The sequence below is a fragment of the Plectropomus leopardus genome, chromosome 22 (genome assembly GCF_008729295.1).
Source record: "Plectropomus leopardus isolate mb chromosome 22, YSFRI_Pleo_2.0, whole genome shotgun sequence".
Classification (NCBI taxonomy): domain Eukaryota; kingdom Metazoa; phylum Chordata; class Actinopteri; order Perciformes; family Serranidae; genus Plectropomus; species Plectropomus leopardus.
In genome coordinates this window covers 6,595,862-6,713,454 of record NC_056484.1, presented here as the reverse complement: position 1 = coordinate 6,713,454, position 117,593 = coordinate 6,595,862, and the positions used below count along the sequence as shown (strand labels likewise).

General features: G+C 38.0%; 7 protein-coding genes, 1 long non-coding RNA gene and 3 other non-coding genes across 12 annotated transcripts; 6 read left to right on the top strand and 5 right to left on the bottom strand.

Annotated features, from left to right (window-relative positions):
* Window positions 1-2,784: 2,784 nt before the first annotated feature.
* On the bottom strand, window positions 2,785-13,756 carry chpt1 (choline phosphotransferase 1). The gene is made up of 8 exons (XM_042511628.1): window positions 13,447-13,756; window positions 8,639-8,786; window positions 8,390-8,531; window positions 7,718-7,802; window positions 7,111-7,242; window positions 6,870-7,028; window positions 6,104-6,229; window positions 2,785-3,419 (listed from the first exon to the last, which is right to left on the bottom strand). Exons 1-8 carry the CDS (start codon window positions 13,684-13,686, stop codon window positions 3,303-3,305), a joined length of 1,149 nt encoding a protein of 382 aa, XP_042367562.1. The 5' UTR covers window positions 13,687-13,756; the 3' UTR covers window positions 2,785-3,302.
* Window positions 13,757-15,210: 1,454 nt separating this feature from the next.
* Window positions 15,211-56,669, bottom strand: mybpc1 (myosin binding protein C1). Its single transcript, XM_042511082.1, is given in 33 exon segments — window positions 15,211-16,091; window positions 18,738-18,924; window positions 19,491-19,627; window positions 20,020-20,179; window positions 20,272-20,411; window positions 21,519-21,714; window positions 21,790-21,878; window positions 22,018-22,185; window positions 23,369-23,503; window positions 24,058-24,246; window positions 24,331-24,435; window positions 25,067-25,226; window positions 26,611-26,747; window positions 26,853-26,959; window positions 27,035-27,200; window positions 27,311-27,477; window positions 27,611-27,716; window positions 27,823-27,947; window positions 28,245-28,253; window positions 30,052-30,184; window positions 30,284-30,450; window positions 34,340-34,396; window positions 35,038-35,089; window positions 35,176-35,293; window positions 36,068-36,216; window positions 36,510-36,596; window positions 36,599-36,619; window positions 37,379-37,414; window positions 37,887-37,928; window positions 43,488-43,703; window positions 45,201-45,275; window positions 49,357-49,383; window positions 56,397-56,669. Coding segments are annotated over 33 exon segments (3,780 nt in total). The 5' UTR covers window positions 56,419-56,669; the 3' UTR covers window positions 15,211-15,996.
* A 7,913-nt stretch (window positions 56,670-64,582) lies between these two features.
* On the bottom strand, window positions 64,583-67,028 carry LOC121961735 (transcription factor Spi-C-like). Of its 2 annotated transcripts, none has more exons than XM_042511795.1 (5): window positions 66,976-67,028; window positions 66,722-66,809; window positions 66,341-66,462; window positions 66,138-66,237; window positions 64,583-65,164 (listed from the first exon to the last, which is right to left on the bottom strand). In XM_042511795.1, exons 1-5 carry the CDS (start codon window positions 67,012-67,014, stop codon window positions 64,683-64,685), a joined length of 831 nt encoding a protein of 276 aa, XP_042367729.1. In that variant the 5' UTR covers window positions 67,015-67,028; the 3' UTR covers window positions 64,583-64,682. The 2 variants fall into 2 exon arrangements, with proteins under 2 accessions (XP_042367729.1, XP_042367731.1); XM_042511797.1 differs by having other exon boundaries at window positions 66,138-66,234.
* A 5,882-nt stretch (window positions 67,029-72,910) lies between these two features.
* Window positions 72,911-72,997, top strand: trnay-gua. Its single transcript is given in 2 exon segments — window positions 72,911-72,947; window positions 72,962-72,997. It is a non-coding gene; the product is annotated as a tRNA-Tyr (tRNA).
* A 325-nt stretch (window positions 72,998-73,322) lies between these two features.
* On the top strand, window positions 73,323-73,409 carry trnay-gua. The gene is given in 2 exon segments: window positions 73,323-73,359; window positions 73,374-73,409. It is a non-coding gene; the product is annotated as a tRNA-Tyr (tRNA).
* Window positions 73,410-73,736: 327 nt separating this feature from the next.
* Window positions 73,737-73,823, top strand: trnay-gua. The gene is given in 2 exon segments: window positions 73,737-73,773; window positions 73,788-73,823. It is a non-coding gene; the product is annotated as a tRNA-Tyr (tRNA).
* Window positions 73,824-75,385: 1,562 nt separating this feature from the next.
* LOC121961690 (proline-, glutamic acid- and leucine-rich protein 1-like) lies at window positions 75,386-79,926 on the bottom strand. The gene is made up of 2 exons (XM_042511756.1): window positions 79,708-79,926; window positions 75,386-76,563 (listed from the first exon to the last, which is right to left on the bottom strand). The coding sequence occupies exons 1-2, from the start codon at window positions 79,924-79,926 to the stop codon at window positions 75,661-75,663; spliced, it is 1,122 nt and encodes a 373-aa protein (XP_042367690.1). The 3' UTR covers window positions 75,386-75,660.
* A 1,660-nt stretch (window positions 79,927-81,586) lies between these two features.
* Window positions 81,587-91,605, top strand: atp6v1e1b (ATPase H+ transporting V1 subunit E1b). Its single transcript, XM_042511306.1, has 10 exons — window positions 81,587-81,676; window positions 81,798-81,860; window positions 83,743-83,808; window positions 86,174-86,283; window positions 86,522-86,588; window positions 87,318-87,407; window positions 88,610-88,678; window positions 88,925-89,019; window positions 89,122-89,209; window positions 90,875-91,605. Exons 2-10 carry the CDS (start codon window positions 81,828-81,830, stop codon window positions 90,935-90,937), a joined length of 681 nt encoding a protein of 226 aa, XP_042367240.1. The 5' UTR covers window positions 81,587-81,676; window positions 81,798-81,827; the 3' UTR covers window positions 90,938-91,605.
* A 600-nt stretch (window positions 91,606-92,205) lies between these two features.
* On the top strand, window positions 92,206-99,590 carry ada2b (adenosine deaminase 2b). Its single transcript, XM_042511417.1, has 9 exons — window positions 92,206-92,506; window positions 93,524-93,743; window positions 93,839-94,049; window positions 95,127-95,254; window positions 96,452-96,542; window positions 96,673-96,781; window positions 96,885-97,042; window positions 97,379-97,581; window positions 99,350-99,590. Exons 1-9 carry the CDS (start codon window positions 92,206-92,208, stop codon window positions 99,435-99,437), a joined length of 1,509 nt encoding a protein of 502 aa, XP_042367351.1. The 3' UTR covers window positions 99,438-99,590.
* A 110-nt stretch (window positions 99,591-99,700) lies between these two features.
* LOC121961427 (probable polypeptide N-acetylgalactosaminyltransferase 8) lies at window positions 99,701-114,571 on the bottom strand. The gene is made up of 17 exons (XM_042511416.1): window positions 114,296-114,571; window positions 114,157-114,203; window positions 113,178-113,313; window positions 112,571-112,677; window positions 112,399-112,488; window positions 111,892-112,020; window positions 111,626-111,804; window positions 106,434-106,591; window positions 105,148-105,314; window positions 104,729-104,912; window positions 103,943-104,140; window positions 103,714-103,828; window positions 102,202-102,387; window positions 101,930-102,082; window positions 101,168-101,245; window positions 100,925-101,092; window positions 99,701-100,018 (listed from the first exon to the last, which is right to left on the bottom strand). The coding sequence occupies exons 1-17, from the start codon at window positions 114,310-114,312 to the stop codon at window positions 99,842-99,844; spliced, it is 2,289 nt and encodes a 762-aa protein (XP_042367350.1). The 5' UTR covers window positions 114,313-114,571; the 3' UTR covers window positions 99,701-99,841.
* On the top strand, window positions 103,954-110,304 carry LOC121961430. Its single transcript, XR_006107045.1, has 3 exons — window positions 103,954-104,036; window positions 108,246-108,314; window positions 110,257-110,304. It is a non-coding gene; the product is annotated as an uncharacterized LOC121961430 (long non-coding RNA).
* Window positions 114,572-117,593: the final 3,022 nt, after the last annotated feature.

Sequence of the window (117,593 nt, the reverse complement as noted above, 5' to 3'; positions counted from 1 at the left end):
TTTGGGGAACTAATCACCCCCATTAGAGGTTTTCCAGGCACCTGCTGGGACATCCAGGCATAGACCCAGAACACGCTGGAGGGATTTTATATTTCATCTGCCCTGGGAACACCTCAGGATCCCCCAGGAGGTGTTGGGAAGGGGGACGTCAGGAGTACCCTGTGACCCAGCAACCAGCTAAGCCCATGAAAATGGATGGATGGACAGAAACAGAATTTAGAAATTCATTTATTAAATCTGAATTTATTAAAAAGGAAAAACTGAATCAAACACTGACATAAGATCCAAGATTCAAAAAACTTGCAAGCTACATTAAAAAAAAGAGGTGATTATTTTGCCTTATTTAAAAAGTATATTGTGGTGGGAATAAAAGAGTTCTTGTAAGTTCTCCTTTCGGCCAGAGTTATTCTCTACAATATTCAGACTCCTGATGACGCCTGAAGTTTAGCTCAGGTGCCTCTCGTTTCTCTTGATCATCTTTGAGATGTTTCCACAGCTTGATTAGAGTCCACCTGTGGTAAATTCAGTTGATTGGACATGATTTGGACAGACGCACACAGTCAGAAAGGTCACACAGCTGACATGCATATTAGAGCAAAAAAAAAGAAACATGAAACAGAAAGCTCCAAAAACATTTGCTGTGTTAAATGTTCCCAAGAGCTTAGTGGCTTTTGTTTTGTTTTGTTTAGTTTTCCACAATCAGGCTGAATGCACAGCAAAACTGAGCAATTAGGAGAGAGGAGTGTTGTTAAGAGAGGTGACGAAGAAGCTGAAGGTAACTCTGGCTGAGCTCAAGAGATCCTGTGTGGAAAAACCGTCTCTGCAACACGAGACTGATCTGAGCTTAACAGCAGAGTGACACAGAAAGACAGAAGAAATCCTTCTTGGAGTTTGCAAAAAAAGAAAAGAACAGACTTTCTGGTCTGATGAAACCAACATTTAGCCCCAATTCTAAGCATCATGTCTGGAGGAAACCAGGCACCGCTCAGCACCTGCCTGATACCATCCCACAAGTGAAGCCTTGTGGAGGCAGCGTCATGCTTCGGGCGCGTTATTCAGCTGCGTGGACTGAGGTTCTACTCGATGAAATCCAGAGCACTCACGACCTCGGACGGGGCCAAATGTTCACCTTTCAACAGGACAACAACTCTTAGCCAAGAATGCAGGAGTGGTTTATGGACAACTCTGTGTGTCCTCAAGTGGCCCCGCCAGAGTCCTCACATGAACTCCTTAAGAGACCTGAAAATAACCGTCCAACACCGGACCCCCTGACAACCTGATGGAAGAAGAAAAATGTCAAAAAATCACCAAATCCAGGTGAGTAAAGCTTGCTGTGTCATACCAAAGAAAACCTGGAGCTGTTATCACTGCCAAAGGTGCCTCAACACACTAAAGCTACTGAGCAAAGGACCTGAATAACTGAAAAATTAAAGAAAATAATAACGTGTATAGCACTTTTCATACATAAAATGCAGCTTAATGTGCTTCACGAGTGCTAAAAAGTGAAAACCTAAAAATATATAGAAGTATATTTATTTACAAATATAAAAATAAATATATATAAAATCATTATACATCACATGGATACCATAACTCTGGAAATAAATTGCAGACAGGCCAGAGATGAAGACTGAAAAAAAAAATATATATATGTAACTCCTTACCTCAGTCAAGCAATTGATTTCTTTTCAAAAATTATAACATAAAATAAATAAATATACATATATATAGAATATATATATATATATATATATATATATATCCTTACTACAGTCAAGCATTTGAGTTCTTCTTTCACTAGTGACAATAAAAACAAATTGCATGAAAAATAGTTTCTTTATTACAATCTTTTCCACTCATACAGTATCTGTTAGTAGAAAGGTGTTTTACTGTATTATTGAACAGTGCAACATGGTGTTGAAATCAAAGCTGAACATTTCAATGCATAGTTCCAAAGTCCATCATAAAATTATGCAAAATCAATTTTTTTTTTTTTTTTTTTTTAGGACATGCCCCTCTTTTATGTCCGTAATCCCGCAAAGCAGAATCTGAAAGGAAGATAATTAAATTTTCAATATAAAATTCAAGAGTACACTTGTCTTTTACCCTTACATAGTTTACCTGCACTACAGAAACATCCCCTTTTGTCCAAATGAACCTGAATAATGAGTCCGTCAGAATACAAAATTACAAGAACCCGATGAATCGCTCACCTTTATATAACATATATTTGTATAAGTGAAGAGATTAATGAGTGAGCAGTTCCAGTAGAGTTGCATTATTACTATTGTTGCACCTGGTGTGATACTTCAGTGAAAAAAACAAACGTACAAAGCTGTGTTTTTTTAAATATTCACAAGTTTAACAGTAATTACAACAAAAATATTTAAGGCGTTTTCAGTTGAATTCTGTACAATCACAAATAATTAGCCCTTTAGGGAGAAGAACAGAGAAAGCAGAACAAGTCGTGTGTTAATGCTTCATCAGTCGACGGCGCTCTACAAGGCCGGAGGTGTTTTTTATTTTTTATTTTCCAGGACTGTAGGATGAGATGAGTAACCGAGGATACAGATATTAATCCAGAGGTGTTTGTAAGAGAAGCCTGATAGAAAACCTGTCGTCGTTTTCAGCACTAACACAGACCGTTACCCCGCCACGTACCGCGTTGACAACCTGCCAGCCCACATTTTAAACATCACTGGAAATTATGAGGTTTTAAAGGTCATTTAAAAAAAGATCTGCATTTTTAAGCCCTGATTCACATCAGATTTATTATATAAAATAAAAACAAATGATTGAGAAAACTTTCAAAAGGTTATTCATTTAGTTTGGGCAGCTATCAAACATTTTTACCTCATTATTGATGCATCATTTATTCTATGTTGATCCCACATGTCTGTAAATATAAAAGATAAAAATGCTTTGATATTTGCCCAAACTATAAAGTTAGAGAAATATTTTGGTATTTGAATTGAATAAGCAGGAAGTAGATGTAAAAACCTTTTTTTTTCTTTTTTTTTTTAACAACATGCACACTGATGTCCAAATTAAAAACTTTCCAGGGAAACTCCTGTAATTTTTCATTCCATGCTTTTCAATATATATTTTTTTTTTTTTTGGTTTGTAGAGTTGAGATATTTTTCCGTCATGTGGGAGAGGCAGTTTTACTCAGAAGTGGTCACTTTGTCAAGGCTGTAGTGGCTCTGCGTCGACGACGAGGAGAGACCCTCGTCGTCATTGTCTGCTTTCAGGAGCGGGGAGAGGTCTGCATCTCCCCCCGCCTCCTCCCGCCGGGCAAGCCGTCAGTCGCGGTGAGCGTTGCTCGGCGGCGTGATGCTGAAGACTTGGATGCGCAGGTGGGAGGCGATCTGGAGGCACACGCCTGTACAATAACGCGATAGATCGAGGAGAGAGAAGACCTGAGGAAAGATGGAGAGGATAAAGAAATAAGACACTTTACTACAGATAGAGCTAATGTTACATTGATTTTTCACACAAATTTCTTTCCCATTAAATGGACCCAACAGAGGTTAAATATATTTAGTCATTCCCACACCCCAAAAATACACTTTTAGTCTCACATTTTGAAATCAAGCATCAACCTTTAAGGGCACGCTTTAATATTACACACACTCGCATCGCTCTGTGCACAAAATGTGCTTCAAAAATTCAATTCAATTCAATCATTATATATTTAGTTAATTTTTCAGCCAACATCAGTCCAAATCATAAATATCAAATTATTCTCAAAATTTTAACCCTTCAAATGTCTGGTTTTTGTCATGATACCACTATGGTTTTAGATAAATTAAAAGACAACACAAAAAATGAATTATTGCAATATACTACATGCCAAGTTGATTATTATTATTATTATTATTATTATTATTTATTATTATTTTTTCAGTGATTTGCAGCAACATTGATTGCAACAGTGCCCCTAGTGAAAATAGCATGTATTTACTCAATATGCCAAATATGGTAAAAATTACGTCCAAGGTGGAAAATCGTAAAAATTCGTAAAAAAGCCCCAAATGACATCCAGAAATAACACAATGCATGTTTTTATGCTTTGAAGGCGCATTTCTTTCACACTTGACAGTATGAATGTAACAGTTCTGTTTACACGGTGTGTTTTAGACTTTACTGGATGAGCTTAACTGGAAATTTCAAAATTAAACAAAAAAATGCAATCTTGCCAAAATTTCTGCCATATGCATGAACACTGCCAAAATGATTAAAAAAAGGAAGGTGAAAATGCGCCGAAAAGTCCCTGAGGGTTATCTAGTCTATCACAAACAAGCCTATTTTGACAAGCCTGAGCAGGAAAAGCACAGGTGTAACTAAAGACATTAACGACGGCGCTGTTGCTTTAAAGCCACGATGACAGTGAGCCGGCACACACAGCAGCAGGAGTATTTAATGTCATCAGTCACATCTTTGCTTCTCCTGTTGCGACTTGTCGAAATGTCTGCTGTGAAAACACAGTGATGTTTTGGTAAGCAGAGGTCTAATCAGCCAGAATAACTGGAAACACTTGTGTGGGTGTGCGGCGCATTTTAGGGCTGCAACAGAACCTCATGTCCTGCTCCTCCTGAGCCTGAGCACCGCTTATTTTCTGTCCTAACGAGTACAACGTTCACAAACTAACCCTGCAAACTGCACAGATTTATGACCCACTTAACCTGCATATGAGCCTTTATACACATCAGTTAATATAATGTACATTTAAATCCGTTTCCGCTCTCAAATTCGATTTTTGTAGAATTTGTGGAGGTGCCTTTAGATTAAGTTGTGGTTTTATTGTAGCAGCACGACCCATATTCATCCTTTCCTACAATGCTGAGCAGCATTAAATCAAGAGAACGCGCGTCATAGATGTCAAAGGAAGGTTTATGTCGAGCCATCTCGTCCTTAAACTTTGAACTGAACCTTAAACTGCAGCTGTGGTGATGCCCTGATTAGGCGGTGAAAGTGAAAGTCACACAAACAGGACTGAAAACCACACTGTGCGTACGTGAGCACAGACTTAATGTGTCAGCACTTGTCCTGCAAGTTTTTTACCGCGACTGGTTCAATCAAGCTGTCATGAAAATGTGTAGCTCGTAATAGAGGCAGGTGTGCAAAGAAAACACACGCCTTGAAGTTGGGTTTTTCTGGCTGAACGATTCTTTTCTTTTCTTAAAGACACGTTTGCATCTGTCTTTTCTGTCGTGGGTGCAGCCTCATTAAGAATAACTGTTCAGTTTATTTAGCACATCAGCACTGAAGCAGCCAGTTTGAGAGAGAGCACTTTACGTCTCTTGAGCATCTCTGATTGCAAAATCGCTCTTTGTTTTCATCATTTTTAATCTAAATTGAACCGGCTAATTTCTCAAAAACTTCCACATTTTTAGTGATAAAACGTAACCCTTTGAAATCTGAAGTGATGTCATTTTCCTTGTGCTGCTTTCAGATGTATTTAAAGCCATGAACCCTGGAAAATTGGTGGGATTTTTTTTTCTTTCAAAAACATTGGGAAAAAGACAACTAATTGATGTTGCAAAAACTTCAAGACATTAGTAGATTTAGGATAAAAAATTAAAAAAAAACAAGGGAAAAATATTTAGAAGAAAAAAAGCATGATAACATGTCATGTTTTGTTTTTTTTTAGGGGAAAAGTGAGAAAAACTGGGGAAAATACTACATTTATAGTGATCCTAATTATTAGAATTCAAGCACTTTTACCAAGTCTTGTTGCGTTGCTTTATTTTAAACTTTTTTTTTGTTTTGATTTTTTTTAAAGTAATTTTTCTTATCTTTTTACTAATTTCTTGCAAATCTTTGGGTCATTTCTTCTTTCATTTCTCACTGCCTTCTTCCCATGTTTTGGAAAGAAGTCAAGCCAATTTGTTCAGGTTTCAAAGGGTTAAACAGAAGTGTTTACCCACCTAATGATAATAGTCAAACAGCTCAGTTAGCTCAGTTAAGAGGTCGCACTCATGTCAAATGGTGATTATCAGTCAAGGGAGCTGTATTACAATATAATACTATATAATCATTTCTGGAGTAGCCCTTAAAAAAAGAAGAATTCATTAAAACTATAAATGTGTGAAACACTGACCAAAGCGACCCAGAGGACTATGTGCTCGTCGATGAAGCTGTTGAAGTACTGGTTGAGGAAGAGGAGGCCGGGGCCGACGAAGGCTGTGTCCGGGAGATGCAACTCGCTCTTGGTCATGTGTGCGATCTACAGACACGGGGACAAAAAATGAGGGGAAGAAAACTCCGATTAATACCAAAATATTTTAAACACCTGCAATAATACACAAAATTAGGGATGAACGATAATATCGTGTATCAGCTGATGTTGGCTTTAAAATGAAATATCAAAATCAGCCAACATGCTAATTTCTGGCGATATAACAATTTTTTTTATTGACCAAGTTAATTGGCCCAAAAAAAAAAACAATCCTAAGCTGAAGTTTTTTTTTCTTATTTTGCACAATTAAACATTAAAAAGCATCGTATTTTATATCTCCATATGCTGGTGGGACGCCACGATAAGAAAATGCATAATATGACGTTTATTCCACTACATAAGAGACTTGATCACGAAAATTAGGTGGGAAAAAAGTAAATATATCAGTGTTGGTTGTTATTATATTGACATATCGGATATCGGCAAAAAATCCAATATCGTGCATCCCACTTAAACAGGCGTCATGATAGGCCATAATGACTCGCAGTCGCAAACCTTACCATCATCATCAACTACATAATTATATTAGTTTGTTTGGCTGCACTGTAAACAGATGCACCACAGAGTAGCTGCTAACGGATGTCTGAAACTGTTTTGGGTTGCAACTTCGAGACACGATGAAACGTACCACGAGCTTGTTGGAGATCTTGGAGATGACCATGCCAAAGGCGAGCAGGTAGAGACAGGGGTGGAGCTCGAACAGCTGACTCGACGACTTCTTGAAAATGATGAAGGCGAGGGTGAGGAAGAGGCCGACGTGCAGACCGGGAGTCAGCACGCTGGTGTCCTGAACAGAGGGGACGTCATGAAGCACGCCTCATCGGATTTTGATCAGACTTTAAGCAAAGTGTGAATGTTTGATGACTTACAGCGACGGTTGAGCCGTTTTTGCCGACACCTCCGTTCAAAATAACATGGAAGTAGTTGTAGCAGGAATAGAGGGCCCCGCCGATGATGCCCATGATGGGGAAGGCGTACAGCTTCAGTCCAAGGATGGGCAACTACGGAAACACATGCAGGTCAAATTAAAGCTTGTACATAAATCATCTTTTCAGTCAGAAGAAAAGAGCTTAATTGAAAGCTGCAGGCATGCTGAGCGAGATGGGAGGGCAAAGCAAAAAAAAAAAAAATGCGGGTGACATCATCAGCTTTTTTGAGCCAGATCATGTCCAATAGATGACCTGTTGCCATGGCGTTAGCTAGCCATATTTACCTTCTCCCTTCTCTCATGTGATGTTAAGTCAAGCCTCCAAAGGCAGCACGGAGTAAAAGTAAAACACAAATTCTATTTAAAGAATGACGACTAAAAACTAGGAACTGATCAGATATTGAGTCTGGTGTGAAAACTGATGGTGAAAAATCTTTTACTACGACAAGGTGAAATGAAAGAGTTTCTTAGTGTGTGTGTGTGTGTGTTGTGTGTGTGTGTGTGTGTTCAGTATCTGTACATGTGGCGCTACAAAACATATCCGTTACCGTGGTTTGCCAGAGGCTCACGCCCCCGAAAGCCGACATCAAGTACATGGTTATGATGGCGATCTGCACCTCTGTGACGTCAATCCTGTGAAAAAAGCAACAAGAGAAGACTGAGATTATTATTTTAACCCTTTAAAACGTGGATCAACATCAGTTTTCTTGTGCTGCATTAAACATCTTCAACAGGCAGTTAAAAAATTCAAAACAAGAACAAATTGGTTTGATTTCTTTAAAAAAAAAAAATAGTAAAAAATTAGTAAAAGGTGACAAGAAAACCAGCTTTATAAAAAAGAGAGAAAATAATTTTCTAAATTATCAAACAATACAGACATAGCCATATTTTTTAACGATTTTTATTGAGCATCAACTGTATAAAACATGCATTAAAAGAGATAAGATGAACAGAGCTCACTCATATATAGCCATATTTACCTTTTTTTCCCAATTTTTTGTCCTTTTTTCCAGGTCATTTCCTGGATTATTTTTTTAAATTAATTTTTGCAAATTTTCTGTTGATTTCCTTGGAATTCTTTATTGTGCTTTATTATGCTTTGTGAATTATTTTGGTTATTTCTCAATTAGTTGTTAATTGCCTTCATTCCATGTTTTTGAAAGAAATCAAGTCAATTTGCTCAAGTTTCAATGCCGAATGCTGCTGAAAGTGCGACTTACAGGCCGAAGCGGAGCGTCCCGGACACGTAGGTCTGCCAGTGGGCGCAGAAGAACATGAACATCCCGATGAAACCACAGAAGAAAATCCAGTTTGGGTATCTTCCTATTCCACATGAAATGCATGTTCCTATCGCAACAAAGACTGAAGGAAGAAAGAAAGAAAGAAAGAAAGAGAACAACAGACAAATAATTGACGTCTCTGTCGTTCTCAGTTTGTCTGTAATTGTCCAGCGTTAACCAGTTAAGCACCTGTGGAGACGGCATCGCAGCCGTGATCGAATAGCTCCCCCAGCGGCGAGCTGCTGTTGGTCCTCCTGGCCTGTTTCCCGTCGATGGCGTCCAGAGACTGGTAGATGAACAGGCCCAGAGCGCTCATGATGAAGGCCCATGCTGGAGCCTGGAGGTGGAGGAAGGAGAGACGGACTTAAATTCGTAATCCGTTGTTCTCGCAACTTGGAAAACTTGGTCATTTAAGTCAGATTTAAGATCACCAAGCCCAACAAAAACAAACCTGACTTCACAGCAGCGTGACGGTGCCTACAGTGCACAGCGCAGAATCATTTATCACTTATTTTACTTTATTTAACCCTTTGAACCCTGAGCGAGTTGGTGCGTTTTTCCTTTTCAGAAATGTGACGAAAGGCAACCAGCAACTGCAAATTATTTTTTAAAAATGTCTAGGGAAAACTGTATAATTAACATAATTACATATCTTAAATTATTTCATAAAAGTATTAAAATTTTTAAGCACTTTTCTAAGTAATTTCCTTATTTTTTTTTTCAATAAATGTTTTCAGATTATTTGCTTTTTTTTTAATTTCTTTTTTGCCCTCAAATTTTCAGGAATCTTGTTTTTTATTTATTTATTTATTTTTTTTTCACTAATTTTGAGGTAATTTTCTTGTACTTTTTACAAATTCCTTGCAATTTCTTGCAATTTTTTGCGTCATTTCTTTTTTCATTTCTTGTGCCTTGTACCAGAAAGAAATCTTTGCTCAGGTTTCAAAATGTTAACGTTATATGTAGTTTTTGCTATAAAATGCGCTTTAACATTTTAGCTATCAATTCCATTTCCATCGATTTGTGCTCGAGAAGTTTTTGTGAACCGTCGCACAATTTTGCACTGTTGTACGAGACTTGACTATAAATACGAGTTAAAAGCTGACGCCCATGTTTCCCCAACAGATGCTCTTCTGTATTTAGATTGAAAGTCAGGATTTTTTATGAACTTTTGACTTCAATGGATTGCAGGGTTATTCGAGCTCACGAGGAGTAATATTTTAGGTATGAAATGGTTTAAAAAACACTTTTAGAAAAAGTTAGGAACAGTCTCAGAGACGCTGCATGAGTGCAACATGAGTTTGTCTTAGCATTTCCTTATTTACAGAGTGGGTGTGACGCAGGCAAACCCTGTGATGCTGCTGGTTCTGAGTCCTCGAGCGAACATTTCAAAGACTGGCTGCCTTTGACATTTATGCACGTTCAATATCTTTTTCATAATGTTTGCATAAGACATTGGCTAAGTTATTATTTTAATGTTTATGCAAACAACAAACGCTGCTGATTCTATTTGTAGTTTTCAGGATAAAACTTGGTGAAATGATTTACTTTCTGGACAATTTCAGCACATTTTAACATGGAAATTATACTGATTACCATGATAACTTTATCACTATAATCATGATATGACATTTTCATACTGTTGCATCTTTTTCCTGATATTTGTGATCTGCTCATTCGTCTATGGTGACGATAACAGTTAGTTACAGCCAAAAAGCAAAGGAACGATGTCAAAATGAAACTAAGTGTGTGGCACAACTATATTTATATAATATCTTACACAGATGTTTCAAATAATATGAATTTAAAGTTTAGTAAAAAAAAAAAAAGGTGAAATAGGTCTCATTTTACAAATCATACATCACAAGCAGTGTTTTATAACTGATATGGGCTGAAAACTTTAGATGCTTGTGTGACATAAAAAAGTATAACCGTCACGGGAAAAAAGCAGGTTCTCTATTTCACAATGAAAATGCCATATATTTAATGAGCATGGCTACTTTTAGGCTACAAAAACTAAATAAACCATGAAATGCTGTGTTCCTGCTGAGAGGAAGCAGGATTACTGTGAGGCAATGGAAATGTGCACAATGAGTTGTGCAATAATTCAACTCTGTACAGCACTCTGCAATAATTCAACCGTCTGATATCCTTTCAACTAATATTCTTATTTAATTCTTACTTGTTCAATTCTTGCATTCATATATAACACAATTTGCAGTATAACGCACATATTTTATTATTTTTTTTATTATACATAGATTGTTATATATTGTAGCATAATGCACATATTTCTTTTTCTTTACCTACTTCTTATTCTCTATGTTTTTAAAATAAATCCGTGCATTTATATGTAAGAGCAACTAAGATATGAAGTATTTCTCTTCCTGAAATCATGCACTCCTGCTGTGCCTTTCTGATAAACCTCCTGTCAATGTATGCACATTATTTTGCTAAAAATGTATTCACCGGATTTTTCTTATTTTTTTGAAGTGCTTATTTTTGTTTGTTTGCTACGTGAATTTTACTACTTTTTAAAGAAACTTTTTTTAATTATTTATTTATTAAAATATGAAGAGATAGAGGTTGCAATGGCTGGTTGAGGGGGGGAATTGGTGTTTAAAAAGCTAAAAATATTCTTTTTTAATGGATCTGTGGATATAAATATAGATGTAAGAAGTTTATCACAAAACGAGAGGACGTGCACGCTCAATTAAAACTGCTCCTCATCACTTTTGAGTCGTAACACACTCTCCACACACACACACACACACACACACACACACACACGTGTATCTGTGTGTGTGTCGTAGGTTTGGGGAAAGAGGGATTCCTGCTGACTGGTGTGACTCAGTTCCTCTAACTGGGGTGGAGGTTATGGACCATCTGGACGGTAGAGCCGGCCAACCCAGCGTGTTTACCACTACAGTGTGTGTATACTTGTGAGTGTGTGAGAGGAGGGAGACAAAGACAGTCTGTGTTTCCGGAGAATCTCATGCTGTCCTAAATATTCAGAGATCCTGCTGTTTTCTTTACAGTCCTAAAAGCCTCGTGGACCAGTGGGGACAGAGTCAAACTGTGTCCATTATAGTATGAATTCCTTTAATAGGTGTTTGTTTGCACAGATTTGAAACGTTCATACCTTTACAGTCAAGGAAGAAGAGTGACCCAGCAATACTGAAACGATGAACAGAGGGAACTGAAATACCTTTGCACATGTGGAGTTTGACAGCGACAGCATGCTGCGTGGACTGTGGACTTAGTTGGATTGGACAAAGGTGTAAATCTGATAAACACACCTAAGCACCTGCATGGGTCACTGCTCTACAGACACAAGTTTACTGGACCATAGGTTATAGGTTTGTTATAGAATACATTAGAGGCGCATCTATGGGCAGATTATGACACAATGGGCCCCTCGGCACAGATCTGCAGAAGGATCCACCAACAGCTCACGTACAAAAAAGCAAGAAACACAGACGTTGTTGTGTTTTTGCGCCTGTTTGTAGTTTTTAAGCATCCCTTTGCAGTTTCATGTCTGTAGTCATTTTGTGTCTCTTTGAGGTTAGGTTTGTGTGGGCTTTTTTTGTTATTTTGCGTATTTTTGCAGTCATGTTGCATCTTTTCATAGTCGTTATGCATATTTTGTGGTTTTGCAGCTCATTGTAGACATTTTGTGTCTCTTTGAGGTAAAGTTTGTGTGTTTGTTTAGTTTTGCGTATTTTTGTAGCCATGTTGCATCTTTTCATTGCTCTTTTGTGTCTCACCGTAGTCAGCTGGTGTCAGTTTTTGTGGTAATTTTGTGTCTCTTTTAGGTCATTTTTTGTAGTCATTTTGCATCTGTCAGTAGTTGTGCATCTTTTTGGGGTTTTGTGTCTCACTGTAGTCTTTTTGAGTCTCGAGGTAGAGGTAGAGTTTGTGTCTTTTTGGTCATTTTGTGCATCTTTTTTTTTCATCTCAGTGTCATTTTGTGTCTCTTGGAGGTTACTTGGTGTCTCTGATTTAAAGTTTGTGTCTTTTTTGGTCATTTTGTGTCTCTTTATGATTGTTTTGCACCTTTATGTAGTTATTTTGTATATCCCTGCAGTTACTTTGCCTCTTTTTTGGGTCATTTTGAGTCTCTTCCTGGTCAGTATGTGTCTCCTCAAGCCACATTTTGCAGGTGAAGGTCAGAGGGGCCCTGACACTTTGGACCAATGTCTTCTGGGCCCATTCATTAATCCATTCATGGATGGATCTGAAGCCATTTCACATCAATTGAGCAATATGAATATTTTTTTCCTCTGTTGTTAGTGTGTAAGTAACTGTTGGTAGTATTACTAACCATAGTTTTGCCTCGTGAAAAACAGCAACACCATTTTTCCTTACAATTTCTGTGTTTTACCATCAACAACACTGCATCACGTGAGCCTTGGCAAACAGCAACACAAAACATAACGTCAAAGCTGTCAACTTTCCAAAAACTAACGCGATGATGGACACGTATTCCCGAGACAAGCGATGTCACACCAAATCCAATTGAAAAAAATCTTACAATTTAAAGCGCCCTCGCTTGTCTGTGTCCGTACAAATGTGAAAACTTGAATTTTAATATAATTCCCAAACAAACAAGAGACACTCTTCAATTCGGCTTATATTGCCTCTTAAATAAAACATTAACTATCCAGAGTGATTCATTTAATATTGCCTGAACCCGCTGCCACAACACACCGCGGGTGTTAAGAGAGCAGGGTGACCCTATTAATGAAGTGGAAATGTTATTAAAACAAGAGTAGCTGTAAGGCTAAAACGTATGCCGAATTAACAAGCAGGCTCTGCTGATTGAAAAAAATATTTCATAGTGGCTTTTGACGCGTGTGAAGTTGGCGCAGGTGGCAACGCAACTTTAACTTATGCAACTTTTGTATGGAGGATCCGCGTTCTTTCCATACCAGAGAAGGGCACATAATCGAGGCTAGTCCCCGTGTAGAAACTTTGGCCAAGGTCGCTTTACTCACCTCCTCTGTTGCCGTGGGACAATAATAGACAAGCACCATCGTGGAGAGGATATTCACCAGCAGTCCGACAATAGTCAGAGTGTTTGGTGCGATCCATGTCGGAGTTTGCTGGACGAGCCAGTTCCAGTAGATCTGAAACGGGGGCTCAAACAGAGACCGACCGGAGGAGCTGTATTTATGCTCCTCCAGCCGCTTGAGTTGTGCGGGTGACAGCGGCTCCGGCCACAGGAAATGTGGCATTGTTTTTTCTGCCAAGTCACTCCTCAGATTACCGTAACAAACTTCACGCGGGGCTTTCTTCTCTCTCCAAAATAAAAACAGCTCATTTGGCATTTATAGCTCGGTGACTGTACGAGGCCATTTCCACAGCGGAACCATGAGGATCGATACTCTGTACGTTTCTGGTCGAGGTGCGTCTCGGCAGGAAGCGAGGGACCGGAAGGGAATGATACAGCTGCGTACCGGGAAGTTTAAATTACAACGTAAACAAATAGTAAATGCGCGGTTATTTCAACCATTATGTGCTGTAATAATTGGCAAAATGTGTCAGTTGGCACGAAAAAAATACACAACTAAAACGACAGTTGAGTGGTTTTAGAAGTTTTTATCCATTAATTCAATCATATTCAAACAACAGTAAGTATTAAAGGAAAATACTCATATTAAATGTTTGAATGTCTCATCCTAGTTTGTAGCGCTACATGTTGAAATTAGAAAGAATAACTATAATTTCACTTACTAAATGTAGAGATTTAAGGAGTACATTCACTTTTATTAAGCTAACTATTATATTTTCTGTGCATTTAAAGGGACAAAACTTGAACAAATTGGTTTGATGTCTTTTAAAAACACGGGATAAAAGACAATTAGCAACTTGGTTAGAAATGTCCCACAAATCCCTCAAATTTTCCATTAAATAAAACATTCCAATTTTTTTTTCTTTTTGTTTTTAGCACTTTTTTTCTGGCTGTTTTGTTGTTTGATTTTACTTTTCTTTCTTTCATTTCTTGCTAATTTTTTGGTCATTTCTTGTAACTGTTACTTGTTGCCTTTTTTCCTCCATGTTTTGAAAGAAATCAAGGCAATTTGTCCAGGTTTCAAAGGGTTAACTCTTACCTGTAGTGCTATTCATCAATCTAGATCAGGGATACTAAACTCCTTTTGCATGGGGGCCACGTTTGCAAAATGACAGGAGGGCAGGGGCCAGCCGCAGAAACCCCATACATGTTTCTAGAGACTTAAGGTGATTAGGGGCTTAGTGAGAACCTCTGATTTTTTTAATATATTAGAATTATATATATATTAATTATTATTATAAAAATATATTTTTTTTATGTAATTAATTAATAATTAATATTGAAACACCCATAATGTGTAACTATTTCACTGTATAATGTGAAAAACTTCCCCCAAATTCCCAGAGGAAATAAGAAGGATGTAACAACAGTCTCCAGTGATTTTAAATTTATTCATTTAGGCTATTTTTGATCAATAAATGGAATTGTACTTATTTTTTTAATTATATTTTATGTCCCGGTCTACACCTCTAGTGGGATTTAATGTGTTAAAGTTGTTTTCAAGCAAATAATTATAAATTTTGTGTATATTCTGTCAGTCAAATATAGTAGTAGAGCCTAATTCTTCTAATTTTAGAATTTATTTATTCAAGAATAAGGCTCTGTGTAAAAGCTTCAATATATTTTTTTTTACTGATAGTCAAACTATTATGAGTCCCAAACAAAAAGAGCACACACAACAAAAAAACATTTTTAAAATGTTTTTTTATTGTAATCCATGGGTCATAATTACAAAGGTAAAGGCATGCGCACATGACTGAGCATCAATCAAGCTTCAAGTCCAACATGAATCCAAAAAGCATAATGTGTCATGCAGAATATGGACTGTGTGTAAACCTCTACATTTTCTCACTTATGAGACAAAAATGACCTACGGAGAAAAAATGAAATGCACAAATATTGATGTAAATTATCTTAGAAAGGGCTGACACATTCATTTATCCAACATTACTCTGGTCTATTTTCATTTGTCCTGCCATACTGAAGTTCTGACACACCATACACACACTAAACCTTTGTTTATACATTCCCCGTTTCCTTCTTTCAGACCCTGGAAACAAATTGTGACCTTCAATAGACACTCCCAGCAAGAATCAACATGTGAAATACTGTAAGTGTGTGCCACTGTGCTATATATTATTTATTTTCTTATACACCACATGTACTTATCAAAGCTAGAACCAAAACATTACCGGCATGCATCTGAGCTGAAACAGAGTCTTTTGAACACAAGAGGGTGACAAAGAAGTGGCTTTTTTAAAATTCTTATGGTAACTAGCTCCAAACCTGCACACAGCATGCCACACCACAGACCAGTACACCCTTCCCCCACACTCCTCCACCTGTCTCACCATCCCTCCATCATCCCTCCATCCAATCTTCAGGCCACTGACGTCAGTGAGTGAGAGAAGAGGATTACTAGTGGCGGCAGATGTCTGCAAAGCTAAAGTGTCTCATTGCACTCTGTCCCGTTTTACTTCTCTTGCTCCACAATCTTCTCATTCATGTACTTGTCAATCAGGTGTAGGGGTACTCCGCGTTGCATGAGCTCGTAGAAGGTGAAGCCTCCTGAGGGACGAGAGGAAAAATCTCTCATGATACTCTTGAAAGGGACAGAGGAGGTGTGGAGAGTGAAAAACAGAGAGAGAATGAAGTGGAGGAGAGAGCAAGAGGCTGACCAAGCAGATCAAAGATTGAACAAAGAAGTGTTCACCACAGTGGAGACCGAGTAAAAGAACTTGAAAGGCGCTCAGAATAGCTCGTGTTTGCAATGCACATTAAATCTCTGCATCAGCTCAGGCTTGCAGAACCAGAAGCATCGATGATTCCACCGAAATACAATGCGGGTCCATAATCTTTTTTTTTAAAATCACATTAGTGAAGCGTACACTGTTTTTAGTCATCCGCAATATGCTAACAGTGGTGGAAGCACTAAGATCCTTCACTTAAGTAAATGCAACATGCAAACGTAAATTTACAGAGCTGTGGTGTACAGAGCCAGGCTATATTTTTTTCCCAACTGTAAGTCTTTTTGCTAATCTTAGCTAACTGGCTGTAGCTTCATATCTAACTGACAGATCTGAGATTGGTAATAACCGTCTCGTCTCTCTGCAAGAAAGTAAATGCTTCCTAAAATGTCAAAATATTCCTGAAATTATAGTTCTTCAGTTAATATTACTTTCCACCACTGTAAGCTAATGGGATCTGACAGGAACTGCGCTCTCTTTCAACACTCATCACTCAGTTTGGGAGCAGAAGATGAAAAATACCCAGTGTTAGTATGTTCTGTTTGGATCCTGTATGATTTTATTTAACAGCAGAACAAAAAGCAATGTAAACTTCTTTTCAACATTTATACCTCCTTCCCACCTCTTGATCTCTCAGCAGAGGTTAGCAAGTTTGCAAGACGTTTTACTCACCTTATCAGTGGCACAAAATACATGAGAGGTAGTCTTTTCACTCCATTTCACACCAGCGACTACGTCAATTAAAATATTAAAAAACCGGGCTTTTAAATTCAGCCAGCAAAGCAGAACTAGGGAATAATTTGGCAAAAGTTGTCATGCAAACTTTGTGTCATTAATGTCCGATTTTACACGTTCTTTCTCTGAGTCCTGCTTTCATGGGGGAAGAAAAGCTGCTACGGTCCCACCGACTGAGAAAAGCGCGGTTACAAAGCTGTCTGAAAGATGCATAATGAATGACATAAGCTTCATATGCCAAAACCATATGAAAGCTTACCTTATATGAGAACATACATTCACAATTCTTGAGTTTGGACTGGGGGAGAGAGAAGAGAAGAGGGGTTAACAAAATGTTTACATGGAGTTATATGTGTGCAAAGGGGAATACTGTTGAGTTATTACTGAACTCTTTTATATGAGGAGTTAACTGTGTGGCATAAAGGAGACACTGGAGTCTGTGGAGAATAGTTTTAAGACGACACAAAAACATCACAGCTCTATAAGTTATGCCTACTGAGGTGTGACTGGTGACAGACTGTGTGTGGAGGTGGTGTGTTGTGATGATGAACACGATGATGGACTGGACTGTGTGAGAACACGGGGGATAAACCTCTACATATGGTGGTGATGAAGAAAGTGTCACCAGATATTATGTGCACTGCACACAAATGAACGGATTATGATTATTATGTCATTATTTGTATCTATTTTGAAAATGGTGTCCAGGAGATGGTTGCACCAGCTGTTCATAGATTCCTGTTTCCAACCCACATGTGTCCACGAAATGGAGAGTGACACATTGCTAAATTTTAACAGGTTGCACCATACAAACTGATAAAACCATAAACCCCCTCCATGCAAATGAAAACATCAAAGTACAAATTATAATTTAAGGTGCTTGCTATCATTCTGATGTTTATTCTAGTTTTAATTTTTCTGATGAGTTTGGTTTTAATTTGTTATTTGATGCTATAAAAAGGGGGTTTGACATCACGCTTGACAGCAATATCTGCCAATCGTCGTGCTGGAGATCAATGGTGCTACTCGTGGTTGGTTGGACGGCTGTTCTTCATATTCACAAATTATTTGCAGTTCAACTTTTTAATAAATAGTTTGGCTTCCTAAAGATGTTATTTTTAGCAGACCAGCACATACAGGCACTTCAAAATTTCAAGTCCATGCCCATTTTTGGAAGATAAAAAAGACCTAAGATCATGTAAATGTCAGTGGATTCACATTTTGACATGCCTGAATGCATTTTTTTCTTCTCAAACAAATGTTGGTTTACACTCCTAAAAATAAAACATGTACATATTACTAACGTCTCCACCAGCTTAATCATTCGTTAAGTTTTGATGGTGCAACCTGATTTTTTAAGTCACCAGGAACTAGCTTACAGTCCCTGAGAACCTCAGAAGGACTTCAGGCACATCTGCAGCCATGAATTTACGAACAGCTGGAGCAACCCAGTCCAGATACTTACATATCCACCGCTTATGTGGTCAGCTCTTTGGTAGACTGCGACACACAGTTCAAACACTACGGTACTCCAGTTGAGTTGGTTTCCCAAAGCATCCTTAATGTCCTTATAGTCGTTTCAGATAGATGAATGTGATTAGAAATGATTCACTTTGTCTTCTGCAGAGGCAGCAGAAATTAAAAAAAAAAACAAAACTAGAGAGGCTTTGGGAAGCCAGACTAAGATACAGACAGGTATCCAAGAAGGGGTCGCCTCCTGGTCCACACTGACCTTTGACCTCCAGCTTGCATTCCACTTGGGCCTCTCCCAGGTCATTGATGGCCTTGCAGGAGTACATGCCACCGTCGTAGGGGCTGGGCTTCCTGATCTCCAGAGTACATACTCCCTGGTTGCTAAACATGCGGTAGCGCGGATCGTCGAGGATGACGATCTTATTCTTCATCCAGATCACTTTGGCCTGCAGTCAGACGACAGAAACATCAGCAGCATGTACAAACGTTATTATTACCAATAGGAATGATGACCAAAACGACCTCTGAAAACTACCAATTTTATAATGTGTAAAAATGGGGGATATTACTAAAAGTGTTTTACTTCTACTTCATAGCATGTTTTTTTTATCCAGTATTTCAACTTTTAGTTACTATATATTTTTAATATATTTTGTTGTTTTTAATAATTGTATTTCTGTTTTAAATGGTCCACAATTGGCTTTCTGTTTATTCTAACAGTTTTAGGTTTGCTTATTGATTCTTTTAATGCCTTTAATCATGCTGTGTTTCATTTAAATTGAGGGTCACCTTCAGTTTATTTTTCGAGTCGTAAATAACAGTTTGAACTGCAAAATATGAATAGATCTAACTTCTGTCCTCTTACTTATATTTATAATATCGTCTTCAATTTTTTTTTGCACACCAAAAAGAGAATCAGTGCAGTAATACAACATGATCAACTTGTATATTTACCTGAGCACGATGTGTAATCTATACATACACCACTTTTACCTTGGGTTATCCCACCTACCCTTGGGTTGGCACGGACACTACAGTTGAGAGTAGCGTTGTAGCCAGCGATGGCAAAAGTATTGATCAATGGCTGTGTGAACTTTGGTGCCTCCTTGAAGTCGTGGTCCTCAAACTCGTGTGTTTTGACCTGCAAGCCTGTTGGGGGAAGGGTAAAGGAATGGGGTTGTGCATGATACTGTCGCTGAGCGGTATCATGTGGGAAATTCCCTAAGTGATGAGGGAAAGACAATATTTTTTGGTTTATAATCGGCTGAATCTATAACAACATTGTTAAAGGGCCTGTCAGTCATAGCTCGACCCTTGTAAAGTTTTAAAGTGAGTCTGTGAATAAATTCAGGCTCACTTTAGGGTGGATAACATCACTGACAGTACCTTTCAGAAAACAACTGTGGAAAAAAAACTGGCAAAAAATGAAACTTAATTGACATTTGAAATGAATGCGATTTGTTCCAAAGGTCTAACTTTGGAAGCATTTTCCCCCATCAGAAATGATTAGTAACCTTTCACATTTGCTCGCTCATTGTTACCTTCTTTGACGATGAGGGCGCTTTTCTTGGTTTGGGTGGCGGTTTCGCTCAAGCCGCACATGTTCTCCGCAAAGATCCTGAAGAAGTACTCGTTTCCGACCACCAGCTCTGTGATGGTGATGCAGTTGCGATGGTAGTGCTCAATGCATGTATACCATTCCTACAGAGCAGATCGAAGATTTTTCATCTGAATATCCGACACACATCATTTGCAGTTTCAGTTTAGTATATTTTGTAAAACTGATCTTCTACCATTGTCTTCTTGTCTGCTTTTTGAATAGTGTAGCCTGTTATTGGAGCGTTGCCATTGTCCCTTGGAGGAGTCCAGACCAGAGCCACATTTCCTCCCCAGACATCTTCAATCGTCACACTCTGAGGAGGCCCAGGTAGGTCTGACAATCAAAGAATAGATCGTAAGCCAGCAATTTGATAATACTATTTTTATTTCAAGTTGGAGTACTAAAAATAGTGTTGCTGCGTGGTTCCCCAAATTAAAATTCAGGACCTTTTCTCACCTGAAAGGCAAAACCAAAGTCCAAGGTTCGCAGTTTTTGTTATATTGTATAAAACTGAAACGGTTAGTTTTGTTTCCACATTGCATTTATGCAAGCGCACTAAAGAATTTAACAAGACCTACCTATGTCCTGTCGCCATCGCCTACATGAGCCGTGTCTCACTATACTTGACATTGATTGGTTTGTAGATGTCTGTCCTGTCCTCTCACATGGCCTCTTCCTCATTCTCTCCTCAGTTTTTTCCAACTGAATCTTTATAAAATCATCTTCTCTCCTCCTCGTGTGCTGCCATGGCTCATTTTGTTATGTTGAGTTGTTCATGGACAAACTGAAACCCTTTACTGTATATTTGCTGCCACAGTTTTACTGCTAATTTCTCCTCTGTTTCGATTGCCAACATCTTTCTGTCACTAAACCAATAACACACACACACACACACACACACACACACACACACTATGCACTATGCACTGAGGTGCTACATTACTCATATTACATAATGATAGCCCACCAAAACTTCCTGTTGCTGGTCTTAAAGCATAAAACATCCAAAAAGTGTTTTCACACCAGAAATGAACCAAACTATTGTTCAGTTTGATCTGGCCTGAGACCACAATTTTTTGTCAGACCAAGGTTCGACTCAGTGGTCTGGTTTCACAGCTGTAATTTTGATATGGATAAAGTCAAGACGAATCAAGGTAGGTGTTGTAGTGTCTGAAGGCCTTTTTAAGACCTTTGTTATATCAGATAGAATTAAATTTAATAACTATGTCACAATTGTACCAGCAGTGTGAACAGTGTGTTATGTTCACAGTCTAAAGTTATAAGTCTACTTATAGTTTACACGTCTTTAATGTCTCCTGGCAGCCTGCAGCCCGACACACACAATTTTTTTCACTTACTATCTTCAGCAGGCAAAGGAATATATTTAAGACATATTGATACCTTCAGATAGCCTGTAGTAGCAAGTATTTGTTAACTCACCTACGATTTGTATGTCAAGAATGGCCGTGTCCATGTGATTTTCAACCTGCACAGTCATCTCATACTTTCCAGAGTGGCTGCGTTCGGCTTTACGGATGAAAATGATGCTGTCGCAGTCTGTGTTGCGGATGCTGACGTGGGTAGGGTCGATGGGTTTGCCCTCTTTCACCCAGGTGACCTTCGGCCTGGGTTTGCCCTGCAGAAAACACACGTGCAATTTATTATTCTGCTTAGATTCAGCGAATGTTGTTCAACTGGTAGGTTGCTTTACCATAAATGGCACTACGAGGTTGACTGCTTCTCCGACTCTGCGAGTGTATGTCATCTTCAAGTGTCGGGGGACACGGATCTTTGGTGGTTCTGTGGAGGAAACAAACCATATGGCGTGCGATTGATGCATGGTTCTTGATATGAGTTTATTAATGTTTTCATTCCAAACAAACCACTTTAAAGCCATGTTACAGAATCAAAGTTGTGTTCAAATATATTTGGAGCTCACCAATAACTTCCTTGACCAGGACGGAGTGCTGAATGGTCCGTGGAGCGCTGGCTCCAGCAGCGTTGATGGCTTTGACTCGAATTAAGATTTTAGTCCCCGGAGTCAGCCCGGTGATGGTGTGCTTGGTCTTCTCTGTCAGCTCCTTGTTGGATACTATCCAGTCATCAGCTACAAAGAAAAAACAGTCGAGCTTAAAAATAGTCTTTGCTGAATTTCGCTCAAAAACTAACATTGATAGAAATGTTTGGTCTCATTTGGATCGGAGTATCTGCAAAATTAATCCCATTACTGATATGTTATGATCACTGAAGTTAAGCAAGTTATGAGATGAATAAATCGCAGTGTTTGCTATCCTTCCTGCCGTCTTGACCATAACGGAGCCAGGAGGGAAAATCCCACCGGGAGCAGCTCTCTGTAGTCCTGCTGTGACTTGTTTTGTCCGCAGATTGTTTTGCCTGCCAGATTTTGTAGACTGGCAGATTTTGTTGATTTGGTCATTTTTTATGATATTTTCTGTATCTATCCTAAGAAAGTGAGAATGCTACCATGCTAAATTGTTTCTTTCTTTATTGTTTTAATTGTCATTTCCTGCTTTGTTGTGCTGTAGCCTACAGACAAAGTCCAGTAATGAATGACATAGATCAAAGATTTGTGGCAGTGTTTTAGTCATGAAAAATACATTCACACTTATAATTGCATGGTATCTTTCAAAGCGTGCAGCTAGAATTGTCAAGAGTGGCTTTTTATCAGCTCGGGGAGCTGGAATGTAGCCGCCTCAGCCTACTGAGTGCACTTTTAGAGTGGATTGTGTTGTTTCTCATATTTCAATGATAATTGTGTCTTACACTACTCCATGACGGCTGACTGTACACCCTGCATGCAAGTGTGGCAGGTCGGGTCAGGTAACTTTTGCTATCAGACATTGTCCCACCACATCCTGTGTTGTTTTTGAGCATACTCATGCATAAAAATTCTTAAAACCATAACAATTTCTATGCAGACTAAGTTTGGGTGCAAAGGCTCTAAATTGGCAAATGTGTGTTACAAGTTGGGTTCCATTAAAATGTAACGAAAATTATATACAAATTTTTGGTAAATTGACTAAAGAAAATGCAGATTTAGTCTTTATCTTTTATCTTTTCCATCCGTTCCTTCTGTTCAGGTTTTTTATATACAAATTAAAAATGCGCACAAAGGGTGATTGGAGACACATTTACAATGTGATCTGGGACCAAAATTTAAATTGAAGACCGACATTTCACTATGTTTCCCTCATGAATGTCAACTTTCGTCTTGAACACTCAGTCACGTAGTGTTTGGGGGCCTTTAGAGGATTTGTGGGTCATCTTACTTCCTTCTATGCAGTACTCCACTTGGTATCCGTCCAGACCGGCAGCTCCGATGGTTTCTGGTGGACGCCACTTTACTGTTACTGTGGTGTCGGTGACATCATCCACAACCAGCATAGTGGGCTCACTGGTCACAGCTGCGTGGAGATAAAGGTTTTATAGATCAGAGGAGTCATAATCACCATTCCTTGTTTGTTTTCCAACAACGGCTATGAGCGAGATCGGAAAACATCCATTTTGGCAGGTTGTGAACACGTGAGCGAGTTGCCTCTTTCTGGCTGGTATGCTATCAATCTGCTCGTCAGATCTCATTAGTCCCTGGTCTTTCCATCTATTCTTGTATTCTGAATCATATTTAACTCCTATTGAACCCTCTGACAGACCTGATCTCCTAAACCTCTAATCCGCAGATGATTTGGCAGCCATTATAAAGACATATTTAATATCCTCTAAAGCTCCTGCGTGTCCAGTGGAGGTCACAGTCAGAGTGCTTTGGATGGTGGGGTATGGGGAGGAACAGCTGCAGCGCCGGGGTAACGAGGGCAGATCACACATGCACTATCACAGGCCCACTCTTTAAAATTTCCTCCATTATCATGAAACGGTTGTTGGATGAGCTGAAACCTCGTGTAATACTTTTCTTGGACAGATTATTGGCAATAACAACTCAAAAGTCATTTGGGCTACTCACCGAGGGGAGTAAAGGCTTTGGATGGCTCACTGGGCTTGGACACACCAATGGCATTGACGGCAAAGATCCGCACTTCATATGGCACGCCTTCAATCATCTTCTTGGGTTCGAACGATGTTTCTTTGATCAGGTCAAAGTTCAGTCTCATCCATCTGGAGCTCTGTTTCTTTTTTCTTTCGATGAAGTAACCTTTAGAGGGCGGCCAGAGAGCTTATCAGTGAACCACCAACGCATATATTTAAACTGTGGTAATAAATAACATGCAATGTTTACCTAATAATGGTGAACCTCCATCATATTTTGGCGGCTCCCATATCATAGAACACCAATCACCGCCCACTACTGGGACCAAGGGAGCCTCTGGAGGGTCAGGGATGTCTGCAGACAACAAATTTACAATTCATCACATGCTGTTTTGATTTAAAGGGACACTTTGCCAATTTTCAACTAGTTTTAAATCAAAACAATGTTGGCAGTATGTATGCACACTGTACTTCCACATTAGGATGCCAAGAGTAACATATTATATTGTGTTGTTTAATATTAGAGTTTGTATTTTTTCTGTATTGTGTAAACTGAGGCTGACAATAATGAGATTGAATGTGAAACTAGGCAGATCAAATATGGGCCAAATCCTTGCACAGAGTTGCCTATTTATTGATTATTATTCATTTCAGAAACATATATAACCTTATTGTGAACTGTAAAATGAGATCATTTCCCACCAGCAGACTGCCACTTTGTTTTCGGATGGGCAACTTGCATGATGTCACCGATCATTGCAAGCATTTATTGGTACAGTGCGACGCAGTGCGGCGCAGTGCATTTTGGTAATTGGTCTCCTATCTCAGTGCCACAGCCCTTTTTCTCTGTTTTTTTTTTTGTGATAATATAGCATTTCAAAAATATTTGTGTCTTTTTACTAAATAGACAGCCTAGTTTTATGAAAAGGTCATCTTTTATCAGCAGTGAAATACTTACTAAGTGTTTTTTGACTGTGATCACTTACCTACGACCTTTATTTTAATGCTGGCTGTGGCTTCACCAGCCTCGTTCTGCAGGACTATCTTGTAGTTGCCTGTGTCCTCTCGCTCTGTGACGTCGATTGTCAGGCTGGTTTGGTCGCCGTACGTTTCAGCGTGGACACGATGGCCCGACTCAAGAATGACCTAAAACAAACAAGACAGAAAAAATATATACATCTTAAAAATCAAAGGCCTGGTGACTACCAGATGACATTTAAAATACAAGGCTGAGAATATTCCATTTTCTGTTATTACTGTTGTCAACAAGACCAAAACCAATAATTAACATTATTCCTCAGTTCTGTAGAGCTCTATTGTTTCTCCAAAAACTATTAAAATCATCAGTTTGCCACACTGTACTCAGTGACATGTTCCTTCAATACTGTGAACAAGGTCACTGTAGGTTATTCTGAGTGCATTCAACAAATGCTGTCCTGTGACTGGAAATATCCACGGGAGCATTGATTTTGTTTTAATCCACAGCTGAAAATAGTACCCAACAAATGCACTGTTTAATCCTTAAACGTTTGATAAAACCTACATTGCCCGGGGGTTTTAGGGAATTATTTTGCTTTATAAAAAAACAGAAAATACATATCTGTGACCAGTTTTTTTAAAGATGTTTGTTGGTAGTAAGCAATGAGCCGTAGTTTCAGAAACCTGGCATACACTAGCCTTCAGGAAGTTTGGGAATTTTTCTTGTGGTCTTGTCTGATGAGAGTCTTTTTTTCCAAGTTTGTTGCTAGCTCTCCCCATGAGCTCGAGCTGGGCTGTTTGAATGTATTCACCATAAATGTCAGTACATGGATGCACTACGGTCAGAGCATGGGCTGATTTGACCACATAGATGCCAGTGATGACTGGCTTGACTGCAGTTGTTCTCTGTTGGCTCCCTGCAGCATCTAGTACCTTGCAGGCACCATGCTGGCCACACCTGATAAGGTGTTTAATAATTGATAGCCAGCCTAGCAATACAATGATTTGTTAAATATTAATGCTTATAAGGTGTACTTTATACACTTCACAAACACTAAATATGTAACACTTATTATACACAAATTAAGTGTACTTTGTGTGAATATGTAGTGTTAATATAGGGTCTTCCTGTGGATAGAGTTTTCTGTTTCTAATTTAGCTTAAACATTGTTGACTGTTTTGCAGAGTAGGTTATTGAGGTAATTTAGTGATCAATGCATTCATTCAGCTTTGTATTTTTGGATTCTGTACTTGCATGCATGGGGGAGGAAAACCTTAGAAAATAAATTTCCGCATTTTAGTAACACAAAGAATAAAAACTGAGTTGTGTTTTTTAATTAATTATTCATTGATTGACAAAGATGTCAGTTTGAATTTTGTGTGTCAAATTGGGGCAGCTTGACAACAAAGTCCGGGGCTGATTTTTGTTGCCAGTCAATCCTGCCAGAGGTGGGATAAGGACGTCGGAAAGTGCTGCCAATTTGTAGTCAGTCACTATGAAAAAAATAACCCCAGCCCCACCCTTTAAAAGACTAAAAAGATTAAAGCTCACCCGTTCTCCCTTCATCCACACCACCCTGGGTGCTGGTTCTCCACTGATGGGGATCTCCAAGCGAAGTTTGTTTCCTGCCACAATTGTCACAGTGTTGTCTGGGAAGTTCAAACTGTCCAAGTGCACCCTGGGTGGGTCTGCAGAAATTAAATCATAAAAGAAATTAAATTAAGATGTTTGCTTTTTTTAGGTTTTTTTTTTGAGTATAATGTCAAGTTATAAATGATGGGTAATTTGTGTACCAATGATGTGAATTTTGGCTGAGAGGCTCTGTGAATATCCCTCTGGTACAAAAGTGTAATCTCCTGCATCATGAAGGGAGCTGGCTGCAATTTCAAGACGATGGTTCCTGGAAAATCAAAATGATGTCAGCATTTGTGGGAAATTGGATTTGATAGAACAGAGATTATTACATTTTACATACTTATTTCTGTGTAGGATGGTGATGCGGTCATTGGGCTGGATCAGCTGTCCATTCCTGTACCAACGACCAGGGACGTTACCGGGATAAATCTCACAGTGCAGCTTGATGGGTTCGCCCAGCTTTACCGTCATGTCCTGCAGGTCCTGGTACACCTTCAGCGGTTTCACTAATCAAAATATGAGAAGGGTGTAAAACAGAATAGAACAAATTATTTATACAGAGTCCTCTGAAAGTTTTGCAACCAAACTGAAATTACGGAAAAAGTTCGGTACATACAGTCAACCTGTACATGAGCCTCAGATGTGCCACCAGTAGCCATGATGGAGTAAGTCCCAGTGTCCTCTCTGGAGGCGTCATCAATCACCAAGTAGTGTTTTGTTCCTTCAGCCTTAACTCGGTATCTGGAGCGCACTCCTGTAGGAACCTCAACGCCGTTCTTCATCCTTAAAGAGGAAGAAGCATTTGAAATTAGTCACATACACACATCATGGATACATGAGCAGCTGAATATGATTGAGCGACAATGTGTGGGGAACCCTGTATTTGGGACACATTGAATCTTCATAAAAAACTTACCATTTGACTTGAGCGCCTTCCTCTGACACCTCGCACTCCAGCTCAATCCTCTCATTCACCGTGGTCTTCACAGGCTCAATACCTTTGACAATCTTTACTGGCAACTCTGTAAAACAATAATAGAAGAAGAAACTTATCACTGATCAGAAATCTGCATGTGACATGTCATTTGCAGTTCTTTGTAAGTTAAAGGTGAGCAGTGGTTGAGATACCTTTGACAAACAGCTCTGTGGCGCATTTCTCATCTCCCGCAGCTACAGAATAAGCTGCGTCATCATTCATGGTGCAGTTGTTGATGACCATAATTCTTTGTGTGCCCTTATGCTCAAAAATATACCTAAACAGGAAGTCCATTAGTCACATCACTCATCACAGACAACAGAAATTGTGCCAATATGTGGTAAAATATAGGTAGAAATAGATTTTATTAGATATTTAGTAAAGCAAAGACAAAAATCATTCTCTAAATCAAAATGTACAGCCGTGTTGACAAAATGAATAATTGGCACCGTTGTTATACTTAACATGCATCAAATATGCTGAATAAACCCATGTTTCACGCTATACAACGAGGGTGAACCACACCAAAACACTGACGTGGAGAGGGGAGAATTGACTGGATGGATGGACTTACTTCCTTTGACTAAAGGTCGGCAGTGGAGCCAGAATGGGGCCGGAGCACAGGGAGTGTGCAGGAAGTGAAAATGACAGACAGGAAGGAGCATCATGATATGACACACAGATAGACAGACAGACAAAGACAGAGAGACATCATGCCTGGAGGAGGGGTTTATGCAGACAGCAAACAGAGTCAAGAGAGAGACAGAGTGTTTTTTTATAGTGAAGTCTTCGTAGCCCTGGAGAAAATGCGACAGGAGACCAAAACCAGAAAACAGTAATAACCTCCCAGATGGCTTTAACTTTGTATGGCTTTGAACAGAAGTTTCATTTTGATTCGACATAGTGTTCATCTAGTTTAAAAGTCTGTAAACCTAAAATCTATTCAATATATTTTAGGATTCTTAAAGCAAACATGTTTGAATTTCTGTCTTTCTAGCCTTTATGGCACTGGTTTAGTGGCCAGGAAACTCACGCACCAGTTAGACACATTGTAAGGCCCTGTCTACACATATACAGAGTAAATGGATAGTTTCCTCTATGTTTTGGCCTCTCGTCTTTATGCAAATCGAGTTTTAGGTCACTGAAACAATGGTTTCCAAAACACCTTCTAGGGTGGAGATTTTTCAAAACTCACGTTACTTCGTATCCATGTGAACGTGTTGCTTTATGTAATTAGCATATACTAAGAACAATGGCGAAATATTAGTTCGTTTACATTTTGTTAGCACTGCTTGGTCTAATGACTCCTTTACAAGTAAACATAGTATTGCTTCACCACGTAAAGGACGTACAGAGGCATCTGTGGTCTGAAGTCTCCTAAAAATAACAGTTAAAGATCAGACATGGTTGAACCAGCAGATGGATTTAAAGGTACATGTAACATCATTGTTCTCTGACAAAAGGTGTTGTTACTATAAGCAAGGTTAATAATATGTCTCACTCTGATTCCCACTTTTTAGTGTTGTTATACTCAAGTCTTCATTTCTAATTAATAAGTTCACATGAAGCCATTACTCACATCCTTTCAACTAAAGACGATTTGAGAAAAACAGTCATGATGCCTACATAATAACAGGATTGTTGTTGTTAAGCCACAGTAGTAATCACTTGGTGAAGTACATTTACTATGTAATTTAGCATCTACTAAACTTTTTTTCAAAGCCAGTCTTGGTTAAAGACCTGTGAAGGAGGTACCACCTTTTTTCCTGTACAGAGGAGGACATATACAGTAGTTAATGGCAATTAACTACAACAGTTGACTTCATTCACTGCGTTTACACCCAAATGTAGCTCTAGGGCCTTTTTACATAGCCCTGTGAATTCGTAATGTTCATAATAATGTGTGTGTGTGTGTGTGTGTGTGTGTGTGTGTGTGTGTGTGTGTGTGTGTGTGTGTGAAACTTTGTGGAAACTGAGTAGAGCCACATTAGAGCCGAGAGAACGTTATTTATTCACTGGCAATGGTTCACAGTTGAGTGGGTTGTATTGTGAAGGTGGTGTAACGTTACACCAGAAAAACTCTTATTGAGTCACTTTTAGATTTCAATATCTTTCTACTGAGGCATTTTTAAAAATGTAGGTCCATGATTGGATTTCGAGCTTACGTAAATCAGTGAAAATAAAACTCCGTGTGATGTAAAACGTGTGAACCATTGTGCTTTAGGTGGTGACAAAACATTATGTGAAACACATAATATCAGAAGATTGCTAAAGAACGGCGATGCCACAAATGAAACACATTTTTGAAAATATGTTTCATTTGTGCTGTGTTGAAGGGGAGAAGACACAGGAGATATATTGAAGGAAGTGTCACGACATACTTGGGACTGGGTCTGATCTCCTGTCCATTCTTGTACCACTTGAGCTCCACTGTGGGGTCGGCCAGATCGACCACCAAGCGGATCTTTCCACCTTTATCCACCTGATATGCTGGCTCCAGTTTCTTCGCAAAAGCTTTGAAAAAACGGAATAAAGGTCACAAAAGAGACACCAATATCTAGATTAAGACTGACACCAAGGAGCACATCCAACATTTGGAAAACAGGAATATACCTTCGCTTTTCTTCTCCTCTTTTGGGATCTTCTTCATCCTCCTCAGCAGACCTCTCAAATCTGTGATACCGTACATGAAGGCGATTTTCTCGTACTCATCTGGCCGAGCGTTCTTCAGGATCTCCCACACATCGACCTCTGGGGTATCATCCTGCTGTTTTGGCTCCCTAGTGGTGCCGAATACGAGGGAACGATGTGAGGGAAGCGGTCATAGACTGATGTTTGCAACGTGTCCTGAGGAACTACTCATGTACCTCTAGAATAGGGTTTTTGAGGCATTGGTAGGGTGATTCTTCAGCTCTAAAATATGTGCTTATTTAACTTGGTTCATGTTTTCTTTGGTTCCTGCTCTGCCATTTTTGGTTTGCATAACCCATTTCCCTGCAGAGCGTTCCTCGGGACATGTCACACAAAGGGATGGGCATGGCGAGCTGTATAGCTTTTTGCATCAGCCCTCGAGTCAGATGTTATTAACCGTAACACAAGACACAGAGGTGTTATCTAATTGGCTTAGAAATAATGGAGGGTTAATCGTGTCCTTTGACGTGCCTGTCCACCACGATTCAATCTGAAGTGTGCAAGATGCCAAAATCAGGAATGCTTGATTAGTGAGGTGTGTGTCGTACCGTGGAGTTCCTTGACGGACTAAAATGATCTGAATGGATCTTTATTGACTAAGAAAATTGGGGAAAATTGTAGGGCTGGATAATATATCGAGATTATATTGTTATCGTCTTAGATTTTACAATATCAATACCATAAATGATGTCTTTTCCTGGTTTTAAAGGCTGCATTTCAGTAAATTTATGTAATTTTCTGAAGTTAACAGACTGTTCTAGCTGGTTTATTATTTACCTTTACCCACTCAGTCATGATATCCATATTAGGCATTTTCAGACCAAACAGTTTTGGGCAGCTCCCCTGAGAACTACATACTTTCAAGGGCTTTTGTTCTGTTTGCATTTACACAGCAAATAAAAATGCTAAAGTAATGTAAGGCGGCTATTGTGGATTCTCATGTTTTTGCTCTGACCAGTCCCAATTGTTTTGTATTTTCCATGTTGGGTATAAATGGACATTACTGTCTGCCTATTTGCAAATTTTTTCTTCAGTCTATTCTAACAAACTGTTCAAAAATCATACAAATTCGTGACCAATGTGCTGACGGGAGTAAACAAGAAATCAGTCCTGAGTTTTCTTGGAAGGAGGCATGTTGGATGGGTCACAAATATCATAATTTTCCAAAAATATGGACTTTTCCCAGGAAAAAAACAGACTTTCCCGCAGGATTTTCTTCCCAGGAGACGCCTTTTTGGATCTGTGTGAACTTTTAGGGAACTTTGATACATTTTTCGGAACGCTCTCGCCATGTTTCTTTTCCTAAATTTAACCATAGAAACGTTTATTGTCTAAAGCTAACCTCTGTAACTGTATTTTAATTACATAACTGTATGTTAAGGACATAATGTAATTTATGGGGCGTTAATTCATATTATATCATACGAGCTGTTGTGCATGCATTTTCGTGGGATGTCAGATGAACCGTTCTATTAGAATACCTTCGTTTTCTTCCTTTTATAAAAACTTTGTTACAAGTTGTTGTTTGTGTTTAGCATTGTCAGTTTAAGAGGTTTTTAAAAATGGTGGTTGCCGGTGCTGCATTGGCTCGTGTGTTTTGTCCCTCAAAATGGCATTTTAAGTACCATGGTCATTCCTAGTTCTTGTGGTGTGGACACAATCTGAAAGGGGGAGTCTTAGAACTACAATTAAGTTCCTCCAGTACAAAAATGCATATTCCTGCTGATTATTTTTGAGATACGTTGGGTAAATACTTTGTAGAAGCACATGTATTCAACCTTACAATACTGTCGCAATGCTGATATCGAGGTATTTAGTCAAAAATAACATGATTTTTGATTTTCCCTTATACCACCCAGCCCTAGGACGCTGTTACAAAACATTAAAATGGAACTGAACTATGGAGGATATTTGAGTTCATTTAACACTAAGTGGTTTTAACAGTGTTGTAGGATGAAATTAGCACGTAGGAAAAAATGCAGATCAACTAGGGAGTTGTTTCCATTTTAATAGAAAATATATGTGTAATATAACCTCTTGTAATGCTGAAGGCTGGAATTCATGATATGCAGCATGCAGAGATTTAGAGAAAGCCTGTAACAAAGATTTTTAATGCTGATTTTAATGTCTTTCATATTGCTCTTATGAACTGGCCCATCCCTTTGTTTGTTGTTGGTTTGAGTGATCACTTCAGAAATGCTCCGACACTGTTAGATAATGATACTAAAGACGTTAGATTTGTGAGGTCCAAGTTAATAAGAAACGTCGCCCTGCACGAGTGTAATCATTAGTTGACATAAAGAACATTCAGACAGCCCTTTCTTTCGTAGACATTTTCCCAAATGCCCGAAAGATTGGAGGTGAATAGCGTCACATATTATTCTATTCTATGTTTGTTTTTCTCATCTGTTTATTTTCAGGCAATTATAAAGACAGCTGAAATAAACATGGTGGTATTTGCCTTATATTTCTATGTTGAAATAAAACGACAATGTAGAGATAACACTATTTTACAGCATCATTTCACCGTGGCCCCACGAGCACATCATTAATGATCCAAAATGGCGCACTCTGCCTCATAAAGGTGGCGTCTAACTTCACGTCTCGATGAAGAGCCGCCACCTCCGAGTTTTTATGATGCAAGGCCCATTTCCATCATTGCTGTTTGCTGGCAGAGCGGTTAGGAATGCTGCTTTCAAATGAAGTGTTACCGTGCTACAGTAGGCCAACACTCTTGCTCGTCCAATTCCTAGAGCTACATGTCATGCTGGGGACTCTAAAGGATTATACAGTACTCACCCGCAGTAAGGTCTAATCGTTTTAAAACCTATGATTTTCTCTCTACTAACCTTTGATTTCTGAATATGTAGGGGAGAAGAAGAGACAAGCCCAAAATAAATGTATACTTTCGCCGGTGAACAGTGTCACTGTCTAGGTCTATTTGTTCTCACACTTTGTACTGTATCATCTGAAATATGCATCATGGTGTTTATTTTGAGTCACCACAGTAGCTTTGGTAAACCAGAGGTTTTCAAACTGTGAGGCGCACCTCCCAAAATTCGCACTCCTTTTCAGACTCATAACTCAATCAAATCTGACTACACAGGCATGATACACATATTTTTAGATTCAGTGTGATTTATCTCCAATAACAGTCACAAATAAATGTCTATATACCTGCTTAAGTACAAAGTATGAAGACGCACCTTATAACTCCAGAGCTTTCCTGGGAACCATCACATTTTACGTTTTATTCCGTATCAAAATAATCCATTAATAGTTATCAGTACATCAATCAGTAAACTGGCAAAGAGGAAATTCTTATAGCTTATTCTGCATATTTTTAATTATGCCAAAATCTAAATAATTAAATTTATAGCCCCGACTCTTTACTCCTTACTGTCAATTACCCTAGATGATGCATGGTTGTCTCTCAAGTCAAAATCAGACAAAGATAAATAAAGTGAATGAAAAAATCCATTAAGATGAGCTTTTTTTTAAATCATTGAGTTTAAAATAATTTACAGTGCAGTATTTGTATTTTCTTTTCTTTTATCATTGACGTAGCCACATATTTTTTTTTTTATTAATTTAGTATTATTATTATTATTATTTTTTTATGTTTTAGACATATATAATTATTTATTTATTTATAGATATTTATATGTTTTATTTATTTATTCTATTATTTATTTTTTAATTGTATCTGTATACAGATGGGGATGATGGGAGACAATTTTGTCTGGGTGGAGCCCACAGTTTTAAACTCTGAAAACCTCTGGTATAGTGTAATGTATCATCAAAAAAAAAAAAAGTACCTGCCACTTATACCGTGGACTATCACAAATCAAATTTACAAAAGATTGAAAAGAAGGAGAAAAGTAGCGAATCAAAAAAAAAAAAAAAAAAAATAAAAATAAGGGCTTAAAAATATTAAAAAAGGACAAAATCCACTCAGGGTTGGGATGTGATTCTCACCTATGTTTAAGGAGACCACTAAAGTCAAGCTCCCCTGCATCTTCTTGTCCTTCACTGCTGTTGTTAACAAGGAGAGATTAATCAGAGATGAAACAGTTACAGGCACTAGAAAACAATGTTTAAAGAGCAACACAAAGCAGAAGCTCTGACATCAATCGTTGCGTTAGCTCCGATTGGTGCTTACACAAAAACCCTTTTGTGTCTTTTTTTGGATAAAAGCTTGAAAAAAGGTGTTTTGTGTAAGACACTTAAAGAGCGTTCCCAGGTAATATTGCAACAGTAGATGTGCGGTGTCGAAGCAACATTACTGAGCAGCAACATTGTGGGAAACTGGGATGCTTTGCATTGCTTTCCAGACACATTGTTTGGAGGGAGATTTAAAATGCAAGAGTTGGCCTTCAGTTACACATTGAGTCGGCTGGTTGATTTGTAATTACCTTTGAGAAAGGTTAATGACATCATTACAACCATCTTGTCACACTTAAATGTCGTACAATACAATACTACAAGGTGAAATGTTTTTCGCACTAGTTCTGTTCTTCACTACTAAGGAGCATTTATTAGTGTCATTTCTAGTATGATATAATCATTTCTAGTATAAATACCTTGGTTTGTTCAGGTGAAGTGGCAAAAAAAGGAAATACTGTACTGGGACATAGTGAATTCATAATGGTTGCTGTTGACATTTCTTTTGTTACCTTCTTTTGAAAGCTGATCGAATATCAATATTCTGTGAGCCCTGTCCAGCCTCTGCAAGACAGCAACAATACATAAGCTAATCTGTATTTTGTTGACATATTACAATAAATGTAATGCACTTTGATGATTTAACAAACCTTTAACCTCCAAGTCAAAGGAGCAGCTGTCAAACTTGTCCTTGTAGGTGACTTCGCACCTGTAGTTTCCAGCATAGTTTTCTTTGGCCTTGATGATGTGCATCTCAAATGTGTGGATCTACCAGACATATAAAAATCGGTTCAACAAAGCTTTTTGTGAGGATGTGCTCACCAAGACAGACGACAGAAAAATGTCTTGGTTAAAAAAAAAAAACAACCAAAAAAACCCCCCAACAGTTTATCGTCACACTATACCGCTAGAAAATGAGGCAATGTCTTGATAAAAAACAACTGTTTAATTTGGTACCATATTAACAGAAAATGCAGCAATGCCTTAGTAAAAGAGAACTACTTGTCATCGCACTACCTTGGCAGCAAATGCAGTGATGTCTTGGTAAGAAACAACTGCTTTTTGTTGCACTGTCTTGGCAAAAAAAGAGGCGACGTCTCAGTAAAAAACAACTGCTTTTACAGGTACTATGCTAGCAGAAAATGCAGGGATGTGTTTTTTAAAAAATAAACGCTTTTCATTGCACTATCCTAGAGGAAAATATTAGTCGATGTCTTGATAGAAATTCAACTGCTTATTGTCTCGCAATCCCAGCCTAAAACGAAATTACATCTTGGTTGAAAACAACCGCACTTCGTTGCACTACGTTGGCAGATAATGAAGTCTTTTGGATAAGCAACAACTTTTTGTGCCCTGGTGGAAAAACACTTGTTTGTTTATCTTGAAGTGTGGTCTGCAGCTCATATACTATGTCACTTTCGAAACTTTGATATGATACGTATATGGTGTTTTGCAGAAACGTGCAGTGCCGCCATTTCCCTTTAAAAACTGAGTTGTGCTCACGTAGGAGCTGTTACAGGTTTAGGCCTTGCTTTACAGTACCTTGGTCACTCGTTCAAAGGTCTCTTTCAGCTGTAAGTGCTTTCCTGTCTTGCTGGCCAGATCCATCCATTTTCCTTTAAACCACTTGACAGTGGGTTTGCGGAGGAGGTCTTTGGCCTCCACCTTGGCAATAAAGGTGATGTCTCCACCTTTAGACAAAGAAAATACAATGTGACCACAGAAAAACAGAGTCCAGCAGGACTAAATGTCCAATCAATAAGCCAATAATGTCACAAAGACAGCTGATTTAATAAAATGTTAAACTATAGAGGTACTAACCATACCTCCACATGTAACACTGATGTAGACACTGAGTCTAGTGTTCCACTCTGGAAGTTTTTTTTTGTTTTTTAATTTTCTTCTGCCCTTATTAATGTCTAGAATTACCATGTTTTACCATCTTCAACTCTTCTTTAACTGCCTTTTTTGTGCTGTTACTCACCCACAGCGACAGAGGCACTTTGGGGACTCTCTATCAGCAGGGTGGACCGTGGTGGGGTGTCAATGGGCTTTTCAATCTCCTCTGGGCCTGGCCCTCTCCCAGAGACCACACTGGTCAGTCAGGAGAAACACATATATGACACAGTGCTCTCTACTGTCAATGTCCAAGGAAAAAATACAGCAGTATACAGTGGAAGAATTCATACACCCACCTTTCACTTTTGATCTGAAAATTTTAGTCTTACCAGGGAGAGTTACACAGACAGACAAACAGACACATATTCTCACTTTCAGCTATCACACCTCATACAGCAGCAGAATTTAAGCTCTTTGCAACATGGAAAGCATGAAACAGACAATATGAAACACAGATTAAGCGTCTAAATAGTACGTCAGACCACATTTAAGGGACATTTACAGTTTGTAAAGTCTTCGTTTTCCTTTTTGTCCAGTCTTCTTTGCAATGGGAGGTCTGAACGTGGATAAATAACACTGTCTCCTTTGCTTGTCTTCACATTTTATGCAAGTTTCCCATGGACAAAACCATCCAACCAACGTAATATGCTGGCTGCTAATTTTTAATAAAGTATTCTAATGCAAATGAAAAAGATTTAATTTTCCGAATGCCCCATTATGTCAGTTCAAGAACTGGGACTATGACATATCAGGAAAACAATCTTTATCATGTTGCACACCATGTTGTTGAGACGAAATAACCTGGATCATGCTAAGCTGCTGGCAAGGCTCCATCTGACCAGCTATGACAAAAAACAACAAACTGATTTTTTTGATACCGGTCTAAATTGGATTGTGTGAAGGAACGTACATAATTACCATACAAGTCTTTTTTTTGGACTACCACTTTATTACCTGAGTCTTTTCTCCCCATGGCTGGCACGCTATCATCTAAACAAAGACAGAGAGAAATTTACAGCATATTGTAAGGAATATTACTGTAAAGTCCACTGAAGCAAGCACACACTCAAAAAAAAAGTGAAACCAACAAGCAAGTACTGATTTGCAAGCACTGACCCAAGGAATTCTGAAGCCGAATTCCAAATGTATTCACATAAATAGCAATTTATGTGTACAGAAAACAGAAAAACATGGTCAAGTAAAACCGTAAAATTGTAATTACCATAGAACCAAGAAAGTCACTGGTATTAATGGGTGTATGTTAATGTGTTAGCAAGGACATTTTTAACATCTTCACTTTCTAATATTGAAAAGCTAACTTCCAAACACACAAAAAGTATCTATAAATAAACATGTCTCCAACATGTTTCCTACTTTCAGACAGTGGTTGATATTTATTCTGAGTAGGCTACTGGTTTCACAGGTACTAAAATGGTGGTAGGATTGGACAGAGGGGTCTTACTAGGCAGCTCAATTGAGAGTTTCTTGAGTGAATTGGCATCCTCTGTGAAAAAAGCACAGTAGTCATTGAAATTAATGAGGAAAAACTTAACTAGGTGGTTTGATGAATATTGCGGCTACATCAGTGTGAGTGTGACTAGCGGCTGGATGTTTTCCATTGAACAGCTTTAGGAAGCTGCTGTGTGACTATCTTTTATTTGGAAGTTAATCCAACCGACTACAAATTCCGTACCCTTGAAGTCGTTTCCCTTTTAAAATCAAAATGAAGGGTTTTAATTATAAACTATTTGTGGACTTTTGTTCTGAAGCTGGTTGTTTTTAGCATTTTGACCACCGCCAACCCATTCACTGTATTTAGGAACAAAATCCACTTTGTTATGGTTAGTTTAAGATAATATTTTTGCCTAAAATACCCAGTTTTGGTAGCTAAAAAGCCGCTTGAAGAGCAGGAAACAGTGAATGAAAAACAACCGGTTTTATTATTTTTTGGTTTTGAACAGTGGTCTGCAGCTTGGTGTCTCACCAAAATGTCATGCCATCCACACTGCTTGGTACACTGATTAAAAAAAAAAAAAAAGGCAACAAATTTCCCCAGAAAACGTATTCTTATAAGCCAAACAAAAGACAAATTTAGGCTTCATCGGAAGCTTTTTTGAGTATGTTTTACAAGACAAAAAGGCTTCAAGGATAAGGACTTAATTGTGGGTTTGATATGTCTGATTAACTTCTCCAACCCACAGCAGCTTATTATGCTTTTATAATGAAAAGTATCCAGGAATATGTCTTATAGAGTCCTAAATGATTATCATGTATATACAAGTAGGGGAAATTAAAACATAAGCAAGATAATTTAGAATACTTTGACATTTTGGTAAATTAACTTATTCGCTGCTTTATCAACATTCAGTTCAGTGGTGGTACATTTTAACCCAGCTTAGCATAAAGACTTAATGCAATGGGAAAGTTAGACGTCAGCCTTAACGTTTTTGGAAAGTACTGTATATTTCCTTTAAAAATAATCCCCTTTCTTTTGCTCACAGGCTGCAAGCTAGGATAAATATGTATGTCACTGAGCTAGTTTGGGATGCAGATATAAAGTTGATATTAAGACAGCAAGTAAATTAATTCACCGCGTCTGAGTATTTTAAAAAACCAAGTGTATCAGCATAAAAGGGAATGGTAATGCCCAGGCCCGTCTAAGATGTAACATTAGCTATTTGTTGCCGTGACCTGTTCTCTCACAATGGCGATTCAATAATATATTTAATTTTTAATTTTCATGACGAAAGTTGGATAATTAATTGTAATAATTTAGAGTTTACCGCATATCAAACGGTCTTGGGACATGAAAACAACATATATAAAACCTGCAATTCAGCAGCATTCCCTTTTAGTAGATAGACAGGATTTTAAACAATAAATTCGAACAATAATGTGCATGTGTAATGCACATTTAGCAACCATGTATTTATTTTGTACGTTTAATATATACATGTGAAATATGGTCACATGCATACCTTTATTTCTGAGGTGTAAATAAAGGATGATGTGTTCATAGGAGTATTTGCATGTAAAAATCACACATTTAGGCTGCTATGTGTATGTCAGTGCACAGACATACATCAGAGTATTTACAGACATTAAAATCCGTACGAAAATACATACACCGCTTCGAGTGTGAAGTCGACTAGGGCCAATGCTTTTTTCTTACTAAAGACTACAACACTAACCAAGAACCTGAAGATGAAATTCACATTAAGCACCAGAAAACATTTAAGTCGATCGCCACAATATAGCTGATAAACTAACATATCATCGACATATCTACCAACTTTAGCTCTCTACTCAAAGCACCCATGAGGCGATGGGAGTTGATTTGAGCCTGACCTAAGGAGAAAGCTCGATTGCAACCGTCCTCAAATGGTAAGATGAAGAGGAATGAATTAGGAAGTAGTAAGGGTTGTTAAGGGTACCAACCTGCTGGGGCTGTTGGGGATGGGGGATTGGCTGCAGCATCATCCTCACCTGGAATAAAGGTGTCATTGACAAATAGACCCACCTATCAAAAATCTCCATCACTGGCAGGCCAACAAGACACAAGACTGGCAGGCCAACAAGGCCGTTGATCACATGCGAGACGAGACTTTGAATGGAGCATAACATGCAGCTCTTGGACAGCAAGAATAAGACCAAAATATCAACATATGATTTGACCTTAGCTACTAGAGTGTGGGATCAGCACTGCTTATTACCGCAAGCTTCTCAAGCCGCCGCAACAGAAGCACAAGCTCGCTAGCACCGTGGCGCACATAAACACACAGGTGTATCATACAAATCAACCTTTAAGCAGCAGGTGCAACTCATATTGCAAAAAAAAAATGCTCATGACCAAGCCAACAACGTAATTTCAAAGGCGCTCAGCTTCTTCACCTTGGTTGTATCATTTCTCTCAAAAGCAGTTCATTCCAACTCACCTGAAGATATCACATAAGCAAAACTGATAAAAGGAAACCAGCCAGTTGCCTTGTCAACACTATGTCAAGCGTGTTTGTTCTGCTTATACGTTCATGTTTCTCGATTATGAAGAGTTTGATGACTCACCTTTAACACAAATCGCATCACCTTCAGTTTGCCATTTCAGGACTTCATCTGTTAGTCCTTATTCATTATTATTATTCATTAGTCTATATTAGTATTTATTTCTTCAGACATCTGAAAACTACACCAAAAGGTCATCCAGTGTAAAGTATTTTGTTTTGTTTTTTTTCTTTGAAGTTTGCATGCAATTCAAGCCATGTAGGAGTTAGAGCACTGTTTTTTAAGCAAATTAGAAATCAATGCATGGCTCAAACCAGTACGACCTGGTCTCAAAGAAATACGTGAAATGACCACGACCTCTTCACAAAGCATTGAGTGGTGGTGGCATGTATTGTAATATAATAACATGCCGGCACCTCTGAAACAGTGCTCATAAAAAGTCAATTAGGATCCTGCGGTTGGCAGTGAACCCAAGAGACAACTGTTTGTTTCTCATGTGAAACTTATACTCATTTTCCGCCAAAATAAGTGCCTTCATGCCAGCCTTTTAATCCTTTGAAACCTGAGCCAATTGGCTTGATTTCTTTCAAAAACATGGGAAGAAGGCAATAAGCAATGAAAAAAGAAAAAACCCAAAAATGATTAAGAAATCAAGGAATCAAAAAAAAAACAAACTGAAAAATTGTTTTAAAAAAAAAGATAAAATAAAAAACAAACAATCAAGACTTAGTGAAAGGTGCTTAAAAACATATAATTCTGTGAAATATTTTAGATACATAATTATGAATTACAAATAATAATACTTTTTTTTTTTTTAAATCAGTTTCTGCAGTTTGTGGAACATTTCTTACCAAGTTGCCCATTGCCTTCTTCAAATCAACAACAACAATTTGCTCAGAGTTCAAAAGTTTTAAATATCTTGAAAAAGGCATCTAAAAGTAGCACATGAGAAGTGATGTCACTGGTTATATGCAGGAAACCTCGGTAAAATAGGCAATAGACTGCTTTCCTATTGCCAGTAGATCTGTACCTCTGGTGTGATGACTCAATATGTCACACAGTTACACAGAGACAGCACAGCACCAGATACTGTCAGCACCATGCGCCAAGACAAATGCAGGCAGAGCAGAGCAGGCATGTAGATAAGTGCACATAAATGCTGATCTTACAGCTAACCTAATCAATTTCCCATGTGAACATATGGAGTGTCGAGCAATCATACCTACACAAGAAAAGTGCAGTTTCAGGCCTCTCAGAGTGAGTTCAGTGAACCAAAAAATCGTGCTGGCACACACCAAACAAACACGTGATGTGTGATGTACGAAAGAACGCTACTCTGTGGGGTGGTGAAGGGAGCGTCAGGGTTACCCACCTGGGGACGGAGAAACCTCAAGGGAAATCTTGGGGAGGGGCATGGCAGGGCTGCTACTGTCTGGGGCAACACTTTCTGAGCATGTGACAAATATAGTGGTGGATGGAACAGCTGCTTTTTACGAGCAAAAAGCTTCAGCATCTGCAATGCCTCTCTCAGTGGTGGTTGCACGTATTGTTTTAAAATAGCATGCTGGCACCTCAGAAACAGAGCTTATAAAAAGCCAATTAGGATCCTTCGTCATGATGGATACGTGTATTCCCTGGTTCACCATGGTGGTGGTTAAGGTTACGACTCCATAGGTAGTATAAAGAGCAAAAAACGTTCATGTAGGGTGGGTTATGGATGGGTCAACAAACACTGGACCCGGGAGGCCACTGTTTGTTTCCCATATGAAAATAATATTCTTTTTTTCTACTAAAATAAATGCTGGTTATAATGCTGTATGCTGGTCTCTTAACCCTTTGAAAACTGAGCGAATTGGCTTGATTTCTTTCAAAAACATGGGAAGAAGGCAGTGAGCAATGAAAGGAGAAATGACCTAAAAATTAGCAAGTATTTAGTAAAAAGTACAACAAAATGCCCTGGAAAAGGTGCTTAAAAAGTTAGAGTAATTTTGCAAAAACATGGTATGATAATATTATTATATTTTTCCCTAGCTCCCATGTTTGTTTTTTTCCCTTTTCCAATGTTTTTAAAAGAAACTGTATCAATTTGCTCAGAGTTAAAATTTTTAAGTACATCTCAAAGCAGCACAAGGAAAGTAATGTCGCTCCAGGTTTCAAAGGGTTAAACGTAGGAAACCCCATAAGAAATAGTATGCCTTTGCCTGTTTTTTTGTTTCAACGTCATGGACAGGCTAGAAAACAGGTTGGTAAACAGCAGAAAGCAGCATGAATGCCAGTGAAAATGTTATGCTGGTTACTTTTTTTAAAAATATCTCTTAGTTATTCAGTCTCTCTCTAACTCAGTGGTGACTAAATTTTGAGCGATATTCGAGTGCTGCTTAGATGAAGACGGTGCATAATGTCAATGCATCAGCAAAGGGGCTAAAATTAGTAAGCCACCCGGGTGTTGTATTTCCATCACTGCTAATCAGAGCTGATTGGAGCTCGAGCAGATAAATACCCGTGGCAACCGCAGAGTCATTTGTTCCGGGAGTGTATGCTGATTGTAACCTTTCCCAGTAAATACAAAAGCCACAAAAGCTCCTTAAAAGTCAATGTTGCTTCTTGTAATTAACTTTTTTGTCACGTATTGTGATGTACTTACCTCACTTAAAGATATTCTTAGGTTCGGTACAAATAAAACCCTAGCTATTTTAACCGAAAACACAACCTTTTTCTAAACCGTGTCACCACTGCGTAATTAAAACACAATACATGCCACCAGCACAAAATTTTGTTTTGAGGTCCTGGACATTTCACGTATTTCTGTGAGATCGTGTTTAACCAGTGAGAGTGAAGTCCATGGCGTTCTCAGCAGGGAAGTAGAGGTTATACATTAGCTTTAAAATGAAAGTACATCTAGGTTTATGTCATTATTGCCATGCTGCTGAGCTATGTAGTGTGCAACTGAAATGTAAGACTTTTAGGGCTTGTTTCAGTAGCATTTCGACTGAAAGAGCTAGAGGGGTAAACATGCACTTTGAGAGAGAAATGGGACTTATTCATGTTTAAGAGTTATACTTACCAGTTGCTGGGGGAGGGCAAGGGCCCTCTTCCTTTACAGCAGAGCTACTGGTCTCTGCTGGCTCTTTTACCGCAACCCCACTAGGCTGCGGTTGGTTTGAGCCATTCTCGGTAGGATTCGGCTCCTGAGCCACCACAGCCTGTGGTGGCTCAGGCTCTGTGGGCTCTGGTTTCTTCCCATCAGTCTCTACTGGCTCTTTCCCCTCTGCTACTGGCTCTGTACAGCAGATAAAGCGCCAGGCTGGAGCAGCAAGCATGGAGCACAACCACCAGCAGCGCTGCATGGCAATGCTTGCGAACGATGTGGGTATAAATAGCTAATGGCCAGATAGCCAAGATGCTAATTGGTGACATTTGAGTAAGGAAGGGAATTTCAAATTTAGAGTCCATAACCATGCTAGCAGCTCTGTAAGGCTTAAACACGTATTGAGCTAAATGCTAACACGCTAATGTTCAGCAGGTATGATGCTCACTAACTTAGCTTTAGTTAGCATGCTAATGTTTGCAAATTAGTAGAGGTGGGACCAAGTCATTGTTTTGCAAGTTACAAATAAGATTAATGTCAACTCCTTGCACTAAAGTCCCAATTCAAGTCCCAAGTCATGATTGCCAAGTCCTGAGTCAAGTCCCAGGTTAAGACTGACAAATTGTTGGTCAAGTCCCAAATCCTAAACTTTGCGTTTTGAGTCCTAATACCACTCTGACAACAGAGGAACAAAAAATTAAATTTGCAGTTTATTTTACAATAGCTATTGTATTTACATACATTTGTACATTTTATTTTTTATTTTGTCAAGTCGAATCTAAAGTCATCAAATTTGTGACTTGACTCATGCGTCGAGTTCACACCTCTGCTAATTAGCACCAACTTGCTGCTGAGGCTGATGAGCATTTAATTGGGTCTAATGGTTTTTGGTCATTGGACAAGTTAAGATTTTGACTGGATGAAAACATCGGACGATCACCTAAATCAGCAGTATATATCCTCTTTGTACCAGTGGCTGTTGGGATATTTCAGTCTGGACTACAGTGATGGACTGGCCGACTAATATTTTCGTCCGTAGAGCTGTGCTGCTAGTGTGGCAAAAGAATCAATCCAAAATAGTAATCAAACTATGTCCAAATTATATCTATTATTGAAAACAAAATGTTCATTGCTATTGTGTCATATGTTTTGATCAGTTGCACCAATGTAGCATCTATCTGGTCATCGCACATCTATACTGTAAAGTGATCAAGGAGGCATGGATTTACTGACTCACACAGTATGTATGGAATTATCTGATTGCTTCAATCACTAAATTAAGACAGCTGGCCTTTGACTTAAGCCAGTGGAGTCATTAAAATCCAATATCCTCAATCCCTCTATACCTCCTGTGCGATGACTTAATATGTCACGCTGTTAAACAGACAGCCACAGCACGAGTTATTGTCAGCACCATGCGTTGAGACAAATGCAGGCAGAGCAGAGCAGGCATGTAGATACAGTAAGTGTTGGTCTTACAGTCAACCTAATTAACTTTCTGTGTGAACATACGGTGTGTCCAGCAATCATACCTACACAAGAAAAGTGCAGTTTCAGGCCTCTCAGAGTGAATTAAGTGAACAAAGAAATCGTGATGGCACACACCAAACAAACACGTGATGTGAGTGCGATGTGCAAAAAAAACTGTAACATTCTAGGGCGAGTGAAGGGGGTGTCAGGGTTACCCACCTGGGGGTGGAGAAACCTCCAGGGAAATCTCAGGGAGGGGCATGGCAGGGCCGTTACTGTCTGGGGCAACACTTTCTGAGCATGTGACAAATATAGTGGTGGATGGAACAGCTGCTTTTTACAAGCACAAAGCTTCAGCATCTGCAATGCCTCTCTCAGTCTCACAGTCGAACATACACACACACCCACACACACACACAGACATAAAAGCACACAACATGTACTAACTCACACCTGCAGCATTCACACTTCATCACCATAAATTGCATTTTCAAATTTTTCTTACATTTGATGCAACACCAACATACACACGAAAAAAATACAAGAAAACTTATTGTTGGACTATTTTCCTGGAGTGAATGCACAAAATATGATGTTAATATGTCAGACTGGGATTATGCAAAAGTCATTGAGATTCACAGTTAAAATGCACATGAATAAAGGCTCGATCATACATTATACTTCCATCAAGGTGTTGTGGTGGTTTTGCTATATAGATGCTTATGGTGTAGGCAGGATTTAACACTACAACACTTGTTGAAGTGTCATTCATTTCCACACAGTGTTTAAGACTCTGCTCAGACTGGGTAACTCATGAAGTGTAAGCAATACCAAAATAGTTTGTCAATCAATACCCATAATGTGAATGGAATGGTGTGTAATAGGTAAGCTGTACTTTTGAAAGTTTGGTGGCATCTCGGTGTGATGAACTGCAAACTCCGTCAAATACACTGCGTAGAAGTAGCTGTTTCGGTGTTTGTTTGTTGGGACCGTTTGTCCCAAACTATGTGGAACTAGGTAGGTGCTGAACTTACTGTTGAAGATCTGCAGATACCTAAGATATTTCTGCAGATACTTGTATGTACCACAGAAGCTCGTGCAGATTGATTGGTGATGTCTGGACAAACAAATCCGATCTTATCATTTGCAAATAACAGTGTAGACAGTCTGTCTTTCTGATTGACAATCAGATCGGATTCCTCTGCAGTCTGAACGGAGCCTCAATAATTGTATTATCTCTTTACGAAAAGATGTGCTTGCAGGAAGAATTACACCCGAAAATGGCTTCACTAGATCATGAAATGCAAGTCATCACTATGCTTATATCACCACATTTTGAGTGAAAATGCATCACTTCCCAACACTAGTTGGGAAGTGATGCATTTTTTTGTACTGTGCTAAAGCAATGCTTTGTTTGACATTTTGCAAGTTTGGATTGTTTGTTGTCTTAACATGAGTTTGGTAGAGGGATAAAAGCAAAAGTTGATCTGAACCCCATCATGTTAGCTTGACGAAGGAGCGAAATTAGCCTCAAAGGAAAGTCAAGAAATGCGATGCTATTTAACTGCAAAGATGTCTTATGCTGCCTTTAGATGGTGGAGTAACAAATGTGTTGTAAAGTATTACTTTTAATGTTTAGTTATTAGTAAAGTAGGGCTGGGCGATATGACTAAAAATGCTATCATGATTAAAACTTTCATAATGGTCGATATTGATAATTATCTCAGAAAAACTTAAACTTTATTTTCTCTTAAGTTACAAGGCTGATTTTTGCTCCTGAATGAAAGTAATTTGCTTAACTGTAGTTTAAACTATTTTAAAAACCATTACTATGTAAACTATTATTGTCAGAACATAATATTTGCCATATACAGTATGCAGTATTATACTACTAATCTACCTAGTAGTATACAAAGTAATTGGCTTCACATTGACAAATTTCGACATTAACATGCAAACAGACTCACAGTTTTCTATCATAGCCAAAGGAGCTCATGTTATTATAACTTCTATAGTTATGCATAATGACTATACTTTCTTTTAATACTTTAAGTACATTTTGCTGATAATAATTCTGAACTTTTACCTAAGTAGCATTTTGAATCCAACATTTTCACTTGTAATGACATATTTTTAGACTGTGGTATTTCTACCCTCACTTGATTAAAAAATCTGAGTACGTCTTTATCCAGTGGTAACAACATCATAACCAAAATTTCGGTTATCGCCAACGGACATGTGATTTGACGGAAAGCTGCTCACCTTTTTTTTCAGCTGGGATTGGGGCTGGTTCTTTGTTAGGGGGTGTTTTGGGAGACAGGTCTCCTGAGGATGAAGCTGCATCTGTACTTTGGCCTGATACCAGGCAGGGACAGGGACAACTGATTTAGTATGAATAACTTGCTAAAAGTGTGCATTTATTGATTAAATGAGGGTTCAAAGAGGGTCAAAATGTAAACACTCTGGACTCCACAGGTTAATTTTCACCACTAATGGTGACCCACCTTTCTTTGTGAAGATATGGATGACGCACTGTTTTCTCTCTCGTGTCTTTCTTTTCATTTCTACCAATCAGATTTTTCTTTTGGGAGCTGACAGGCTCAGCTCCATCAACATGCCTCACTCCACTCTCTTAGCAAGTCTGTAACCAAATGCGACTGTGCGAATTCTAGGAGTGAATTTGCGAATCCTAGGATGAAGTAATGACCCGTCTCACTCTGCCTATGATTGACTACTTGGTGCCTTTGTTGGTTGGATTGGTTAAGTTTAGGCAAGATGAGCGTAATTAGTTAGGGTTAGGGTAAGAATGTAAGGGATTGCCAATTAGAGGCAGAGTTAGGTGGGCGAATCTTTAAACATCTTAGGATTCCCAAATTTGCTTACCACGTTCCAGATTTAGAGGCAGAACTGAACCATTTCATTAAAATACAGGGGGAAGGATGCCCACTTTTTTTGCTTTTGCCAAAAACAAGAAAAGAAAAAGAACCCCTTAGTATTAGTTAGCACATTCTAAACAAAACCTTATGTTAATGATGACAAGTTAATAGTTTTCTATTTTAAAAAAATCTTATTTTTTTAAAGCCTCTGTCAGTCAGGGGCCCTTAGAATCATCCTAACTTTTTCCCCCTATATGGCACCATTGCCCACAGTCTGTAATTTTCTCAATCAAAACAAAAACAAAAGACGGACTTTGATGACGTTGTGAAATAGCAATTAAAGTCTGTTTGACGTGACTTAGGTGGAAATGTTACATTCAGTTGTATGAAAAAATGTATGAAAACTTTATTTACATTATCTTTAGTCCTGTTATGTCATATCATCCTAATGACATGACCAATTAGTCCATCACGTGAACTTGCTAACTTACCATTAACATTAGATGAGTCTTCCATATGGCTACAGTAGTGACTGTTGTAACATTATAAGATTTAGTGCCTGGCAAAAAGCCATCTTCTTCTGCTACTTTTACCACCACTTCTCCTTCTTCTTCTACTGGTTAATGTCAGGTGGTAACTGGCATTTAAGGAGCATTACCATCTCCCTCTATGGGGGTCTGGCTGGTTTAATTTTATGGAGGATTTATCAAACATTTATTATATCACTATTGACAAAAATTACATTGAGATATTTATCATTATCATTTTATTGCCCAGCCCTATTAAAGTAATGTAAAGAGTGAGTAATTTGCCCCAAGTACATTTTTCAAGGTACTACTAGTTGCTACAACAAAGCTGTGACTGGCATTTAAAAAAAAAAAAAAAAAATCGAAATTATTTGTCTGTCAGCTCATAACACTTTTTGTTCGACCCTAAAAAGCTGAGCTCTCCCCCCCTGACCATGTTGGAGCCTCAAGATGCTCCAAGGTCAAACCCCAGCGGCGGCAAAAAGCCAATTGCATGCCAGCACCTTGCTCACATGGGGCGGCCAGGGCGTCAGCTGAATCAACAGAGAGGGATCAGCTGGCTGGTGAGAGGAATGTCAGAGATGCTGACAGCTCGGCCGTCGCCACAGATCGCTCTGGAGCACAGCAGCTCGTCCATACTGCCGACTATTGGCTGCACATTTACACTCCTATGCGAGTGTGTTTGCACATTCACGCCAAGTTCAGAGCTGCGATCGTCACTTTATATGTTTAGATGCGCTTGGTTTTGCTCTGTGTTCATGCACCTCAATGCAAACAAGGGTTGGTGTTTGATGGACAAAAGTATACGCTTTCCATAAAACTTTGTGTCCTGTTCTGTTACTTTGTCCTTCTTTCACTTGTGCAGCTACCCTTGTTTTTATCAATCCGTTCTGCTGCATACATTGAGCAGCTGTAATCTGATAGACTGTGAGGTGGCAGGGGGAGATCAGATGTCTATCGCCATCCACTCACCTTCTGGCTGGCCGTTTGGCACCTCATCTGAAAGAAAAACAAAACACACCACTGTCAAACATGATAACGAGATCTCTCTTTTTTTTTATTTATCTCTTTATTGAGTATTCAATGATAAGGGCAAAATACAATAAATCTCATGAGCACCAAATAGAATTTACTCCTAACGTCCCACCCATCCTCGACCTCTTGCACATAAACTTAAACACACACCAGAAAAAGAGAAAATAAATAAATAGATAAATAAAAAAATAAATAAATGGGGGCAATAACAATAAGAAAAAAGGATGATAAAAGAATAATAATTACAGAAAAAAGGTTCAATATAGATATCAATCAGTGGAATAAGGCGCAAAAGCCCTTATATATACAGTAAGCACTATAAGGTTACCTCAAAGCTAACATTTATTTAACCCTTTGAAACCTGAGCAGATTGGCTTGATTTCTTTTATTAACTTGGGAAGAGTTTACAAGTTAAAAGAAAATGACCTGAAATTGAGCAAAAAAAAAAGGAGAACAAAATATATAAAAACAAAACAAAACAAAATAATAAATGAAAATACAGATAAAATATTTAATAATAATTATGGTAGTAATAAATATAGTCTTCAGGACATTTTACCTATTGTTTTTGTATTTTGTCTTATATTTCTCTCTCTCTCTGTCTCTCACGCTCTCTTAGTTTTCAGGTAATTTTCTTTTTTCATGAAAACCAATGTCACTCCAGGTTTCAAGGCGTTAAGAAACCACATAAACAATAGTCTTAGGTAAGAGAGGAGAACTCACTAGGTCGCAAAGAAATGAAATGGGACCAGACAGGATACCAAATTTTGACAAACTTTTCTCGGTCATTCCTCCTTGTGTAGATAACAAGATTTCTGACAGTCCTAATCACTCAAAAATTTTCTTTCCGTTTGTGCCCATTGATTATTTTATTGACATCCATTCACCACTAAGCCACATCATCTTTGTGTCTGCTGACCGGCTCCTCGTGCTCAGACACCATGTTGTCTTAACTGATTACAACAGAGGCCCCAATAACACACCATTTGTTTGCCCTCTGCCTCGTCTAGACTTATGGAGCTAATGGTGGTGGTGGTGGTGGCGGGTTCGCAACAGACACATTTGGATACGACATTTAAAACCTGTAACAGGACTCAAGCAGGGCCTCAACAGATCAAAGCACCCATACAGTCCTTGACATGCAATGATGGGGTTAAAAAATATACCTCTTATGTTATTAGTGGGTTAGTGGAGCATGGAGCCCTGAGAGGTTGTCTAATACTCATGGGAGCTTCAGAAAAGTCATGAAACATCTGGAGCAGCCTGTTTTTTATTGTCATTATTCAGATGAGTTTGTAGTCTCTCAAAAGTACCTGTCACGGAAGTGGTTAGTCACATAAGCTGTCCTGCACCTCGCCAAAATGAAACTGCTTAATCTTAAACTTCCTGCTGCAAGTTTCCAAATAGTGGTGTAGATTGTTGATTGCCCAGCCCAATCATTTCCAGATTTTATCCAGAGGTTTTTTAGTGTAGACCACAAAAACAAAACAAAAATAAAAACAAATAAAATGCAGTTCCAGTCAGATTTCTACTACAGCTGGCTCAGTCCAGATGCTCTAGTTGCGCAAAACTGATTTCAAAGTGTCTTTTGCGTCACTCGTTATGCAACACACAGCATTGACAAATTCAGAATTTAATCAGGAAACAATTGGATCTATTATGCTCAGTTTCAGGTTTATACTTGTATTCTGGGTTCCTACTAGATCATGTTTACATGCATTAATGGTCTAAAAACACTATTTTTCTCAAAGTGCACAAACACCTGTGTATAAAAACGCTCTGTTTTAACACACTTTTCTTAAAGACCCCTCAATTGAAAAAACCCAGCCTGCGATACATTAGAGTTTCCTGCATCTCATCAGATGAATGACCGTAACAGAGGATAACAGCACTTTTTACCTTAAAAAAATCATCAATAAAAACTTCTAAAAACAAACAGCTAAGTTTCAGCAGTAATATGATCTGAAATCAGGGAAAAATAAACAACATCAATGATGAAGATTACATGTTTCACTGATGTTAGCATGTAGCTACATGTAGATTAGCAGTGACGCTGCAGCTGGGGAATGACTGAAATGGAGTATAATGGCACTTCTAACACAGAAAAAATCACCAATAAAAGCCTGTAAGTGCAACCAAAAATGTTACAGCAGGAATTTTATCAGAATTCAAGTTGAAATTAGCAACATTTGTCATCATAATTTTTTGTTTCCCTGATGTTAGCATGTAGCTACATGTAGCAGTGTAACCTACGTAATGTAAACACCTGCAGTAGTGTGCCTGAAGCACCATAAAAAGAAATCTGTTAAAACTTTTGCACTTTGGAATTAATAAATTCAAAAGTGAAAAGAAAGTTACAACATGGAAGGAACTTTTACTTTGTAAAAGCTCAGGGAGATATTTGTATTTCTTCTCTTTTTTTTAATTTTCAGTTTTGTGTGGGAGTTTGTTATATTCCAAATTCTTTGTATTGACAGAAAGATTTTAACTTTTATTGTAAAAAGATATTGGTTCCAAATTTTGGTCTCGGTCTCATTAACTGCTAATAATTGTCTGTGTAGGTTCTTAGTCATCCTGGTCATGGTAATCCAAGGTTTCCTTAAAGTGGAAACTGGACTTGTTGAGGTTTCTTGAAGACATTTTGCCCTTTTCTCCAAAATGCTTCTTCCGTTCTAAAAGGCTGAGAGCTGGAGTATAAAGCCTAGGTTGACCATTAGTGTACTAATGATCAAGGTACTAGTTATTGGTATCCGTATCGGCCCTGAAAAGCCAATATTGGTCGACCCCGAGTACACACAGTCTTTCAATACCCAAATCCCATATCCTTGACATTAAGAGTCCCACTTTCAACCAAAATAACAGAATGTGTGGACAGTACCAGCCTGATGTTTCTTTGAAATCCTTTTACATAACACAAACAGCGCTCTGTGACTTGAAATTCTTCCTTTAGCATCTTTCCTTCATAAGGAGTTTCAGTTTCTCACTGCCAGTTGTTTGCAGCCGGTCTAAGAATACTGCACCCCTTACTCCATGTATGTCCACTGACCATGCACCATTTTTAACAACCATTTTCCTCCCATCGCCTCTTAGCTTCTGATATCCCTCCATTTGTAACGATTCCCGCTAAGCATTCCTCGTCAAATTTAGCTGCACTCCCACCTCACTGCAAAACAATGTATCGTTGGCCACTGGGCCACAATCCTGCAGGGTCACATCACACACCCGAAAATGAGCCTTGCTCGCTCTCTGTCTCATCTCCATTGAGATAATGAGAGTGGAGAAAGGTTTTGTTTTACCTCTGAGGACTCCCAGTGCAGCTGACAGGGCTGCAGGTATTTTCAGCTGTTGGCCCTGCTGGCGTGCAGACAGAAGGGCTCATACAGGCTCTGATGTGAGCCAAACTGCCGGCAGCTTAATTTTTCCCAGTATAGACCCTTTATTGCTGTTATAAGCCAACATTAATTATACTGTTTGCCCTTGTTGTGGTTCTTTATTTTAATTCTGACAAGGACTTTGACGAGGAACTTCTATGAGAAGTCTGATGAGAGGTGAGAGCTGAGAGGAAATTAGCTGCTGACAGGTTTTCCTCCTGTATCTGAGCATGGGTTTGATTTATGAGGTGGTGTCCTGTAACATAAAGCAACAGCGAAAGAGGACAGAGCCCAGAGAGAGTGACGGACCTCAGGGACAGTAAATATCCTGAGGTGAAGACAAGGGCTTGTTCACAACTGAAACCCAAAACTGAGCGGTGGCGATGACAGCACTGTAAGTCCCCTGGGCACAGGGTCATAGATTTAACCCTTTAAACCCTGAGCACATTGGCATGATGTCTTTCAACAACATGTGAAAAAGGTACTAAGCAACTTGGTAAGAAATGTTCCACAAATTAGTAGGTTTAGAAAATTATTTTTAAAAATGGTAGGAAAATGTCTGGGGAAAAAAGAAAAAAGTTACAAAAAATGTCTAGGGAAAAAAGCTAGTGAAAAATATATAGTGAAAAAGAAAAATGGAAAAAGGATAAAAGCTTGAGAAAAACTATTTATATTTAAAATTTTCAGAATTACATATCTTAATTTTTGTTACAAAATTATTTGAATTTTTTCCGCACTTTTGCCAGGTCATTTCCTTGTTTGTTTGTTTTTTGTTTTTTTTTTTACTTTCCTTTACTTGTTTCTTTCCCTCTGTTTTGTGCTTTTAGTAACTAATTTTTAGATAATTTTCTTGTACTTTTTACTAATTCCTTGCTAATTTTGGGTCAAAAACATGATCAACTTTGCAACAAATGTTCTGCAAACTGTAAAAAAAATTAGTAAAAGGTGACAAGGAATTATCTAAAAATAGGCTTGGGTGATTATTAGATATTATCCAAAAAAGTGATGAAAAGGAAAAATGTCCAGAAATCTATATTTATAATTCGCATTATTATATGTTTTAAACTATGCTACACAAAAAAGAAAAAAATATTAAATAAATATTATTTTTTAAGCACTTTATTAAGGTAATTTTCTTTCTTCTTCTCCATATATATATATATATATAGATAGATATATATATAAATGTTTTTTTGACTTATTTTCAGATAATTTTCTTATAAAATTTAAAATAATTTCTTGCTTTTTTTTGGCCCATTTCTGGTAAGACTACTCATCACCCTCTTTCATGCTTTCGATAGAACTAAAGCCAATTTGCTCAGGTTTCAAAGGGTTAATGGGGAGGTGTCTGACCTCGGAGTGATCCAACCTGAGCTGAGAATGGCAGGGAGATGTCTGTTTTGGTGTGCAGCACAGGAGGAGGGGTTTGGCGGCTCTGGGGGGAGATGGCAGGGAACAAGGGATGGGGATTAAAAGTGCGCTCATTCTGAACTATTCCCGGGACAAGAATCCAGGTCCCAAGAGATGTGCGGGCGACTCAGCCAGTCCGTCATCTCTGGGCATCACCCTCTTTCCATGCTTGAGACTTTTTAAAGGCTTGAGAGTGGTGTCTAAAACAACAGTGCTGGCCTCCTCCTCTTCAGCTGTTCAGGCTCAGTTAAAGAACAATACTTTTCTACTCTCATTTATCTGCTGCTCTGGAAAGCTATTTATGGGTAGTGTTTGTAGCAGACTGGAATCTGCTGCATCTATTTGCCTACCGCTTTGTCTCTGAGGGGATCAGGGTTGTTTATGGCAATAGATGAATGCTATGGGGGCAACTGGGCTGTAGACAATCAACGTCTCAAAGGTGCATGAAGATAAAGACCAACCTGAGCTTCACATCACTTTTGGGGCTTAGTTTCTTCTGGCTGTTGCAAACTCCCACCCTCTCTCAACCACCAATGACCCAACAACTGTAAAATCTGACAAGTCGATCTCACTTAGAATAATTTTCAAAACTGATTGCCATGAAAATGGAAATATAACTGTTAATCTGAAATATAACTGTTAATCTTAATTTATGTTTACTTTATATCTAATTGTTAAATTTAATCTGTATTCTGCTGGTTGCAAACTTTTCAGTCATAGTCTTTTCTTAAATATGTTAACTAAGCAGAACTTGCAGATCTCCTAACTTTATCATTGGCAGAATCCTCTTTGTGATGATCAAATTGAGTCAGACTAACTTGGTTTACTCAAGTTGCTAACACTTAGAAAGAACAAGATAATTTAACGTGTCGTTTTAAAGTTGCAACAACTTCACAAAATTGAGTAAATGTATCTAAATTTTAGGTAAACTCAACAATAAAGTAAATAATAAAGTAAATTTTACTGACATTTTTCAAGACAGTCTGTTTTCAATATATTTTTTAAAGTAAATCAACTTGTAAGATTTTATAATGTAGAGATTAGGATACACATTAGATGTGAGGAATGGGATTGTGGGAACAGCTGGTCTCCCCAAATGTATCAATCAATGCCAAAGAGCTCCAAAGAAGCAAATCTTCAAATGCAATGCAAATAATCCAAAAGGGAACCAGTTAATATTGCCAAAAATCGCAAATTTGCTTCAAAGGGCACCCTCTATCCTTATACTCTTGGCTTTGAAAAGGGAAATCTCTCCAGAAAAACTTCTATTTGAGGAAAAGCAAAGGAAGAAACCTCCAAAAGAACATATTTTAGATGACATATGACAGACAAGAAATAGATCAGAAACAACCACAAACAAACCAATGGTCCCCTGGAGGATAACAAGTTTATTAAAAACGTATCGGCTCTCATCAGGAAGGCTTCCAAGATCGAAACAAAATGTTCCATTTCCTCTACATGGGCATGTCTGGGTGAACGGCACACCCCCAAAAAGAGCTGCACTAATGTGGAGGGTGGGAGTAACACCATATCGTAATGACAGACAAGAGCGGATTAACAGGGAATGTTGACGACCGTTATGGTACAGATGAGTGACGTTATGGTGCGGAGGAGCGATTCAGTGTTAGGGTGGAGCAGCGGGTGGGTTAAGATGCTGCGTGCGGTTGAATAAGGCGTTGAATTATGGATAAGGGGGGCAGGTCTTACACTCCCATCAATCATCAGAAACACAAACACAATCATTTATCCTCATACAGCCCGGCAGTTGCTCAAATTGCATCATCCGTCACAGGTCTTTGCCTGCGTCCGGCTCGGCACTCGTCAACATTCCTCCGCCACGCTTCATCGTCTTTCTCCTGGATCACACAGAACAATCCAGGATGCCAACCCCCTCCCCCCCGGGAAACAATAGTATCTGCTCATAAACCCCAAATCTTCTCTTGCCCTCGGGATGGTAGAAACAAGCATGCATCAGTAATACAACACCGCTGTCAAAGTCACTTTGGGGATTCCTATGAACAAGCTGGCAGGCAACTCATAAAGTGATGCACTCTGCTCCCCTCAAACGAGCCAATCATAAGAAACAAACAGACTTTTTTTTGTTTTCAAATTAATTAAAACCTGCAATATTTTGGATTTTGGCTGCTTTAATGATGAAGCAACATGCCAACCCATCCTCACTATCAAAACTCCTACCTTTCTTTGTGGGCTCTGGCATCTTGAGCCGCGTCCCAAGAACAAAAGGGAGTCAAAAGGTGCAGATAGGACAGGTAGATGCCTTCAGAGTAATGTGTCTCTGTAGGAGGCCCGGTAAGGCGTGGTAGCCCTCTCGTCCAGGAGGGAGAGAGAAGATGACGGAAGAAACTGGTAGAAGAAAGAAACCTCTGGGACCCCTTGGACCAGAGTGATGGGAGATGAGGAGGGCGCAGGGATACGGTTTGGAAATCTCAGTGGGGGAGGAGAGGAGGACCAGAGACAGATCCAGGAGGGACAGACTTTAAAGGCCTTATATAGAGAGGTGGCATGCTCCTCCTCTCTGTGGAGGACGCTGCATCACTGTCCCCTACCCACCGGCTGCTGTGCCAGCTTTTTATATGAGAAGAAGTAAATCAGAAGTTTGTTTTTGTTTTTCAATGCTGCCTTGTGCACAGAAAAGACATCGAATTTATGCATTTTGCCATTTGGATCGACATTGGTTTTCTTGTGCTGTATTCAGAAGTCTTTCACAAGCATTTAAACCTCTGATACTTGGAAAATTTGGTTTGATTTCTATCAAAAACATTTGAATAAACATGATGAGCAACTTGGCAAGAAATGTCCCACAAACAGTACAATTGTGGGAAAAATTTCCAGAAAACTACATTTATAAATCTTTTAATTATATGTTGTAATTTTGCTACAGAAAAATACCCTTTTTTCTTTTGAAGAAATCAAGTCAATTTGCTTCTAAGTCCAATATATTTGTTTATTTATGAGTTATGCTGAGCCCAAATTTCCATGGCTGGATGTTCTTGTGAAATTATTCAAAGTGGTCCAGTTCGTAGAGGTTATTGGGATGTATGGGCAGAAACTGAAGATGATATTCATAGCAATGTTTTCATTATTTTATAATCACCTGAAACTAAGAATCATTGTGGTGGAGTCTGCCATGTTGTTTCTACAGTAGCCAGTAACAGAAAAACCAAACACCACTGCAGTTTTCTTGCATGCTTGGCACATGGGAGAGGTTTCAGTTGTTGCAATCCGCAACCTCACTGCTAGATGCAACTATATCCTACATACTATACCTTTAAAGGATTAATTTGACATTTTGGGAAACTTGCTTTCTTGAGTTATGGGAGATGATCAATGCAACTTTCATGTTTGTACATTAAAAATGCATAGCATAGCCCAGCTAAAGGTAAAAGGTTGAAAGGTAACAAAATTCACCTCCCACCACCTCTAGCGCTCACCACTTAAAATTGTATATCTCATTAGTTAGATCCATTTTATTTTTAAGGACAGGGTATAGTCATGCACATGAGTCCCTGTTTCACCACATCATGTTTATTCGTACTTTTCAGTATGACAATAATGGTACCAAACTTCTCATCTAACCCTTGGCAAGAAAGCAACAAAGTCTATTGCCCAAAATAATGGTGTCATTTAACGTCCAGCTGACACATCTTGAGAGTATCTCGCTTCAGTATTGTGACATATTTCCGTGAAACAGGAACCGAAGGCGTGATATAATGTTGGAAGGGATTAGATATTATCGTTGAAAAGTGGGCGTGTCTTTACAGTGAGGCCCTGATGATGTAACGTCGATGGGAAAGAAGTATCTGTCAGAGAGAGAGGGACAAAAATCATTGTATTCTCCATGTAAGATGCCCACTATGAAAGGCCTTGCACATAATCATGAGCTGTTTCAGATACGACTTTTCTTAAAGTGATTAAATTCCAGCCAGAGGGCTTGTTACCATGGTATTTTTGGGGAAATGAAGACACTCCAATGTAGCATGCTGTTGCTAGCTCGCTAACTTTATGTCAGCTCTTGATTGGTGGATGTCATGATATTATTGGTTGAAATTAGTTGGTATTAACTCATGTAAGCACACGTCACATTCATGTATTTTTGTTACAGGAGAAAAACATGATCGGATTTATACCCAGCTGGCCACCAAAATCCTTAGATGGTCATATGTTTGTTTGAATCTTGGTTTAAATGTTTGGTGACCAAAATTCAATGTTAGGAGAATGTCTAATTCCCACTTTTTTGGGAGGGGGTTATAAATTGTGTTGTGAAGTAACTAAAATCCAACGTCTTCCAAACTGCCAAACTCATTTTGATGTAGAATATCAGAATATCAACATTTAGTTGTGTGGTTTGACAAACAAAACTAACTGTGTGTATAACATCATAATATTAACGTCAGCGTAAGGTTGAACATTTAAATTATTTACAGCCCAATTTTTATTTTAACTAAAATTTAACTTGAGAGTCCAGCGTCTTTCTGACGTCATTTTGATGTCCAGTACCAGCTGGTTAGGTGCACAATATGGCTGGGGATGTGATCTAAAAAGGCATTTTTATTACATCTCAATTTTAACACTACGTTTGTCATCATCACTTCCAGATTTCCACCTCTGTGTCAGGGTGAGGGCTGTCAGCGGGGCATCAGAGGTGAGTATCCTTAATGCACAACAGATGTAGGTGAAGCAGCTGGAAGGTGGGATATAAAAAGGGAGAAGTGTCGTCATTGACACATATCTGAGGCTGATGTAATACTCTCCGACAACAACAGAGGATAGAAAACATATTCAGAGAGTCTGGCTTTGTTACAAAAGAAAAGTTTAAAATGACATGCAGCGGCTTGATGCCAGATGGCAGATATCGGTTTAATCCGTTGGGAATGCTGCCCAAGAACAGCAGGCTCTCCAAACTGGCAAATAAATACTGGAGACATGCCTGAGCGGTGGTTGTATGGCCTATACTTAGAAAGTTGTCATAAACCTTGACATTTGACATGTGAATCGGACATGAAAAGAGGGTTTCATTATGAATTATATCATCAATGAGGCTGCTTTGGTCCTAATTAATCTCTTCAGCACGTCAAACACGAGTGATAAATCAGGTGTTGTGTATGATCAAAGGTCAGAAAGATTAAACAACAAGGCTGAAAGCTGCCGGATTTACAAGCAACGACACGCCTGGTGCTGAGGCATCGTTACATGTGTGGTACCAAGCGCCTCTAACAATATCATAAACACTTGAGCATGTTAATAATCTCAACATGGAAGTGCACTTCAAACATGCAACATTAATTCCTCAGACACCCCGATAGGACAGTCAAGACGGGGCACAGCTCTATATTAGGGGCTGTAGATACTGCCTGTGCACAGGAATGCAGCTTACATCCACTCAGAAATTTGCTTAGACAGTCACATCATATAGGAAGATCACTGCGGCTACAAAATTAGATACTGCGAGCTGACACATATCATATGAGATGGAAGCCTTTAATTGAGAACTTTTCTTAAATGACCATTTTTATAATTCAGTTCAAAGTATGTGGCCTTTCTTGGTAACAGACACCCATAGCTCCGTTAGCCCATTTATAACCCTCAGCGGGCTCCAGCAGTAAATACTGGGCTTAAGGAAGTATCATGTGGGTCCGCTACAAACAGCACAAAACCATTTGGTGCTGCCCGGGACGGCCGAGGGTTCACATCACAGGGGCGATTTAGCCATGAGGTCACAGCACACGGAAAGGAAAAAGAGGCTGAGAGGCTTTGACATGGACGACACTGACACCCTCTGGTTCCTAACAGCCAGCAAAATACATGAAGGAAAACACATGCACACTGTCGACATGTGCACATTCGGCTGCTGCATGACTCTTCTCTCTCTGGGGAAAACCAGTATTCTTGCATTGACATAGGAACATTTTAGGATAAATGTCAATATTACTCAGGAATTCTGCTAAATGGAAAAACTTATTTACCCTTTAAGAAGTAGTGCGTTACAGTTTTTTCGCTTGCTAAAAAGCATCTGTCAATACTGAAGCTACTTTTCCAACTCTCTACTCTCTAAACAGCCCAAATATAAAGTCTTTATGTTAAGTGTAATTAACAACTGTTATCTTCAACTTTGTCACCCTGAGCATCACTGGTGGCCTCCGCCCATCAGACAACAGATGGAAGTTTTTTTTGCAATAACCTGGTGCAATTAATGTATTATTGATTGCATTAAAAATGAAATAAAATCACAAAGATGAAAGCACTGTGAGGCAAAACGTTTGTCCTTTGTTTATTTAAAAAATATATTTGCACCACAAACTCAATGCACGCTAACTTTAAGAAAACTACTGTCATAAGAGTAAATAAAAAAAAGAGCACATTTAGAGTCTTATATGAGTTAATATACATAGAAAAATCCACATTACAAATCTCCTTGTTGACACTTCTGCAGTAACATCAGTGTCTCTCTGCTGTACTGGTAGGTGAGCTTCTTCTTCACCTTGAAGATCTCTCCGGAGCGGGCGTAGTTCCTGAGGGCGCGGGACATCTTCTGGTAAGTCATGGGCCTCTTGTTGCCCTTTCGCTGCCCCCACAGCGCTGCCACCTGGTCCTTGTTTGTGGAGGAGAAGCGGAAAACGCCGGTGGCAGCTGGCACCCAGGACACACAGTGAGCCATGTTCGGATCCTCCAACATCTCAAAGAGAAAGTGAAAGAGCCGCACCTTTCCTCCTGCAGCCATTAACCAAACAGAGAGTGGCATGATGAAGAGTTGACAGCGATTTAAAAGAAGGAGGCAGCTGTGCCGCTCTGAAACAGTCGCTGCTGCTTACAGTTAATCATTTCCTCAAATGCAACAATTCCCAGAAAATCTTGTCACTGATGGGATGGCATTTAGTGGAGAGGGTAAGGCTGTAAACAGTGCGGTTATCTGATAGATATGTAAAAGCAGCTATTGAGCTCGGCCATGCACAGCTCCATTGTGTTTGACAGTAAAGGGAAGAGCTCTTATTTGCTCTCTTGGTTTTGTTTCCCCCAGGCTAATAGCAGCCGAGGCAATACCAGTATCTAATGACCAAAAAAAGGAGAACTCACCACTCCCCGCTGTGTGTTTGGGTAGTTGCCGTGTCGATACAAAGTTTGGCAGTGACCCACGCTCAGACAATGTTGCTGTTGTGTTCTGGCTGAGAGGTGGCAGGGCGTCATGTGGTAGCAGAGGCAGAAGTGCAGGTTTGTTGATCTTTGATGGAGGAAATGATGGAGAGACACAATTTTAAAGGTTCACCGTGTAGGATTTAGGGGAACATATTGACAGAAAATGAAAATCGTGGGGAATGAGCTGTTTTTATCTACACAGAAAGCAGATCCTCATCCACCGAGCTCGCCTTGTTCACCGCCATGTTTTAAGATTTAATTTGATTTAATTGAATGTAATTTAAATGATTAATTATTATTATTTATTTTATTTATTTTTTATTTAATTTTTACTGTCATTTCTTTTCTTTATTTTTTTATTCAGAAAATGACGAAAAAAATCTACCTTGTAACTTTATACCTTGTACCTTAAAAAGCTAGTAGCAGTTAGCATCTAACTCAACAAAGAAGAACAGAAGCCAAAAATGTCCACAAATTGGAAAAATAATGAGGTCCAGAACCTTCTTACCGTCTTTCATTTAATTTAAAAACACAAAGGCAGCATAGGGATTTCATAGCAGCTCTATATTAATCACTCCGTGACAAGCAGCTTTAAAAAACACTGATTATTGAAATATGAAATTACTTTATTCAGTATTTTTACAGATTTTTATCACCTGGTCCGTTTGTATTGGAGGAGGAGACCGCTGCGGATAATTCGTCTCACGGTTAAAACCTCCTGAACAAAGAACACCCAAGGAATTTCAACTTTGAGAAGTTGATTACAAACTGCAGTCCTCGCCGCTAGATGGCACTAAATCCCCCATAAATCTCACAAACTGGACCTTTAAAGGCAGGAGTGAATGCGTGCAAATTTCTCTACATATGATGTGCGTCTTGTGTGAAAAAAGGACATTTTAATGCTTACATGCGGCCCATAGCTCATCCAGCACTGCTCGCTTGATTCTTCACTCACAGGTGCACTGTGTTCATTTACAGGCACACCTGCAGTCCAGTTCCCCTTGTCCACTGCAACAAAAGCAACACAAATACTCAAAGATCAAAATAGCCTTGAAGTGTTATAACTTAATTTTTCCAGATTTCCTGTTACCATTTTCTGCAGCGTTTTGTCTGTAGTACTCCTCTAGGAACTCTAAGATCACCTCCAAATCAGACTGAGTGTCCTGGAAGGAATTCTAGTAAAGATAAATAATTCAAAATCAGTCTTTGGTTCTGCCAAAATATGAAGATATTTTATCATCCTCTTAATAAGTGAGCTCTTTACCATCACCAGTGAGGCTGAATCTAATGCTGAACAGTCCTCGCAGTTCAGGAGAATTTCACCAAACTGACTTTGAGACGCTCAAGTGCCCCGACTCTTATTATACCCCCCTCAGGAGCGGGGCTTTCTGCACAACACCAGATGTTTTCTACCCAAGGCTCATGGGAACAATGACCAACCATCCCACAAACACCAGCACCAGTCAACCCATCAACAAAGCCTCCCAGCGCTGACCACATCCTCCCCGCTGCAGCAGATAAGACCTGGCCTGGAGGCAGCATCGACACAGCGCTCGCTTTTCAGGAAAAACACACTTGCTGCCATATTTTTCCTCACAGGATGTGTCTTAATTTCAGATTTTTGTCGTGGGTGTTGTAATATTTCACTACAATGGAGACAGTGCCAAATCTTTCAACGCGGTGATAATGTCAGTGTTGGGGGTGTTTTTTTGGACAAGAGTGCGGCTTTATTTTGTTGTCATCAAGTCAGCAAAACCAAACACAAGTGAGAGTACAGACTGATTTATTGGTTATTTTCAAAAGACAAATTCTGAAAAAATCGAAAAAAAACCAAAAACAAATTAATAACAAAAAAGTATTAATACACAATAAATATAACAAGCGTACAAAACATCATATTATCAATAAAATGATTAAGATTTACAAGTCATGCTTATTACTGGTTGCTTGTTGTAAGAACAGGAGCCATAGATTTAAACTTTTAAATATACATTCTTGTTATTGTTATAAAATTATCCTTCTAAAAGAAATGAATCCTTCTTTCACTATTGTGAACACCATTGAGTCAAAACATCTTCATTAGAAAATAGGTACATGGTTATTTAAATACATTGCAAATGGTTTTAAGTGATCAAAATTGAAAATAAAATACAGAGTTTATTTTGCAGTACTACGTAAAATAACATTGACAGTATTTCTTCAGACTCTACCAAAAACCCTAAATCCTACTTGTTAAGTGGTTTCTCTTAATTAGTGCTTTATTAAATGCAGGTGTACAGACTGGAGCATGTCAAATATAACTGTAATTAATTTCCATTGTCTAAATGATCACATTTTTTATCATTTTTTTCAGGGAATTATTTACTATTCTAGAAGCCAAGAGAACTTTTACATTCATATTTTGTATTTTAAAAGTATTTACAATTAATTTACAGTAATAAAGTTCATTCGCAGAGGATTAATCAACAAAAGCTATAACATTTGAGGACCCAAACATTTAAATTATGACATTTACTAACATTCATGACTGAATATGGAACCAGTCTCTGATAATTAGACTTTTAATTGGTCCTTTATTAAATGCAGTGTCTGTGCATTCACTGGTGAGGTCCACCTGGTAATATATATATATGTTAAGATCAGTGTGAGTGTTAACTGTATTAGGTTCATTAAAAGTTTCTAAATGATCATTTTTTAGCACAGGGCATTATCTTTTAGGCTAATTCTAGGAGTTTTCTAAGAAACCTCTTTTCTTGATAAACTTATAAATTTGCCCTACTCATATTTTGTAGTTTGAAAGTACTTAATTTACTGTGATATATTTGACTGGCTGTGTATAAATCCACAAAACTGTCAGTTTTTGTGACCCATACAGTCAAAGACGTAATAAGTAATATTAATGAACTTTAAATGATTTGTTTTTAAGGGCTGATAAGTATCTTTAAATTCGATTCTTAATTAGTGCTTCATTAAATTTAGTGTCTGTGTTGACCGGTGAGGTCAACCTGTTAAGTCTACAATAGCTGCAAATATAAGTATGTTATTAACTAAATGTCTAATTAAATCTTCAATTTTTAGTTCGATTTAGGCATTTTTAAAAATTTTAATCTAAGGATTTTCTAAAAAAAAAAAAAAAAGCACTCATATTTGAACTACACAAAATGCAAAAATAAAGGATATTTAAACTCCTTTTACCGAAGACTGTTACCTTTTGTGACATTAGTGGTCCCACTATTACTTTTTATAGGCACTGTCTGTGGACCCAGAAAGTCTGAAAATATTTTCAAGGTTTTTTTTTTCTTCTTCTCTGTGATCAAACCGTCCTCCAGCTCACAGTTTGGTTGTGCTGTGTGAAGTGAAGCTGGAGGCCAGGTCATAGTCCTCCTGCAGGTGATAGTGTCCGTACCAGTTGTGCCAGTCTGTCGCTGCAGAGCTGCTGTAGCTCTGTTCAGCTGGGCTTTGCTGCCGGGTGTGAGCCTCCTCCTGTGCAGGGCGGCAGGGCACGTGCACGGACACCTGTGCGGAGCCCAGCCTGTTCAGGATGTCTGGGTTGAACTGGTAGGTGAGCTTGCGGCGCACCTTGATGATCTCACCGGTGCGGCTGTAGTTCCTCAGAGCTCTTGCCATCTTCTGATAGGTCATGGTCTTGCGGTTGCCCTTGCGTTGGCCCCAGCACTCGGCCAGCTTCTCCTTATTCTTGGAGATAAAGTGGAAGGTGCCGCTGCCGCTGTCTGTCCACTGGATTGAGTCGCCCATGCTGGGATCGTTCAAAGCCTCGTGGAGGTACTCATAAAGTCTGAGCTTCTTACGACCTGAGGAGATTGAGTTGTTTTAGTTACAGGAGCTTTGTAATCAACATTATACTGAAAATCTTAAAGGGTGACGCTACAGGTGTGTAGGATCAAAATTTAAATTAACCATGAAACTCCAGTTGATTACTTACAGTAAGGCAATTGTGTTTGTCTTGTACCTGTTTTCTGAAATTGTATATTTAAATATGCAAATGATGCATTATCTAGTAAAGTATGCATATTTTCACGTAAATATCCAGAACACAAACCTTAAAACCCCATTAATCAGGAAATACCGTCAAAGGTCATTTTTTAAGAAATGTATTTTTTTAATCAAAATTTTTAGATTGTAACAAATGATTAATAATTATCGCCAAGAAATAATTATTGTCTTGTGCATGTTTTCTGGAATTGTATGTTTAAATATTCAAATGAGGCATTATCTAATAAAATATGCATTTGTCAGAACAAAAACTTTGAAACCCATAAAACTGAATCTACTATCAAAAGTCATTGAAAAAATAAATTTTCATCCACAATTATGGATTATAAGTAAGCCATTTTAAGGAATAAATTGTGATATAAATAAGGATTTAAATGATATTAGAACAAGCCAATCCATAAAAAAACTATGTAAAAAAAATTCTGGCGTTTTTGACATTATGGTCTTATGTGTGATTAGATTTCATACATTGTTAGAGCAAAAATATGTAAGGTTAATAGTTTTTTTTTAAACTAATAGATCTCAAAATTAGAACTTTCCCAGTTGATTACCTTTATTCTGATTATAATTTTTTGTTAAACAAAGTTTCTGAAATGTTAGGTGTGAATATGCACTTTTTTTGTAGATACATTTCAGCACAGAAATCTGAACTAAAATTAACTTAAATGTGTATTTTAGATGTATTCTTTCCACTGACAGAGGACATGTTATAGAAGCAAAATAGCCCAAAATGCCCAAAATTTGACCGCATGAAAAAACTGATACCTTTACCTTTGTTGTTCCTCTGTGGCGGCAAGTAGAAGTGAGGCGTCTCATTTTGCACAGAACGACTCAAAGAGACATCAGGGATGACCTGAGGCCAAGGCTGCTGCTGAAAGAGAAACATTAAAAATTTAAAATAAAACTTTATTTCTATATCATCCCCCCTTTTTTTCCTAAACACACCAATACAGAAATTTTTTTGCACAACTTACAGCCATGTCATTCCAGTCATATCCCGGAGCTGGTACATCAGACGGATGTGTGACGAAGCAGCAGGATATCTGACACTGCAGCGCTGGCTGCTGAGTGCCCAGAGTCTCATAATATGTGTACTCTAAAATAATAAAAAACAAAAAAAACAAAAACAAAACACCAACACAAAACATCAGTTTTCTATCCAGATCAGTTTTAAATAAATTAATTTATGGAATACCATCAATTAAAATTCCTTTATTTAGATGATAAAAGAGAGGACAATTGTAAATTTTTACACATAAAATCATGCTATATAATTAGAAGTTGTTTTTCTTTATTTTAAGCAAGGTATTTCTGCAGTAAAATATGCAAGGTTTATGAAAGATTATTTACTGTACCTGAATCATAATATGAATTATTTGAATGCTGCTGAATCACATCAATCGCATCCTGAAAGTGTTGATTGATGTCGCTGTCCAAGGAGGTCTAGAATAGATACAAAACCTTATTTTCACCCACAAAAATGTAAAACATGATGCATTCTACACCTTTCGTTTTTCCTTCAAATAAGTATAAAAATTAGGAACATGACATTATAAAAATACACAAGAGTAATTCTTCATGAATTATATTTAGCATCCCAAAAACTCACCATCTTGTATGTCTGACTGTTGCCTTCAGTTGAGGCCATTTTCGTCCTAATTGTCGAACACTGCTACACTAGTGCAGGTGAGCAGTACCTGGACAGGTATATATATGTTGCACCCCTCCAATACCTGTTCTTGTTTCAGCCACATGAATAGGTAGAGAGGCTGGTCAATTTAAATGTGTTCACATCACAATGTTCTGCAGCCGTACACTTCTTCTTTTTTGGAAGCACAGATCAGATAGACGTCTGAGCTTGACACAGTCTCTCATAGTGGAGATCACAATCTGTGAACAACAAAAACCTCTTTTATTGCACCCATCGACCAGGAATACCACCAATTCTCAGCCTGACCCGAGAATTTGCATACTGGGCCGAGATATCTTCTAAAATACATATCTGTAATTGGCGCTGTTCAGTAATACACTTTTCTGTAAACTGAAATCAGAGCCTATGGAATTGCAGGAAATTTTCCTCTGTGGTTCCGTTTTCTGAAATTTAAGTAATTAGAACAAACAAAGTTTTGCATGACGAGCGCTCATGATATGAGGCTGTGGCTGGCCTCTTAGAAGAAACACAAACAATGGGTAACCACTAACTTGCAATAAATCAAAGGAAATAAATCATTTGTCACTTATAATAAAAAATATGCAAATATTAAAAAGCAAAAATGGCAAAGTTATCTCAAAACATATTTTTAAATACGATTTAATTCATATTTTTATCTATTCTTTATAACTGAAATGTTAGAAATGTTATAATTACATTTTTTTCCTGAAAATTAAGTTTTTAAATTTATTCTACAATGACATGACACAGAAATGACAAAAAATTAACAAAAAACTGGTAAAATATTTAGTTAAAAGAATTACTAAATACATTTGCATTCCTCACAAAACAACACGAGTCATCTCAAATCTTGCAAACAACAATCTTTGTTCCTCTTTTCCTTACTTTTTATTTCTTTACAACACTTTTTTTTTTTAAAATCCCTCATGGTCATTAAAGATACATCATGTACTCATTCATTTTTTACTACTGTTTGCTTGAATTTTTAGAGAAGTTTATTTTAAAGGTTGCAATAAAAAATAAAATGCATCTTTTGCACTTAAGATTGTTATCAAATCCCCATGTCACTGAGAACAAGCTCAATATTCTGTTCTCCACAGGTGTGTCACTGTTGGCCTGAACCCAAATTAAAGTTGTGACTATTTAAATTTCCAATTGACCAGAAAGCCATGAGCACAGCTTCAGATAAATGTGATTGTAAAGGTTAATGGTTAATAATGTGGTGATCGCTGTTAAACTCAACCTGCGCTTTATTTTCCCCACAAAGCCAACCCCCCTGTTCAAGTAAACACCCAGGGCTTTTTGAGAAGTTCATTTATCTCAGGCGTGCAGTTTTAAATATCAACTGACTTGCTCCTGAAGTTCCCCTTTCAGCCCGGTTAAGTGTGGCGGCAGTCAGGCCTGATCGCTGAGCTGGAAACAACATGGACACAAAGAGATGGAAGTGCACGGATTACAGAAAAACAGTTAAATTATAAGATCCAAGAGGCATCGGCCTCAGTTTTGATGTGATAAGATCATTATTTTACTTTATTTTATTCATTAAAAGACTTTTTCCCAATCAGTAACAAAAACACCTTGTCATAATAAATTACCATATTGTGTGTGTGTGTGTGTGTGTGTGTGTGTGTGTGTGTGTGTGTGTGTGTGTGTGTGTGTGTGTGTGTGTGCAAGCATGCAAATATGCATGTGTGCATAAGAGAGCGTGGCACTTGTGTGTTTGTGTGTGTTTCCTGCCTGTGCAGCACACTGATAAAAACAAAGAACCACAAAACCTTTCACCCACTCGGTCTTTCCCTCTCTCCATTCAGGGTGAAACTTCTGTCAAATCAGCTCCATAAATTAAAGACCACAACCTGTCGGGCCTGACAGCTGTGTGCTGGTGTTGGCACTTTGTGGGATGCAGAGTTGGCTTCTTTGTGCTTTATTAGGTTGGACTTTAGGGGTCTTAAAAATGTTGTTTTTAACTGTTTTATGTGTTATGTACGGAGGCCAAAAACATCCGTGCTTGCAATTATTTTTTAAATGCTGTTAACAAGGGTTAATTATTTTGTTTTCACGAGATAGCGAAGCTCGTTTATTCATAATATGGGTTAATTTATGTCCCCTTTTGTTTTTTCAAGATCACAGAATAATTATGAGAACTCGAAAACGAGTGGCCAGTTCATTTGATCACACCTGATTTCAGCTTTTAAGATTACTCCCAACTGTCGTGGGGGATTCATGACTATATTAAAATACAGTCTGACGGGTCGATCAGTAATGAGTACTCCTTGAACTGCCTTTTTTAATTTAATTTAGTTTTTTGTTGAGTTAAAATCACTTGTTAAAGTTGTCAAGATGCCATCTTTTAAAGCTGGACTGATAGGACTGATCTCTGATAAACATTCTAAGCAAGAAGAGGATCCTTTTGAGATACTGTAATTTAAATAAATAAATAAATAAATCAAAATTTGCAAGCACAGCCATTCTTGGCTTCCGTACTATGTTCTTTAGAATTATAGCGAGATCATTTACTGCACTAATATTCAAGAAGGACGTAGCGTGGAATGCTTTTTCTTATAGTTGTCTTGCTATTTTTTGAGTACTTTTCATAGATTGAATATATAATAGACGTAGTCACCAAGTGATTTGTGGACTACTGTTTTAAGGCCTTGAGTTCAGCATTTCGCTGTCACCATCTTGTTTTTCTGGAGCCAGAAAAAGATAGTTGATGAGCGGTTGGAGCTGTGGAGGAGTGAGGGCTGGATGTGATGCCCAGACCGTAGCGATGTTTCAGACAGCTTGTCACGCAAACAGCCCTGCCCCTAAATACACGTGACTTTTGGCTTGTATAAACTGTAAACAGTTGAGTTATATAAAATTCCCTGTGGAACAGTTGTCGTGAATGTTGTATTAAACTTTAGAGACCAAAACTGTTGTTTGTACTGGGCTGTAAACATGTTTATTTCTGCTGTAAAGTCGGGCATTTTACTATGGTGGATTTTGGGGATTGACTCTGTTTTGGAGCCAGCCTCAAGTTGACATTCAAGGAACTGCAGTTTTTGCCACTTCTGCTTTTGCTTCATTTTTCTTATTTTTAATTTTTCCACTGGTTCTTTTCTATACTATTCTTTTCTGTTGTATGCTAATTAGTTTTCAATTTTTAGCTGCTTACTTACAACAAGGCTCCTGGGATGGCAGTGTTGCTCAACCCACTGCTTAGCTCAAGACTAAAATATTTAACTTTTGGCACAAATTTTTGTTCAAACATTCATCGTTTGCAGAGGTTGAAGTGCAAACACTTTGGTGATCCCTTAACTTGGACTATGATGGTGCACCTGCTAAACATTATACCTGCTAAAACATCAGCATGTTATCTCAAAGCACCACTCGCTGTGTCACAATGCAGCCACAGAGCAGCTGGTGTCACTTGTTTCCGGGTTCAACTACCTGTTGAGCTCACACTATTCTATTCTATTCTATTCTGTTCTATTCTATTCTATTCTATTCTATTCTATTCTATTCTATTCTATTCTATTCTATTCTATTGTGTTATTTCTATTCTATAATTTTCTGCTCTGTTCTATTATATTATCTTTGTTCTATGCAATAATGTTGTTTCTTTTCTGTTCGGTTTTATTCTATTTTATTATGTTCTTTTCTGTTGTTTCTGTTATTTTCTATTTCAGTTTATTGTGTGTTTTATGCTGATGTATTCTATTCTATTCTATTCTATTCTATTCTACTGTTCTATTGTGTTATTTCTATTCTATACTACTGTTCTATTGAATTACATTGATGCTATTATGTTATGTTGTGTTCTGTTCTATTGTGTTATGTTCTTTTCTATTCTAAGATGTTATGATCTATTGTATTCTGTTTATTCTATTCTATTCTACTCATTTGTGTTCTATTCTGTTCTTTTCTGATATGCTGTGTTACTGTGAATTAATGATGTAAATTTCAACATTTACTTTGAATCTTTTTTATGCTGAAATAGTTTTTAAGGGATTTTAAAAAAACGGACAATATAATTTAATTATTTTTTAATGTATTTTCAATAATAATTTTATGTAGCTTGCATTATCATATGCTTTAGTAGAGTACATTTATTGCTATTATCTGTGTATTACAATGTTGATAGTGTCAGTAAATCCATCTTTGTTATGTGGTTAGGTGTGTGTGTGTGGAGAGGGAAGGGAGAAAGAGATTCATGTTTGTCTATGAAGGTGGTACAGTATATTTTCTGGCAGAGCAGACATGCTGCAGCTTTATCTTTCCAAACAAAGAAGCACTTTCCTTCCTCTTCTCAATTCAATAGCTGCGTGCATGTTGGCACCGATGTGGAAACAGCAGCTCGACCGCAGCACAGTCAACCCCATTGTTCTTCTTTATTTACCGGCACTCGATGAAAATCAAGAAGTGTCAAAGCCACTGGTATATAATTAGTCAATGAGGATGAATGCTGCTGTGACCGCAAAGTTATAATCATTATCTATGAGATCATGTTTGTGTCCTGGGTGAGAGCATAAGAAAAAATGATGCACACAGCAGATTCAAACTGCTTCACTGAGTTTTTGCTGATTGTATCCATGTTTTTAGAAATAGTTTCAATCATTCTTAATCCCTGCGAAGTTTTATTTTGCAGTGAAAACCAAGTTGAATTCATAACTTTTTAACACTTTGAATCAGTATTGACATCAGTCTTCTTGTGCTGCATTTAGGTGCCTATTACAAGTATTTAAACCTATGAACCCTGAACAAATTGGTTTGATTTCTTGCAGAAATTTGCAGAAAGAGCCATAAGCAACTTGGCAAGAAATGTAGAAAGTTCTATCAAATAAATTTTTAATTATTTAAAGAAATTATAAATTGAAAATAGGGAAAATATCCACAAAACTATATTTAGAATTATGTAATTCTATAATTATCATAACAACATATTTTAAATAATTATAATTATTAGTTATAATTTAATTATTTTCGACTTTTGTTTTAGACTTTTTTTTTTTTTTTTTTTTTTTTTAATTTTGGTTAATTTTCAGGTAATTTTCTTGTACTTTTTTACAAATTTCTTGTTTATTTTAGGGTTGTTTTTTTTGGGGGGTTTTTTTGTAAGTTGCTCATTGTCTTTCTCCAATGTTTTTGATAGAAATCAAGCCAATTTTCTCAGGTTCCAGAGGGATTAAAAATCTGTTTAGAGTTCCTTCAAAATTCAACAGTTTAGTTTGCCTTATCTGAGAGAAAACATATGGCTTATATTTTATATATTTTATCTAAATTAGAAAGAATGTATGATTGTTCCTTAGAAGAAGTGATTTATCACACAAGAGGTTGATTAATGATGATTTTTTTTTTCTAAATAGCTGAAATGGTGCAAACTGACCAGCAGATAGCAGCACAGAGCAGTGAGCCAAACGACTTGTACTCTACAGTTTCTGTTACGCTCTGATTCTACTGAATTAGAGTGTAGATGCAAATATTGTACTTTTTACCTCACTATGGGATACCTTAAGTTGCAAGCAAATAGTTTAATGTGTCTGCTGTTGAATGGTGTAGCTGTTATATGAGTAACAGAAACAGAAACAGAAAATGCATAGTTTAGTCTTTAGACGTATGGATTGATTCACCCTATTTTGTACATTGCGTAATTGCACCTGACACACAGGCACACTTTTACTATACAGGGTTCGTGCTCCAACATGAAAAATGGTCAAGTTTATCATTTTGCTATTAACAAGATTTCTAACAGCTAATATATAAAAAAAGAGATGTCTTTGTAGTTTGTAGTTGTAGTTCTTTTGTACTCTTTGTAGATTTATTTCTACTGCACACAGTATGTAGACTGTGAAAAGAAAAGTTGGGGTCAGTATCAATAGCAGGTGTACTCCCTTCGATAGCTCAGTTGGTAGAGCGGAGGACTGTAGTGGTAGCAGCAGACATCCTTAGGTCGCTGGTTCAAATCCGGCTCGAAGGAGTGGTTTTTAGGGGTAAAACTTTCACAGTTGAATATGCCATGTAATAGCTGTTAAAACCATTGAAAAAAACTCTATCTATAAATATTATTCAAAGTATTGGAGACACAAACAGGAAAGACAAATCAGGACAGTGTGCCACCGTTACTTGTTAACCAGGACTTGTGAAACCGTCAGTGTACTGAATGTCTGACAGTATTACAGAAGAGTGGCTTTTATATGACAAAGTTAATGTTATGTTATTCTTCATAAGCTCACAATAATAAGCAATAAAGAGCTGGTAAATACATTAGCTAAAAGCCCTCCTACATGAGGAAGTTAATGTATCCTTCGATAGCTCAGTTGGTAGAGCGGAGGACTGTAGTGGTTGCAACAGAGATCCTTAGGTCGCTGGTTCAAATCCGGCTCGAAGGAGTGGCTTTTAGGGGTAAAAGTTGCACAGTTGAATATGCTATGAAAGAGCTGTTAAAACCATTGGACCTGTTCTGTCTATAAATACTCTTCACAGTATTGGAGACAAAATTGGTTAAGACAAGTCAGCACAGTGCACTGCTGTTACTGTTTAACCAGGAGTTGTGAAGCCGTCAGTGTACTGAATGTCTGACGGCGTTTCAAAAGAGTTGCTTTTATATAACAAAGTTCATGTTATGTTACCAGCTGTATATCATGTTTATTATTATTGTAACCTCTGCTGGTGAATACATTAGGTAAAAATCCTCCTACATGGAGCCCTTGCTGTATCCTTCGATAGCTCAGTTGGTAGAGCGGAGGACTGTAGTGGACACATCAGACATCCTTAGGTCGCTGGTTCAAATCCGGCTCGAAGGAGAGACTTTTGAAGGTATTGTGCCGGTGATGACAGCTGCCTTCTCTAGATAGGAAATGGCAGCTAGTCCCACTATTTCAGGAGAAGGCAGATATCTCTATAGGTGATATCTGCAACTTGCATCAGAACAGTCTAAACTGATAAATAAGTCTGTTTTTTCTACCATCACAACCCAACTGAAGCGATAAAACAGTCATAAACAAGAATATCTGAGGTGTTGCAGAGTGATTATCATGGTAGAAATTGACAAAAGAAACTAAACTGGATAATTTTGTTTCTTTCGAGTGAAAAGATGTGAAAAGGGCGCATTAGTCTTATAACTGAATGACATACACAACCTATAACAAGGGTTTGCTATATATAATTACTATTTTATAAATTAACAGTGGATCACATGGCTGCTTGTATGTAAAAGAAGTTGCTCTTATAGATGAGCCTTCCAAGATTTATCACCAGACTGCAGTTCTTGTCATCTCTCACAGATTTTAGGCATCTTTAGTCATTCTGTTTTTGTTTTTTGGGATTTTTTTCTTTTTGACCCTCAACTTTACAGTTTGGGTTCACAGCTCTCATAGCATCAACACTACACTAACCGCTGAACAGCACCGAGTTAGCAGCTAACCTCAGCTGGTAACACAGTGGAGCATTAAGCAGCTGAAGAGTCAGCGTTTCCCTTTAGGAGTTAGTGTAGACAAACAAAAGAGCTTAAAGGGCGGTAATATTGGACTCACATTCATCAGACACAACTCCAACTGAATGCTAATGTTGCTTTACATCTGCTGGATGTGCAAAAAAGCGTATTTATACTGTTCCTAAGTGGCCAAATCATTTCGTGCAGATTTAAAGGTCTAGTGTCTTTAGCAACATATCCTCATACAAAAGTTCACATGATGTCTTACTAAAATGCACATATGTATGATATATCTGGATGATTTCTGACAAATTAGCGCCCCACCAATGACATTATGCACTTAAAATAAACTTAACTATGGTTCTGTGTAAGAAAATAGTCCCTTAAAATAAGTCAAAGCTCACTTGGTTTCGAGTCCTGTGTTTGTTTGATCTGTCCTCCACCCAGCGTGCCTCCTTACATGAGCTTTCGGTCTTTATACTACTTCCTTCTTTACTCCTGTCAGTGCAATGGTCACATGATCACAACCTTCCCAATAAATGTGGGTTCTACACCAATTTCTGGCTCATACTAAGGAAATGAAAACACAACCATTTTCAGTTGCCAGTGGTTATGCACTAATGAAAACATACTTTTGAATATTTATTAAATTTCAGCCAATATGTCCCCCTAAATCCTTTGCACTGGACCTTTAAGGCCCAAAAACTAAGAAGCTTGTTTTCAACTTTCTTGCTATACTTGCTGTTAATTTCCGATATGCAACACAGACTCATGCAGTTGCATGACGCGTAAAAGCTGGTAATAAATGGTAGATGGTAACATCTAGAGCGACATGACATAGCTAGAAGAGGAATTGGTGTCTAATTTCACCTCTTGTGTTGTTTTCTGGAGAAGTGAGAAAAGACACAATCACACAAAGAAACCGACGAAACATTTCAAGTTTCAGGATTCTTTAAAATTCCTTCACGTGATTTTACATTCCAGGTTTACATTTTAAAAGATCGGAGATCTGTTGTACACGGAAAAACAAAGGCCATGAGCTCCGCTGTGAGCTGAGGTAGCACAAATCCGAAAAAAATCTAATTAATGTGTGTAATAATCACTACAATACAAAGAGTGTCGGAGAGTAAAATCCTGAATTCAGAGAGTTGAAGTGGAATATTTTCATTTGGAATAGATTTGTGTTGAAAATTCTGGGTTAAATGAGACTATTTCCTGCAGTAGGCCACAGCACCATAAGCCACTACTCCCACAACAGCGACTAAAGCAGCGCCTCCACACAGCAGCTCGGTGGAGCTCAGAGGTTTGGGAGTCTTGGGAGCAGTCGGCTGTGGTGGCTCCGGCTTTTCCGGTTCTGCTTGAGACGCTTTGACTGAATGTTCCTCCACATCCGAGAGGGGAATCTGTGAGAACTGTTGCTCGACACTCTGTGAGGGAGGCTCAGCGGTGATGCGTGCAAGGATAGAAGGAGGGTGGAGCCCCTGAGTGGAGTAAAGCTCCTCGGCTTCAGTGGCCGTGGTTGAAGGGACCGGGGTGGACGTAGCGGACGGGGGGTCGAGCCTGACGATTGGCAGAGGAGGCAGTGCCATCGGGGGAACCACCTGCATGAACTCTGCAGGCTTCTTCTCCGTGCGAGGTTCCTCCACTGACACCAGGAGCTCCTCAGTTTCAGGGGCCCGGAGGTCCTGCACCTCCTCCCTGAGCTCTACCAGCTCCCTCTCGCTTCCTAAAACACTCAGCACACTCGTCTGCAGCTCTTCGTCGTCGTCCTCCTCTTCCTCCGCTCTCCTCTCTCCCTCCTCCTTCTCTGCCTCCTCCAGCATCTCAGCCTGCTCTCGCTCCAGGTGGACCATGTCAGAGTTGGAGGAGTGGTTCTCCTCCCCGCCCAGAACCACCTCGTCATTGCTGTCCAGGCTCTTGGTGTCCTCGGGGTCCACGTCGCCCATCGTGGACCAGGACTCTGCCAGCAGGCTCTCGCTCTGCCAGGGACTCTCTGCTGGGGTCAGAGACTGAGGAGCAGGGCCGGGGCTGAGGGACCCAGCCTCCCCGCCTCCTCCATCCCCCCCGCTGGACTTGACTGGGGCCTTTTCCTCCAGAGTGAAGGCTGGCTGCTGCAGGGACAACATAAGTTACTTGTAGTTTGTCAATTTAAAAAAATATATATTTCCTCAGTTATTCTACTCGGCTACATTTCAGAGGGAAATATTTCACTTTTTGCAATAAAAAATAGTTGTTTTTGATAAATTGATGTGTTTCCATTCGCACAGTTTGAGGGTTATGAGGCAGGTTTCCGTTAACCCTCAAATTGAAAATCACTTCAATTTTGAAAAAACTCCCGTTTATCACCCCCCACCCCCCCCAAAATTCCCAAAAAAACCGCTTAAGTTTTGCACAAATCTATAATGGTAACCCAGCTATGGAAACCCGTCTATTGACTGCACCAATTTCCACCAGGATTGTCTCATTCGCTTCAGAATTTCAGCAATATTCCTACACGTAGTGGCTTTTTAAAATAATGATCTGCTTAATAAACATGCTTGTCTGCATTTTTAAACGGGTTGGTGTTCTCAGTGACGTCAGTGAGGCTGCGGTTGGAAAAAGTTGCTCTCTGGCTGCTCTGTATTGCAGCGGCTGTGACTATCTATAGCCTCGACCTGCATATCTTACTATGTTTAGGCGCTACATACATCTCCATCTGTCACCCAAGAGTGGAAGCTATGTCAGTGATTTCACATGACCTGAGAGTAGGAACGTAAAATGCACGTGACATGTTGTTCATAATGACTGAAAAATGTCTGCAGTCCAACTCTCACTCTAACCAATACTGAGATGTTAGCATTTAATAAAATCACAATTTCTGGAAAACCACTCCCAGATTAAGGATTATGTCTACATGGGGGTTTGCATAAATGAATTTAGTCTCAAGGTGACCCTCTTCACCCCTTGTGCCACATCTGAGCTTTGATTGCAGAAGTCTTCGCCTCATGCCAGCCCCAGAATAGATTCTCTCAACACTTGCTCCTCACTGTCTAATGTTGGATCACGTTTACAACATGTGGCCTGTCGTGTGTTTTCTCTGGTTTCAGAACGCATCTCTTAACAGCCAGGGCTTTGCGGCGCACTCTGTCTCTCAGAGAAATTCTGGTTCTAGATAGGAACCGGTTGTAAACAGTACCGCTACATGCACATCAGTGAGTGAGAAAGAGGGGGTCAAGATCAATAAGTGATATTGACTTATTTCTATGTGTTTTTTTTCCAATCTTTTAAAAAAAATCACTCTGTGTTTAATGCCAGATATTTAAAAAATATATATTTTAATGGCTATTGTTGAGATTATATAGTGACTTTGTTGTTGTAAGTATTGCTGAAATAATATTATAATAACAATATTTTGAAAATAATTATTAGTAAATAACAGTCGTAAGTAATACCAAAATAACTGGTAATAGTATGAGTAAAATTGGTCTAGCAGAAAGGGTAAGTAACTTTCAAAAGTTTAATGCTAAGCATTAATAGATTAGAAAGGATTTGGAATAAGTACTAAATATGCTACAAAGCCCTAACTATTATACCAAACCCAAAAAGAAAAAGTACACTCATGCTGTTGGAAAAAGGGATGCATTCAAGAAGCAAAGTGCCTTCCAATCCTTTGTTCTTATGTTAATAATATCATTTAGTAATCTGCAAGTTAAGTTCTTTTTTGCCCATGCTTTTTTTTTTACTATTAGTTCTTAAAAAAAGATGCATTCACGTAATTTCAATAGAAAATCAATGGTGCCATTTAATTTCCCTCTGTGAGGTGATAATAAAAGTGTAGAGACCTGCTTGATGAGGAAAAAAGCCTCTCTAGGGTTCGAACATCTGTTACTTTACACTTAACACTATATAATATAATATGATATTGTGTTCTATTATATTCAGTCGGAAAACACATTTTAAGAGGTGTTGCTAATTACTGTGAGCAAAACAAAAAGTTATGATTAGTGATTAGTAGCTACAGCAAGAAATGAAATGTAAATTAAATTTACCAGTTAGACTCAGTTTAGGTAGTTCTGCATTTTAGTTTTCAAATCTAGTGCTAATTCAGTTTTTGCTGTAGAATTGACAGAAAAGTTTACGTTTACAAAAGTGAGGCGACATCACCATCGGCCGCATCCATAAAGATGCATTGTCCCTCATCATATGCAGTCATAAGTTTCTCTGCTTTCCCTTAAAGAACTTGTCAAAGCTTTGCGCCCCTTACTCAGCGTATTTAAATTTAAACCCTTGGTGTATAATATGTCCTGTGAGTATATGAAGTATGTTCTCACAGATAAATAGATTTTGATTGTTTCACTGTTGTTGCCTTAAAAACATGCACTCACTTAAATTCCAAGACTAAAACACTGTTTCTTTTTGTGTTGCCTCACAAAGGAAACCCCCGTCCTGCCTGTTACACAACATTTTGGTTACTTTTTGTACAATAAAACCTTCTGACTCTGAGTCCGGCAGCTGGACAAAATCAATACAAGGGCTCATTAGGCCTTCGATAAACATATCCAGCCCACAGCGAGGCCTTAAAGACCTAAATCACCCGCTAAATCTTTTTTTTTTTATTTGTGGTTTTGTATATTTTGGACGTTGCCACACTTTCACAATTAAAATCCTTTGTCGTATCACTCCACCTCTTCCAGAATGAAACGTACGTCTCCACGACGTCACTGATTTAATGACGGACTTGCTGCCATATTGTTGACCTGTGCAGACTTCAATCCCTGAAACATTAAAGTTGACCTCCAACATTTTAAACTCTTCACATGCTCGTCTACATCTCTGCCTGCAAAGAAACCAGTCAACCTTTCTACTCCGTGACCCTCCTTTACTTACTGGCCTACTTGAGTAATTGGATTCCCACTGATCCTATCCCAGCGATAACATGGTGAAGTAATTGATCAGAGAGATTTAGGGCACTCTTTCTGTGCTAATGTGTGATATCAGATGCAAGAATTTGACAAAAGGTCACTTTTCAATGTCAAAGAAGGAGACTCAGATAAGAGAAACCACCTCATAGCAGCTTCTCTGTTCTGTGCAAGGTGAGATTTTGTCCTTCACAACATCAGACTGACCCACAGTGACCCCTCCAACACTGACATGTTTACAGATAACACACCTCTAACAAAGCACACACACCAAGGAGGAAAAAAATCAGATCACATTCTTCATCCAAGGCACATTTTCTCTTCTGATTTCTACCTAAAAACAACTTTTGAGCATACCTGTGTCCTCTCAGTTGCGGCGCTGAGCGAGCTGCTAGATGAGAAGCCAGAGATCAGAGCGAGACGTGCATTCAGACACGAAGCCACACAACAACAGATAGGCAGACAGGCATGCTGTAGCTGGCACAGGACTAACAAGATGGACAAGCTGTGCAAAAGTCTCTCCCTCTCCCCCTCTCCGTCTCTCTCGCTCTCACCCACCCCACCTCCCAAATCCATGACATAACAGTTGGCCTGAGAGCTGTCAGTAGTGACTTTGCTGTCTGCTCAGAGTGGGAAAGATGATTAATAATGTGAGTAAAAAGTGGAAAAAATACTTTAGAAATAGACTTTGTGCTCACAGTTTCTGAAAGGTCAACAGAGGTCAGAAGGTCAGTTTTTTGGTCTGTGGAGTTTTATGTTCACTGTTTAAAGAGCAGATTATCAGTCAGTCCACAGTCTGCTGCTGTGAGCCGCTGACACCGAGTGGAAAGAGAGCTATTTCTAAAGCTGGACTTCCCAACTTCTGCTTCCCTCTACTGGCAAGACATGTTACATGACTGGAAACTATGCCAGGAAGCTGTTATACACTATTATACACTTACACAGCACCAACATGTGCAGTGTGTGGATACACACTGAGTCACAATGCAAACATTTTTTTTCTCCATAACTAACCCAAACTATGGATTTCCCCTCCCCCTATCTTACATTTTTCCTATTCAATATTTTATTCAACTCATTTTATTTTATGTTCTCTGCTGTCTTTTTTTGTGTGTTCTCTTTGTCTGCAAAACAAACAAACAAACCAAAATAAGTCAAGTGAAGCTGACAAATGCACTAAGGAGAAAAACTCAGAGGTCTTGACAAACATAATTAAAGTTTGGAAATACAAACAGCAATATTGCAAATACATTTAAGCCATGCCAAAGAAATTAAAGACAATATTAAGCCAAAAAAAGGTTTTGAAAGGTTTTGACAGGTCTTATAGCTGTGTTCAGATACTCAATAATAATCTAATCTAATCTAATCTAATATGCATATATTAGATTGTTATCAAGTATCTGAACACATTTATATCCACAAATGTCACTAAAAACTCACAACCTAAAATCATTAGATATCGTAGCTACCACTTCCCTATAACAACATTTTACACCAAATTAGAAAATGTAGAGTTTTAGTTAAAAATTTCTTTAGTTACTCATTTAGCTATTTTTAAATTCCAAGTTTTGGTTTATTTGTCATTTCAACTGTTAAAAAAAAAGAAAAAAGTTCAGTTCAGGGTGAATATGAAATATATTATAAAAAATATATAATGTACTTGTATTTAAATTAAAGAAAAACATATGAATAAAAAATATTGATGTTTTGTTTTATAATCAAGTTTAAAAACATGTCACATATATAAAAGTATCTTAAAAAAATACTTCATAAAACAATGAATATATGAATGAGAACATTTATTTGCAAAGCAGTTTTCATGACAAAGTAACAAATTGATCTACTGGGGGGAAAAAAACAAACAAAAAAAACCATTAAAACCAAAGCTATACAAATAACACGGAGATTAATTTAAAAATGACGTAACCCTACAATAACTTTATTGATCTATGCATGTTAAACATATAAAATGAAAAGATGTGCCTAATGTCACATTAAAATTTACAGAAACGGCCCAGTAAAGGTTAAAAACAACACGATATACACATTTGTAGAACTCAAATGTATATTAGAACATATATATAGAGTTTAAAATACATATTTTAATTACAGTATAATGACAAAACGGACTGCAAATCACGAAAAAAACCTATAATTTTCGTCTTTTCCTCATCGATATAAGCTCGTCTCTTTCTCTCGCGCCTGATTGGCTGCCCGACCGGAAGTAAACATCATGTGACGTCGCAAATCAGCTGATCTTCCGTAGACATCTTTACGAGTCACGACTGCGGTGTTTAATTCATACCTCCTCGTCTGTGATTTTGGGGTAAATACAAATCGATTTGATGCCCTTCGTTCATAATCAAAATCATTTTCTTGTTATTAACGCTTTCATTTATTTCCTCGATGTTTACATTTTTTGTGTTTTTTAAATATTTTACTCGCAGGGCCCTCGCGGATCTTTGACAGCTGCAACCATGGCGCTCAGCGATGCCGATGTTCAGAAGCAGGTAATGAAGCGTTTTAACCTTCAAAGATGTCACCGTTTATCTGTGTTTCTTCAGTTAATGTTTAAAGACTCCTTAAGCTACTAATCTTCTTGCTAAAACATCCAAAAAATGTATTTTTTAGTTGTAATACGTGTGTGTGGAGGAGAATGACATTGAGCGAGCTGCAGGAGATTAGCATTGAAATCAACACTAACAGGCTGGTTATTTTGTTGTTTTAGAGTGTATTTGACTGCGGTTTTTGTGCTAAAAAATGTTGGTGAAATCGAAAATATGCAGCCGTTTATGAAGCCAGTTTTGTGTTGGACGTTGTGGCTGAGATGGAGAGGGTCATCTTTCCTGTGAGCCACTGTCTGCTCACTTTAATGGGAAATATTAGTAAACATCCATATGTTAAATGCACATACAATTTGTTAGATGGTTATTACTAGTTACATGTAACACTTGTAACTAATGTAATCCCATTTAATGCAATTTTATGCAGTGAAATATTGCACTTTTACTACTCTACAACTATACCTTTACACTAGGGTACAATTGAGGCACTGTACTAAATCCCATTTAATGCAATTTTCAGTTTACTGTCCAGGTCTGTTTTTAGTGAAAGACAGCTTTGTCGAAAGGACAGATACAGGTCTTAGCTGCCCATGTAACTCACCTCTGTCTGCACTGCTGACTTTATTTTTATTTATTCTATTTATATTTATTCAGATACTGTTCCGCACTTTACACATGTATATATGTAGATATGTACAGTCTCTTAGTTTTTTTTTTTTTTTTTTTTTTTTTTTTAAGCATATTCCTTTATTGATAATGTGTGCTCTTTATTCTATTAATAATGTGTGCTCTTTATTCTCTGTTCTTACTGATTTATGGCGCTGCTACATCCCAATTTCTCAGTTTTGAGATCAATAAAGTATATCTCGGCGGCGAGGACATGCCACCTCTGTACGTGGGGCGCCCGCTCTACCAACAGAGCCACCGGGCGCCCCATAGTTAAAGGAGTTAAAATGAGCATATTTTGCTTGCAAACATCCACAGCAGTATGAAAAGCAAATGTACATTAATGCAGCAGTGATATTAATACAAAAACCGGGCGCCCCATCAGTTACAATCATAGTAAAACTTGCAAATCCTTAAACAATTTACAGCATAACAAGTACTTTTACTATGATACCTCAAGTAAACCGCCATGCTCCCAGTTTGAAGAAGTGGGCTTGAGTTCGACATGGAAGCTTAGCAATCTACTGCTGTGGAGGGGATCCAGAACAAAACAGGTTTAAGCCACCCTAAAAAAAACCAGTCCCACCCAAAAACATCCATGAGTTTAAGTGTATCTTATATTATGTGTATTTTCACAGCTGTACCTTTCCATCAGACGGCCTCTTCCAAAGAGGAAGCGGTGAACAGCTTCAGTCTCTCAAACACGAGTCTCCATTGACAAAATCAGTCATTTCACCTCGCTGAATGCGGGAGCTGCTGGTTTTACCGTTGATCAGTTAGTTAGTTAGTGTTATTCTGTGACTTTGCTGAATCTAAATGACCTTTTTAAACGCCAAAGTCACACAATAACACAAACAAAATAACGGAGCAGCTGTAGAGCAGCTTTACTACTTTCACTTAAGTATCTGAAAACTTCATCCACCGGCAGAAACATTCCTCGCCATAGTGATAAGGTCAGGCAGCAGCTGAGCTCGCAGCAGGGCGAGAAATCGTCTCTGGGTTTCATTTATGAAACAGCACAATTTGAAATACTTAACGTTGACACTTCTAATGCTTCATGATGAAGATTTGTGTGTTTAAAACCCTGCAAATGTTATCGGAGAAATTGTATGTTTGTGAGGAAGTCATCTTTGTCATTAATGTTTCTTCTTCCTGTGTACAGATCAAGCACATGATGGCCTTCATTGAACAGGAGGCCAATGAGAAGGCAGAAGAGATCGATGCAAAGGTAAAATCATTGCAGTATTTATTTAATTTAATTTTTGTTTGCATACTGACATGTTTGTACCATAAAAAGATGCCACACACTACAGCATTTATGACTGAGCTTTTTTGCAACAATCCATTCCTTTGTGGGCCTTAAAAATATAAACTTCAATAAAAGATACACAAGGGACAGTGCAAAACAAAACAGTCATTATGTGTAAAACCACACAGCGACCAGAATGGATGTTTACATTAATACCTTTTTGTAGTTTTTGGACATTTTATGCTTAAGTCTGTCCGTCCATCTGCTGTCCATCCCATTTTCCTGAATGCAATATCTCAATAACGCCTTAAGGGAATTTCTCCAAATTTTGCATAAATATCCACTTGGACTCAACAATGAACTGATTAGATGTTAGTGGTCAAAGGGCAAAAGTCAAATTCACCGTAACCTTGTCTGTCTCACAACATCGTCAGAATAGTTTCAATGAATTTCCTCAAATCTGGCACAAAGGTTCACTTGGACTCAATGAAGAACTGATAAGAGTTTTGGTGGTCTGTCAAGGTCACTGTGACCTTGCATGCGTCTTATTCTCGTCAGCACGATGTCTAATGGACACCTTGCAGGAATTCTTTTAAATTTGACACAGACGTCCACTTGAATTTAAGAATAAACTGATAAAATGTGGTGGTCAAAGGTCAAGGTCAGTGTGACCTCAAAAAACACATGTTTGGCCTTCACCAAGACCATTTGTTACTCTAATTGTAACAAAACTTCACACAAATATCTGATATGATCTAATGATGAAGTGATGACATTTCATATCCAAAAGGTCAAAGGTCAGCTTTATTGTGACATCATAATTATCTGCATTAAACACTTCTTCTTCTTCTTGCCATTAATGTCATAACGAGACTCACCACTAGAGGGGCTCAAAGCACAGTAAGTGCAAATATCTGAGTCTGCTGGCATATTTCACAAAATCTGAACCCCCTGAAGTCTTTGGAAATGATCTTTCCCCTCACATAACTAACATCTCTGGAATTGAATAATAATAATAATAATAATAATAATAATAATAATAATAATAATAATAATAATAATAATAATTAAAATTGTCATGATTATTGTCATGATTATTATTGTTATTATCAACATGCCTCTTTAATAAAGCATTTACTCTAATTCTAAAAGTCCCATTAAGTCAATCAGTGGTATTAGAAGTGTTGAATGATTAGGTTTTTTATGGTTAAGTAGACTACTTATATTAAAGATTACGTTTAATCAAAAAATGTATAGTAATTTTTAAATCTTTCATTTCTTCTTACCTTTCCAGAATTGAGGATTTTCTGTTTTTCTCTTTTTTTATAAGTAAAAAAAAAATGTAAATGTAATATTATTGGGATTTTGGAAATAAAAGCATTTTTAACTATTTTATGAAATGATTGAATATCAAAAAAAAAACCCAACTCCACAGACTTTTCAAGAATGAAAATAATCCTTAGTTGCAACCCTAGTTATTTATAAATACGCTTAAATGTGTGAAGGAAGTGTTGTGCCATATTTATAGATTAAAAGTTATTTTTGAAGGTGTTCATGTTATGTTCATCCTTACATTAAGATGTATTTCATGCCTCTTTTATTTAGTATGTAAACATTTATTTAAGCTTTATCATTGTTTTATTAAATTAAAATATTATTTTTATTTGAAAAGTTTCTCCTTTTTACTAACATATTTCTGATACATCTCAAAATGGAATCCTACATCTTTTATATGATCCATTTCATGTCTGTGAATCTATTTTTTATTTATTTTTTTATTATATGATAGTGATGATACAGTTGCTATTTTTTAAAGGGGTATTGCTTATTTATAAACTCTTTCTCCCAGTTGGGCTTTTACATGTAAATTGTACTTCAAATATACAGCCTTCAGTCTTAAAACACAAAATACTCTAAATATGGAAATAAATTAAAATACATATATCACAATGCATGAATAGAAGATATATTTGGCAAGATATATTTTTTCATTTCAATTTCTTCATGTAAATTGAAATATTTCTTGACAAAAGAGTATACTGTATGTAAAATCTTTGGCTCAATAAAAAATACTTGCAACTCAACGTTTCGGCTGCTGACACTCGATGATAGCACTACACTGGGAATCAGTATTAGATTTTAAATTACACAACCCTGATTTGAAATCTATCCTGTTCTTAAAGTTTGTGAAAAACGTGTGTTTAATATCACAAATTAAAACCTTAAAAAATTACCTTTTAGTATCGTGACCACCAGCAGCAGCAAAGTCGATGTAAAGCGGACTAATAATCACATAAACATGACGGGAGACGATTCTCTGAGTGAACTGTGTCTCCTCCTGCAGGCAGAAGAAGAGTTCAACATCGAGAAGGGCCGTCTGGTCCAAACTCAGAGGCTGAAGATCATGGAGTACTACGAGAAGAAAGAGAAGCAGATCGAGCAGCAGAAGAAAATGTGAGTCATGTCGGAAAAAAATCACCGGACACATCAAGTGCTTTCTTCCCTAATCTGCCCTTTTTTTTTAAGAACAAAGAAATATCTGTGTGTGTGACACAGCGTTTCCCTGATTTAATTTACTCATTTCTTTGTCCAACAATGACTCTTTTGTAACCTGAACAGTCTGAAAGGTTTTCAAACAAACACTCAGAAGTCTAAACGGACCCAATGTGTGTGTTATTTGTCTACTCAACAGTCAAATGTCAAACCTGATGAACCAGGCTCGGCTGAAGGTGCTGAAGTCCCGCGATGATATGATCTCGGTGAGCAGCTGCACCTTGTGTTTATTTGCACATTTAAATGTAAAAAAAAAAAACAAGGTTTACACATGCAGAAACTCACAACAAGCTTGTCACCTAAAGAAAAGAATAAAATATGAATAGATTTTGAAATGCAACATGATGCAAAGTTAAATATCAATATAAATGCATATCTTCCACCCAATCATCTAAAAAGAAAAAAAACATAAGACCACATAAATCAGCACTATGCAAAAACACAGCGACCACACAGCACACTTTTATTTATTTATTTTTTAGCACTGGGACAAACACAAAGAAGTTCAAGTTCATGTTTCATAATTTGCCTCTGCAGCATTTCAGAGTACTGTCCTCTAGATGTGCGATATTTTGGTAGGTGAAGGATTTTTGTTTGTCTAGTTGGATAACAATCTGAGCATTATAAATAATAATTTAAAAAAGTAATTTAAGGTTTTTGGGGTTTTTTTGGTAAGTTAAACAGCACTAAAAATACATATTTGGAGAATTAATATCAGAAATGGCCAATACATTTATATATACATATATGTAACATATATATGTATATAAATATATATTTTGCTATATATTATATATATATTTTTAGACAATATTATAGTAAATAAGGTATGTTGTGGTGACACTGTCATGTTTAATGTACAGGAGAGAGATATTGATCGTGAGAATGATTCGGTCTGTAAATAATACAAACTCTTTGTGTTTTTGTGCTCATAGGAAATGCTGAATGACGCCCGCCAGCGGCTCGCTAACGTTGCAAAAGACCAGGCCAGGTATCCAGCTCTGATGGACGGATTGATCTTACAGGTTAGTTTAGACTCTCGGGTACACAGAGCTAAAACGTATGCAGTCTGAAATAATGGCCCTGCAATAAATCCCTGTTTCATGAAGGTTCTAGTGTTCACATTTTGTTGGATGTGCGTTAAAACGGTTTTGATTTGAAATGTGTGATCATTTTTTAGGCTGACAGGTGTTTCTGTTATTTTGTTTTACGCAATTTCGGGAATTTAATAGAATTGCGTGTTATGAATGAATGACTTTACTTTGGACCAAAAATTTTAAAATAAAAAAAATATTTAGTGTCTGAAAAGGAGTAGGTACGTATATATTCTTACCCCTTTCTCAATTTTTTTTCCTCTTAATTCCCAAAATTATTCACAACTAGTGTACAAACAACCGTCCCCAATTTACTTACCACGCAATTAATATTTGTTGTGTCATTCAATTCAATTCAATTCAATTCAATTTAACTTTATTTATAAATCCCATTATTACAAAACACAGTGTGCCTCAGAGGGCTTTATAGCATACGACATCCCTCTGCCCTTAGATCCTCACATCGTCTAAGGAAAAACTCCCCAAAAATCCCTGTAACGGGAAAAAATGGTAGAAACCCCAGGAAGAGCGACTGAGGAGGGATCCCTCTTCCAGGATGGACAGACGTGCAATAGATGTCATAAATAACAATTAAATTACAGTAAAGACAAAGAGAGAGCAAGAAAGAGAGGGGGAGAGATGCACAGCAATAATGCTAACAATAGCATAACATATATAACAGTAGTGATGGACATAAAATTACTAAATGCACTCTATGATAGCATGTGATGTTGCGTGCAAAAATTGTAGGTGTTGATAAGAGTCCCATGCATATATTAATAGTGGAGGCATGACTCATAATAATGGCAGTAGAAGGTCGCATGGAGCAGGATCACAGCATCTGCGCAACCAAGGCCCCAAAACAGGCGCAGCCTCGGACAGGACCACAGCAACAGCACAAAATACATCATCAGTGTGTGTCACTCGCAGCAAAATTAGACCAGACACCAAATCTATCGCTGCTGCGGAGTTCGGCTCCGGCAGCTGGTTAACTATGTGAAGTACTGAACCCCGGTGTTAGACTGCATTAGTTTTAGGAATTACACATGGCATTTTTCACTATTTTATTGACAAAACAATCAAGAAAACAATGAGCAGAGGTTTGATAACCCTTTTCTAATCTGTCATATCAGGGCTTCTATCAGCTCCTGGAGCCCAAAGTGACGATTCGCTGCCGTAAACAGGACCTGCAGATTGTACAGGTGAGTAAACTAGATTATATTAAATTCACATTTATATATTAATCCATTTCAGACTCAGCTTTAATATGTTGCCACAAGGAATTAGAATATTAAATAGACTTAAAGCTAAAAATAAGGACATAACCGAAGATTGGTTAAAAAAAATAGAACTATTATGTATATTTATATCAATATAATTTTGAATATTTGGTAACTCCTTAAAGTCAGCTGAAATTTGAATTTCAAATTGTACTGTGACTCTTTCAGGCTTCCATTCAGAGGAATATTCCCATTTATAAAGCAGCTGTGAAGAACAACATCGAGGTCCGCATCGACCAGGACAACTTTATCTCCCCAGATGTGTAAGCAGCAAAGTTTTAACATCGTTAAAATGACATCTGAAAACTTCTCAAATGGGTTTTTTCTCTTTACGTTATTTCTGTTATTTTGATGTTCTTCTTCAGCTCTGGAGGTGTTGAGATCTACAACGGTGACGGAAAGATCAAGGTGTCCAACACCCTGGAGAGCAGACTGGACCTCATGGCTCAGCAGGTAGGAAAAGACAGACAAGTCATAATTTCGGTCTCAAATAATACTTTTTATTCTTGACACTTGTTAAAAAATGCATTAAAATGATCTTTATTTACTTTTATCTCTCATTGTATTCGTCTCATGTTTAAAAGGACTTGTCTGTTAGCTTCATGCTGGTTCAAATAGTTCCTCTTTCAATGAGGAGTGCAGTCAAGAACAGATTTAATAAACTAGATTTGACAGAAATTAAATTACTGTAGCTTTCATTTGACCAAAAATTTAGTTCTAAAATATGAGGAGCTGTGAGTGGCACACTGAATAGCGTTTTTTAAAAACAATTTAATATTGTGTCTCTGTATTTGCTGTTGTATTTTATTGTGAATCACTTTGTGATGTTTGATCTAGAAAGGAGCTATATAAACAAACTTGCTGAAAAAATTGAAATTTTATTGACAATTATATTATTGAGAGAATAAAAAACAATAGAGAAAGAAATAATTTACATCTCTTATATAGGCACATCAGCATCAGCATAACCAAAAAACAATAAATAAATGAGGGAAAAATAAAAGTGAGGAGATGAGAACAAGAATTTACTATAGTTACTTAAGTACTGTTATGCACCTGATACAGCAGTATATTTATTAAAGTTTTCCAGTGAGGCTTTCCTGGTTAAACCAAGGTCAAATAAATATATAAATTGCTTTTAATGGTCTAAAATTAAATTACCTCTTTAAACAAGAGGTGCAGTTCTTAACAAGCATTTGACTAAATGAGATTAGTTTAGCTCTCACGTTAGCTGAACATTAAATTTACTACATAAGGATCTAAAACTAACCCCACTTGTCACACAATGGAGTAATAGATGTTTGTATATACAGTATGTGTGTTAGACCCATTCATTCATTATTTGGTACTTTTAGATTGGTATTATTTTACATCATCTTTCTTTACATTAGGAAAAATACATCAAGTGTTGAGTTTATATCAAATAAACAAAGCAAATAAAAACAAAACAAACACAAAAGTAACAATAGATCATATTGTATATGAGTTAGAATAATAACAGAAGCTACAATAACTGTTATTAATATTTTCGTCACTTAGATTTATAATTGCCACCACCTCATTTTTTCATTTCTCATTTTCATATCTCTCTTTCTTATCTTATTACATATTATTAATTTTATTTATGTTAGTTTTCCATTACAATTAGTTTAATTCTGTAGTTATATTTTGTGTTGTTGTCTTTTTTTTCTTTTTTTCTGCCCCCCTCATTGTCTTTTCAACCACAGGAGAAGATTGAAAAAATACATTTTTAGTCCCAAAAATGCTTTTGGAGTTAAATAAAAGTCAAATATATTATACACAAAAGAACAAACCAAAACAAACAAACAAACAAACAAATAAAAGTCGTCTACTGTATTTTTTGTTTGTTTGTTTGAGTGTCCTTATAGATCGAGTTGTGATGAACAAATAATTAAAGACTTAATCTTTGGATTTTTGACTTCTGAACAAAAAAGAAATGAAAAGAAAGAATTTTAATGTCACTTCAGGTTTTAGGAAATTGTAAAGGGAGTGTTTTACTATCTGATATAACACATAACATTTAAATCAGGAAAACAATCCAGAAAATAGTCCTTAGCTGCAGCCCTGCTTATAAACAATGTGTGTCTGTGTTTGCAGATGATGCCGGAAATCCGAGTGGCTCTCTTCGGTGCCAACCCGAATCGCAAGTTTATGGATTAAATATCTCTGCTGTATAAGAGTTAAAAAAAAAATCCTTTTTATTTTCATGAAAGACGTCATTCCTCTGTCTGTGAAACGAATTTTTCTGGTGCAAAAGAGTCGTTGTTGTGTGATGTATTCCTGTATTTCTTCTGTGCATTAAGGGACGTGATGGATGCTGCAGCTCCACATACACAGACGTGCATCGTGGGTACTGCACAGTCGTTTACTCTGCTGCTCGCCCTTCGAGGGTCTCGGTTTACACTGATTAGTCAGGGATGACGGGATCTGGTGATTGGCTGGATTTTAACAAGTCGTCCTCTAATTGGATCATGACAAACACAGCATCCGTGTCACAGTTTCATTAACCTCTTCCCAACCTCATATAAGTCGGGGCATTTTGTTGCTAATGGATATCTGCTCCAACCAGTTACAGAGAAAACAGATGGTATCCTAGAAACAAATCTGAAGACCGTACATGCCCTTTCCAAATTAATTTATTGATGTGTGTTATTCAGAATTACACGAATGGGTGATATCATTCCAGAGGGTGCACTGTATGTATATGAAGTTTCCAGATTAAATTATGTGTGGTTGTTTTTTTTTTGTTTGTTTGTTTTTGTGTCTCAAACTAAAGATGTTATATTGTGGAAATGTACGACATAATAAAATATAAATCATTAGTATCACTTCTTCTGCTTGGCTTAAACAATATCGTCACTCCTGAGTAATGTGTACTTTTTTTTATTTTAATTTCCCACTCATGCTTCATTCATTAGAGTTTATCACATGGTGTTTGTCAGACAAAAATGCTCCAATTATCCAGTTGCGCCAAGTATTTTGCTGACATGCTCGACTGACAGCTGAGTCTTTTTCTCTGAGGCTGCTGAGCCGAGACACAAGACACCAGAAGCTCCTTCCTACTTGTAAGCATTTTATGATTTGTAAGTATTTTAGTTTTTAAAATAGCTAAATTTGCCTTTGAATGTTTTCCGTTTTGGTTAATTTCTGGTTATGATCTGAAGGTTGGTTATTGCTTTCCTCCACTGTTCTCTCAGAAAGCGAAGCATAGTCATGGTCAGACTACTGAATAAACTCTGTCAGCTGAAACAAGTTTATTTACCCACTGTACAGCTTAAATTACGTGACCTCTTGTCCAGGGCGCTTTAATGTCATTTGTTCTTGTCTCACACTGAGTATTTCTTTCTTCACAGCACCAAAAACAGCAGACCTGCTCTTGTGGAGGGACTGTGATCATGTTCTAGCAGCCTCGTGTGTCACACAAGGACATGCTGATCTTAATCTACCAGGCTGTGCTCACTTATGTGCCCCTGCTGTGGTGTGTAAGAGTGGCTGAGGGGATGCCCGACCCCGCTCAGAGGGACCTGCTGATGCGTCAGGAGGCGTCCAGACAGACGGGAGGCAAAGTGACACTGACGGCGGCTGAGCAGAAGCTGGACGTTTACCTTCATCGACTGAAGGAGCAGGAGATGTCTGCCTCCCGGTTTCCTCCAGCTATCCACTTCTTCAAAGCAAAAGCTCTCATCCAGAGGAGTCCCATCTTCAAGCTGCTGCAGGAGATGCCTAAAGGTGATGTCATGAGGGTGGAGAAATGGGGACTACGGGACACAGGCTGTTTTTCTTCATTTTTCCTTAATATTATAGCTGCACAACACACTGAGGCTAGAAGTCAAATACAATAGCATTAGTAAGTTAAATGCATATTGTAAATGGTAAAAATACAATGTGTTCATCTCAGGCTTTCTCTGATAATTTCTTGTTTGCTGTCTTTATCTATCTAGATTATGTACAATACTGTATATAACTGTTGTGGCAGGAAGCTTTGGACAGGAGTTAGTGTCTACTCACCTCTGTGTCAACTAAATTAAACACTGTTTGAGCCAACTTGAGCAACTGAGAGTCCTAGTTCACCTGCAAAACGCAGATACCAAACGATTCCAAAGGCAAAGTAACGCAAAGAAAATGACTACAAAGACACGCAAAAAAACTAAGTTGCCGAACTACTACAAAGACACAGAAAACACCTTCAAAGATGAACAGAAATAACTAAAAGTTACCCAAACTAACAAAATCCATATACAAAATTACTGCAGATACAAAGATAACTGCAAAGCTAAAAATGCACAACAAAAGACACATGACCACAAAGACACAAAACAATTTAAAAGTGACACAAATCAACTAAAACCTCACACAAAATGACCACAAAAATGCACATAACTTTAGAAATTACACAAAATGACTGAAACCTCACAAAAACGACTTCAAAGACAGCATAGCTTCAAGGCTACATAACAAAATAATTGTAAAGAAAGACAAAATTACAAAAAAAGAGACCCAAAATGATTACAATGACAAAAATAACTGGAAAGGTACACAAAACAACTACAAATAGATAGAAAACAACTGTAATTACACACAAAACAAGTAAAAGTTACAACAACACTACACAAAATAGAGATTAGTGTTTCTGAACATCCTCACCCTGGCAGTTTTCCAAAATGAATGTTTTCAGTGAAGTGTTTTCTGAAAATGCATGTGTATGTGGTCGAAGTTTGAGGTTGTATTCTGCTGTTTTGGTGACAGGTGCAGTGCTGCACATACACACCTCCTCTCTGGTCAGTGTTGAATGGCTGGTGAGAAACGTCACCTACAGGCCGAACTGCTACATCTGCTTCACCTGGGACAACTCGGTCCGCTTCTTGTTCTCCGCCCGCCAGCCCTTCCCTCGATGGGACTGCTTCTACTGGCAGCTGCTGGAGACGCTAAGAGCCAGAATGGACGACCCAACAGGCTTTGATAACAGGTTCAGTACGATATCGCCTTCTCTTACACATTTAAAGTCAAAATATAATGCAAGAACTGAACCCAAAGTGTTTGTTTTTGGGTGTTTTTTTTTAGTTTAATCCAGCAGCTCACACTGTTCACTGAGGATCCAGATGGTGAATATCCAAACCAAGAGGTGGTGTGGGAGAAGTTTGAGAAAGCCTTCATCGCAGCTGCTGGGCTCATCACCCACGCGCCCGTGCTGAGGGACTACCTCTACAGGGGCCTCGAGGAGCTTCTCCAGGACAACATCATGTACCTGGAACTTCGGAGCGGCCTCACAAGGGTTTGTTCACACCTGATTCCCAGCTCTAGCCTCTCTTGAGGAGCCAAAGTATTGTACTTTATTTTTTCAAGACTAGACCACTGTAATTCACTCTTTAACTGCCTGAATAGTAGGGCTGGACCCAAATATTCAGATATTTGGGTATTTGTTAATTGAATAAGTATTCGGTTTTCAGTTTAGGTGTTTGGATACTCTTGTTTTTTTCCTTTTTGCAGTGGACGAATGCCATTTGAGTGTTTGTGATATTGCTTCTGCACCTGCCACACACACAGTGACATGAATGATCATTTTACCCATAACGAGGACACTTATCATTTCATATGTACAACAAAATTAACACACAGACTATTGTACTGCGTTAATCATGTTTTTTTTTCCAACTTCACAAACTATAAAGTGTCACAACTGCTGTCAGCGGTCAGAGGCACACTGGGCCCTCTGCCATGTAACACGTGGCGCACAGTGTCTCTCTCTCCTGACACAGAAAACTGCAGGGATGAGAACCTGTTGTTCCCTCGCCTACTTGATGTTAAAGCCGTAAATAACACTATCTGTCCGTCACCCAAGCTCTGGGGCGCAAGGTGTCTGTCCTCCCCGAATAAAGCTCCGACTATTTGCTGTTCATTAACGGCAGAGTTGGAGAGCCCAGAAAATGGTATTTGGGACAACCCTACTGAACAGTGCGGTCACGCTCTACAGTGAGACTGTTACTGGTTGAAACCCGCCCTTGTTGCAGCGCTGCATTTGCTTCCTTCAGGACTGATTTCAAGGCTTTACTCTTTACTCTGAAAGCATTACATAGCCTAGCAACTGCATACTTCTGCAAACTTTTATCCTTTTATGTACTTGAACGCAATCTCAGATTGTTTGACGAAAACCTACAAACAGTCCCTTGATTGAGACTTACAACTCAAGAACACTGTGCTTTTTACTGTCAGGGCCCCAAAACAGTGTCTCTGTTGAAATTAGTCTTGAAACCTTCCTAACCTCTTTTAAATCACTACTAAAATGTATTATTTATTATTACAAGTAGCTGTGGTAGATTTGACACTTCTGAATTTCATTCTTGTGTTTCAGACGTATGAACTGGATGGAACCATTCACGATAAGGTCTGGGCTCTGAAAACATTTCAAGAAGTTACAAAGAAATTTGTAGCCGATCACCCGGACTTTCTCGGCGCTCGTATCATCATCGCCGCGCACAGGTACTGATGTTCAAAGAATGTCTCCTATTAATGTACAGTTATTCATTATTGGCTTAATTTGAGAGACTGACAAAAAAACTTGCAGCGGTAGAAGAAGTACTCACATCTTTTACTCGAAACTAAAAAAATAAATAAAATTGAATAATAAGTCAAAGTCATATCCGAACTCCCTATTCAAAATCCTGCTGGTATTATCGGCAAAATATCCCTAAGGTAATAAAAGTGCCCAATATAGAGAAAAATGACCCCTGTGTTATTATATATCATTATACACCATATATGAGTCCAAAAATATATACAAAGTACATTTATTCAAGTACAGTATTTGAGTATAGGTACTTTGACAACTACAAAGAGCCACAAAATAACTATGAAGAGACAATAATAATTAGACAAAAAAAATGACTATAAAGCTACACAAGACAGCTACAAATGCACAACTACAGGACTACAAAAAGACACAAAACAGCTACAAAGAGACAAAAAATTACTACAAAGTAAACTAAAATTTCAATATACAAGATAACTACAAAGAAACACAAAACGACTACAAAGATGTAAAAGCAAAGGATATAAGTGAATGTACCTACTTATTTTTCACCATATAACTCACAGATTTTCATAGTCACTAACAGAATAAGTTGGATGATTTATGAGTAACCACAGTCTCAGTTTGAAAAAAGAAATCTGCAACTGCAATTGCATTATTTGTAAATAATTTCATTTCCTGTTTTCTGGAAAACAGAACTGGAGAGAAAAAAAAATCCTGATAAATTTATGTAATAGGGGTCCATGTTGAAAAACAGCAAAACTACATCATCATGTTTACCAGCTCTCACACAACATTTTTGCTGCAAAACGTGCTATTTAAAACACTTCAACATATATAAAGTGCACCTTAAATGAATATTTTTAAAACACCTTTTAAGGTACAGATATTTCAAAAATATGGTTATCTATGTGGATGTGTAAAATGGAGGTAAGGAATATTTATCAGTAAAATAAATGCAGTTAAAAGTGGAATAGATCATTTTGTAAGATGGGACATGTGAAAGCCATTTGACTGATGCACAAACATTAAAACATATATAAAATCTGCTTAATATTTGCATAACTTTAGGCACCTTATAATGTAAATTTTAATGCAAAATGCACAAATGCTAGAAAAGTGACAGTGACGGTTTCTGCTTTCTTCAGAGCTCTGAGTGTGTCGGAGGTCACAGCAGCTGTAAAAGAGGCCATCCAGTTGCAGAAGGACTTCCCCGATGTTGTTGCAGGATTTGACATGGTTGGAAGCGATCTGTCTGGTTGAATGTCGTCTGACTAAAACAATAAGCTCTTGTTAAGAGGAAAGCATGTCACATGTTTGTTGTGATAGTTGGATTCGCTTTGCTATGAGCTAACATTACAAATTGCAGGTTGGCAGGGAGGACAGCGGGAGGACTCTTTGGTACTTCAGGGAGGCACTTTCTCTGCCAGCTGATCTTGGCGTCACGCTGCCGTACTTCTTTCACGCTGGAGAAACAGGTGACTGTTTCAAAAGCACCTAATGCATTATAATTAATAATAAAAACTGTTGAACAAATCTTTGTTAATATGCTTTTATTCTGCTGTGTATGTTTGTCTGTAGACGATGAAGGCACCGACGTAGATCAAAACGTTCTTGACGCCCTCCTGTTCAACACCACACGCATCGGGCACGGCTTTGCCTTGGCACACCACCCACTCGCCAAAGAGCTTTCTCGGAAAAGAAACGTGGCTGTGGAGCTGTGCCCCATCTCAAACCAGGTCAGATCACGCTTTGTCACTGGTACAACAGAAAAGAATACGGCTGAATCCAAACGTCTACCTTTGGACTTTTGTAAAAAGTATTAAGATGAACTGAAATTCCTGACCCATGTGGCTTATTTCAGAGTATACTTTGGAGAAATTCATATCTCTCTCTGGAAGTCTGCAGAAAATTCGCCACTCGTGTAGATTTGGACAGACCACAGAACTTGAAGACTCTCGAGAATGTTTCCATTAAATCTACAAGTGCATTAAAGTCTGGACATTTGGATTCAGCACCTGTGTGCCTGTGTTCATATATGAAGTACCTGAGTGTGTTTGACCTCTGACCTCCAGGTGCTGAAGCTGGTATCGGACCTGCGGAACCACCCTGCAGCTGTGCTGATGTCTGAGGGCCACCCGCTGGTGATCAGCTCTGATGATCCGTCTCTGTTCGGCACCACGGGCCTCTCCTACGACTTCTATCAAGCCTTTGTTGGCATCGGAGGGTTAAAAGCAAACCTGGGCACTCTGAAAGAGCTGGCTCTTAACTCCATCAGGTGAGAATCAGTTGATTTTTGCTTTCTCGGGTCTGTGTTTTAACATATTTGACTAAAATGCCAAACTTCATTGAGCATGTGTTTTTAGATTTATCGTCTATTATCAGGCAGCTGTAGGTTAGATATGTCAGGCACTCCCAGTGAAATTTCATGAAGGTATGAAAAAATTCATATCGCCCAAGCCAAGTCAACAAAGAACATCCTGAACACAGCAAAATAACAAAACAGTAAGAAAATACAGGCAGAAGGCAGAGTCACACACTTCTAGCAGGTCATAAATGATTACTGAGAGGCTTTAATTTCACTGCAGAATAAAAGTCTTGCAGATAAACAAAACTTGCAAGACTCTGGATCACAAAATTGCCAATTTAATGTAATTTAATATTTAAGGAACAGTGTCTCATTTTGAGTCTTTTTCTGGCAGTACCTCAGTGACATGTGAGATTCAGGATTCCCCTCCTGTAACCTGTTTCGCCAATTATGCAACATACAGTCGGTAATATGCAACATTATATAATTTCTTCTCTGATTTTTAACTCATCTTCATATGAACATAATGAATCCCTGTAGGATCCTCAGATCTCTCTGTTCCTATGAAAAGGAATGCACCAAAATATATACATATCTTATGTAATCATGAGCCAGTAGTGTGTGTTTGGGGAGGCAGGAATCACAGGACCAATGCGCTGATCTTGTAAGGAGGTAGGTTTGGGTGGTGGATGGGACACAAAACAACACTTTCTCTCACAGGACTTTCCCAGAGAGGCTGGTGTTTGGAACTATACACTAGTCATTTTCATCCTAACCACAGTACCTTTACTCGCCTAAACAGAACCTCAGTAATTTTACATTAAGTATGTGACTTTATGTTAAGGTCATGACTTTAAGTTAAGTATGTAATGTCACAAAGACTCCTTAACAATTCCCCTCTGTGTGACAGCTGAACTCACCATCTGCACTGGACTCACTTGCACATCCATCTTCATTATTTGCACATTTTTTTCTTTTTTATTGCTCTTCTTAAACTTTTTGGCTTTTTGTTTGTTTGTTTGTTCTCTGTATATACTGTATATATCTTTATTATTATTATTATCATTATTATTTTATTTTATTCTATTCTATGTTAAGTTCCTTCCTTTGTATATATATATATTTGCATTATTTTGCATTGGCTCACTTGGTGGAGCGGGCGCCCCATGTGAGGAGGCTGTATCTTTGCAGTGGCGGATGTGGATTCGACTCCAGCCTGCAGCCGTTTTATGTGTCATCCTCTTTCTCTCCCCCATTCACACTTAAGCTGTCCTGTCCCAATAAAGGTAACCCACCACCCCCCAAAAAACCTTTAACTAAGGTCATTCGTAAGCTGCTCCTTTTTAGGATATGATACAAACCGTTGTATGAGGATACGTTGTGCTGCCACCATTTACGATCTGTGTGAAAGCAAGGCTCTCAAATCACTTTTGTGAAACTGGTCACTGAACAGTGATATTTTTATTTCAAGAAAAAAACAAAGTCTCATCTTTTAAATAATATCTTCATTTGATTAAGTTGTTTTTTTCTGGATTTGGATGTTGTCGCACCCTTGACTTTACCATTAAATATAATACAGAACTAACGACTGTCCAAAACTCACAGTGGCCTCTGATAGCAGTCAAAAATGGGATTTCCAGTCCATGGCGGAAAACTAGGATATTTTTAGCCAACAGCGTTTCCTATAATATCGCAGTTAAATGAATTCCTTCTGATTAAAAGTTTCTTCTGCCTGCAGGTTCAGCTCCCTGCCAGCTCATCTGAAGCACAAGGGTCAGGTCATGTGGCAGAAAAAATGGGACGCCTTCATCTTAAATCACTCATGACGGCCAAACCCTTACAGATCCTGTTTGACTTGAATAATTATTATAGTAGCGCTAAACTAAAGCAAACATTTAAATGCCTCTATTTAATCTATTTCTTTTGCCGTCATCAAAAGGATTTTCACACAAAAACTGCAATAACAAAATGTTTGGGGACATTTTTTTAATCTAAACCAAGAAAAAAAGGATTACTCAGTGGTAATACATATTTTTTGTCACAAACGTAAGTCACAAAGTTACGTTTGTAAAAAAAAAAAAAAAAACAAGAATTAAATTAGAAATGTTCAAAACTTTGCTCGTGCATAGTCCGACTCTTGTGGATTCAGGCTGATAGGTGCAAAATGTAAACTCCAAAGACACAGTTTTCTTGATCTTTCTCTGAGATGTAGCTTTTGTGCAACAATGGCTCATACATTATGTTGTTTTTTCGGGTCCTGCCCACCAGTCTGTCCTTGGTCTTTGATGAGATGTTGAATCTTCCAGCTCTGACTGGTACACTGCTGAATAATAAGTTTATATTGGCCATTTTCAGCCATCGCTATTTCCAGGCATCTCTTTGATTCTCTGTTCTGGATCTGTCCGTTCTGGAGATAAAACACAGCACGTACAGTGAAACACATCTCTTGTTCTCCAAACAGATCCTGTGGTGACGATTTATAGTTTAGACCAGGAATATTTAAGCAAAAAGACACAAGGGGGTGTGCTTCCATGTCATTTTTGGCACGACAGTGATATGATCAGCAAGATAGATGTAATCATTTCCCAAATTCACAACATGTTTATCAAACAAAACGTTTTGCTTCAATCGGGATTTCATTCATTTTTAATTTAAATTTTCACAAAAGTTGCAGGGAACTTGCTGTATATGATGTTGAAAGTTTCAGTTTTGATTAAACATTTGCTAAAAGCATTTCAACAAAGTTTTGTGTTGGGGTTTGTTATATTCCAAATTCTAAATTTCGACAGAAATATTTTCATTTTTATTGTAAATGCATATTTGTTCCAAATATCAGTTGTAAGTCTCATTAAGTACTAATAATCTGTATCACTATCAGTATCTGCCCTGCACAGCTGTACTAATCCTCTATTTTACCTCTTGTACATACATTTTGTGTTCTTTATATTCTATTTTTTCATTTCATATTTTTAAATTGCTTAAAAAGTCTTATGTCTTATACTATTCAAATTCAATATTTTTTATTCTTCCTTATGTTAACTGTTTTGCACCAAAACACCAAGTCAGTTTCCTTGTATATGTATATGTACTTGGCAATAAAACCGGATTCGGATTCTGAAAAAAATAATATAAGTTGACCCCTAATTAGTGAGTTCACTGTTAATTTTCACAATTTCAGCTGAACTTCATCAACCTTTGCCTTCAGTTCTTAAGCATTGTTAAATATGAATCCATTGATACTGCTCCAAAACGTTCTTGTTTGTCTTCCTGCCTGATGAATATTATCATGATCCTCGTATAATTGTATAATTACCTGTTTAAAATCCCACAGCATCTTGAATTTCTTCTGCTTGGCCGTTTTGCACTCGTACAGTCCGGGGTTGACTCCAGTGCCGGGGTCCACCAGACAGCGGTTACTGTTGTACTTGTGAGATTTAATTCCGCCGATGTAGAGCTCTCCGTTGGTGCGATAATAACAGTGCTACACACAAAAAAGCAATAAGTATTCACAAACAAAATAACAGTCTGTGTGCATGCAGGGAATCCCTGAACGTACCTGAGGGGAGTAGAAGTGGCATCCATATATGATGGGCGAGTTCCCAGGCATCGGGCCTTGGTCGATGCAGAGGTCTGGCTTCAGATCATTTATCAGCTGCCAACAGAAGCAGAAATAGAAACTAAATAAAGCATCAGTTGTAAATAGTAGCACAGCAAAAATAAAATATATATAATTATCTAGTCATATAATTTACGAGGTTTCAGTCCAGAATGCAATTAAAAGTTACCGATATCCTTTTTTTGTTGTAAAACAAATTCCAATTTGTCTAAGGTCACAGTGACCTTTGACCTTCAACCACCAAATTCCCATCAGTTCATCCTTGTGTCCAAGGGGACGATTGCGCCAAATTTTAGGATAATTTGTAAAGGCGTTCACGATAACATGGCATGAAAAAGAAAACATAGTACCTCCAGCCACAATCATTACCCTGAAAATATATGTAATATATATATTTATTTAACACTCTTGGTTATAGCCTATAGATGTGTGCAACTGCTGACAATGAGTTACAAGTACATTGCTGGGATTGAAAAAAAAAAGCCAAAAAAAGATTGGGAACCACCAATTTACATGACAATCTTAAGCCAAATACAACTGACTCGCTATTATTAGATATTTTGTGTCTTTGGGTAATTCAGATTCTTCAACGAGAATCAATTTGATAGTAAAAAAATAAAAAAAATTAACCCTAAATAAAACCCTCTGAAGGCTGAATGTCACACCCTTAGATTCTGACTTCAAATGGGTCACATCTGACACATCGTATCTACTCACCGCTCCATAACCTAGCAGGTCTGTCAGAGGGTCCAACATGGGGTAAACATTATCCAGATACCACTTAAAGGGTTTGCAATTCAGCCTCTCTCTCAGCTTCTTCCTCTCTGACACATCCCCAATGTCTATCCCATGATTCTGTGGGGAAAATAAACAAAGGCCACAAAAATATGTAATTTTAGATTGTAGTCTTACTCATATTTTTATAAGCCTTATTTGTGTATTTAGATTTTTAAAAAAAAATAATTGTCACTTACCTCCAGGGGAACATTCCAGGCAATGTTGACGTTGTATTTATATTCATCCAGCCACACCTCCGCCACCCGCAGTGCGTTACGTTTCACCATTTCACTCAAGTTTGGGAGGTAAGGCTTGATGGCCCGTTCAATGTGGGCAATTTTAGAGCAAGGTATAACTTCTATGCTTCCTCCACACAGCCACACCTGCCACAACACAAGGATTAAATGTTAAGATAGTACATTTTTAGGGCATTCAACACACTATATGCATAATACTATGAACCAGTTGCTGGTGAATAATATTTAGCATAAATTTACATTGTACAAGGAAACATTCTGCCTTTTTAAACGGGGAATCCAAAGCAGCATGCTCATTACACCTCAATGCTCAAACAATGAAAGCTGTATACTTTGTCTAATGCATGCTGGGATGGAGAGGTCAGGGTTAAAGGGGAGGTAAACATCCTTGATAAATCACCACCAGTGGTTTGCAGACAGACAGAGACAGACAGTCACACTTTGTCATCATAGATCCTCCAACGACTTTGTTTGACTTAAATTGTTGAAAGAAATCCATGCAAACACCAAGAGAACAAACAGCTACATAAACCCAAAATCAACAAGAGCTGCCAGTCCTGCTCTAAGGCTCTTCTTTGAGCCAAATGGTAATGTCAGCATGCTTACATGCAACCAATGACAATGTTAACATGTAAAGAAGGTTTTGTTCACCCCCCTTTACACCAAGGAGGGAAACAGGGTTGGTCATCATACTTTTTACTTTCATTTTAATCCCTCACAATATGTTTCCTTGATAGATTCACTTTCAGTGTGTAACAAAGCCCATTTACCTACAGAGGAGGCTGTTGTAAAATTCTAGGGCTGCAACAACAAATCGATAAAATCGATTATAATTGATTATTAAATGTGTAAGCAACGAATAAAACTATCGATTCGTTGTGTCGCGCGATTACGTCAGTCGCTGTGTCGCAGGACTGTTTACTTCACATGCAGATGAGAGAGGCCGGTGTTTTGAAGAGGCATAGCGAAGGGAGAACGTTTCATACGAAAAACTTCAAAAGTTTGGAGCACTTCATGTTTTGCTAAACAAGGAAGTGTGTCAGCTGCAAAATATGCAAAAGTGAGACGGCATGGCATGCGAGCACCATAGTAATGATCCAGCATCTAAAGTGAAAGTGAGGAGGAGGAGAAGTTAATGGCAGGTAATTCTCACAAAAAAACACGTATGTGGGTCGGTCTAAAACACCCCAGGTTCTGTGGCTCAAATTCTGCTGGGAAATCCTGCAATATGCTGTTTAAAACACGCAGATTTAGTGTCTCAAACACCAGTGGAAACACCACGATGGGTCAAAGCAGTGTTGATGTTTGTTTGCCTCCAACAGCAATTACGTCATTTTAGAAAGATTGATATACTCCCTATGAAATGCACTTATGCGGCACATCTGTGGTCTGCAGAAACATACAATGCCAATATGTTATTCTGGTAACTCTGAAACATCCTGAAAATCTCACCCGGATGCCGAGCTCCACATTTTCACCACCATATAATTTCATTCCTCCATCAAGGCTTCCGATCTCCCCGAAGAACTTTCGATCAGCTACAAGAATCCCCATGATGGAGGGGCTCCTGAGGACAGACTCTGACAAGTTAAGAACTTACAATGAAACATTAACCAAACTTTATGCATGCAGTATGTGGGTAATTAAGTGTGATTTGAGTGAACTGACTCTTCAAACTTACTTTCCAGGTTGTGAGTCGTCCTTTAACTCATACCATTCTGGTCTGAAGGACTCGTACATACACCACAGAGCCCAGTCAAAGGCGTCCGCAGCAGGTATGTAGGGCTCCAGTGACAAATCATCATAACAAACTTTGTCAAACACTGGCGTCAATATCACGGTGCGATCCTCTTTAATCCGAGCCAACAGCGGCTCTGCCCTGGACACACAGTGACAGTTTGACTCAAGGTTCATGTCTTGACAGAGCAGACACAGAAAGTGTGAAGACAGGTTTCTATCACTGTAGCGAGGGCTGGATATCTCATGCTCACAAAATTTTGACTTCTTGCAGTCTAGTGTGTGCGCTGTTCACCTCTCCGTCATCTGCAGTTTGTCTTTCTCTCACTGTAAGGAAGTCTGTTTGTGCACAAAGTTTTCACCTACAATGAATGAGTCATTTACAATTTTAGTTTGTTTTGGAGCCACGCCAATCTAAGTGTCCTGAAGCCCCGACGTGCCAAGTTGTTTTGAAAAATGTCATTGGCACCATGTTATTTGCCTTGTTGTAACCTGTAGCTCCTAGTGTGGGAGCCCCATTTATGTATGCGGGCCTTCGCAAGACCAATGAGAGCTTGAGGTATCTGTACACCAGTGTTTACATGCTACCCGAAAGCCTCACCCACAAACGGAGACAGACTTCTGATATTAGCAGCAAGCAACAAGTCCCTTTGTCAGAATTAAACTACTGTGTGTGGGGGAGACTGTTGGAACATTTTAATTTTTGTGTGAACTTTCCATTTAAACCCACCACTGGACGTGAACCTCTATGTGAGCGTCCAAGATGGCCACCACGTCCCCCACAGCAGCTTTCCATCCCGACAGTCTGGCCTGGGTGAGGCCGAGTTGCTCAGAGTGCCGGACTCTCTTCACCAGGTCTGCACGCTCCTCATGGATAGAGCTGATGTATTCATCAAGTTTCTCCATTAAATCTTCTGCAGAAAGTAACGATAATCTGAGTTTTACATCAAGCATTGTGGCCATATCATTCACTCAACCTTTCATTTTTGTACCACAGAATACTCAGTTTTAAATGGTTTGTTCACCCAAAATACTAAAATTTCACCTTAACTTTAATAGACACTTAAATTAAATGGACACTAGTTTGAATATTCCATCAGAGCTGAATGAAAAATTGAGAACCATAAACAGCACAGCAGGTTGACCTACGGTTACTGCTGTGGTCATCTACCAGTATGATTTCTTTCAGCAGCCGAGCTGGCGTCTTGTCTATGATGCTGCGGATGGCCCTTTTGATAACAGAAAGAGCTTCATCCAGGTATATTAATATGACGCTGATGGAGGGTAAATCCACGGGGTACTTTTTCTCAGCGCATCTGTGAGGGAAAAAGAGAAAAAGTGGAAGATTTTGAATCAAATTTCAGAGGATTTTGAGCTAAAATCACTGTTTTTATCAGTGGAGTCTGATGATTTTGACAAGAGCATAGATGGAAACTGAGGCCGTTAACCACTTTACTGCTGGAATCTACAGCCTGCAAATTGGGCATGTGCCGGCTGACATCTACTGTCTGCATTATACTGACTAAGGATAAGTATCTCATACAGCCCCAAACAAAAAAATTTAACTATCCCCTTAAAGAAAAGTACAACCAGCCTATATGAGGGACAATGAGTTGCCGAGCAGCACATCAGATAAACGTGACTGTGACAACATGAGGTCATATTTATTTTTAAGCATGTGACATTTACAGTTAAAAGATATGGACTTAGTGTGTAGTGGTTTTTAAACTATGTGTCTAAAATATGTCTCTCTGCGGCACCTGTCCACAGCAGTACATTCTTACCTGCCTGCAGATTTTGTTTATTAAAGCCAAAACAGCACATAAAATAAGCATATTATATTTGATACGATACGATACGATACGATACGATACGATACGATACGATACGATACGATACGATACACTTCATTGTCACTGTTGGGACATTTGTCTGAACATATCGGAAGCAGCTGTACCAAATCAAACTAATAAATTGCACATAGTCCCAATAGCACAAACAAAATATTGCACATACATATACTGCACACACCCTCTTGCTGAAAACATCATCAAACAATTGCACAATCCCTACAGCTTTAAACAGCATTGTTTAAAATATTGGAAACATCAGATGACCAGCGTCTTAACTATATATCTTTAAATGTTAGAAGTATGGCTGAAAATGACAACAGCAATAAACAACTTTGCCATTTTCAAATGTATATCTGCAATTGAAATCAATTGCCAGTTGTCTACCTGGAAGTTATTGTTGCTGATAGCGTAACCTCATGATGATTCAGTAAAAACTTTATGGAAAAAGTCGTAAAAAGTCAGAAAATCAGTGTATGACCTGGTTCTCAAACAATGAGGCATCATAAAGCAGCTCATCATGACTACACCCGCATGTGAGGCAGTGGTTTAGTAGCAGTTTATTAGTTTATAAGTGATAACCACCTGGCAGGCCTGGTGTCAGGGATCTCCCTGTTGAGGGGCAGCCTGTCACTGAGGAAGGTGTTGTAGCCGTATCTCTGAAACAGCCTCTCGGCCTCCTTCTGCTCCTCCTCCGACAGCTCATCTCCCCACTGCCTGAACAGAAGCGAGTTCGGGTACAGCTTCCTCACCACCTTCCTCTCCCTCTTCGCCTCTTCTTTGCTCTGTTTTGGCACTTCCTTCTTTTCAAGTTTGCTCATCAGATTGACTGTTGACAGAAGAGAGTATTAGCTTCACAGTTCTTAATCTAAAGTGGATGACAGATTGCTGATCACACACGTGCCCCTCCCTGGAACATAAATACAGCATGAGTGATACTTAACCAACAAATATCAGTCAGTGTTTGTCTGTGCACACACAGGTGTGGTTATTTACATGTACATTTACATGTGCAGTTACCTCTTTTAACCACCCAAAGTAGCAAATATTAATATACAGTGTACTGTAAAGTTTTGTTATAATGAAGAAACATTGATTACTGCTTTATTCAGTATTTTTACTAATTTTAATCATCAAGTCTGTTTGTTTTGGAGAGTAAGAGACCTCTGGGGATAATTTGGCTCCTGGTCAATGAACACTGAAGAATTTCTAATGGAGAGAAGTTTCAGTTGGTTGCAATCAGCAATCCTCACTGCTATAGATGCCACTAATCCCCCTAAATATCTTACAGTGTTCCTCCAACCTTTTGAAAACTGGCCTGAAATCAGTCACCATTCAAAAGCATCTAAACCTTTAAAAATTCAGATTTCTTGAATGTGGAAAAAAGCAATCACTTTACAAAAAAAAAAATAGTCTGCAAATTGCAATAAGATAAACAATAAATTTGTATACGTTAACGTCAGAAAAATGACCCAAAACAAATAAACGAGAGGAAAAACTAAAACAAAACAAAAATATGAGAGGAAAATGTCCACAAAACTGTGTGTGTGTGTGTGTGTGTCATTTTAGGCATTTTCCTTTTTTTTCTAATTTTTGGGCCATTTAAATTGCTCATTTCCTTCTTGCTCTGGGTTAACCACATTTTAAGAATTAAGAGAATGAAGAATTTAGATTGGACTCACGTAGTCTACTTATATCTGTTTCCATCTTGTCCATCCTTTTGAGCATTCCCTGACTCCTGATGGAGTCATTGTGGTGGGCCTTCTGGAGTCTCTCCGAATGGGTATGGACCTCCCTCTTAATGGAGCCGAGGTATAACAGAGCCAAGGCGACCGCAAAGGCCAGAAGTGATGCTTTAATCCAGCCAGACCTCATTCTGGGGCTCCTGTGGATGTTACACAATTTGTTTTGCTGTACATTGATAGGAAAAGGAGGAGAAAGTGTTCCCTTGCCTTTATTCTCAGGTGCTCTCTCTTTATTCCCACCCCCTCCACACACACACACACACACACACACACACACACTTACACAAATACATACTTGCACAAATACAGTCATGCAGACTGACGCATGGCGGTGTTATCTGATATCCTGAAGTTGACACCTGATTGGCTGAAAGTGTAGTTTTCAGAAGTTTTCTCTCTGCTTCCTCTTGGTTACCAGGTGTACACCATTAGCTGTAGTTAATTGGGAGGAAAGAAAACCAGCAGTACTCTGCAGGTAACACAATCAGGACTGACTGACTGACTGGTGCAACACTGCTGTTGTTATCAGCAGAAATGGTTGAGCCTTTCTGCTAACAGCATGTCTGACAGGTCTTTTATTAGGTTTTTGTGTGATGCGATATTGCTTTCACAATTTTACATAATTTTTGTTTTCTTGTCTTTTCTGTGACAGGATCAAATTGAAACATTGGGCATCGAAGCTGTTCTGGACGCTTGTGGTGGCCTCATGTTAACATGTTGGGTTTGTCCTATTAATTTTCCACCTATATTAATGTCACCTATATAACAGATGTTGACACTACATCCTTGTACTATCTGACACATTACCTACCATCTGTCTGTCTTTGTCAGAGGAGTCAAATGTGTGCATTAGGTGGTCGAGGTTTACGTACTGTTAAGTGACAAATCTCTTAATTCTAATTTTGTCATTCTTATTTTAACCGCAGATTAAGGATATAGCTGAAATTTCAAACAGCCAGAACTGTCAAACACAATATTTAGTTTTAATATCAATTCAGTGACACATATATGGCACAATTCCAGTAAAACACATACTTTTCTCCTTTTTTCCACCATACTTATCACTTTACTTCCAATAATATTTCATGTTTTGAGAACAATGCTGGTACACGACTGCAAACTCTATTTAGACTTTAGCAAATATCCCCAAGAAACACCTCCTTCTGTTTAATCGTACAACTACAAGGACGCTGTTGTGTTCTTAAGCAGTTTGGTAAACAGTGAAGTATGAAGGTGAGGGAGGGTGGTGTAGAGATTATTCCTGCCACAAGAATCACTTTTTTGTGCTCCCGTTTGTGTACAAAATGCTGTATGTAGAAAAGTGTCCCTGTTGGGATCAATAAAGTATCTGTGTATTTATCTATCTATCTAAACTGCATTTAAATAAACAGTAATTTTAGTGTGTATAGAGCCAAATATTTTCACATATAACTGAGTGTATTAAGAGTTTATTTAAATCAAAACCTAAGTGATGATTGTTGGAACATTGGAAAGATGAAGCAAGACGGTTTTTGTGGGTTTTATTTTGTTTCTGTCGACTTTGTATGCAGTGTGTTTTGCCATGATAAAATTAGTTTATTTAAATGGAGTCTGGCGTGTTTGGTGATGGCGATTTTGGAGCTATTTCTGGTTAAAGAAAAGGGATCTTACTCTTGTCATAGTTTGTTAGACACTCATTGTGATAATCTGAGCCTGTCAGTGCCAAACTGTTACATTGCTGCCTGCAGCTGTCTCATTCAATACTGGACCAGTTTTAAACATGGGAAGACAGGGTCTGTATTGAAAAATACCAAACCTATTTAGAATATGTCTTCTTGATGCTTTAGTACATTTTATAGATCAGTAGAATTTCAATTGACATCTACTTGACTACATTTAAATGCATAAAATATTCCAATATTTCCAAAAAACAACAATTAATTAAAATCGAACCAAAAAACAATCCTTTTAGATAGACTTGAATACTCTGATTTATATGCTCGAACATGTTGTTTATCACAAGTATAGAAAAAGCTCCATCTAGATCTATTAAAAGAATAGCTAGACATTTAGGGAAATGCACTTTTTTTTGCTTTCTGGCGTACAGTTAAATGAGAAAGAAGATCACGTTCATGTTTGTCCCTTAAACTTGAAGCTAAAGCCAGAAATCAGGTTACCATGAAGACTGGAAACAAAAAGAAAGTTGGCCTGGCAGTCCAATGCTAAAAAAAATCTTCATACCAGCTCCTCTAAATATATTTGATCTTTGGTTTAACCTGTACAAAACCAGGAGGATTTTGTTTGCTCGTTGTTCATGAGTGGACAAGAAAAATGTGTAAAATGAATCATACCAGATCAGTTTTTGTTAGCATGCCAAACCCTTTTCGATAGAAAAAAAGATGTTAAAATGATATCCACAGCCCGCCATAATCTTAAAATGATTGCAACCTATCCTGAAGAAACAGCAGACAAAATCGGACTTCTATTAAATTTTATTAATATATGTACACAATATACAGTGTTTTGACAACATTACAATACTTTTAAAAAACTGGAGTATTTATACTTTTCCAGTAATACAAACAGCTGTTTATCCTGATGTGAACTCCCAATTGGATTGCCAAAAATATGAACATCTATGCACGCTTACTATACTGATAATGATCTGCTTTAACTCATTTCAGGTACCAGAGTCAATGAAAAACACCCCACGACTGTTCCACGACCTCAAATAATAGCTTTAGGAGCAGGCTGCATATGTTCACGTTTAGTCGTGAGTATAGAGATGAAAAGTGTATTTTTTTAAATATAAAGCTAAAAAGATGACATGAACTGACTCATACACTTGCACCCACAGACAGGTCAGTGACTCGCAACGCTGGGGTGAAGAGGTTTGACTCGTACGAGACGGGACAGTCCCAGCCGCAGACCCTGACCTGGAGACTTCACTGCTGGACTGGATGACGTGGGACTTTTACCAACTTGACCTGCGGAAGATAAAAGGTAATTTGCGCTCAGTTTACTGAAATACGTTGTAAGGGTCCTCTCAGTATTGCTGCTGGCGTTTACCTGGTGGGTTCCATTTGGGTATCCTGCCCCCTGCTGGGCTCACTGATAATGCAGGTCTCGATGTGGAAGCTGTGGAGGACAAAGCTGGTCTCTTGGGTGCAGGTTTGACTGTTGGAGGACTTCTCACTTTTGGGGAAGCTGCTGTGAGACAGGTACTTCTCATGATTAGACTAATCTTCATTTTCAACCCGTCCCCTATTTTTCAACGTTTTTGTGTCAAAGTGACTAAGTATTTTTGACATCGGTCCAGTATTTGGTGAGAGGGCGACAGACAGCAAAAAACCAAGCACCTAACAGGCTGCACTGAAACCACTCGGGGCATAGGAGCGCTGTCAATTCCACTAAAAGAGCTTGTTTTTGCCACTGACAGGCTCAGATTACTATTCTTTGTGTCTGACAACATTTTGGAAAGGACACAGACAGTATTATAGAAGTAGTTCATGTAAAAACTGCTGGAAGAACAAAAAAAAACAGTTGTGTGAAAAAAAAGTTACACCAGACTCCATATACATAAACAGCCATTTATAACTGTAAAACACACTTCATTTAAAGTTGACAGAAACAAAATAAAACTCACAAAAATGACTTATCAGCTCTGGTTTGGTTATAAACCCTTAGTTCACCCACTTAGATGTGAAAACTCTGGGGCCGTTTCTGGTTGAAAAACGATGTTACTCATAAACTAAAAGGTTTGTCTCTGTAGGGATCCTTTCCATAATGTCGCCACACATAACAGTCTTTAAATGTCTGAGCCTGTCTGAGGCAAAAACAAGCACTTTGGACATAAACTCACAGTGCTCATAAGCCCTGAATGATTCCACTGCAACCTGTTTCACGGCTGCAGCTCTTTCACTCAATACTGGACGACAGTGAAAAATTGCTGTTCCAATTAGTTGATTAGACACAGAAACAAAGGAAAACAGGACACTGAAGTTAAAAAAAGCAAAATCTTCTTTGAGGTAACATCAAGAACGTACCTGGTGCTTGTGATTTCGACTTTGACGGTTTTGCTGGTTGCTTTTCTTTTTTAGAGGCAGGAGGCGGTTTGGTCTTCTCGTTCTTAGTTACTTTCTCTTTATTTTTGGTTTTGCTGGCTTTCTTCACTGAGAATTCCTCATCTTCGCTCTCATCCAGTTCACTGAAATCTTCCTCACTTTCTGAATCTGAAAGGGTGCTATTGTTATTTTACTGTTGCAAGAAAGAAAGTGATTAATTAGAAACCACATATTTAGGGATTAAAGGGTCACAACCTGGTGTCAGTTTGGGCTCGTAGTTGTCATCTTCATCCGTAGGCTTTTTCTTCAGCTCCTCAGTGGCTTTAGTGGCAGCCTTTCTCTGTCTGGAGTGAGCGGGTGACTCTGGTGTGATTTCATCCAGGCCTAAAGAAAAAAAACCCCCAAAAAAACAGAGAAATATAGATATAGATATAGATATTACATGGCTATTGTTGTTATCTTCTCGTGGTTTTATAGGTTGTGTTACAGTAAAGTGATGTAATTTTGTGAACTTACAGGAATGTCCTATTATGTGCCTTTACCCACTTAGTCATTAAATCCACATTACTGATGATTATTTATCAAAAATCAAATTGTGTAAATATATTGTGAAAGCACCAACTGTATCCTACAATACTGATATGGATATTTGGTCAAAAATATTGTGATATTTGATTTTCTCCTTATTGCCCAGCCCTAATCATAAGGAAACCACATGTGCAATAATAGATGAACAGTGGACAAAAAATAAAAGGAAGTTACCCAAAACTGTCATATCCACGCTGCAGTTGGACAGGTGCATCAAAGCTGGATCTGTGTTTTCATCTACAGGAACGTGAACCTTGACATCTCCTAGAGAAAGTTAACATTAATGTAAGCTGACCCCTCTTTCACGATAGACAACTATATATTCGTTTTCAAATGTAAATCATACCTTTACTGGTGGGAGGCTGGTTGTTTATCCCATCTGCGCTGTTGAGCAAGGACAGTGTGATGGCTGCTTCTAGATCTCTTTCGTATAACTTCATGTCTAATGGTTTTCTGCAAAAAATAGGATTAATGTATAATAATGTCAGGCATAATCAGGGTGTCTACAGGTATACAATACTTACATTAAATGCTTTTTAAGGCCTTTTAAGAAAAATTTCAACCAAATTTAAGACTGATTTTTGGACAAATAAGCTATTTCTTATTGAAGCATTGTATAACAGTAAGTAACAGAGGTTTTGTGTGTAGGAATAGAGCCATTAGAGTGAGTTAGGTTAATTCACATAAAGCCAACACATAAGTTTAAGTATAAAATAAAAGACAGTAATAGGTTCAATGGTTGGTTTAAACATTTGTAACATCAGAAATGTGGACTTCCTAAAGACACACCGTACAGCTGTGCAAATATGGAGAGTTTGGCTACTTGCTGCACCATTAAATTTGTGCATTTTATTTCATATGCTGAACTTAAATCAAGACGGGCTTTGTCGTCACCACGATCTTTTTGTGTAAATGTTTCACATTATGCCACGTCATCTTGTCTTCTACTGTACCTGCTCTTCTGGCTTTGCGAGGATTGTGAGTTGGACTCCTGACTGGAGGACTTGCTCGATGGTTTCTTGTGCTCCTGTTTCACACTCTCTCTGGCCTTTTTGCTAGGTGGAGCCTTCGCACAGGCAAAATCCTCATCTGTCACAACATGACGCCAGAAGACAGAGATATGTTGATGGTGAGGAGACTGTTGCTGTATGTCTGTTTATACTCTGTATGTGTGCATATTCATATTTATGGGCATTTCAAGTCTCCTGCAAATGAGTTGTTACTACAGGCAACATTTTAAGAAGGGCTTAAAAACATCTCTTCTTAATAAATGTTGCAGACTGGTTGCAGTTTGAAAACCCACAAGATAGAAACATTGCACTGAATTCAGCTAGTATTACAGACCAATGTGAAGCCAAAAGGTTTCTGGTCACCACTGCTCAGACCAATAACAGCTATACTATTAGATTAGGGCAGTCAGGTCCAAAGTTCAGCCCGGGAGCCACCTGTGGCCCTCAGACTGATTTTCAGCATCCCTTGGCTTGTCTTTCAGAATATACTATATGATTAACACAATTTTGGTCAATCAAGCAAGATCACTTTGCATTTTTTAAAATTCACCTCACTATGGCAAGACAGTCGTACAGTTTGTAGACATACACCAAGTAGAAACCATGTTTAAGATGAAACAGTTACCTTTGTGTAATTTGTATGTGATTATTTTTTTAAATGACTCATATGATGCGAGGAGCAGGTAATTTCACATTATCTTATCTAGGCCCCATTAAAAAAAAAGTTTGGACACCCTTAGGGATTGGGAAAATCCAAAAGCAAAAGAAAATATTACAATTTCCAATTGATTAATCATAAATAATAAAGCTGTTGACTCTGCAGCTCACTTTGTGTGCAGGGCAGTCTGATTAATTTGAGAACAACTGTAGAAGTACAGCTTGACAAGGAGAATTAATGGATTAAAAAGCCAAAACTTCTCACCATCATCAAAGTCCTTTGCCTCACAGTAACTCACAACCTTTGTCTTCCTGTGTGTCAATAGAAATCATGTTAGCATTCAACAGACACTATATCAGGCAAACTAGAACCAATAATTAGGGTTTAAAAGTCGTTTACAAACCTTGATGGTCGGTCCATTGCTTGAGATATTAAAAGTTTTTTATTCAGCCAACATTAACCAAAACAACGTTACAGTGAAGCCTGAAGCAAAAACACAAGCTAATGTTTGCTAGCGGTAGAAGCTAACCTAGCTTTCAGATGCAAACATACGTCCGGTGATTCGCCGAGTGAAATGTGTTCACTATAGCTGACTAAAACGGAAAATGACGTTATTTATAATATTCAAAGTAAGTTTTGTTACACAACAGTCAGCTGAAGCGCTTCTGCTTTTCCTTTAAGCAGCCCGCCTGAACCAGGGGAGGACGTGACGTTTTGTTGACCAATTTGACGAACGCCGGCAGAAGATTCGTTCATTAAAAAAATAACAAACAAACCAAAAACGCATCTTTATGGCCCTTCTAAAAATACGACTGTAATAGAGATTAAGATTAAATGTATTGCTGTTTAAAGAATATTATTAATCAAGGGGAAATTATTTTATTTTTTTTTCAGTTTTTTAAAATGAATGAAACGAATCTGCTTCTTCTAAATGCCTTTGCGCTTTTTCTAGCATGAACATGAATGAAGGGGAGCTCGAGCTCAACGGATGAACAGTTTTGCTCAATCTGGTCAGTAACTTCAAGTTTCTGGTACATTTTACACGTTTTAAAGGAATAATATTATATGTAAGTATATGTGAACCTAAAAGCTATTTTGTGTTACTTGCAATATCATGAATGTCGCTGTGTTATAGCTGTTAACAGCGAATTTATCAAGGCTAGCTTAAGTTGAACGCATATAACCGAAACAGAGGAACTGTTTGTTACAACCACAAATAACGTTCATAGACTATTTATTTTAAGTTTATATTAATATAAGTAATGGTAAAACATGTTACTGATAACCTAAGGTAGTTTTGTGCACTTATAGCTTAAAACAAACCAGACTGTAGATAGTAAAGCTAGCTAACAAATTAAATTTGCCTTCAAACATCCTAACAGTTTAAATAAGATGTAAGTAAATACAGTCACTGTGACCGCAAATTTTACATCACAATAATTATTATTGGAGTTTTATTACTTTAATTACCTCTGCAGTTTTTGCACTTTTTTACTATCTGTATTTACTTTTCTCGTTATTATGTTTGGTGGCACTAAGTATCCTGTTTCTGCTTTGCTTTAACTGTCAAATCTCTTCTGTTTTAAATGTGCTATTAAAATTTAGTTATTATTAGTAGTAGTACGATACAAATTATTATTATTCATTTTTTCATAGTTCCATAATTTATTATCTTATGCTTGCCGTTTTAAATCACTTTGTAATGGTTTATTTTGATCAGTGCAGTCTTAATAAACTTAATGATAAATTTACTTACTTTTTTTGTTTTAAAGAAAAGGTCATTACAATAGTTTGTTTTGTCCAAACAATTAAAAAAACAATAACATTCAGTTCATAATTATATCAGACAAACTAGGACAAAAACAGGCTAATTTGGACATTTTTGCTGCAAAGTAAAAGTTAAGTTGATTATCAGAAACTGTTGCACATCGAATTTCTTTTGGAAATCAATTGACTAATACTTTAAACTCTAGAAAAATGAACAATATCTGTGTAGCAGTTGATGCCTTGTTTGTTTGTATTGTGCCTGAAGTAAAACATATTAAACTATTGTCTTTGAGTTTGCCTGATAGCAGTCTACTTAAAATCAGAGCCTGCCTGATCAGAAATATGTTTCTGCAAATATATTTGTGTTGGCATATTTGTTGGCTGAGAAGCAACAACAAATTGCAGTCCTAAATACCCAAATACACTGTAAGTATGAGTTTATTTAGAGATAATGTCCTCAATACACAGTTTGTCCAGCAGAGAGCACACAAGTTTATTTTCTATCTGCAGAACTCACTGTCACAAATCTATAATAACCAAATTTAGGGTGTCCTCATCAGCGAATATAAATGTATGTGGTATCTAAACATCAGCTGATTATCATTATTACACTGCCCAGTATAAATGCCCGTGTCAGACCCAAGAATCCAGTATTGTTTAGGCTCAAATTAACATACATTATTAGCTTTAATTACACATATCAAACTCAAATGACCCTTTTTAGAACCCAGTATTAATTCCAGTAAATTAATGGTTAGGCCAACATATGCTACCTGCCACCTGGTGTCTCTTTGCTTCCTGTTCTTTTAAGTAAATATGTCCTGTTGCCAGTAAAAAAAGGACATTTTGAGACAGTGCATGCAAAAGAGAGTATAAAGTAGTTACTCATCCCACACCTACAGCACAGGGCTGCCAAACCTAAGTTTGCATGTGTGTACATGTAGGTGTGTGGGGGATGAAAAAATAAACATCACTTACTTAAAAATATGTTTGGACATTTTAAAAAAGGAAATATTTGTATTTATTATTCAAACTATACAGTATATTGAGGGGCCAAAATAGTTTATTAAGGATGTACTTGCAGATACTCAAAAATACATTAAAATCTGAGTCATACCTGTCAATACATCTTTATAGTCAGTTTTTACAGACTTAAAACAAACTACTCTATGTTACGTTATATATTTTAAATGTCCAGTCTGTAAGATTTAGGGAGTTATAGTGATATCTAGTGGCGAGGATTGCAGATTGCAACAAGCCAAAAATAGCATTAGTTGAGTGTTTACTGTTCAGAGGGTTTTTAAAGTGTGTATTATTATTGCTTCAAGATCAGTGACATTAAAATGCTTCAAAAAGGCATGGTGTTTAGAGGCCAAATAATACCAAGAGCAGGGCAATAAAATAGTAGAGAGAAAATGGTACATTCAAAATAAAAGCTCTGTCCGAGAAATTTAAATAAAGTGTGTTTTTTACAAACTTGGCATGTTTGGAAGTCACTTGCAGTCCATTTAAAATGGACCTGCGACCCACTTTTGGACCATGACCCACCAGCTGGGAACCACTACACTAAAGAAAACATACTAGTTATATTATATTCCATTTCTGCCACTATATTCCCCTAAGATCCTGTAGACTGGATCTTTAAATGGACCAAACTAATAAAATAATGATTGTGAATTTAATTTATTATTATAATTTTTTTGTTAGCACACAAGATTTGATAAAAACAAGTAGATAATAAAAAACATAAGAATTGTGCAGGAGAGGTTAAGAAACCTGAAGGGGCTTATAGTAAAAACATCCCCTCTAGAATTTACAGTGTATTTAAATTCAAACATTTATCCTTAACATTACAATCTAACAAACAAACAAGTTGTTATAATAATCATAAATGGAGCAGACACATACACAGTCTTTCCATGTTAGACTTAAAT

What these genes read in the sequence shown, in the direction of transcription:
- LOC121961690 (XM_042511756.1), bottom strand. Translation starts at nt 79,926, where the DNA reads ATGGATTTGGGAGGTGGGGTGGGTGAGAGCGAGAGAGACGGAGAGGGG. An exon ending in CCGCAACTGAGAGGACACAG is followed by an intron (nt 76,564 to 79,707) that starts GTATGCTCAAAA and finishes TTGTCCCTGCAG; the next exon opens with CAGCCAGCCTTCACTCTGGA.
- LOC121961427 (XM_042511416.1), bottom strand. An exon ending in CCTGACACCAGGCCTGCCAG is followed by an intron (nt 105,315 to 106,433) that starts GTGGTTATCACT and finishes TTTCCCTCACAG; the next exon opens with ATGCGCTGAGAAAAAGTACC. An exon ending in ATAGAGGTTCACGTCCAGTG is followed by an intron (nt 104,141 to 104,728) that starts GTGGGTTTAAAT and finishes CTGTGTGTCCAG; the next exon opens with GGCAGAGCCGCTGTTGGCTC.
- ada2b (XM_042511417.1), top strand. Translation starts at nt 92,206, where the DNA reads ATGCTGATCTTAATCTACCAGGCTGTGCTCACTTATGTGCCCCTGCTG. An exon ending in CCAACAGGCTTTGATAACAG is followed by an intron (nt 93,744 to 93,838) that starts GTTCAGTACGAT and finishes GTTTTTTTTTAG; the next exon opens with TTTAATCCAGCAGCTCACAC. An exon ending in TTGTTGCAGGATTTGACATG is followed by an intron (nt 96,543 to 96,672) that starts GTTGGAAGCGAT and finishes TACAAATTGCAG; the next exon opens with GTTGGCAGGGAGGACAGCGG.
- atp6v1e1b (XM_042511306.1), top strand. Translation starts at nt 81,828, where the DNA reads ATGGCGCTCAGCGATGCCGATGTTCAGAAGCAG. An exon ending in TGGACGGATTGATCTTACAG is followed by an intron (nt 87,408 to 88,609) that starts GTTAGTTTAGAC and finishes CTGTCATATCAG; the next exon opens with GGCTTCTATCAGCTCCTGGA. An exon ending in AGGACCTGCAGATTGTACAG is followed by an intron (nt 88,679 to 88,924) that starts GTGAGTAAACTA and finishes TGACTCTTTCAG; the next exon opens with GCTTCCATTCAGAGGAATAT.
- LOC121961735 (XM_042511795.1), bottom strand. Translation starts at nt 67,014, where the DNA reads ATGGCCTCAACTGAAGGCAACAGTCAGACATACAAGATG. An exon ending in ACAGTCAGACATACAAGATG is followed by an intron (nt 66,810 to 66,975) that starts GTGAGTTTTTGG and finishes TATCTATTCTAG; the next exon opens with ACCTCCTTGGACAGCGACAT. An exon ending in TAATTCATATTATGATTCAG is followed by an intron (nt 66,463 to 66,721) that starts GTACAGTAAATA and finishes TTATTATTTTAG; the next exon opens with AGTACACATATTATGAGACT.
- chpt1 (XM_042511628.1), bottom strand. Translation starts at nt 13,686, where the DNA reads ATGCCACATTTCCTGTGGCCGGAGCCGCTGTCACCCGCACAACTCAAG. An exon ending in GTCCCACGGCAACAGAGGAG is followed by an intron (nt 8,787 to 13,446) that starts GTGAGTAAAGCG and finishes CTCCACCTCCAG; the next exon opens with GCTCCAGCATGGGCCTTCAT. An exon ending in TAGTCCTCTGGGTCGCTTTG is followed by an intron (nt 3,420 to 6,103) that starts GTCAGTGTTTCA and finishes ATCTTTCCTCAG; the next exon opens with GTCTTCTCTCTCCTCGATCT.